Source organism: Anomalospiza imberbis, chromosome 15, assembly GCF_031753505.1.
Source record: "Anomalospiza imberbis isolate Cuckoo-Finch-1a 21T00152 chromosome 15, ASM3175350v1, whole genome shotgun sequence".
Lineage (NCBI taxonomy): Eukaryota > Metazoa > Chordata > Aves > Passeriformes > Viduidae > Anomalospiza > Anomalospiza imberbis.
The window spans coordinates 18,213,832-18,354,372 of NC_089695.1; the positions used below are offsets into that span (position 1 = coordinate 18,213,832).

At 55.4% G+C, this 140,541-nt stretch overlaps 2 protein-coding genes and 1 long non-coding RNA gene across 3 annotated transcripts; 2 read left to right on the forward strand and 1 right to left on the reverse strand.

Moving 5' to 3' along the window:
- The first annotated feature begins 20,112 nt into the window (after positions 1 to 20,112).
- On the forward strand, positions 20,113 to 25,662 carry LOC137483288 (uncharacterized). The gene is made up of 2 exons (XR_011004415.1): positions 20,113 to 20,592; positions 24,330 to 25,662. It is a non-coding gene; the product is annotated as an uncharacterized lncRNA (long non-coding RNA).
- On the reverse strand, positions 24,955 to 32,101 carry YIPF5 (Yip1 domain family member 5). Its single transcript, XM_068206263.1, has 6 exons — positions 31,951 to 32,101; positions 31,574 to 31,682; positions 30,247 to 30,419; positions 29,183 to 29,328; positions 26,815 to 26,996; positions 24,955 to 25,992 (listed from the first exon to the last, which is right to left on the reverse strand). Exons 2-6 carry the CDS (start codon positions 31,672 to 31,674, stop codon positions 25,830 to 25,832), a joined length of 765 nt encoding a protein of 254 aa, XP_068062364.1. The 5' UTR covers positions 31,675 to 31,682; positions 31,951 to 32,101; the 3' UTR covers positions 24,955 to 25,829.
- A 6,665-nt stretch (positions 32,102 to 38,766) lies between these two features.
- KCTD16 (potassium channel tetramerization domain containing 16) lies at positions 38,767 to 97,318 on the forward strand. Its single transcript, XM_068206265.1, has 3 exons — positions 38,767 to 39,264; positions 39,536 to 40,682; positions 96,363 to 97,318. Exons 2-3 carry the CDS (start codon positions 39,851 to 39,853, stop codon positions 96,812 to 96,814), a joined length of 1,284 nt encoding a protein of 427 aa, XP_068062366.1. The 5' UTR covers positions 38,767 to 39,264; positions 39,536 to 39,850; the 3' UTR covers positions 96,815 to 97,318.
- The last annotated feature ends 43,223 nt before the right edge of the window (positions 97,319 to 140,541 follow it).

Here is a 140,541-nt window from a genome sequence, read left to right on the forward strand (position 1 = left end):
AAGTGCAGCACTAAAGCCAACCCTGAGGAACCAGGAGGACACATTGGGGCTGGAGCAACCAAAACCTCCCCAGGTGTTATTCTCAGCACACCCCATCATCTCCCTCTGGTTTGCACAGGCTGGGGCTGAAGGAACCCGAGGTGATGGGGGGTTCTTGGGCCCACCAGCAACCCAAAGCTGCCTAGGAGCAGGCCTGGCAGAGGTCATTGCCCTGAGCCGTGGCAAACGCCCTTTCCCTGCTAAGAACCTGCTGAGGTTGCAGCACAGAATAACCTGCTCAGCACCCACAGCCCTCCCAAGGAGAAACCACAGGGCTGTCACGCTGTGCCACAGCTCCAGAGCTTTGGGTGATGGCTTTGGGGTGACTTTGGGGGCAGTTTGGGTGTGCAGAGCCCTCTGCCTTTTGCAGGGAGGCTGCAGGAGCAGCCTGTGAAGAGAAGATGAAAGTCAGAGCCTGGAGATGGAGCTGTGAGGGGAGATTAAATTCCCTTTGTAGTTAGTCATGTGCACGATGAGGGAGGGATGCTCCCGAAGCTCCAGAAACTAAAAGAACCTGGGTCCAGGCCCAGCAGGGACCTGTCACTGCTTGCCAGCAGGGTCACAGAGGTCAGAAAGGATTTCTCTCTATCTCCCAGCTGTCATGATAACATGAAACAGCTTGTGGGGAGGATCCTGTTTTATTTAAGGGTGTCCTCCAGCTGCTCGGCAGCGGCAGAGCCGCATTCCTGCGAATCCTGCCTGTAAATGATGCAGCTCCTTGCGTGACCAGAAATTGTAAAGAAACCCATGTAAGGGCAGGCAGGCAGCACTGAATGCACAAAAGCAGCACCAGATTTTATTCCCTGGTTTAAGGCAGGAAAACTTTGTTTGCTCGTGCAAAGCTCTGATTCCAGCAGAAGACAAGGGGCTGGAGCTGGCCCCGGACACGGCCCCGCAGGCACCTCCTGTCCCTGCTGCCCCTGGAAGGTGCAGCTCTGTCCCTGCTGCCTTTGGGGTGAAAGGAGCCCTCTGCTCACTGAGCCCATGGCCCTGCAGCCCGGGCCCCAGGCACACGGCACGGTGGGCAGGGGACACCGGGGGTCACCGGGGTGTCACCCCCTGCTAACAGCCCTGCCAGCTCTGGCTGGGACACCAGCACAGGTGGCACCCTTACAGCAGGTTTGGTGGCAGATGACCAATGACTCCTGGAGGAGGCACATAAAGGGACCTGGTGTTCCATCAAAAAGCTCCAGCTTGAAGAAGTATCTGCGGCTTTCCCCAGAGGTCTCAGTGTGACTTCTGCACGTTTCCATGGGCAGGAGTGTTTATGACAGCTGCATAAATCAGAAATAACTGGAGATATTTACTACAATGCTGAAGCTGAGGAATGAGATATTTGACCTGGGTTTGAATGCCAAGCATCGCATTTAATAACTGCAGGGAGCCCATTTATTCCTTGGGCTCTCCCAGCACCCATGGCAGCATGATCCATCCTGTGTGGAAAGAAGAGGATGTTTGTGTAGACTCTCAAGCTGTGAGCCCGCAGATTAAATGATCAACCTCTAGTTTTGGCCCTGCCCCAGAAACGTGAATATTTGTTCCTGCTGCTGTCCCTGCCCTGGTTCCCAGCACCGGCCGGGGAACGGCACACACAGCTGTCTGCATCTGCACAGAGCCACCCGCCTGCTGCAGCACCAGGACACCCAGAACAGGAAGATAAGGGGGGGTTGCCACATCCTCGAGCTGAGTTGAATGTTTCTGCAGAGTCAAGAAATCGGGGGGAAAGAACTTGCGACTCAGATCTGGCAGGCAGCAGCACGGCTGCACCCACTTACAGCAAACGTATCAGTGCATCTGCAGCCTCCCCGGCCCAGCCTCGGCTCGCCCTGCTGCTCACACACCCCCAGTCGCAGCAGCGTGTGGGACTTCTTTCTGTGGTTTGCAAACCCCAAGTCAATTGCTTTTCTCAGGCTCCCTTACCAGCATCTTGCCCCCAAAGAGCAGTAAGAGCATCCCCCTCACCGCCGGTAACGGCTCAGACATCCACGGAAACACGGCCCAGGAGCAAAGGCCCTGTGGCAAACAGGGCTGCATGAGTCATTCCCATTACAGCTTTAATTTAAAAGGAAAATAAATTAAACACCTCCTCAGAAATTAGGAGGTTTGAGGCCCTAGCAACAACAAAGTGCACACGTGTGTTTTGATGTGAAAACAATGCTGGGCTCCATCCTCATCCTTGCCTGGTTTTCCTACTCCCAACCTCTGCAGGTTTTATGGGCAGCTCTGAGCTGGAATTTCTGGGAAATGATTCTGTGTAGCCCTGAGACAGAAACCCAGGATTGGTAAGGTTGGAAAAGACCTTGAAGATCATCAGGTCCAATTGTCAACTCAGCCCCACCACGTCCTCCTCGAGGTCCTGTGGTGATCAAAGCCCAAATCCCAGCTCTGCTCAGCCCAGCCTGGCCGTGCCTCTGTCCCTGCAGCAGCAGCAATAAAACGTAAACCCTGCAGATTTACACCTCCTCCCCAATGTCATTCTGTTAATTGGACCTTACGTCACTGCAGCTGAAATAGTTCTGTGACCAGGCACGTGCATTGCTTCAAAAATAATTATAGAAATGACACAGATTTCCCCCCATTACCTTCCTTACACCCCTGGTGATTTTAACTCCCTGGCAAAACACACCTCAGAAACCTTACAGAGCTGCTTTGGCAATACCTGGAGTCAGATATCTATCAATCCATCCACCCATCCATCCATCCCTTTCCTCGGGTTCCTATTGGTTTTATTGGACAATTTATGGCCCCTCTGTCCCAGCTCAGTGCCACCACACTGGCTGTCATTGTCCCCCACCACCAGGACCAGCACTGTTCCCTTTTATTCCACTGACAGCACACTCTCAGTGGCAGCAAGGTTGTTTGGGTTGTTTTATGATGGGATTATACAACCCAAAATTAATTTACATACATTATCCTAAGCCAAGAAGGAAAAATGAAGCAGGATGTCCTCTAGCCAGTTAACAAAGATGATTAATTAAGGAGCAATTGAAGAGTAGAGAAACATCTTTTTGCTAAATATTTTATTCCAGCTGAGATTTTAATCAAGATTCTAAAGAACATCTCTCCTCAGGCTTCACAAGTTGCTGAAAATTTTGCATAGGTAAAACCCACTGAAAATAGTTACTTTTACCTGTCACTAATACAAATATTTTCATTCTTAGCCTTTTCTTTTTGAAAGGACAAGTTGTGATGGTTGTAAAACTGTTGTGCTGTGCTTTGAAAGCCAAGAAGCCAAATCCCCCTCTAAAAACAGCAGCATAAAAAAAAAATCTGGCCTGATAAAAGCACAAACTATGCCAGAATCATCCTCAAGCACCAAGAAATTCCCAGGGGAGAAATGCTCCCGTTGCACCTGCGAGGCACAGGAAAACCAGCCCTGCCTGGGCCAGGGCACACTCTGTCCTGCAGAGAGCTCACTCAGCCTCCCACGGCTTTTGGGGGCTATTTTTGCAGAAAAGTTTGAATTCCCTGCAGGTTTTAGACATGAACGTGCAGAATTCCTTCCCCAAGGTTGACTCACGAGCTTTTAGAGGTCCAGTGGCAACACTTTAAAATAACGGCCAGGCCATTATTCATCGCCATGACATTTATTTTAATATCATTAATCATAATGAACTCATTTGGTATTAATGCAGGTGTCACAAGGCCTTTTATAGAATTCCACAGGCATTCATTAGGCTGGGCCATAATTTTTATTATTTTTCTAAAAGTTAATTTAACTGTGCCTGAAAGGTGCTGGACTGGCAGAGCCCAGTTGGGTTCTCTGTTTACCCAGGGAAAAAAACATCAATCACTTCCTGAAGGACAGAGGCTTTTGGCTGGGTTCTGGAGGGACATGGGGCCAAGAACCATTTCCCTGCCTGGTGCCCAGTGCCCTGCTGTGCCCCAGGCCCACGGGCACCTGCTGGAGCCCAGCACAGCTGCTGAACCCATCACTCCCTTGCAAGAGGCTCTGTATTAATAACCTTGTCTCCCAGGCAGGCCCACGTTGCCAAGGAGCTGGGAAATGGTGCCAAATGCTGCCTCTCTGCAGGAAGCTGTAAAATCGCAGAATCCCAGGATCCCTGAGGCTGGAAAAGCCCTCCCAGCCCGTCCAGTCCCAGCTGTGCCCAATCCCCACCCTGTCCCCAGCCCAGAGCACCGAGAGCCACCTCCAGGGATGGGGATCCAAACCTCCCTGGGCAGTTCCAGTGCCTGACATTCCCTGCCAGGAAGAAATTCTTCCTGACAAATGAGCCCTTCTTCCTCTGGGCTGCTCTTTAAGGAATCGAGGCTGGGATGGTGTCTCAGAGCACACCCAGGGCTCCTCAGAGTCTTTCTCTGAACCAGATAAGCAAAACAGCTGATCCAGACTCTTCATTCCCTAATCCAAACACTGCCCTGTCCATAAATATTTGTGTTTCAAAGCTCCTCGCTTTGCCAGGAGCTCACAGGGAGAAGGAAAACACTCCAGACATTAAAACTACAGTCTGGAAATCCTGAGAGAGAAACCTGCTCCTCAGGGAAATCCTGCTTAAAGGAAGGATGTCCCATTTGGAGCTGGAGCCCTGAAGAGGAGGGCACAGGCAGCTAAAGATGGAAAACTCAGAAATACAACCAGGGTAGAAGAGAGAAATCAGTGTAAAATCCACAAAAAGAAACCCCCAGTACTGCTGAAATCTCTTCAGCTAAATTTTAACTCAACAGCCACATACCCCTTAGATGACAGCTCCTGTAGGGTGTAACAAGGAAATAATGTGAATTCTGGCTTCCTTTGCTGCTTTATGGCACATTTCAAGGGAGAGTTATAACCACCCACATCCTTGAAATTCTCGGATTGTCATAATCTTGGAGAAAGTACCCAAAGCTCCCAGCAGCAGCACATTAAAACACTGTTTTTCAACTCGAAAAGAATTAAATGTGAGGAGAAAGCAGCAGCCTCCCGACTCCTCTGTGGTGAGATTCTCAATTTTGGCAGTACCCAGAACACTGACATGGGAGCAGGAAGGATTTCAGCACTCGCTGCTGCTCCTGCAGTTGTGCAATTACTGTTGCACAGCCAGGCCCCGCTTTTACAGCAGGCTCTGTGTTATCTGAGGCAGTTTACAATCAGAATATTTTCAGTTTTATATTCCAAGCCTCTGCAGAAAGAACTTTCCAGTAATACCACGGTGACTAAAAAGCCTACATAACCCTGGAATGAGTCACCCCGAGAGCAGCAGATGATAACGCAGGAACCCCGAGTGGTTCAACCACAGCCGGGCTCCACCTGCCCAGCCCAGGCAGGAGGAGGAGGAGGAGGAGGAGGATGCTCGGCAGCCAGACACCGCTGACGGCTATCAGGGAGCAGGACAGCCCCGGCTCAGGGGTTTTCCTGCCCGAGGAGAGCGGTCCTGCCCTGCGGCAGTGGCACGGTCCCGTCACAGGCACAAGTGCCCGCCCGTGTGCGGCAGCTGCAGCCCTGAGCCAGCTGTTCCAGCTGTTCCAGCTGTTCCAGCTGTTCCGGCTGCTGTGCCTCGAACTGGGAGCAGCTTCCCCTGGAGCAGCAGCCACCCCTGCCGAGCCCATGCACCTGATGGCCGGCCCTGCTGCCAGAGCTTGCACTGCTCTGCTATTGAAGGGAGGGTCAGGAACTCCAGCTCCCCTGTGCCCACGCAGACCCCTCAAACCACATCCCTCAGGAGCAATCTGCGGCACTGTGCTAATTCTGATTATTAAAGCAGAGCGGCACAGCCATAAATCATTGCTAGTTTTGTACCCTTCTTTGCTGGGGGAATAAAGACACCAGTTTTTGAAATTGCAGAGAGCTGGCAGAAGAAGGTGAGCCAAACCATCAGGCCATAATGGACCCGGCCGTGTCATGCCCGAGGCCCGGCAGGAGGGCCAGAGATGCATTAGGTACCTTTGTGTCTGACATTACAGGAGGCTCCGTGCTCTCCAGGTACTAGACTCCCAACACTTTTAAAAACCCTGTCCTTGAAGAGGTAATGGCTGTGTCAGACAATGAAGTTAAAATAAGAAATGTGAAAGTAATAAAACACTCTCTGTACAGCGGAGCATGTCCCAGCCCTTTAACCCCCTGACATGCCAAGATGTCTCTTTCCCCCAGAAGATAAGCTGAGAGAGATGACTATTCTGAAAATTACATTTTAGCTCCAATGAATCACACTTTCCAGGTTGAAGTCACTCACAGTGAAAGCACTATGTGCCCAAGGAGTCTTGATTTCCAGAAATAATGCTTGGAGTGGCTGGGAAAGACCCCAGACTGCAGCGGCCGGAGGGATGCAGGGATGCTATTTACATGTGCCTCAAAATTTCCTCCAAAGACCATGATCATCCCTTTCTTTTTAATCCTCCAGGGTCTTTAGCAAGGGACATTTGTGCTCATTCTTTTGCCAACCCAGCGCAGGGTTATAAATACCCAGAGGTTGTGCTGGGGAGAGAGGGAGAGCCCAGGCAGAGGAGCACAGGCAAATTGTCTTGGTGCTCTCACATAATTTACCTTCCCACTTTCTCTTCATACTTTGTTTTCTCCTTCTGCTGCCTTCTCTGTGTTCTGCTGGCAATGGTAATTACGGTTTTAAATGCAAGATGAAAGGGATGAGCTGGTTGCAGAAAATCATAGTGCTTTATGTACTCACCAAATTGAATGTTTTCCTTTTCTTGGATGTTCACATGAGCTATTAATTTTGTTTTCTTTTAGGTATGGAAGTCGGAGCTTCAGAATAATCACTTGGTTTGTTTATTTGCAGAAGATTTTCTGATTTAATTATTTATAAGAATTATGAATTAAGAATGATGAATAAACATGCGTGACAATTAATGGATTCTTTGTTGAATTCTCCTATGGAACCAGATGGTCTGACTGATGCATGTAAACAGATCATTTATTTCATTTAGAATTCTGAATATTGAATAAGAAATTAGATATTTGCAGTTGAAGATCTTACCAAATGTTTAAGCTAATTCAGAACAGAACTGGGGAATGGGTTGTACATGGAAATCAATCCAGGGCCTCACCAGAATGACCAGAGTTTAACACGAGCTCATCACAACTGCTCAGTGTGCATAGGAGGGAGATATTTGCCTAGCTGCACATTTTAATCACTCATTTTCCATCAGAAGGATTTGTTTTGTCATGGGCTGCTGACCTAATACACAAACGGTGGCGGTGGTGGCTGGCCCTGGATCCCTGGCGGCTGGGATCGGTGCGAGGCGTCCCTGCCGCGGGAGCCAGCTGGGCTCTGAGGTCCCTTCAGCCCGAGCCCCGTGCGGCTCCGAGATGGCCCCGGCGGGCAGGGGCAGGGGCAGGGGCAGGGGCAGGGGCTGGGGCACAGCCCGGAGCAGCACCGAGGGGTGCGGGCCCTTGCCAGCAGCTGCTGTGCTCGGCAGGGCAGCTCCACGGGCGAGGAAAGCGCCCCGCGTGAGAGCCCAGGCTGCGGCGTGACAGCCTGCAGAGAGCCGCAGCCACAGCAGCTAGCACGGCCACGGCCGATAGCATCGCCGGGGGAATGGCCCCCTGCCCGGCCCGCTATCGATAACTGACCGGGGATCGGCCGGGTCCGGTTCCCTGCCCGGCCCGCTATTGATAACTGACCGGGGATCGGCCGGGTCCGGTTCCCTGCCCGGCCCGCTATCGATAACTGACCGGGGATCGGCCGGGTCCGGTTCCCTGCCCGGCCCGCTATTGATAGCTGACCGGGGATTGGCCGGGTCCGGTTCCCTGCCCGGCCCGCTATTGATAACTGACCGGGGATCGGCCGGGTCCGGTTCCCTGCCCGGCCCGCTATTGATAACTGACCGGGGATCGGCCGGGTCCGGTTCCCTGCCCGGCCCGCTATCGATAACTGACCGGGGATCGGCCGGGTCCGGTTCCCTGCCCGGCCCGCTATCGATAGCTGACCGGGGATCGGCCGGGTCCGGTTCCCTGCCCGGCCCGCTATTGATAACTGACCGGGGATCGGCCGGGTCCGGTTCCCTGCCCGGCCCGCTATCGATAGCTGACCGGGGATCGGCCGGGTCCGGTTCCCTGCCCGGCCCGCTATTGATAGCTGACCGGGGATCGGCCGGGTCCGGTTCCCTGCCCGCCCCGCTATTGATAACTGACCGGGGATCGGCCGGGTCCGGTTCCCTGCCCGCCCCGCTATTGATAACTGACCGGGGATCGGCCGGGTCCGGTTCCCTGCCCGGCCCGCTATCGATAACTGACCGGGGATCGGCCGGGTCCGGTTCCCTGCCCGGCCCGCTATCGATAACTGACCGAGGATCGGCCGGGTCCGGTTCCCTGCCCGCCCCGCTATTGATCAATGATCAGGGCTTACCTACATCCTGCTCCCACCACTGGTAATTGAACAGGGATCGCCTGGGTCCTGCTCCACCAGTGATCAATAACCAGGAATCACCAGGGTCCTGCTCCACCACTGATCAATGACCAGGAATCCCCCGCTCCACCAGTGATCAATGACCAGGAATCACCCGGGTCCTGCTCCACCACTGATCAATGACCAGGAATCCCCCGCTCCACCAGTGATCAATAACCAGGAATCCCCCGGGTCCTGCTCCACCAGTGATCAATAACCAGGAATCCCCCGGGTCCTGCTCCACCACTGATCAATGACCAGGAATCCCCCGGGTCCTGCTCCACCACTGATCAATAACCAGGAATCACCCAGGTCCTGCTCCACCACTGATCAATGACCAGGAATCCCCCGGGTCCCGCTCCACCACTGATCAATGACCAGGAATCCCCCGGGTCCTGCTCCACCACTGATCAATGACCAGGAATCTCCCGGTTCCTGCTCCACCACTGATCAATGACCAGGAATCCCCCGGGTCCTGCTCCACCAGTGATCAATGACCAGGAATCCCCCGGGTCCTGCTCCACCACTGATCAATGACCAGGAATCCCCCGGGTCCTGCTCCACCACTGATCAATAACCAGGAATCCCCCGGGTCCTGCTCCACCAGTGATCAATAACCAGGAATCCCCCGGGTCCTGCTCCACCACTGATCAATGACCAGGAATCCCCCGGGTCCTGCTCCACCACTGATCAATGACCAGGAATCTCCCGGGTCCTGCTCCACCACTGATCAATGACCAGGAATCCCCCGGGTCCTGCTCCACCACTGATCAATGACCAGGAATCCCCCGGGTCCCGCTCCACCACTGATCAATAACCAGGGATTACCCAGATGCTGCTCCACCACTGATCAATGACCAGGAATCCCCCGGGTCCCGCTCCACCACTGATCAATAACCAGGAATCCCCCGGGTCCCGCTCCCTGCCTCCCTGCGAGCACAGAGCCGGAGCTGTGCCCGTGACCCTGCGCCGTGCAGGGCAGCTCGTGCACTCTAATTAATTGGTCTGGCTGATTACTCAGAGCCCGTTCTCACGGTGACCCTGCAGGGGACGGAGGATGGGCCGGAGGGAGGCAGCTCCCGTCCTGTAAAGCTGCTGAGGATCCAGGAGCAGAGGGGCTGAGCCCGGGGGTGGCACCAGCTCCTCCCCAGCCCCGGACAGACGGACAGACAGACGCTGCCCCTCCAGCCCCGACCCAGGCTGCCCCCGAGGGACCCAGCAGAGATCTACTCCCTTTTCCAGCGGGAAGGTGCAAGTAGCACAAGAAGGGTGAAGTCAACCCCCCTGATTAGGTCTGTCCTCTGCTGACAACGTGCAGATCCCAAAATGTTTCTTTTCGGCCAAGCTTTGCTCCTCATCAAACGAGCTTCGTTTGCTCTTCAGCCCCAGCCTGCACTCCTGTGATAGGCAATAACATTTACCTGCTTCTAAGACAATTATCATGTTTAATTAAGGACTGTTGAGCCTTGAGATGCTCCATGGCAAAGTTTATTCTTTATTATCAGAATAATCAGCCCTTAATGAGGAAAAATGCAAATTACTGCCAATAAATGCATACATGCAAGTCCATCAAGCTTTTTCGGATGTGACTATCTTGCAGTCGTGCTGGGTGAAGCCTCCTCCAGCCCTGCAGCTCACCCACAGCTGTCACCACCAGCCCAGTCCTGGGGCTGCCCACACCAGCCTGACCCGGGGCCAACGAGGGCTTTGCCTCGCACAGCAGCAGCAATCTGTGCAGAGGCTGCTGCGCTCCGCCCTCACCCTGAGCCCAGCCCGGCCACTCTGGGCAGGGCCAGGGCCGCTGGCAGCGCCCGAGGCAGGAGCCACCCCTGGCAGAGCTGCCCTCGGGGCAAACGTGCTGAGGAGCCAGGACACAGACACTCTGTTCCACTCTGCACTGCTCTGAAGCACTCTGGTATCGACTACAACTCGATTTTCCTCGGCGATTACTGCAATGAAGCTATTGAAAAAGCAAGGATTTAAAAATGAACTCCCCAGTTATAAAAAAAGTAAAATATCCAATAGTTAAAGTGTCATTAGTGATAGAAATCACAATGATTTTCACAGCTTTTAACTATAGATGGAAGAATGAAATTTTTATCTCTAATTTTGAGGTTTGGGAGGGCCTGAGGTCCAGCTGGGATGATTGGAGTCAGCAGCACCAGTGGAAATCAGCCCCTATTCAAGCACTGAACAGAGGTTTAAAACAGCAGCATTATTGTTTATTTGACAGCTCATCAGCCTTGGTTTTAAAATTCTAGGAAATTCAGGGCACACACCTGGAAGTCCCTGTTCTGAGCCAGGGAAATCTGCCTTTGTAGGACAGCCTGGGCAGGAAGAATCCAATGCCTGGTACACAAGTGATCCATGCAAATGGATGTCCTGGAGATGAAATGATGCTCCCTTTTCCCCCTCCTCACATGCAGCACCTCCAGTTCGACCCCACTCTCATTGCAAGAGAAAGCCCAAGCCCAGTTTTCCTGTGGATTTCTTATGGATTTCCTTTAGCTGTACTACACAAATGGCACACAGCAGTGACCAAGGGCTGCACGTGCCACCCCTGCAGGCACACACAGGGGCTGTCACCCAAGGACCAGCAGGGCAGGAATTCCCTCAGAGTTGTGCCTCGAGGCACACAGCAGGATCCCAGGATCCCTGGGGCTGGAAAACGGCTCCAGGACCATGATCACACCCAACCTGTGCCTGATTCCCACCTTGTCCCCAGCCCAGAGCACCGAGTGCCACGGCCAGGAATTCCTTGGACACTCCAGGGATGGGGATCCAAACCTCCCTGGGCAGTTCCAGTGCCTGAGCACCCTTTCCATGGGGAAATTCCTGCTGATGTCCACCCTGAGCCTGCCCTGGCCCAGCCTGAGGCCGTTCCCTCTCCTCCTGTCCCTGCTGGCCTTGGAGAAGAGGCCAAGACCCACCTGACTACAGTCTCCTCCTCCTCCCCAGAACTGGAGAAACTCACATGAGAGGGGGTTACTTTTATCTTTGTTTTTAATTTCTAACTTTCCTTCCTGCTTTCTGAAGAGCTTCAGCTCCCTGTGCAACACAAACCACGCCAGGCAGCCCTCGGGGCCGGTGCCTGTCACTGCAGAGCCCCCACGGGCTCCTGGCTCTCTGCTGCCAGAGCAGGCTGAGCTGCAGCCACAGCCGCCAGAGAAACCTCAAAGCTGAGGTGGCTCTGAGATTCAGCAGCACCTCAGCACCATCTGTTCCCTGATAAACCCTCCCAGTGGGGGAACTCGGTGCCCAGCTCTGCCCTTGGTGCTTCTCTCCAAGCTCCCACTGCCAGGGGGTCCTGACCTGACCTCACGGGACTTCTGGGCTTCAAATGGGATCTGGGGCTTCCACTGGGAGAGGGAAACCTCAGCCAGGCTGCTGGGCCTGTGTCAGGTGTGGTGTTGCTGTTGTTTTGGGGTTTTGAAAGCTGAAGGTCCCCAGTGAACAATGCTGGGGGCGGGAGCAAAGCAGTGCCATTACCAGAATTTAAATGATTAGCTGAGCTCAGGAGATGCAGCCACCTCTAAGTGACTATGAATATTCAGGTAAATATGTTTAGCTGAAATATTGAGTCAACAGCAGACACTACATGCACAAAATGTACTCCTGCCTATTTGTCCTTAATTTCAGCCCCGTGCTGGCCAGCACTGCTGGCAGCTGCACTCTCAGGCAGGCTGGCTTTCCCCTGGCATGCACGGGCCACTGGAGGTACCAGCTCCACACAGCACCTGAACCTCCATCTCCACAGGGACTACAACTCAGAAGGGGGGCTTGTAGCCCAGGGAGAGGAAGAAAGAGCTGGATGGCCTGCTTCTCCTTAGAGAGGAGAGGGTCGATATTGTTATTACAGATACTCCTCCCAGATCTCTGCTTTCTGTTGCAGGGAATCTGTGCTGTTGCTGTGTGACCCCAGCGCAGCACGGCCCTGGCTCATTCCCTGCTCTGATCCCCAGAGGAAAGCCTCACCCTGTGTGCAGAGCCTGCCCTGCTCTGGAGCACATCTCAGCACCCCATCTCTGCCCCGCTGCTCCTCCACGGGCAGGCACAGTCCTGCTCTGCCTTTCCCCTTGACCCCTTGGAGAGGCGGCACTGTTCTCCTGCCTGGTGACCCCTGCTAGCCCAGGACCTGTCTCAGGTGCAGCTGGTGCTCCCTGGTTTGGGAGGAAGGGAGGGTGATGCATTCTGGATTATGGAGGGATTCCTGCAAAGCTCCCATTTATTGCTTTACCAATTCCTAGCACAGAAATCCAGGGTTAGGAATACCAGCCTGGAGAACTGTAACAGTCCAGGCAAATGGTTAAAAAACAAACTGGCAACAGAAAAGGGCAAACCCAACACCTAAGCACATGCAAACGTCCATTAACGTAAAAGCCAGGATTTTATCCAATAGTCAGTAAGGATTCAGCCAACAAAATGGCCAAGGAAAACACGGAGTGGGTAGGAATGGCTGCAGCTTTCCAAGCACTGCTTTCAGTGCAGTGCATGGATAAGCTGGGCTGACTGGAGTCTGCTCCTTTCCCTCCCACAGCTGTCAATATACATCTCCTGTCCTTTCTTGCACGTCTGACATCTAATTTAATGCCTATAAAGTGCTCTGGATCCGGCATCATCTCCTCCACTGCACAGGGGCAGAGCCACATCAAACACAATTCGGTCACAGCAGCAAATCCCAGAGAGAATCCCAGAGCTCCTGTGGGGCTCCCACAGAGCCGCCTCTGCCCCTGGCGAAGGGGGCACTCAAATGCCCCACAGGCAGCATCAGGAGTGTAAAACTCGTTTCATACTTCTCCTTTCAACTCAACACCGCAAGCCAGGATATAGCTCCCCGGAGCTCACCCCGGGGAACCACGCTGGCCCTGCCGGAGCTGCCCCAGTGAGCAGCGCTGGGAGCACAGGGGCGATTGGTGGCCACAGCACCAGCCCCACCCCGAGGGCTCCCTGCGGGACAGGACGCGCGAGGGGAGCCTCGGAGACGGGGCACAGCACCCCCTCCATCCCCGGGGAGAGGGCACAGCACCCCCTCCATCCCCGGGGAGATGGCACAGCACCCCCTCCATCCCCGGGGAGAGGGCACAGCACCCGTCCCATCCCCGGGGAGAGGGCACAGCACCCCCTCCATCCCCGGGGAGAGGGCACAGCACCCCCTCCATCCCCGGGGAGAGGGCACAGCACCCCCTCCATCCCCGGGAGAGGGCACAGCACCCCCTCCATCCCCGGGGAGAAGGCACAGCACCCCCTCCATCCCCGGGGAGAGGGCACAGCACCCCCTCCATCCCCGGGGAGAGGGCACAGCACCCCCTCCATCCCCGGGGAGAGGGCACAGCACCCGTCCCCGTCCCCGGGGAGAGGGCACAGCACCCGTCCCCATCCCCGGGGAGAGGGCACAGCACCCGTCCCCATCCCCGGGAGAGGGCACAGCACCCGTCCCCATCCCCGGGGAGAGGGCACAGCACCCGTCCCCGTCCCCGGGGAGAGGGCACAGCACCCGTCCCCGTCCCCGGGGAGAGGGCACAGCACCCGTCCCCGTCCCCGGGGAGAGGGCACAGCACCCGTCCCCATCCCCGGGAGAGGGCACAGCACCCGTCCCCATCCCCGGGGAGAGGGCACAGCACCCGTCCCCGTCCCCGGGGAGAGGGCACAGCACCCGTCCCCGTCCCCGGGGAGAGGGCACAGCACCCGTCCCCATCCCCGGGAGAGGGCACAGCAGCTGTCCCCATCCCCGGGGAGAGGGCACAGCACCCGTCCCCGTCCCCGGGGAGAGGGCACAGCACCCGTCCCCATCCCCGGGGAGAGGGCACAGCACCCGTCCCCATCCCCGGGAGAGGGCACAGCAGCCGTCCCCATCCCCGGGAGAGGGCACAGCACCCGTCCCCATCCCCGGGAGAGGGCACAGCACCCGTCCCCATCCCCGAGTCCCAGGGCCTCCTGCCGGCAGCAGCCTCTCTGCTCTGGCTTTGCCATTTTTCATGCTGCTGCAATATAAACAGCCCCAGCTCTGGGTAAATGTTAGCTCTCACTGACAGTCCCTGCACATATAGATTGCATACAGTTTACTCTGCCTGTTTTGGTTAGAAGGTCACAGGAGTGCTCAAATATTTGGAAGAGGCACGAAATTTATAGCACCTGAGGAATTAGAGCACACGGTAAACACACATACACCTATTTGTGTGTCTGTACGCACAGAGAGGGACGGCTCGGCCTGGGCAGGGAGTTTGTTCCTGCTGGCAGCAGGAGCCAGGCAGGGAACTCCTGCTCCTTGGCAGCTCCTTCCATCTGTGGCACACAGCGGGCCGATGCACATTTCTATTTACATTATCTTTATTTAATTAAACGCTGCTTTTCGTACACACAGCCCGTGCAGCTGACACTCACAGCTCTCCCTCTGTAGCGAGGAAAGCGTCCTCTCTGCGGCCCCTTCTCCAGATGTTTGTGTTTCAGAGGGTGCAGGACTCCCCCAGCTCTGGGGGTGCCCGGGGCCACCCCAGCCCCGGGGCGGGGAGGGGGCAGCAGGGGCCCGAGCTGGGCCTGGCAGGAGCAGCAGCAGGAACGGCACCGACCCCAGCGCTCCCCTCCCTGCGGTGAGGATGGGAGCCTGTCCTGCCCCGGGAATTCCTCCTGGAACTGGCAGTCCTGGCAACGCCAGACCCACCCCAGAGCCCTCCCTGCCAGCGCTGGCAGCTCCGGGGAAGTTCAGCTGTAATTAAGGAAAGGATTGCAGCTGCAGCTTGGGTTTGACACGAAGCTCTACTCTCTCCAGTGGTTCCAAGAGCAGCTAAAGTTCACTGTTCCCTGCAAGCCAAAGGCTGGCCCTGGGCAGCCCCTGCAGGCGCCGCAGAGGCAGCAGCCCTGGGTGACCAGCAGAGCAGGACTGGGTGCCACTGCTGCTGGCGTTCAGAGAGCAGACTCGGTCTCAAGCACTGCCTTTCACAACCCAGAACGGGCTGGGAAAGCAAGGGAGACAAAACTCCTGACCTGGCTGACAAAGGGACAGGGAGGGCAGCCAGGTATGCACATCAGAGCAGGGCATCTCCGGGGTGGAGACTCCCTGTAAAGCCAGTGCTATAATGCCAGAAGATGATTAACTGTTACCCTTTGCCTACACAGCCACCAGCCCACAGCCAAGTCCTGCCCCAGCACTTGCAGATCAGAGAATCCCAGACTGGTTTGGGTGGGAAGGGACCTTAAAGCCCATCCAAGTCACCTGTGCCATGGCAGGGACACCTTCCACTGTCCCAGGCTGCTCCCAGCCCTGTCCAAGCTGGCCTTGGGCACTGCCAGGGATCCAGGGCAGCCACAGCTGCTCTGGGCAACAGAAACCAAGACATGGAACAGCTTCTGCTGCTCCCGTTGGTCCCAGGCTCCAACAGCAGGGTTTACTCAGGAAGGCTTTTAACTTAACCCACAGATGAAGTTTTTCCCTCAGATGGAGTTTCAGGACTGGGACATCCAGTCTCTGAGCAGGACTCCCCCACAGTCTGAGCTTCTCTGTTCTCTCCTGGCTGCTCAGCCCCAGCCTCACCAGAGCTGCTGCCCAGGAGTTCTGGAAGCATCCCTGCAGTGCCTGACCCTTCCAAGCTCAGAGTTACAGGCACAGCAAAACTCACATAGAAACTTCAGAATTCTCCACGCAGAAAGCATTTAAAATCCTCCATAATTAAAATAAAATGTGGTCATTTTTATGTACATCCTCCTTTTTCTCCTTGGTCTATTTTTAGAATTTGAGTTGCCATAACAACATATTTTACCATATAGCACATCCTGAAACGAGTCTGGGCTTCCTCGTGGCATGCAGTAGAGCCCTGACCACTTGCACAGCCTGAGGGGAAGGAGCTCCCCATCCCAGGGCACCCCCAGCACCAGCACCGAGCCCACCCAGAGCAGGGCCAGGAGCCAGACACAGCCCCAGGATCCCAGCCACGTGGGGAACATAGCCAGAGAAGCAGCTCCAGCAGCACCAGCAGCTCTGTCCTGCTGCAGTCACTGCTGCACTGCCCCAGGGAGCCCCTCTCCCACACCCCAGCACCCCAGAACTGCTCTTACCTGCACCCAGTGCCCTCCCTGCGAGCAAAGCAACCCTCGGGGGAGCTGCCAGAGCCTGATGGCTGCACGGATGGACAGGAAAGGGTGGGTGGGGCACGGCCAGGGCAGGGGACACCTGGAGGCAGGGGCACATGGGAACACCTGTGGGCATGGGCACATTGGGAACACCTGTGGGCATGGGAACATTGGGAACACCTGTGGTGATGGGCATGTTGGGAACACCTGTGGGCATGGGCACGTTGGGAACACCTGTGGGCATGGGAACATTGGGAACACCTGTGGTGATGGGCACGTTGGGAACACCTGTGGGCATGGGCATGTTGGGAACACCTGTGGTGATGGGCACATTGGGAACACCTGTGGGCATGGGCCAAGCAAGCACATTGGGACACGTGTGGCATGAGCATGTTGGGCACATTGGGAACACCTGTGGTGATGGGCACATTGGGAACACCTGTGGTGATGGGCACGTTGGGAACACCTGTGGTGATGGGCACATTGGGAACACCTGTGGTGATGGGCACGTTGGGAACACCTGTGGGCATGGGCCAATCAAGCACATTGGGACACGTGTGGCATGAGCATGTTGGGCACATTGGGAACACCTGTGGTGATGGGCATGTTGGGCAAATCAAGCACATGGGGAGCAGCTGTGGAGATGGGGCACACGTGGCTCATCAGATCAACCAAATGATTGTTGTAGGTCCCTTCCAGCTCAAATATTCTGCGCCATACCATTCCCTTCCCCCATGTGCCCTGGCACACCTGCAGCCTCCCTGGCCCCTCTGTCCCCGTGCCCAGCCCAGCAGGGTGGCAGGAGCAGGATGCTCTGTGCTGCCCCTGGGCAGAGCTGGGACAGGCACAGGGGTCCCAGCTGGGCAGGGGGACAGGAGCAGGCAGGCAGGGAGGGGTCTCTGTGCCATCCTGCCCTGGCTCCAGGGCTCACCCCCATTCCCCTGGCCCCTTTAGGATGCAAACCTTGCTGTGGACAGTGGTGCTGCTGTGGCCCCACTGAGCCAGGGCTGTGGGGTGACTGCAGGGGGTGGGATTGGGTGTGGGCTGCTGCTGCCAGCACCCCTGAGAGTCTCCTTGCAGTTAGTCCTGTTCAGGAGCTCTTCACTGCTTCAAAATGTGTTGGATCTGAAATGCTGTCCTTCTGCTCCAGCAGGACTTGGCTCCCAGGAGCCGCCTGTCTCCAAGAGCAGGGAGCTGGGGGTGCTGGGCCCAGTTCAGCCCAGCAGTTACTGAACGTGAGCTTTAAACATTCCCAAGGGTTTATTCTCTTCTGTACCCCCCTTTCTGCACGGAGATTGGCAGAATTCTTTTCAAACCAAACAAGCCAGAGGCAGGGGCAGCAGGTGAAGCCCCCTGGCTGCTCCTGCTGCTGGGATCCCTCAGCCCGTGGGGAAGGACGTGCTCAGACCAGCACAGGGCTGGGGCAAGCACGTTCCGTGTTTGAGCAGCTGAAGGGCTTTAATGAAAACCAGGAGGAAAAGTTTTAAGTATAGAAAACACTATTTTCTCCAAAATTATTTGCTCTGCTTGAAAGCTAATGCTGTGTTTAAAGTCTGGTTTTATATGTCTCTTGGACTGGAGTTACGGCACATTAATTATGGCCTGAGGCAATGAAGAAGTGTTATTTCTTTACAAAAGAGATGGAGAAATTCAGTTAAAAATAGATTATAAGGCAGTGCTGTCAGGCACAGGCATTTTCCTGCTTCACTGGATTTCTGTTTTCCATAGACCAAGGAGGAATTTGCTTGCAGAATATAAGGAATTTTTTATATTACTCAGCATAATTAAGTGTAGCTGGTTAAATGACTGTGGAGGTCACTAGAACAGCCAGTAACTTTTCCCTGCTCAGGGAAGTGGCAGTTGGCCAGAACCCATTATCCTCTCCACCCCCTTCTGGCTTTTTTAGCATGGCTGCAGAGGGTTTGGAGCTTCTGTGGGGAGGACGAGGAGGAGCCGGGGGCACACGTGCCCTGGGGCTGCGCCCCGGGTGGCACCGAGCTGGCTGCAGGCTCTGGAATCAGACCCCGGTGACCCTCTGGAGACCCAGAGTCATCGCTGGGCTGGCTCAGCAGGCACAGAGCCTGGGGACAGAAAATGCCGACCGTTCCTTCCTTTTCTTTACAAATGAATCCCTGCGTCAGTTGAGGAGTTGGGGCATGGGTTGGACTTGATGATCTTGAGGGTCTCTTCCAGCCCAGTGATTCTGTGGGTCAGGGGGAAACTCAGGATAATTCACAGATCCAGGCAGGGTTTCTCTCGTAGGCTCTGACATATCAAATGTCTCAACCACATCACCAGGGAGCCCCCAAAAGCAGCCCCAGCTCTGGTTGTGTTTGCTGGGCTGTCCCCAGCCCTGCTGAGCAGGGGCTCTGCCTCAGTGCCCTCTCAGCTCCTGTCCCCCCCTGCAGCTCCTGGCCCTGCTGCGAGCCTGGCAGCAGGGAACAGATTCTGCAGAGAATGGAGCAGCGAGGGCAAAGCAAGGCTGCAGGAGCAGCTCCGGGGCCAGCTTGGGGACCGGCTCCTGCCCTGCTCCGGGCCCAGCTCCTGCCCGGCTCCAGGACCAGCTCCTGGCCCAGCTCCTGGACCGGCTCCGGGACCAGTTCCTGGACCGGCTCCTGCCCTGATCCTGGCCCCGCTGCGGCGCTGGCACGGCGGGCAGTGCCCGGACAAGGCCCGCAGCAGGGAACGGTCGCAGCCGCGGCATCCCGCAGCATCCCGCGGCATCCCGCACCATCCCGCGGCATCCCGCGGCATCCCGCGGCATCCCGCAGCATCCCGCAGCATCCCGCGGCATCCCGCACCATCCCGCACCATCCCGCAGCATCCCACGGCATCCCGCACCATCCCGCGGCATCCCGCGGCCCGGGCGCTCCTGGCACACTCCGGCCGGGATGCGCCCATCGCAATGCGCCGGTTGCCATCTAGTGGCACCCAGAACTGGCCTCCCAGCTCTGTCCCCAGCTCTGGTGGCCCGGGCCGGTCCGTGCCTCTGCAGGGCTGCTCGGAGCTGGCCCCGGAGCCGTGACCCCGCCACTGCCGTCCTCAGCCTGGGCCGCGTTTGCTCCTCCCGCCCTTGGAATGCTCAGGAGGGCAGGATGAGGCAAGGAGCGGCTCTGGAAGAGCTCGGCTCACAGCTGGTGCTGCCTGGCCGGCTGCAGCCGCCCCGGAGCCCGGGATGCTCTGGCCACCAGCTCAGGGAAAGCCGAGTGGCCAAAACCATCCGCTGTGTGGCCAGCCCTGCGGGCCCGGCGCGGCCAGGCTCTGCTGCCCGCCAGCCGGGCACTGCTGACCCTGCGGCCCCGGGAGGGCTCCGGGTCCTGCCCGTTCCCCCCCAGTGCCCGGGCTGTCCCTCCTGCCCCGTGAGGGTTCCCAGGGGACCGGGGTCACCCCGGCTCCCCCTCTCGGGCACAGGGGGTGCCCCAGCTGGCATGATGGCTTTAAGGTGGGGAAAGAGCCCGTCTGTAAATCCTGGGGTGAGTTACAAATCTACGGACATCTGCCCTACAGATCTGTGCCTCTGGAGAATCCCTCTGGAGATGTGCTGAAGCAAAGCCTGGAACCAGTGAGGAGTGTCGAGAATCACAGCAATAAAAAAGCAGTCAGAAATTCCTGGTTCAGAGAATGATGCAGGTAAATTGCTGATAACAGGATTGACAAGCAGAAGGTAAAGACAACCTGTTGTGCTGGGGATGTTTTCCTAGCAGACTGGGGGCCTGGGCCAGGGTCCTGCTCAGTGACCTCCCAACAAACATTCCCCTTCTCTGTGCCCCAGTCCTCCCTCTGTCATGCAGAAATTATAGCAATAATTAACCAACACCTTTGTGAGCTGCTCTGCAGGGAGAGGTGGCAGTGCCCGAGGGGCTGGGGGGGCAGGGGCTGGCCAGGGGCTGGCAGCGTTCCTGCACCTCCAGCCCATCCCTGCCCGGCTCGTTCCCCACGGAATGGGCACAGCCCGGCCCCAGCTCCCTGCGGGGCTCCATCCAACGGGGTCTGGAGGGAAAACGGGGCCATGGCAACCAGGCCAACAGAGCTGGGTGGGATCTAAACACGAGCCTGGCGACGGCAGAGCGCACTGAGTTGTTTGGGGGATCACACTGCAGGTTTCCATGGAAAAAGCTCCCTTAGAACAGCCTTCCAGACAGATTACTGGGTAAACTGCAGAGGTTTCGAGCTCCAGCCTGATGGGTTTAATGGGTGTTATCTCGCTGCTGCCAGCACTTTACAGGTCCAAAACTCAGCTTCACTGCCTTTCCTCCAGTGTCCAGAATTGTGCCTGTGTTTGTTTGAAAACAATGAAGGCCCAAGAAAGGGAGTCCGTGGTTATTCCACCAGCTGCTCAGCAGCCCGGGGAGCAAACAGGGAGTGTGCAGAGGCAGAAGCAGGGAGAGAGCTGAAGGCAAACCCTGCTGTTCCCCCACAGGAAACTGGCTCTGTGGTCTTGGTGACCCCACAGCTCCCTGCGCTCGCTGAGTTCTCCCCCAGGTGCCAGCCCTGGGGCTTTATTTCCTCCTGGCAGCCTCTAGACAACCCCTGAGTCTTGCAGTGGCTCTGAGGAGTGGGGGGGATGCAATCCCATTCCATCCATCAGCTCCATCCCGGCACAGCCACCCCACCCCTCCGGGAATGGGGCTCGTTAGTGGAAGCATTGATTGGGTGGGGAACTAATCCCAGATAGATATAGGCAGGAGGATCACCTTCAAATTCAAGCTCTACATTCAGGTCTGAAACAACACTAAGAATAGATTTGAGGCAGAATTAGGCCTTTTAAGCTCAATTAAAGCTCAGGCAGAACATGAAGATCATCAGCACACGAGTGAAGATCTCTTGATTGCTGCAAATTTATTCTGAATTAACAGAGGTGGGAAGGAGGGAAAAATTAATCCAATGATCAGTGATTGCACTGATCAATCATTTGTAATTATTGTAATTATTATCTTCTCTTTTGTCAATATGCACACTGGAAACTTAATTCTGATGGCATATCCAGCAATGACAGGGAAATCACCAGGGATGAAGAAGTGAAATGAGGAGAGGCCCATGCAATTAAAAACCAACAAAACCCCCACACAGACTTTGATATTTAAAGCAGATAATTAAATAAATGAATGGAAATAAACTACCCCATGGTGTTAGAATTGTCATCTTGACTGTGCAGACATGTGAATGCATCAATGCATTCTGACTGAAGATGCTGAAATCCCCTCAGAACTATTCCCTATCATCCAAGGAATGAGGCACAGCAAAGGTTCCCCCCTCCCGGGAGGGATCCCGGGCACTGCAGCATCCCCATCACGGCTGGAAGGGATCCCTTCCCCGCCAGGGACACAGAGCCAGCTGGGTCGGTGCTGTGGGCACAGGGAATGGCCCTGCTGTCGATGTGGGACACCAGCAGGGAGAGCAGGAGGAGGGAAAGGCTTTTCAAGTCCTGCCGCCGCCCAGCAGCAGCTTTGGGTGCAGCAGTGAGATCGAGGTGCTCAGGTGCTTGTAGCACACCACTGCACGGACCTGGATCCAGCAGGAGCTTCTGCATGGAGGAGGTGGTTAACCACTGGCAGGGAGGTTTGGATCCCCATCCCTGGAGGTGCCCAAGGAATTCCTGGCCGTGGCACTCGGTGCCCTGGGCTGGGGACAGGGTGGGGGTCAGGCACAGCTGGGACTCGATCCGGGAGGGCTTTTCTCCAGCCACGCCGGGGTCTGTGCCCGGCTCCGGGAGCACATCGGGAGTCCTGCACACCCACCCAGCGGAGAGGCTGCAAACAGCAGCGCCCGGCTCCGCAGCCCGGCTCTGCAGCAGCCCCGCGACAGCGCCGGGCAGCCCAGGGGGGACGGGGGGTTCGGCACAGCCCAGGGGGGACGGGGGTTCGGCACAGCCCAGGGGGGACGGGGGGCTCGGCACAGCCCAGGGGGATGGGGGTTCGGCACAGCCCGGGGGGGACGGGGGTTCGGCACAGCCCAGGGGGGACGGGGGGCTCGGCACAGCCCAGGGGTGATGGGGGCTCTGCACAGCCCAGGGGTGATGGGGGCTCGGCACAGCCCAGGGGGATGGGGGTTCGGCACAGCCCGGGGGTGATGGGGGCTCGGCACAGCCCAGGGGTGATGGGGGCTCGGCACAGCCCAGGGGTGATGGGGGCTCGGCACAGCCCGGGGGGGACGGGGGTTCGGCACAGCCCAGGGGGGACGGGGGGCTCGGCACAGCCCGGGGGGGACGGGGGTTCGGCACAGCCCAGGGGGGACGGGGGGCTCGGCACAGCCCAGGGGTGATGGGGGCTCGGCACAGCCCAGGGGGGACGGGGGGCTCGGCACAGCCCAGGGGTGATGGGGGCTCGGCACAGCCCGGGGGTGATGGGGGCTCGGCACAGCCCGGGGGTGATGGGGGCTCGGCACAGCCCAGGGGGGACGGGGGGCTCGGCACAGCCCAGGGGGGACGGGGGGTTCGGCACAGCCCGGGGGGGATGGGGGCTCGGCACAACCCAGGGGGGACGGGGGGCTCGGCACAGCCCAGGGGTGATGGGGGCTCGGCACAGCCCAGGGGGGACGGGGGGCTCGGCACAGCCCAGGGGGGACGGGGGGCTCTGCACAGCCCAGGGGGGACGGGGGGTTCGGCACAGCCCGGGGGGGACGGGGGGCTCTGCACAGGCCAGGGGGGACGGGGGGTTCGGCACAGCCCAGGGGTGATGGGGGCTCGGCACAGCCCGGGGGGGACGGGGGGCTCTGCACAGCCCAGGGGGGACGGGGGGCTCGGCACAGCCCGGGGGGGACGGGGGGCTCTGCACAGGCCAGGGGGGACGGGGGGTCGGCACAGCCCAGGGGTGATGGGGGCTCGGCACAGCCCGGGGGTGACGGGGGCTCGGCACAGCCCGGGGGGGACGGGGGGCTCGGCCCAGGTGCTCTGGCTTTGCCCCCGCAGCTGGGCAGCAGCCGGGGTGTGGTGCCAAAGCTCGGGCAGTTCTTTAAGCACGCCGGTCCCTAAAGCCAGGAACAAACCTCGAACGCTGCTGCGGGCAGAGCCGGGGCCCCGCGGGAGCAGCAGCAGCAGCTGAGCCCTCCCGGCCGGCCCGGGGCCGTGCCAGCCCAGCCCTCGCCCACAGGGCACATTCCCAGCTCAGCCCCAGCTCCTCCAGCACAGAGAGCCCAGGGGAACGTCCCAGAGCTATCCCTGCAGCCAGGCCTCAGGCTATTCCAGACCCACAGGGGGTGGCAGGCACATTAAAAACATGGGGCTGGCACTGGAATTTGCTGCTACAGGAACAGAACCAAACAGAACCGGGGGCAGCAGCTGCCTCGCAGCACAAGAACCTGAAAAACAGAGCCACTGTCACATCATCAGCAGCCTGGGGCGACCACGGACAAACTGGGAAAGGTAACTCGCAGCCCTTGCGGGGCAGGGCATCATTTCAAGATTGGGGGAGTAACAAAAGTGGGTTTGAAAAGGCAACTCCAGCATTTGTTTGAGTGCTTTAAACTGAGCAACAGAAAGAGAGCCAAAGCAGGATAAAGTGGTGCTGGCACTGCATCTGAAACCAGGTGAGAAGGGTGGGGGAAGTTCAGACGTGGAAAGGAAAGTCCTACTAATTGAGAAAGGCAAATGTGGCAGTACAGAACTGCAGCCTCCAATCCTGACATTCTATGGGAGGGGGAGATTGAATCATCTGAAATGTAACTGAAATTGAAGCAAGAACTAGGACAAAACTTCATTACGTAAAATCGATGGGATTGATTGTGGAAAGGCAATAATAAAGAGTCAAGGCAATCACATTAATTACTGAACCAGAGGTTTGGGATCTTTAAGACAACCACTCTAGACTCTAAAACACTGGTTTTTATCAAGTCCTCCATGAAGTCAAGTGTTTGACCTCCTGCTCTCCTCTGCTTCTCTCTGCTCCCAAGAGACCACTTAGAAATTCAGTTGCAAACTGCTGAATTCTGTGCAGAGGAAACTCCTGGGTCAACCCTCACTGCTGGAGTAGAACGTGCAGCGTCCTCCACTGCTGACTTTGTAAGCATTTAAATCTAAATAAATCCCTTTTCCTATGGTTTCTCCAAACTCAGCAGCTCTATTGCCAGGGCAACACTGAGCTGTTCTTCCTGTGCACTGAAGTTTGCTCATGCTGTGGTGAAAGAAAACATTATTTATAGTATTTTAATACCCAGGTGATCACCCTGGAAGGTACCTATGGAATCACTGCAAGGCTTTAAGAACTCCCCCTCTGGAATGTGCAGGATAAGCTGAATTAACTGTTCTCAAAGAATATTAGAGTGTTACAACCTGACTTGCTCAAGCAGCTGAGGGAGCTCTTTTTTGTCCTAGAACTGTGTTTAATTTGGCTCACTGGCAGTCAATGCTATTGATCTGCACAGACACAGGACAGGAGCTCCCTCCTGCTCTTCACTCACTGTAGCAAACACCAAATCCAGACAATTAATTCAATTTTAAATGTGATTTTGTTTCAATATGAAAGTTTCTATTTTAGTAACTGAACATCAAAAATAAAGGTTAGGAAAATCAAACACCTTTTTCAAAATGTAAGGAAAATTTAATCAATATGCCTTAAATTATTTTACAATAACTACAATACTGACAAGCATAATGTTTTCCAAATGGTGTTTTCCTTGGAAGCACTGTGAGAGAGATTCCTCTTCATCCATCCAGCAGAATGTGCACCATGAGGGAAGGAACCTCTGCCCACATCCTTCAGAAACCCCAGTTAGCATAAAGCTACAGACACCCCAACGTGGTCATGTTTCAAGTGTGACAGAATCACAGATCCCTTTCACTTTTAAGCATCTGTTTTCTACTTCATAATTTAAGTATCTCAAATCCTGAAATACTCTCACAGCAAATGAACAAATAATTGAGACTGGAGAGCTTAGGAAGATATTGGTTAAAATACAGGAAATACTCTAATTACTTTTGTTCATTTGTGCATTTTTGGTGAGAGGGGTCAGGAAACAGGTTCCTCTTTCCTGCAGATTTATCCAGAGTCCCCCAAATCCACGGCAGCTCCTTTAACTGTTTTGGATAAAAATCTACCAATTTGTAACTGCAACCTTTCGCCCTCTCCTAGAAAACAAGACGAACAAAAAATCACAACCCTCAAGTAAACAACCGAAAGTTACTTTTTCTAAATATCTAGGAATGGGAAAGAAATCACAGGAACTTGATAAGCATGAACACGTATTAAAGCTCTGGACTCCCCAGGTCATTGAAAACAGTATTCAAGGTCCTAAAAAAGTGAACACGAGACATTTTCCATTGTTCCAGGTGATTCAAACAGGTCTAAGTTTCATGATAGCAACACGAGACAGTTGTTTGCAGCTGTTTGTGGTCCAAGTCCATGTTCCAAGCTGGGATTTTCCTTTTGGCCCCTGGCGTCCCCCAGAGTCTGTTCAGAAGACGGAGATGAGGGCGAAGACTCCGTAGAGCAACGCGCAGGGATAGGCCACGAGCAGCTGCTGGCCCTCCATGGCTAAGGCAGAGATAAAGATCTTGGAAGCAGAAAAGCTGCACCAGCCAATAATTCCAGCCGTGAGAATAATCCCCATCATCCCCCTGGAAAGGCAGAAAGAACAGAATTCCTGAGAGCCCTGTGTACATCCACCTGCAGGAGTCACACCTGGACTCCTCCAACTCATCCTTGGGCAGGTTCTGGCATGAATTTCAGCATTTGGCATTAAGTGAAATATTCCCACTGAAAGCACTGGGAACGCTCTGGCACAGGGTGCCCAGAGCAGCCGTGGCTGCCCCTGGATCCCTGGCAGTGCCCAAGGCCAGGCACTGGGGCTTGGAGCAGCCTGGGATGGTGGAAGGTGTCCCTGACATGGCAGGGGTGGCACTGGATGGGCTTTTCCAACCCAAACCATTCTGGGATTCTAGAATTTTAGAACAATGTCAGTCAATTATGATGGTAGAAAGCCCCCTCAAGATTAACTCTATGAATATGAAAATTTCAAAGCAGTGAGTAGAAGAACTGTGCCAAGCTGTTTCAGTCCCTAAATTTACAGAGCCAAAAGGAATCATTCTCATTTTCTTGTATTTGTAAAATCCTAATTGGTGTCTTCAATAATAGTTATTTTTAGACTTTATAGTTGCTGAGACCTGTCAGATTCAGAGCTGGCTGAAAACAAGCCCGAGATTGCTCTTGGAGTCTATGTATTCAAAAGCTGTTTAATGACTTAGAGGTAAAGCCAGGATTCACCCCCTTTCCCCAGTAAATACCTGAAGCCATTGATAATTAATTCTTGCCCTAACTGAAGATTCCTGTCATACTGGAATGATGCACAGCTCCAGCACTGACCATGGAAACTCCTCTCAGTGATTTCCCTCCCCACCTGAGGAGGAATGTGTGCCCCAGGGCCGAGAGGCAGCACTTACTGCAGCGAGAAGACGATGGCGAAGGAGGAGAGCAGGATCATGGGCAGCAGGCAGTAGCCCAGCACGCTGGCCACGCAGCCGAAGGACACGCCGGTCATGCTCATCAGGTTCAGCAGGCAGAACATGCCCAGGCAGCCGATGGCGCTGATCCCGTACACGTACCCAAACTGGATCTTGCCAGCCTGCAGCCGGGCACAGCACGGGGTTGGCATGGGGTCGGCATGGGGGTCAGGATGGGGTCGGCATGGGATTGGGATGGGGGTCAGTGTAGGTCAGGATAGGGGTCGGGATGGAACCAACAGAGGATGGAACCAGCACAGCATTGGGTCAGCATGGGGTCAGGATAGGGGTTGAGATGGGGGTCAGGATGGAACCAGCACAGGATTGGGGTCAGGATGGATCCAGCACAGGATGGATTCCGGATGGGGATCAGGATGGAACCAGCACAGGATTGGGGTCAGGATGGATCCAGCACAGGATGGAGTCAGGACTGGGGTCAGGATGGAACCAGCACAGGATGGAGTCAGGATTGGGGTCAGGATGGATCCAGCACAGGATGGAGCCTGGATTGGGGTCAGGATGGATCCACCATAGGATGGAGTCAGGACTGGGGTCAGGATGGATCCAGCACAGGATGGAGTCAGGACTGGGGTCAGGATGGATCCAGCATAGGATTGGGGTCAGGATGGATCCAGCACAGGATGGAGTCAGGATTGGGGTCAGGATGGATCCAGCATAGGATTGGGGTCAGGATGGATCCAGCACAGGATGGAGTCAGGATTGGGGTCAGGATGGATCCAGCACAGGATGGAGTCAGGATGGATCCAACACAGGATGGAGTCAGGATTGGGGTCAGGATGGATCCAGCACAGGATGGAGTCAGGATTGGGGTCAGGATGGATCCAGCACAGGATGGAGTCAGGATTGGGGTCAGGATGGGGTCAGGATGGAACCAGCACAGGGAGCAGATCTACACATCCTGGAACACAGCAGGGGTGGACATAGGCACTGTCCCCCAGCCCCAGCTCCCTCACTCCCATCCCACAGGGAGTGTTTCCCCCCCAGAGTCCCAGGACACCTCATGCTCCAGGAGCCTGAAATTCCTCCTGACTCTGTGGATCTTAATGAACAGGCTCTGATCTGATTGTTGTTCTCTGATCTCAGCCCAGGAACTGTTAGGAGTTTAATCAAGGGCTTCTAATGCTGATTGATTACTTGCAATAATGATCTTTACAGAACTAGGTGTAAAGACAACAAAACTGTAATTCAGGAAGTTCTTGACAAACCCAGAGCTGAAGTCCTTTAATTTGTGGTAGAATGCATGAAGTTATGGCACAAGGAAAACTATAAAAAAAATCCCAGGAACAGCTGAGGCTGAGCTGCCAAGCACTGGGTGTGAACTCCGGATTAGCTGAGGGAGATTTTAAAAAGCCAGACCCAAACTTTCTTGTTCACAAGCACACAGGAAGCACATGTGGGTTATGTCCATGGATTCAGGTCATCTCCTGGTTTTCCCCGGCTGAGACTGCTGCTTCCCCTCCAGCACCTGCCCCAGGCACCCCTGCAGGACACGGGGCTGGGAAGCTTCCAGGGTGTCCCCTCCAACAACTTCCAAACTGGAAGTGCTCAGACCCAGCTCTCCTCCTTCCCAAGCAGCACAGGAAACAATCACACCTGCTGCAACCTCTGTGCCAGGCTCAGCCCACTTCCTTTCACCACATTCCATGGACTTTTTAAAAAAGCACACAGGAGAATTAAATTTTTAGGAAAAGAACATTCAAATGTATCTATTATAAACATGTTCATTAATTTGACTGGCCTACTTTCCATAAATAGAAGTTACTTATTAAAGTAGGCTTGAAGGCCCCTTGGTACCAAAGTGTGTTTTAACTGTCAAAGCAATGGGAAATTTTAGGCAAAAATGACAAGCAGTGCCTGAAGCATTAAAAGCTAAAACAGATTAAAACCCCTGAAGCTTTCAATGCCAAGGAACACTGTTTGCTGTCATCTATGAGCCATTAAAGCCCAATTATTCCAATTAAGCTCAGTTAGAAAAAGTGACCAGGCTCCAGCAGTGCCAGGCCCCTTGAGCAACACAAGCAGTGCGAACCAGGTGTGCTCCAGAGTGAGCTGACACTGAAGTCCTACCTGGTGTGACAGAGCTCATCCATCCCTTTTGTGCTGTGCAGGGAAAGGAGCTGGACTCTGATGATCCCTGGGGGTCCCTTCCCACTCAGGACACTCCATGAAAAGGATGAGCTTTCCTGGCCCCACGCCCAGACCTGCAGGAACCCCGCAGGTAACCCTGCAGCCCCTGTGGCACGCTGCCCAGCACAGCCGTGCCCAGCAGCCCCGTGGCAGTGCTCACCAGCAGCAGGGTGGCCCCAAAGGCCAGGCAGAACACCATGGGCCCGGCCAGGTCCGTCTCGTTCATGATGGTGCCATCGGCCACCTTCAGGGGGTGCAGCACCGTGAGTGTTTTCTGCCAGATGTGGTCGAAATTGATCCCCAATTCTGCAAGTGAACAGAATATGGATTTCACTTCTTCCCTTCCTGGCTGCCCCACTTGCTCCCCTCTTTGTCTTCCCTGCTTCTCCACTTCCCATCTCCCCCAGATCCGTGGCGGGCACCAGGGAATTGAGCCCTCCCCTCTTTCCTCCTGCTGCCTCTACACATTCCCAGTCTCAGGTGCTGGGAAGTGCCCAGGTGGTTTCTGAAGGACCAGGGAAGAGCCCAGGCAGAGAGTTCTGGGTTCACAGAGGTCCTTTCAGCCCAGCTCCCTGATCCTGTTTTACTTATGTAAATAAAGTAATATTTAATAAAAAAACCCAGGGGGTGGAAGGTATCATGCCTGGGGGCAGGTGACAGGTGTGACAGACAGATGCCCGTCTCTCCAGCCTGTAACGGTGACAGTTTGTTCAGTTGTTTGCAACTGAAAAATAACAGAAATAAGCTGGAAACTGATCCCAGCAAGCCAGACTTAGCTGAATATCCAGCCTGGCACTCTGCACAGGCTGTACTCCACACAGGCATTTCTGCAGTGTTTAGCATTCCTTGTTAGCAATGAAACATTTCCGTTCTAACCACGAATCAACTCACAGCACCTGCAGGCACTTATTTTACAAAGTGGGCAGTTACAATTATTACTTGCAACACGAGGAATATTAAGTGTTTTGCCATGAAGTCAGGTCTCCCAGTTAACTGATTTAACTGCCACAGAGCAGCTGGTGTGAAGCAAGAAAGCACAATTTTCCAACTGCAGAAGTTCACATGAGAACAAGGATTTCACATGCCAAAATACAGGTTCAGAAAAATAATCAATGATAATTTCAAACACACTGAGCACTCCCAGCAGCAGGGAATCCACACACTGCTACCAACTTACCCCCAAACTAGGAGGAGTTCTGGATTTAGGCCACAGCAAAGTTATACCTTCTAGTAGCGGAGGCTCATCCTCAAAGTTGCTCCCATAAAAAGACTGTGCTGAGGCTGGAGTGTAGCCCTGTGTGGGCTGGTAGATCTGCCCCGTGTAGGGCTGCTGCTGCTGCATCATGTCAGGGGGCACAAAGCCAGCCTGCGGGGGGTACTCGTAGCCTCCATAGGGCCTGCAAAGCACAACCCCACGTTAGAGCACACCCAGAGCTGCTGCTGAAACACAAGGCAAAGCTTGTTCCGGTCAGCATGTCACAGCAAACCCTTCCTTCTGGCTTAAAAAGTTCCACGACATGACCCCAGAGGTCCTCCACAAAAAACCCCACCCGCAGCCACCCTCTGCCCTAAGCATACCTCTTCAGCTATTCTTGCCACTGATCTATCCCAAGTCTAAGCACAGAGATTTCCACAAACATTTCCAAAATCTTTAACTATGGGAAGGGAAGGAAAATGCAGAACTCCTCGTGTTAGCAGAGTCCAGCCCCAGCACAGGGGGCACATTTGCTCAGGTCACAGACGGCACTGACCTGCTCCGTCCATCTCGGGGATCACACGGAGGGAGCAAAGCCCTCAGCCCAAGGCGGGACGTTCACAGGGCTGCCAGGATCCCCCATCCCAGGAACACCCGGCACACCTCCCTGCTGCAGCCTGGGAGTCACCAGGACATGGCAGGCTCACTTAGGTGACACTAATTTCTAGTTCCCAAGTGAGTGACTGGAGATGGAGCTGCAGAAGAACAGTATTTCTTCTCCCAAGGACATGCAGATCACTCATATAATTAAGACTGTTCATATAACTTGTCATTCAATCTTCTAACACTTGCTCTGAAATCTATCAGGCAGAGAATTGAACACAAAATTCCTTCAGATCTCCATTTACAGACAGTGAGTTCAGCTCTCCATCAAACAGAATAACCGGGACTCACTTCCAGAAACCGGCTAACGTGCCAAACCTCTCCTGGAGACACAGACGGTCCCAGACGTATCCTAAGGAAGCCTAGAGGAGAGCTGGAGAGGGACTTTGAACAAGGGCCTGGAGTGCCAGGACAAGGGGAACGGCTTCCCCCTGCCAGAAGGCAGGGCTGGATGGGATATTGGGAATTCGGAATTGCTCCCTGGGAGGGTGTGAGGCCCTGGCACAAGTGCCCAGAGCAGCTGTGGCTGCCCCTGGATCCCTGGCAGTGTCCCAGGCCAGGCTGGCCAGGGCTGGGAGCAGCCTGGGACAGAGGGAGGTGTCCCTGCCATGGCAGGGGGGGACGGGCTAGGACCTGGGGCTCCCCCAGCCGAGCCCCGGGATGCCGTGACCCCGGGCAGGGCACACGAGTTACTTGCTGTACGGCCGCCCGCTGTAGTCGTAGGGCTGCCCCTGCTCCTCGATGCTGTAACTGCTCTGGAAGAAGTCGGTGTTGAAGCCGTCGAACCCGGACATCGCCCCCTCTGCAAGAGACCAGCGAGGCGGGTTCGGGCCGCTGCCGAACCGGCCCCGCGCGGCTCTGCCCGCTGCCCCTCCCGCGGGCCCGGGACCGCGCGGTGCGCCGGGCGCCCGGCCGCCGCTCCGGCCCGTTCCCCGCTCCCTGTGCCGTCTCTGCCCCGCGCTGCCGGCCGCTCCCTCCCCGGGGTGCCGCTCCCTCCCGGGGGTGCCGCTCCCTCCCCGGGTGCCGCTCCCTCCCGGGGTGCCGCTCCCTCCCCGGGGTCCCGGCCCCACCTGCGGCCCCGGCCCGGCCCCGCTCCCGCCGCCGCGGCCCCTGCGACGTGTCACGGCCGCGCCTCCACTTCCGGGACACCGCGCGCCGCTCCACGCACGCGCGGGACGGGGCGGGACGGCCCCGGCCCCGCCTCGGCCCCGGCCCCGCCTCGGCCCCGGCCCCGCCTCGGCCCCGGCCCCGCCTCGGCCCCGGCCCCGGCCCCGGCCCCGGCCCCGCCTCGGCCCCGGCCCCGCCTCGGCCCCGGCCCCGCCTCGGCCCCGGCCCCGCCTCGGCCCCGGCCCCGGCCCCGGCCCCGGCCCCGCCTCGGCCCCGGCCCCGCCTCGGCCCCGGCCCCGCCTCGGCCCCGGCCCCGCCTCGGCCCCGGCCCCGGCCCCGGCCCCGGCCCCGCCTCGGCCCCGGCCCCGCCTCGGCCCCGGCCCCGCCTCGGCCCCGGCCCCGGCCCCGGCCCCGGCCCCGGCCCCGCCTCGGCCCCGGCCCCGCCTCGGCCCCGGCCCCGCCTCGGCCCCGGCCCCGCCTCGGCCCCGGCCCCGGCCCCGCCTCGGCCATCCCTCAGCCCGGCCTCGGCCCCAGCCCCAGCCCCGCCTCGGCCATCCCTCAGCTCGGCCTCAGCCCGGCCCCTCCTCAGCCCCGACCACCCCTCAGCCCCTCCTCAGCCCGGCCCTCTCTCGAGGCCAGGCTCAGCCACGCGGGGTCGGTGTGGCTCCGGTGCAGCGGCTTCGCTCCCTTTCATATGTCCACAAGAAACATTTTCCTCTGGCCAGACGAAAACAGCTTTGCTAGAGCTGTGGTGAATCTTCTTGTCTTATTACAGCCTGGCTGTTGGCTCACCCCTCCCAAACAAGCTTCAGGACCTGGGAATACGGGGGAACTGCGGAAAACATGACTGGCACTGTAAACACACTCTCATGTGAAGAAGCTCCTTTTGGGGTCACTCACTGTTTATCGACAGGGCTGGGGAAAAGGATTTTAGCAGCCTTTAGAAGCCTGTTAACTAGAATTTGTTTTTATTAACTCTCTCATGACTCAGAGCTGAGCACAGGGAGGAGCGACCATGCTTTGCTGGCTTGGGTGGCTTTGAGGCGGCAGTCAGGGAAACCCTCGGCTGAGGAAGTGCAGCTGCAACTTCCGAATGAGCTGAGTCAGGACGGCTGCTTTATCCTTGTTGTACACCTCGCCGAAAGGGTGTGTGGTTCACAACTACACCAGAACCAGCTTCCATTCTGTGTATGATGGACTCTGAGCTCTGGCAGCCTCCTGGAGCCGAGCGCCGGCCGTGGGGGCACACGAGATTACACAGGCCACGTTCCTGGTTTAAATATTTCCTTTGGCTTTTAAAATTCATTTTGGCTCAGGACGCAGTTGCAGTCATATTGTTACAAACTTGTGTATGTAATATTCTGCCGGTGCAATGACTGTATTTAAATTGCGGCCCTGCTCCAAGCCTCACCTGCAAAGCAGATCTGATGGTGTGGAGTCCGTGGCACTGCCGAGAGCAGGCTCCGGGAAATGTGCCACTTTGTAGAGCTGAATGGAGCACAGTGGAGAATTACAGCCACGGAAAACAGAGATCAGTAACTGTGCCGTGAGCTGCTTCGTGCAAATTTACGCTTTAGGAGAATTAGTGTTTGGAGGCTGAGAAGATGCCAGCGTTCATGCAAGACCTGCACAATGTGCGGGCTGCATCTGATGGCTGCGGCTTAGAGCCCCTCGGCTGAGCTGTGTGACTCGCTGCAGCTCACTGGGCAGGGAAATGAGACCCAAACCCCAGGCACTGGGCTGTGTAATTGGGGCCCGCTGGGGAAACGCTCTTTGCCGAGAAATCTGTTTGGGTTTGCTTAGATGATTAGAATTTCCTGACGGCTTAGGTGGAGCTTTCACTGAGGAGCTCTCCCTGCACCAGCACTGCTGTCGGGGATCACAGGATGGACTCCCAGCCCTCCGGGGCAGGGGTTGCTCTGACACAGCCCGTGGGTTCAAGGGGACGGCAGGCACTGCAGCTGCACAGCTGCTCCTTCCCGATGCTTCGGGAAGAGCAGCCCATGGACTGCATGGAGCTGCAGCCTGGCGAGGCACCAAACACCAACACCAGGCGCCGTCCCTTTGCCGAGGCACCAGCTCCGGCTGCACTGGGGGCTACCACACAATGCCGGGATCCCACACTGCTTTGGGGTGGAAAGGACCTTAAAACTCATCCCATCCATAGCCCAGATTGCTCCAGGCCCCACCTGGCCTCGAACACCACCAGGACAGGGAATTCGGATTTGCAAGAGACCTTGAAATGGCTCCAATCTGGGAAGAGTAAAAGTACTCCTAAAAGTACTCGCTTAGTACATGGGTTACACAGTGCTGGTGTCATGGTAATACAACCAAAGCTTTGTTTTAGCTGTAATGTTAAAAAACACACTTTAATTACACCAGTGTTAGTAACAGCATAATTTGGATCAGACTGAGAATAAAAGTATTATTTAAAGAACTCTGGAGGAAGGGGAGGATGGGGAAAGGGGGAGGAGGAAGATGTCTGCTGAAACAGGCCTTCTTATGGCAGAACTTGAGAGGGATGAAGGAAGCGCCGTGCAGAGGGGAGACTGAAAACAGTGATTTTTAATCCTTGCTTGCCGATGCGTCCATGAGGTCTCTGCCTGCCTGCACATGCAGGCTCTCTTGCAGGGTCAGGGCTGTTTGTGTAGCAGATTGCTTTGTTGAACAGTGGCCATGGAATTCCAAAGGAGTTGTCAGCACACATATATCAATTATTCTCCAGAACATTCCCTGATGTGCAGTGATGGATATGGAGATCACTGGAACATGATTCCCTCGCACTGTCAGCTTTTGGAAGGCTCAGACCTTGTGCTGTGCGTGTGCTGTGGGTCTGGTGTTCGCCAGAAGGAGCAAAGGGTTTCTGTGCAGGAGCTGTGACCCCTCTCTGTGTGATGCATGATGACAAAAAGCAATGTCCCGTCTCCATTTGAGCCTTGCTCCCAGCCTGTGCTCACATCCTGAGCAGCTGGGAAAGCTGCTCTTCCCCTTTGCTTGTTTGGGATGAAAATACGCTATGCACTTGAGTTATGAATAAAAGATCAAGGGCAAATCTGTGTAATGCTTTACTCTGTGAATAAACCCGCCTTCATGGCACTCACGCTCTTGGCTGGAAGATCTTTTCTCAGGGACACTCAGCCATTTAGTGCTGCTTTATGCTTTTTCTTCAAAGTGAAAGATTTGTTAGGGCTTCCCATTCGCACGTACCGCTGGATTTGAGCAGATGAGAATTTCACTGTGTGTAATTCACCCTGCTGGATCAGGGGATAATCTCTGATTTAGTTCGGTATCACTTGTTCTTGCCTGGCTTGCCTTGCAGGGAGCTCAGTCTCTGGAGCTGGGTGATGGGATGGATACCCCCCTGCTGGAGAGGTGTCTGGGTTAGAGGGCTGGAACTCGCAGGAGCCTGGGATTGGTTCCTCCCAGGCTCTGTTCTTTGCCGTGGGTTGAGGCTGGATTGGCAGTCCTGTCTGGGATCACCAGTGCAGGACACGATTCTGCCTCTCAGGGAAACCACTGGCCCTCATGATAGGCCCAGTCCAGACATTTCCTTATTCCCCTGCCATGCCACCATGCTCAGAAACTACCCTCTTCTCGCTGGCTTGATGGAGTTCTGCCCTGGAAAACATTGCCTGGGCTCAGTATTCAGACACAGCCTGCTGAGAAGAACAGAATGTTACAGGGAACAGGGCTGAAGGACTGTTCATCCATCCTGAAGTGGCACCTTGAAGTTGTTCCTGAATCAAAGTGCAAGCCTGGAACTGGAAGTGCTGTTCTTCTTTCTTCCTTTTTTATTTTAACTATTGTGTGCAAAGATCACACAGAGAGATGAAAGTTCTCATGTGGCTTTTTAGGTGGAATCTTCTGTCCAAAATACAACTTGGATGTATTTTTTCCTCAGAATTACTACTTCAGTTTCTTCTACTTTCAATTGCTCCTTCTCCAGGCACCTCAAAGCTCTTGTGTTGTTGCTGATAAGCAGTTTCCACATTTCTCACTTTGTGGGGGCGACTTGATTCAAATTTCCAGCCTGTGTATTTCCTCTGGAGATAGGAGGTGATACACATACACACACACACTCTGCTACTCCAGCCCAGGTAACACTGCCCTTCCTTTCTAGCACCCATTGCTGCTGCTTTTCAGACACCTCTTTCTAACACCCACCAAATACGATAAAGTCAGTTGTTCCATGATCTCCTGAAATGCCAGTTTAGCACTTTGTCATAAGGAATGACCTCAAACCTGTGAATGATGTCACAGCATTCATGGATTGGCTTCCAGCACAGCTATGCCGGGACTTTTGGAACACACACTTTGAGCTCAGGCTAAATTTTCCCTTGCCTCTGCTGAGAGTTATGAACCATCTGTCAGAAGTGAGAAGTGCTTCATCCTCCTCCCTTTGATGGATACTGCTTTTCTCTTCCATCAGAACTGTAGTTGCTCCTTGGTGTGGTCCTGACACATATTTTACATTTAGGTTACCATGTATTTAGCCCAGATTTTAAAGTTTCACTCTCTCAGGCTGCATTTTGATGGATTTGGCCCATGGCTTGTATTTAGCTGGGGAGCATTACGTGATGCTTTTACCCCTGAAGTCATCTCATCAAAGGAAATTGTGTTACAGTGAAATGATTGGAACGTCCCCATGTGAAGAAATAAAAGCAGGTGCTGAATTGCTTTCATTACTATTTGAAAGGTGCAGTTGCATTTCTAAAGCTGTTGTGATTAAAATTCTATGGTTTTTGTTCTTTTCAAAGGCCAATTCTGATGATAATGTTTCAAAGAGACTTCGAGCTTAGAGCTGTCTGTACTGGCTAATCACAGGGAATCCGTGCCTGATGCTCATTAGAGCTTGTCAGGAGTCCCAGGTGTGGATAACTCCTGTCCCCGCTCACTGAGCACCTGCACATCCCACTCGCTGTGGTGTCCCGGCCCCCCAGCAGCGCCGGGCTGAGCTGCACCCCCAGCCTCAGGCCTTTGGTTGCTGTCACGGGGACAGCACAAGCGCTTCCGTGCTGATCTGAGCACCTCAGCTCTTACTGGGGACAGGGAATGCATTCTTCAAGCCCTGCCAATATGGCACCCCTGCCTTTATGAAAATGGACTTTAATTAGATTAAAATTGCATATGAACTAGCATAGACAACTGAAATATTTGCAAAAGCTGATGCAATTCTCCCTGCTTTTAACAGGGACAGCACTGTCACTCCCAGAGGCATCTGTCATTCCCTCTGGCTGGTCATGCAGGTGTTAAATTCTGTCTGCACCAACTGCACCAGGCTCTTAAAAAGGTAATGAAGACATTTAAGTGAACATGATCTCACATCCCACCTTTACATCCTCTGTGCAGGGGTTATGGAGCACTTGACCTGCACTGCTTCAGCTGCTCTGCTGAGGCACAAGGGCAGGACACAGGGCTTGGGCTTTTCTGAGGCACAGCCAGCACACCCTGTAGTGGCACCAGATTCTGCTGGATTGAAAATAAGGATCCTGAAGTGAGGGGCAGACTCTGTTCAGGAGTGCAGCAGTTGCTTCAGAATGAATGAATGAAGGTAAAAATCAAGGGTTTGATTAACTGTTCAGCTCTCAGATTTAATTTGAAAAGTCTGTAGGTACATAAGTAATGATTTTCTGTCTTAGCCTTGAAAATTATTCTTTTTGGCTATTTTGTTTTAAATTACGGCCATGTTTTCAGAAGAATATCACTGAAGTATCTGCAGCCTCGGCTGGTGTTAATACACCAAGGTTGTGGATTCAGTTCCCGTATGGATTTACTTAAGAGCTGGGCTCCATGATCCTTGAGCCTTCCAACCCAGAACATTCTGTGAATCTGTGAACTTAAGTGCAGTCAGCAAAATCTATCCCTGCATGGTGACTTCATCACGCAGACACTTCACTCAAAAGCTTTTAGTCAGCCTTCGAGTAAAAGGCTTTCTTTTCTCATATGTTATCATTCCAAGAAGAGTATTTTTGCCCAGAAGTGGTGTGAGCTGGCACGGGGCTGTGCTGCCCCGTTCCCGCGGATGCCCGGCAGTGTGGGTGCTCCGGGGAGCCGCTCCCGCAGCTCCTCCGCTGGTTTTCGGCTGCCGCCGGGATGCCTGCTCCTGTCTCCGCGCCCGCAGCGCCCGTGCCGAGCAGCGGGGACGGACACGAGGTGGCGGTGCCGGCGCGCCCGCGGCTCTCTCCGTTAGAGACCCACAAGTAAAGCGGGTCCTCCGCACCGCCGGAGCCGCCCCCGGTCCCTCCTCCTCCCTCCCGCGCCCCGCGGCGGGTCCCCTCCCTGCCGGCTCCGGGGAGATGAGGAGCGGCGGCAGCGGGAGCGAATCCCGGTGCTGCCCGGCAGCCGCGGCCGCGCGCACCGGCCGTCCCCGCGCTGCCCGCCCGCACCGCCGGCGGGGACCCCGCGGAGCCGGGACAGGCACGTTGCGGGCGGGCAGGGGACGGGCGCTGCCGGCCGAGGGGACGGAGCGGGAGGGACTGCGCCGCAGCTCGGGCGGTGAGCAGCGGGCGGCAGCGCTGCCCGGCCCCGGCGAGGCGGTACCGGCGCTGTCCGCGGTGCTGCTGCCGTCCGCGGTGCTGCCGCGCTGCCCGGCGCTGCGCGCGTCCTGCCGTGCCCGCCCGCGCCCGTGCCCGGCGCTGCCCGGCGCTGCCCGGCGCTGCCCGCTCGCGGCGCTGCCCGGTGCCGGCGCGGGACGCGGGCGCCCATCCCGGCCTCCTTTAAGATGATGCAATCGGCATCGCCCTCCGCGCTGCCGGCCCCGCGCCGCTGAGCGGAGCCCGGAGCGCGCAGCGGGGCGGAGCGGAGCGCGGCGCGGGGCGGCCCCGGCGGTGCCGGCGGTCCCGGCGGGCCATGGGGGAGCCGCCGGCCGCGCTGCCGCCGCGGGAGCCGCCGGAGCCCGGCAGTGCCTAGCGCAGGCTGAGGGCTTTCTGCAAGTCATCGGGGCCGGCGGATGCGCCCCCGCTGCCCTCCCGCTCCCCCAGCCCAGGGCATCCACTCGGGAATTACTTTATTTATTTATTTATTTGTTTGTTTTAATTATTTTCTTCCGCCGTGCTGCATGTACTGGTTTCCTGGTCACCCGCCACGGTTAACTTCCCTGTGACTCGGTTTAACACTTGAGACCTCCGTGGATGCTGCTAAGAGCACTTCTGTTGCCTTTGCTGTCCCTTGCTTGGATTGGATTCACACTACCCGGACCCTGTGTGCCTGTATGTGTGTTCTGAGTGTCTTGACATTTTGGTTTTCTTTACAAGAGCTATGCATTAATTGTTACTAAGGTAAGAGTCCCTGTTCTTGTTCCCTCATGTGCATGTCTAATTTAGATGTTTCTTTAAAGATGAAGTATGCAGTTTCTTTTAAACAGTGAAGTCATATGTAGCCCTTCCATTGATGAATACTTGTGAAATAGAAGTGTAGAACTTGCCAAAAAAGAGAGATCTATTTAACAGATTTAGCTTGGTTCTACAAACTGCTCTGCTTTTATCTGTTGCTGCAGCTATGATGTTTAGAGGACTAATTTGTGCTTTGTTTTGTTTTCCCTTTTCACAGACCTGTGAATGACCATAGACTTGGCTTGACCTTGATTTTGATGGCTTTGTTGGAAGATCTGATGATGTGATTGCATGTCATGAGGTGATTGCTCTCCAGCCTCCAGCCTCCGTGGCTCAGTGTATAAACCACTTCTGCCACACCGTCGCTCATGGACAATTCAGATTTTTATTTTAAACAATCCTTTTGGCTACTTTTATTTTCTCGCTTCTCATTTCCCCCTTGTTTCTTCTTAATGTTGGGAGCTTTATTCTACCCTCTGATGTGATTGATCGTCCTGCTTCTCCGTGCTGCTGATTTCCAGTTTAAACTACAATGGCTCTGAGTGGCAACTGCAGGACTTACCTTCCTGCTCGGGAGCAGGGGACGGGGCTGCACTCCTTCCCCGAGGTGGTGGAGCTCAACGTGGGCGGCCAGGTTTACTTCACTCGCCACTCCACCTTGGTTGGCACCCCTCACTCCTTGCTCTGGAAAATGTTCACCCCAAAGAGAGACACAGCCAACGATCTGGCCAAGGACTCCAAGGGAAGATTCTTCATCGACAGAGATGGTTTCCTTTTCCGCTATATTCTGGACTATCTCAGGGACAAGCAAGTGGTTCTGCCCGACCACTTCCCAGAGAAGGGAAGGCTCAAGAGGGAGGCTGAGTACTTCCAGCTCCCGGACTTGGTTAAGCTCCTGACTCCCGACGACAACAAGCAAAGCCCCGACGATTATTGCCACAGTGACTATGAGGAGGTGTCCCAGGGCAGTGACACGAGAATATGCCCCCCCTCGTCGCTCCTACCGCCGGACCGCAAGTGGGGATTCATCACCATCGGCTACCGTGGCTCATGCACCATTGGCAGGGAGAGCCAAGCAGATGCCAAATTCAGGAGGGTCCCAAGGATTTTGGTTTGTGGAAGGATTTCTTTGGTCAAAGAGGTTTTTGGAGAAAGTTTGAATGAAAGCAGAGACCCGGACAGGGCTCCAGAAAGGTACACCTCCAGGTTTTATCTCAAGTTCAAGCACCTGGAGAGGGCTTTTGACATGTTGTCCGAGTGTGGATTCCACATGGTGGCCTGTAACTCCTCAGTGACGGCTTCCTTCGTCAACCAGTACACAGACGACAAGGTCTGGTCCAGCTACACCGAATATGTCTTCTACCGTAAGTACCAGGCGCACGGGGGGAAGGAGCGCCGAGCTCGGGCTGCTCCCTGCCGCCGGCCGAGCCTTCCCGCAGCGCGGGGAGCGCCGGCTCCCGTGCCCGCCCCGGCCCGGGCTGTGTTCAGGTCCGGGGGGACACATTTCCGCGTGAGCTCTGCAGGTGAAGCGGGGCTGCGCTCGGCGGGCCGGGCCTGGCTAGGTGGCAGCACAGACTGCCGAAAGCGCCGTGCCTGTGCCCGGAGGACGCGGTGCCTCCGGCGCTGTAAATCAGCACCCGAGCGCCTAGCACGCTTCCCGGGACGTGTGGGACACAAACCGAGGGTGCAAACACTGCGAAATTCATTACTAAAAACCTTTGACTGGGATTCACTTTGCAAAGGTAATAGAGGCTCGGTAATCATCAGGCACAGGCAGCCAAGCCATCTGTCAGCAGCCCCGACACGCTTCCACGCAGGGAGGGGAAAACACAATTCCATCCCTCTGGCCGCATTTCAGCGGGGCCATCTCAGAGGCAGCTGCTGTGCCCTGGAATGAGGGCTCGGAGCAGAGAGGGGCAGGGGCTGGGCCTTGTTACGCAACACGCCCGTGGAAAAGCGAGTGTCCTCTCCAGGAGGAGTGTGTGCCCTGCTTCCCGCAGTCACACCGGACCCACGCTGCTTGCTGCTCGGAGCTGGAGTGCTCAAGGGCTCATTAACTTCAGCGCTGATACCCAGGGACAGGCTGGTTACCAATGGTAACACCGGGGTAATCTGGATCCATGAGTCTGTACCAGAGAATCATTCCACGTCTGCTGTGCCGAAACATTTGAGAGGTTCATGAGGCTGTTTGCCTCCATTTTCATTTGAGGAGGATGAAGGATGGAACAATCACCCTGGCCATCAGTGTAGCCAGCTGCCGCTTTGGCTGGTGGCCTTGGGGCAGAGGGACAGAGGGACAGTGGGGTAGAGAGATAGAGGGAGAATGAAGAGCTGCCACCCTGGGTGTGGTGCTCACAGTGAGCAGGCTCCTGGCATGGGAAGCTGACAAAAGTTTTTGATGGAAGATGCACCAGGAAGGGAACAGTTTGAGTGTAATTCCGTGGATTCGGTGCCATCTACTTTTGTGTGGGGCTCAACAGGCAGCCCTAATCTGCTTATGCAATGAAGCTTAAGTTAGCATCCTGAAAAGCCATCTGGGTTTTTGACATCTGTAGATTTACTTAAAATTAGTTTTCTAGCTGGATTTCTTAGCAAAATAGTTCTAAGGTCATGGATCCGCTTATATTCCAACAGGGATAGATGATCTGTGTTATTAAGAAGCTTCTGCTTGAGATTACAGTGTCTTCTACAAGTTCTAGGAGGAGACTTGATGTAGGTAAAGGAATGGATTAGAAAAATTGTGCTGGCATTTATATTTAAAATAAGGAAAAATATAAGTTCTTTATAGGCACAATGATGTCTGCTAATTGAAGAGAGGATGAATGTAGGCTTTCCCTGAATTAGCAAAACTGACTCCTGTTTTTCATATTTCTCAAATTTTTACCTTAGAGGACTGCTCACTGCTCCCACATCACTACAGCCAGGGTAGGGACCAAGAGGAGAGGTACTGTAGAAATTCTGGAGAATGAAAATCTCCAGATTTTCAGGTGTCACAAAATCTTCTCTCATCAGTTAAATCCAATTGAAGTTCCTGAAAAGATTCCTATCCCTTTCAGCAGGCTTTGGATTTGGCTCTGATTGGTTTTGTGGGGTTTTGACACCGATACAGTTTCAGAGGGTCCTTCCCCAGGTAAAAGCCAAAGACGTGGCTGTGGTGCCGGGTGACCCGTTCTTGTCCCAGCCCGAGTCGTTCAGTTCTGCCCAGTGCTGGTGCTGCTGCCATGGAGCTCCGGCTGCGGATCTTCCCTGGCCCCACACTCAGGGCTGGCTGCAGCTGATGCTCCTGATAGCAGGCTCCACAACTCACCTGCAGCAAAGGAACTCCCTCTCCAAATCTCCTGAAATAATTCCATTCCCATTGTCACAAAGCCCTTTCTTCTGAAACTTTGAGGACCAATAAAATTGACATCTGGCTTTGCAGTGGAACATGGCATCTCCCCTGCAGCTGCTTAGCCATAATTATTTCTTTAGATGCTGCCAGCTGTGTCTATGCAAGCATTAATCCATCAAGCTCCTGTGAGCAGGTTAATGGGCCTGAGCCTGGGAGGTGTCCAACACCACTGGGGAGGCAGAGGCAGAGGTGGTCTTTGCAGGGCTGCTCAGGAACTGCTGTGAAAGGCCTGTTGGAGGAAATCTTCCTAGCTGGAAATGGATGATTAGTTCCAAAGAAGGAAGAATACAGGGAGGAATGGTGTTTTGATACACCAAATACATTGCATGCTCCAAATACCACTGGGAAGGTAAATGCCTGTGGCTGGCACGAAGATAAAGAGCATTTTTCATGTGCAAATCCATCTGAAAGGGGCTGAGATGGACTGGAGGGGGTGTGAGCCGAGCAGCTCTCACACGGGTACAGCGTGTGCTGGCGAAGCACTGCACCATCAATATTGCATGGCCCTTCGTCCCCTCGGGCCCATTTCGGTGCTGTTAGGGCTGTGTGAGAGAGAGAGAGCGCCCCGTGGGGGAGGCTTCCCCGAAATGAGCCCTGCAGGGTGAGCCGGGCACCGCCAGCCCCGAGCTGAGGCTGAGGAGAGCCCGGCCGGGCGTGGGGACAGCAGGGGCACAGCCGGGCTCCAGCCAGCCCCAAATGGGCCGAGGCACAGCAGGGCTTGGAGACAGGCTGGGATGGGCCAGCGGGGCCACCGCTGGGCAGTTCTGTGGCACACAGCTCTTGTGGGGGTGGCACGGGGGTGGGCACAGGGCACTGCCAGGCTCCTGCTCGCAGGAGGGGAGGGGGTGAGAGCTGAGGAGCTGCTCATGCATTTCCTTTCCCTCCAGTTTCTCCTATAGCAAAGGCATTTCCTTAAATTTTCTACTGGCTATGGCTGGATTTCTGACCAGAACCATTTTGTGGTTTCCCCCCCCCCACTATTACTTTAACAATCTTGAAGTAAAACCTCATCTCCAAACTCTCTAATTTTTGAAGAGGGTGAACAGCCTCTGCTTGGGTCTTCATTTCATTTGTTTTCAGCCTTTCTAATGTGATGAACTGAAAGCGTGCACTCGAACACCTGGTGACGGTGGTGTTGGGGCAGGGGCTGTGACAGCAGCCGGGCTGGCTCAGTCCTCCACAGCCTGGCCCCACTCCTGGCCAGCACTGGGGGTGGCACCCTGTGCGTGGCTGCTGGGACTGCCAGGAGAGCAGAACAGCACGGTGGGAAGGGACAAGGCCTGAGCTTCTGCCAGCAGCGCTGTGACACAGCGGGATGTGTGTGCCTGCGCCTGCGGGGCAGCTGGGACCTCAGGGACACAGCCAGGGATGGCCTGGCATGGCATGGCATGGCATAAAACTGCCTGTCAGCCCCATCTCACATGGCTCTTGCCCCAGCACCCTGGAGCCATGTCCCTTCTGTCTCTGAGAAGGGCTGACAGTCGGGAGGGTTGGTGTGATTTGGCCCCTTCACAGCTGCACACAGGGAGCAGCCCAGGCGCCTGCAGATGTGCAGAGGAAATGTGAGACCTTGTTGGTGCCATGGCTCTGAAAGCCAAAAATGGATGAGTGATGCTCCCGCAGGCCCTGTGCTGGCTCCGCTCGCTCCCTGGGGGTGCTGGGGCCTCACCTTGCTCTGTGCAGTGCTGGCCAGCTGTGCCTTGCAGCTGCTGGCAGGAGGCTGATGTGCAGAGATGTTTGTGAGCTAGGCTTCAGAATATCCTGGGATAAACAGATGGATGCTCTTGGGTGGGGACGTGCAGGAGGAAGAAATGTCAGGCGACATTCCCCGATGCCTGTCCATTGGACACCATTCCCTGGGGTAATCCTGGTGTCTGTTTTACAAGAGGACCCATTTGGGATTGCTGCAGCCAGCTGGGGCCTGTCACTGTGCATGTGTGACTGAGCTAAAGGATCCCATACTGATGTGCCTACCATTGACTCATAAATTCATTGTGTGGCAGAAATTTGCCTCACAAAACGGAGCAGTCTTTGCACAGTGACACCCACAGCTGTGCTGTCAAACGGGCAAGATGTGGGAGAGGAACATCACCCAGTTCTCTTTAAACCCATACTGTCACATGATCCAAGAGCTGCTTCTGTCTGATTTCAAATCAGTGAAGATCAAAATGACCCCAAAGTGAGCAAAATGAAGTCTAATCCAATGAATAATGCAAGCTTCTTCCCCGCTGACAGGAGATCTTTCTGTTTCCAGGTAATTATTGTCATCACTGGTGCCTCTGGTTCCTCTTGCCAAAGCAAACCCTCTCACCAGGATCATCATCTGCAGGTGGTGGGGCTGCAGCCAGCCAGGTCTGTCAGTCTGTTCATGGCTGAAGGACCTTGCTCCAAGCTTTTATGCCCTCCCAATTTGTCAGAGCAGATTGAAAAACCTGCAGAGTTGTTGCTTAGAGTTATGCCATAGATGAGAAATGCTGTTATTTATTGGAAACCAGTTGTGTCAAATCTGATTGTCAGATTAGGCCAAGAATCTGCTGCTCGGTGAGTAAGCAAAGCAAAACTTGACGAAAGAGTCGGTTGGATTCAGGGCTCAGAGTTTGTTCTGACAATCTACAGAAAGTGGTGTTGAGGAGGCAGCAAGGATGGCTTTGGCTCCTGGCCTGTCCCTGCCCAGTGCCGACCCTTGAGTGTGTGACCCTTAGGGACTGCCGTGTTTCTGTCCACATCTGTCCCCCTGCTCCAAGCACCTCGTGGGCATGGGAGCGACCCGCTGTCCCAGCAGCTGCACAGCAGCCAGGCAGGCTCGAGCCTTGTCCCTCTGTCCCTCTGTCCCTCTGTCCCTCTGTCCCGTGACTCTGGGGGAAGGAAGGGGCTCTGTGGGTGAGGAGATAAATCAGCACTGCCTGCAGACGTGTTGAGCAGGTTGTGGCCTGCAGTTTGTGTTTTCCCTCCCTTCCCAAGCTGCCAGGAGGGCAGTGTGCCAGGGGCACTGGAACCACTCCCGCGGGGCCGGTGGGGCCAGGGCCTGGCCGTGGGCACAGCCGTGGGCACATCCCCGCTGTCCCCAGCCACCAGGGCTGCCACAGGGCCAGGGCAGGGACGGGAGGCATGGCCTCCCCTGGCACTCGCAGTGCTGCTGCTGCTGCTCCGTGATCCAGAAAAAGACCGTAATGACTAACGGATTAACCAAGGAGAGCTGGCATTTAGGGGGGGAAAATAAATCAATGTGTTTGAACGTGCAGCCTGGAGCTGGCCGAGTGCCAGGAGCAGCACACAGACCCCGCAGCCCCACCTGGGAGCTGGGCAGGGCTCGCTGTGCTGGGAGCAGCGCTGTGCCAGGCGCAGGCAGGGAGCGGGCATGGGGAACGCCTGCTCTGCTGCCCGCCAGCGCAGTCCTGGCCCCACGAGCCCGGGCAGGGCGAGAACGGCTCCCGGCAGCCCCCTTCTGCAGCTCCTTCAGCCTGGCCAGGCCTGGCCTTCTCCAGAGTTTGCCGAAATGTAGCTCTGGCTCTCAGGAAAACAGAACCAGAGAGGGTGAAGGAGTGTAAATGAGAAAACACAACGCGACATTCGCCGTTCAGTAAATACCAGCAACATATTGTGCACACAGACAAACACTTCCTTGCAGCAGGTTGAGTTTTTTCTGTCCAGCCATCCTGGATTTGTTTAATTTTGTAACCACAATATTTTCTCAGTTTCCCCTCTTTTTTTTTTTTTTTCGGCTTTTCAAGTTCAAGGCTAATGTACAATAAATATGGAGACACGAAGCAAAATCTAAATTACATCTTTGCACACAGAAAGAAGAACCCTTTTTTCTTTGAGCTTCCTTGCACAAAATTGTATTTTTTATGAAGGAAGAAAATAGACTAAAGTGCTTTAGGCTTGGTGGAATCACTTCAATTGTCACCGAGGTGCAATGCTGCCCGAGCTGGCCAGAACCAAGAATCCTGTGGCAGCGATTCCCCTGCTACTTTCAGACTACTCAAGTAAATTCTGGAATACACTCAAACATTGCTGCCATTATTGGGCCTCCTAATGCTGGTCCCAGTGCTTAAGGAGCAGAGGAGCTGAAGCTGCAGATCTGCTCATGGGGGAGGGTGGTGTGGGGATGATCTGGGAGGTGCTGGACACCTGGAATACCTCCTGGGCGCATCTCTGAGGGCTCAGGTGTGCTACAGGAGCCCAGTGCTGAGGTGACGTGTCCCTTCCTGGCTCAGTCCCAGGCTCAGGGACCTGACTGAGCCTTCCCAGCCTCTCTGGGCTTTCAGAGAGGGACTTTTTACCAGGGCGTGGAGTGACAGGGCTTCCAACCCAAACCATTCCATGGTTCCACGACTCTGTGGCTTCTGGAACAAATGTCCCTTGGAGCGATTGTCCCTTGGCTTTATCTCTGCTAGCAGGGGCTGAGTAAATGAAATAGAGAATGCCCAGCAGAGCCCTGTGGGCTGTCTCCCTCAGTTTTCCCAAAGTGGCTGGCTAAGTCAGCTGTCTAATAGTGTTCGAAGGAGAGGAGAAGTCTGGAGCTGTTGGAATTGTTTTGCATTTCAGTAGCTGGTCCAAGCTGAGTTGAAATGCCCATAAATGTAAATTGGTCAATTGGAGGCTGACCCTGGTGACCCCTCTCTATCACTCTCACTAATGTCCTTCCCATCCAGGAGCTGTTCATACATCACTTGCGTTACAAATTCCCCTGCACTGCCTCTGACTCTCCTAATGACGTGATTAACGATTTCCAGGAGCTCATTGATTAGCTGTTAGGGCAGCTAAAAAATTCCTCTACCAGCAACAAAGTGTGGAGAACTGCGGCCATCCTGGTTTGCAGTCCATCCTGGAAATCCTGCTGCTGTGATGTCAGAAAGTGAGTACAACACCCCCAGACACCAAATTCCAAGGAGGAGAATGATCCTGAGCTTTGGGGAGGGCTCCTAGAACAGTCTGGAGGGAGCAGCAGCCTGAGGGACGCTCCCACTCTGGATCTGAGCAGGGGCTGCAGCTGGGAACAGACCCAGCACTGCCCTCCTGGCTTCAGGCTTTGGCCAGGCCCTCAAAGTCAACTTTAGAGAAAAAAATCCTCTCTGCATATTTTGGAGGAGACTCATTTCAGGGCTTGAGATTGAATTTCCATCAATCTGAATCAGAGTGTATTTTTACAGTGGCATTAAATCAGGCTGAAATAGAACCCAGTGGAACATGCTGATTTTGACTGAATTTTGCACTTAAAATATTTCCAAAGCCAAAAACTCCAGGCAAAGCTTGAGTAAGGAAAGACCACTCCACCAGAGAGCTTGGAAAAGTGTTTGTGCTCCTGCAGAGGGAATGTCACTGGATTTCCCTCAGCTCAGAGGGTGTGAGCACTCTTGCCACTGGTGTGGGCAAGTCCAGCACTGGTCCCACGAAGGATCTCAGAGGCTGATCCCGAGGCAGGGAGGTGAACATGGCTTATTGCAAATCTGCCCTCTGATGCTCCTGGAAAAATGTGATTTTTGAGCACCACTTACACTAAATCTACCACCAGGACCCTTGATGGGGCTTTCACAGACAGCTGGAACAGAATTTTCTCTCACAGTGCCATTGCCTCAGTGTGTTGTCATGTGGCAGGTGAGTGTAGGGGAAACACTGAGATGCCTCACTGAAGATCTCAAACCCCCTTGTTCTAACATGCCAAAATCAATAAAAAGGAATTTGAGGAGTAACTGCTTGTTCTAAAAGTATGTTGGCTTTGGTTTCCTTTGCTTTTCTCTCCTGACCATCGGTCAGTGCAGGGAACTGGGCCTCAAGAGGCTGCCTGGTGCTTTTTCCTTTGGTTTGATGTTGCAGCATAATTGTGGGGAAAATAAATGACCACTGTCCTCCTGTGGAATTGCAGAGGGAATTCTTTTTCTGAATTAATGGTCCAGTGGTGGTCAGTGGTAACATCATTTTTATGCATAAATAATGCCATTTATTATATCATTGATGCCCTTTCTTGTAGATGTTTCGTTAGAGTCAGAAGAGCAGCTCTGAGGAGCTCGGGTTAATGGCAGGAGCTGTGCTGAGTCCAGCAGAGCTGCAGCAGCTCCCCCAGTGCAGAGCTGGCCCAGCACTTGTGCAGCTCTGCCCTGGCAGCGTGTGCTCCCACGGGGGTTGGCTAATTGGAAAGGCTGCCGTGGTGAATCTCTCATGGTGACACAGGGAATAATTTAATGTGCTTTGCTTAAGTGCAGCTGGGCTTCCTTGGGAGGTCACTGTCGGAAAAATGTTGCTGAAAACTTCTTGGAAGTTGGGTTCCTCCTGCCTTAGGAGTTTGGCCATGACACACTGTCACAGAGTCCCAGAATCCCGGGATCCCTGAGGCTGGAAAAGCCCTCCCAGAGCACTGAGTCCAGGCTGTGCCTGTTCCCCACTGTGTCCCCAGCCCAGAGCACCGAGTGCCACGGCCAGGAATTCCTTGGACACTCCAGGGATGGGGATCCAAACCTCCCTGGGCAGTTCCAGTGCCTGAGCACCCTTTCCATGGGGAAATTCCTGCTGATGTCCACCCTGAGCCTGCCCTGGCCCAGCCTGAGGCCGTTCCCTCTCCTCTGTCCCTGTCCCTGGGAGCACAGCCCGATCCCCGGCTGTCCCCTCCTGTCAGGAGTTGTGCAGAGCCACAAGGGCCCCCTGAGCCTCCTTTGCTCCAGGCTGAGCCCCTTCCCAGCTCCCTCAGGAATTCTCCAGCCCCTTCCCAGCTCCGTTCCCTGCCCTGGCCATGCTCCAGCCCCTCCAGGGCTCTCCAGAGCTGCCCCAGCCCTGGAGGTGCCCCAGCGGTGCCAGCACAGGGACAGGCACTGCCCTGCCCTGCTTCAAGCCCAGTGCTCTGTCTGACCCCTCCTGCCAGCAGTGCACACGATGGCTCTGTCTCAGTCCTGCCACCACCTCTTGAGCTACAGCCTCCCAGTGAGCGAGGTTTTGTCCCCAGGGCCTGAGGAGTTCCCTTGGGCACTGTTTAACCCAGCCCACGTGCAGCCCAGGGGTGGCTTCGCCCTCCGTGGCACAGCCACAATTACCAGGATGCAAAACCTCTCCTTTCTAGCTGGGAGAAGAGCAGTTTCCAGGTATTGTTGATTTCATTAATTTGTGAGCATTCAGGAGAGCAAACCCTCTATTCTCTCAAGTCAATGCCCTTGCATTACGTGAGGATGAAATCATTCCCTTCCCTCAGAGCAGTCTGCAGACACAAACCTTCTTTGCCTTCCCTTGCGTAGACAAAGAATATTTAAATAAGGATGCTGATAAAAGTGCTTTCACTGGTAAAGACCTGATTAAAGAATCTGCTGTTTAGAGTCCTGTAGGTGAAGGCAGAAGTCAAGAGGTGCCTTTTCATGCAGAGGGACTGAAAAATTCGTTTAAGTTTGGTCTGTGGGAAGAATTTTCACAACTCAGTGACATCTCCAGAGCTGGGGAGAGCCCAGGTCCCAGATCTAGTGGAGGTCACTGATGGGGAGGATCAAACCCTGCTCTATCTTATTTCCATTTCTAAATCTTCCAAATACTCGACTTGTACCTAGGAAGAATCAGCGCTCACTTTATACAAGTTTTCTGGGTTTAAGAAGCCCAGATAATCCTTGGCATGCCGAAACACGAAGGACTGGAGCTGATCCATTTGAAACTGTCAATAATTGCCTCCCTCCCCTCCAGCAGCAGCCCACGTGTCCCCGGCAGGCTGCAACGAGGCAGGTGGCACGTTGGCAGCCAGGCCCTGCTCGTGTGGGAGGATGACAGATTTGCCCACCTCTCCCTGAGCATCCCTCAGCCTCTTTGGTTCCTGCAGATAAGCCAGGGGCTGCAGGGCTGGCTGAGGCTGCTCTGTTCCTGTCACGGGAGGGTTCCCATCCCTGTGAGTGCCTGCTGCATGCTCTGCCAGGCCCTGACAGATTCCCTGCAGGAGCACAGGGCCCCGAGTCTGGGGATCCAGCAACCACAGCCTGGGGATCCAAGCAAGCCTGGCTGCGGGCAGGCAGAGCCCTGGCTCCCACAGCATCCCTGGCTGGCAGCACAGCAGCCTGGCCTCCAGCTGAACATTGCTCTTCCTGCTTTTGCTCGTGGCTGTGGTACAAACACCATCAGAATTCCAGCCTGGAGCAGAGAAGCTCCAGGGCAACCCGACTGTGCCCTTCCAGTGCCTGCCCACGGCAGGGGTGGCGCTGGGTGGGCTTTAAGGTCCCTTCCAGCCCGAACCATCCATGGTTCTGTGACTCTGTGATACTCAAGTGTGTCTAAAAGCATTCACGGATTTCCTTTGCAAGAAGACAATCAACCCACAGCCAGAGAGGGAAGAGCAAACCCTCCCCCAGACCCTTTGGAAGCAGCCTCTGCTGATGGAAATGCAGCAGAAATCCAGCATTCTCCCGAGGAAAGCTAAAAGCTACATGGCAGACAGTAAATAAATAATTGCAGGGAAACATTGCACATAGATTTCTTGGGGAACAGAACTTAATTAAATTTTGTGAACATGCCTACAGAGTTCCATTGATCAGGAAAAAATGGATATGGGCTACGTCTGTAAGATTTACTTGCTTGGTTGTGTTCTGCCTTTCTTCCCTCCCTCAGCTTCATTCACTTTATATCCTGCAGTGGTGAGGGAGCACATTTCTGGTTTTCCTCTGTGAAGAAATTGATTCTGAGCAGCACAGGACATGATGTATGGTTTGTAACTCTACAATATTGCTAAGCAAGAAAAAAAAATCACTGAAGAAGGCCATGCAGATATTATATTAATTTCCATTTTAAAATGGATTTCTTCCCACTAGGACCAATAAAAAATATGCAAAGACTTTCAACAGCCTCTCTAGTGATGATTAATTAAAAGATGGGATAAATCTTACTTGGCTAATTTAGCAAAGTAGGTTTTTTAGACACTTCACAGGACATTTTTTGCCATTGAATCCAAACTTATAACTGAATTCACAATAGCAGCGGCTCTGGCTGGGATCTCAGCATCTGTTTGTCATCACAACCAGGGGCAGGGAGGTGACAGTGGCTGGTGCCTGGCAGAGGAGCAGAGGGGCCGGGCAGTCACAGCCACCTCCGTGGCCAGCACAGGGCACAGGGTGGTGCCAGGGGCCTGGACCTGCACCATGGCAAGGGCTGAGCTCTGCTGGAAGGGCTGATCCCGCTCTGGAAGGGCTGATCCCGCTCTGGAAGGGCTGATCCCGCTCTGGAAGGGCTGATCCCCCTTTGGAGGGGCTGATCCCTGTCTGGAAGGGCTGATCACTGTCTGGAAGGGCTGATCCCCCTCTGGAAGAGCTGATCCCCCTTTGGAAGGGCTGATCCCTCCTCTGGAAGGGCTGATCCCTGTCTGGATGGGCTGATCCCTCCTCTAGAAGGGCCGATCCCACTCTGGAAGAGCTGATCCCTCTCTGAAAGGGCTGATCCCACTCTGGAAGGGCTGATCCTGCTCTGGAAGGGCTGATTCCACTCTGAAAGGGCTGATCCCTCTCTGGAAGGGCTGATCCTGCTCTGGAAGGGCTGATCCTGCTCTGGAAGGGCTGATTCCACTCTGAAAGGGCTGATCCCGCTCTGGAAGGGCTGATCCCGCTCTGGAAGGGCTGATCCCACTCTGGAAGGGCTGATCCCTCTCTGGAAGGGCTGATCCCACTCTGGAAGGGCTGATCCCTCTCTGGAAGGTCTGATCCTACTCTGGAAGGGCTGTTCCCTCTCTGGAAGGGCTGTTCCCTCTCTGGAAGGGCTGATCCTGCTCTGGAAGGGCTGATCCTGCTCTGGAAGGGCTGCACATGCTGCTGACTCTGCAGGATGGCAAATGGGTGCTGCTGTGGAGAACAAAATATATTCCATGAGAACCCAGAGGGTTTTTTCTGTTCCTACATTACTGTTCAGCTGTCCTGCCCAAATTTCCGTCGGGGCTGTGGGGGCTCCCAGGGTGCTGCTGGTGGCCCTGGGCTGCTTCCCCCACCCCAGGGAGGAGAAGCCCCTGGTTTGCTTTGCCTGAGCTGGCTTCAGGCTCCCCTCCCAGCAAAGCCCAGCCCCAGCAGGAGGGGGGGTGAGTGAGGGGGTGCTGTCCTTGCTGCAGGATTGGGAGCTGGCATATTGGTGAGGCATTAAAATTCCAATGGAACAGATGGTGTCAGGATTTTAACTTATGCTTATGAGATGCAGATGGTCCAAGGAGTGAACTTTTTCACCAGTTATTTTTATTTTGAACAGGTTAAGAACAAATTACTCTCTGAGTATTGTTGTTACTGCTCTGCTTGCCATTTCTTCTTTCCCTGAGTGTGTTTGTGTCTGTGCACATGTACAAGTCACAGAATCTCTTTTCCATGGAATGACAGACTGAAATAGCCCAATTTCTGCCTGAAACTCCTCTCTCTCTATTTTATTTACTGTTCCCATGTGCTCGGCCTAAGGTCCTCTGGAAGAACTGTCCCTGTGCCCGGGACAGCTCGGTCCTGCCCTGGCTCATGAGGGCTGGCACTGGCTCCCAGCCCTTCCCTGGCTCCACACCTGAGGCAGGGCTGGCACACCTGGGGCTGAGGATGGCAGGGCAGGCTTCTGCCCTTGGCTGCACTGGAACAACCCCAGGCTGACCCCGCTTCTACACCAGTAAGGATGTGTTTATCTGACCCTGTCATGAAACACGAGGCTGTATTTTTGTCATAATTTATAAGCTTGTTTCATTTTTTACAGAAAGCAAAGACATGTACTGCTACAAATTATTCATGTCCACCTGAATATTTCACACCCACCACACAGCACTAATTTTCATGTGAAGGCCCCAGTGCTTGGCACAAAGCCCCTGTGTACATTTTCCAGCCTGGTGCCCCTGTCCCGTGCCACATGCCCAGGGAGGGACCCAGGAGCTCCCTTGCAGCCACGAGCCCCCTGTGCCAGCCTGGGTTGTGCTTGGGCTCCGTCTCTGCTGGGGCTGCAGTCGGTGGCACCTCCTGGGAGGGTGAGGTGTGCCATGGCACACAGAGCTGCTCCTGCAGGAGGTTTGCTGTGTGCAGCTGGGCACGGGGAGCTGGTGCCAGCTGGTGTTGGTGTTTAATTTAGAGCCCAATCCAGAGAGCAGGAGAGCCCCAGAGCTCCCCGCGGTTGAAACACGCTGGAGGTGTTTGAGATCTGTAGGCTGGGGAAGACAACATTTCCCAGGGGTTAAAGCACTGAGGAAGTGTCTGCCCAGCTGACTCCTAACAAGGAACGTATTGCTCAGGTCTGACTGTGATCAAGTGCCTGGGCCAGCAGAAATAAATCTTTGTCTGTTCCCAGTCCTTGGTGCATTTCCCGTGTCTGTCCTGGAGCACGGCTGCAGGGAAGGCGCCCACGAAACCCCACAAGCACATGGACAGGGCAGAGGCAGCAGTGCAGGTGTGGGCTAATCAGGATCACTTATTCCTCCCTCGTGCCTGCTGCCATTACTCATCCTCTCTCCCGCATGCAAATGTGCAATCACAGATCTCCCTGCTAAAGCCCACGGAGCTCTGGTGGCTCTGTTCCCACCCTTCAAACGCAGCAGCTCTGGGAATGCAGCACTGACGGGACAGAGGCACCCGGGGACGCTGATCCCCCCGGCTCAGGGCCCTGGCTTGCCATTTATACTGGTGGAGATGGGAAGGGCTTTGGAGGGTGCTGGCTGAGAGCTGCAGGGAGGCTAGGGGTGCCTGCTCACACCTCCAAAGGCTGTGAGATGCCTTGTCCCCGCAGGGCTGGCATGTCCCCTCTTGCTGGGCCAGGCAAGCTGATGGGCTGGGCTTTTGGGATCCCCTGGAGCACACAAAATCACCTATTTCTGATAATGAGTATTTTCCATAATTATCCCGGGTAAGATGACATTGACCGAGAAGGCCGTGCCATAGCCAGAGGTGCTGGAGCTAATTTGGGTTCCCTCGGAGCAGCCGGGCAGGGCTGAGGGGCAGGGGCTGCCCTGCTCTGGGCAGCACCACTGTGCTCAGGCTCAAGCCCACTTAAAAGGCTTTTGCTTTATTTTCCAGTTTTTTTCTTTCTTTTTTTTTTTTTCTTTTTTTTTTTGCCTGTGTCCCCAGGGCCGCTGGGGCCTCACACGATGGGCTTGTGTGGGGATGGAGGGGGACGAGGGAAAGATGTCCCAGGCTCAGCAGCTGGGTTCATAGAATCACTGAATGGTTTGGGTCGGAAGGGATCTTAAAGCTTAAGGACCACGGGCAGGCAGGGGCACCTTCCCCAATCCCAGGTGGCTCGAGAGAGCTCTGCAATATTGACTTCTTGCACTTTACACCGTGTTTGAAACCTTGTCTTCAAACCCTGAGCCCCTCCGGGCTGCGGATGGGAGGGGTCTCCCTGTGCCCCCAGCGCTGATCCTGTGTCTCCGTGCCCGGTGGTGTGCCCGCTGGCCCGGGCCCTGCAGGGAGCAGGGTGCAGCCTCCCCCTGCTCCTTTTCCTGCTGGGAGCACGGGGATCCTCCCCGACACAGCCCGTGGGGCTGGGCTGCTCCATGCCCCCGAACTGGCACAGTCCCCCTGCACGCACTGCCCTCCTGCCAGCCGTGCCCCTGCCGTTCTTGTCCCTCTCAGCTCTTCCCACACAGCTCTGCATCTCCATCTCCATGCTTGGAGTCCTGCCAGGCCTCAAATCAGCGTCCCTACGTCTGCCAAGAAAGCAGAACTGAATCCCAAGTGTCCTCTGTGCTGCTTGGTGACATGGACCATCACTCTGGGCCAGGGAGAATCTCCTGTACCCAAATTCCCTGCACCTGACCCTGCCAGGTTTCTCTGCTGCAAGGAATAATCATCAGTATGTTTTGGTGAGTCAAGTAAATGGAATAATAAGTGGAATATCAGAGACACTGGAAAGTGTTTGCTCAGCTGGAGTGACAGCCTCAGTCCCATACTATTTTTTGTTTGCAGTTGCAGCTCTTACAGACCATGGCTATAGGACAGATTAAATGTTGTTTGAAAAAGTGATCAGAGATTTTGTTTGCAACTGTGCTGTAGCTCTTCTCCAAATATTGGAAGGATTTTAAATTGGTTTGTATTGATAATGGCACTGTAATGCCTTTCCTTGCTTGCACAGATCATCAGAGGTTTAATGTGCTTATTCCCAAGGGATGCAGTGACTGAAAAGGACAGATTAAGATAAACCTTAAAGAATGTTTTCTGGGGGAAAATTGTATTTCCTTTGAGCAGGCTTTGTGTAAGGCCTTGGCTTGTATTTGTTAGTGCTGCTGTGGGCAGTGGGCACGGCCAGTGCCTGGTGATCCCTGAGCCCGGTGCAGAGAGAAGGTCCAGGTCAGGGATATGCCAAGAGCCTTTCCTGAAAGGGGGTTCCCCCCATGCCCTGTCCCTGGGGCCGGGCTGGTGGGGTGTGCCCCCACACTCCTGTGTCCCTGCATTCCAGCAGGGCCCTGGGGCTGCAGCTCCAACCCAAAGCTTCCCCTCCCAGCTGGGAATGCAAAGGGGAGGCCTGGGCTGGGTGTGCCCTGCCCTGGGCTGGGTGTGCCCTGCTCTGGGCTCTATGTGCTGCTGTGCCCTGCCCTGGGCTGGGTGTGCCCTGCTCTGGGCTCTATGTGCTGCTGTGCCCTGCCCTGGGCTGGGTGTGCCCTGCTCTGGGCTGGGTGTGCCCTGCTCTGGGCTCTGTGTGCTGCTGTGCCCTGCTCTGGGCTGGGTGTGCCCTGCTCTGGGCTCTGTGTGCTGCTGTGCCCTGCCCTGGGCTGGGTGTGCCCTGCTCTGGGCTGGGTGTGCTGCAGTGCTCTCGGTGGCTGGGCTGGCACAGCCAGCTCTGTCCTGCTCCCTGCCAGCCAGCACAGGGACACAGCCACTCCAGACCCATCCACCTGACAAATCCAGAACGACACCGCTTGCCAGAAGCTGTTTGGATGTACTGGAGTCACATCTTTACTGAGCTGTTCTGAACACGTCCACCTGGATACAAACCCTCACACGAAGCAGGCTCCTTCTGCAGGACAGGGACGTGTCCCATATGTCCCCAGAGGAGCTGGGTCCACGTGACGAGCCCTCGCTCTCGGCCCTTGGAGCTGATGTGTTCCAGCCACGAGGTCCTGAGGAAAAATGGATGAACCTGTCTGTGGCTGCAGGACCAGGGCTGCTGAGCCCATCATGCACCAGTGGGGCTAGAATCACTTCAGTGAGACCTTTGTTGGGTTTTCAGCCTTTGTAGCTGAAGTCTGGGCTGCTGTGCGTTGCACACCCTGCCAGCAATGTGCCAAATGACACAGTGACACCTGTGTCACTGGGACCATCCAAAGCCTCCAGAAACAGTTCTGCTTTCTACAGCAAGGGAAGGTCTCCTTGGTTTTGGAGCTGTTGGTTAAATACAGGGTGGCACAAACCTGCCTTGTCACTGTGTTTTCTCCTCCATGCCCCCGGCTTTGGGCAGCTGGATGGGGACAAAGCTCAGCTCAGGCTGGGCTCAGAAACAGCCCAGGAGTGGGCAGTGCCATGTGGATGTGACACTGGGTTTGTTTACTGCAGTAAAAATACAACAAAACCCCCACATAGCCAATATTTCAGCTGATCAGAAATGGTTTATTTGTTGGTTTTTATTGATGCTCTGATCTCTGGTGAGAAAATAATTGGCTTAAGCAGCAGAAGCCTATTCCATCTAAACCCCGTGACAGCTTTGTTCAGTGACAGCAGTAGGTGACCCTGCTCTGAGTAAACAAACAAACACTCTCACTTATGTACCAATTATGTGTTATGGAATGGAAGCTCTGAAGTACCCGCCTTGCTTTGCTCTAATTATTGTGCTGCCTCCCTGCATAGGTCTCCTCTCGGTTAATTGCAGTTTTTAAACTTTGGATTGCACTGTGGGATATGGGCTGGTCAGAGCTCTGCAGGAGGGCAGCCGTGCCTGGCAGCAGCTGGACATGTGGGTATATATTTCAGTGTATTTATAGATATTTTATATATCTACATTTAGCCTGGCACTGGCTCAGCTGGGCAGAGCACGGTGCTAATGATGCCAAGGCTGTGGGCTCAGTCCCTGTGTGGGCCATCCACTCAAGGGCTGGACCCCATGGTCCTCGTGGGTCACTTCCAACTCAGAATATTCTGTCGTTCTGGGATTTATCAAGGGTTGGGATTGATGCTCTTTCCAACCTGACTGGTTTTCTGATTTAACTTACAGCCACCCCTGGGAGCACAGGGCAGGGGGAGCTGTTTTACCCAGGCAGGGGCAGGGAGGGTGCAGAGGCCACCCCAGTCCCTGCCCAGCTCCATGGCAGTGCCAGGCCAGGGTGGCAGCAGTGCCAGGCCAGGGTGGCAGCAGTGCCAGCTCCCCCGGGAGGTCACAGCCCGAGTCACTGGGTACAGTGAAGTTATGTGAGCTGAACAGGGAAGACTCATCTCCTAAAAATAAACGGCTTTGTTTCCCCGAGTCATTTATTTTTGATAGATGGCTCAGCCGTGCGTTTGTTCAGCAGCAGGACAGAGCCCCTGCAGGCGCTGCCGGAGCTGATTTCACCCTCCGGGAGCCTTCAGGTACCAACACGTGTGACCTGAGCTGAGCCTGCCTCCACCTCCGAGGGGCAGCAGCCCTGCTGTGCCTGCAGCCCTGCTGTGCCTGCAGCCCAGCTCAGCCCAGCCCAGCCCAATCCAGCTCAATCCAGCCCAGCCCAATCCAGCCAGGCCCAGCCCGGCCCAGTCCAATCCATCCCAGCCCAGCCCAGCCCAGTCCAATCCAGCCCAGTCCAATCCAATCCAATCCCATCCATCCCATCCCATCCCATCCCATCCCATCCCATCCCATCCCATCCCATCCCATCCCATCCCATCCCTCCGCCCTGGGCAGCGCTGCCCAAGGGGCACAGGAGGCTGCCTTGGAGGGGAGGTAGGGCTGGAACTCTGCTCCTGCTTGGAATGGGCACTCCTCTGCTGCTTTGGGTATTTATGCATGGATTTTTGACCTGGTTTACTTTCACGATTAACTGAATTTGAGAGGTTTTTTGGTAGAGAGTAGGTCCTGTGCCTGTTTCCGTAATCTGGAGACACACAAGATACAGTCTTGTGGTTGTCCTGTGCAGGGCCAGGAGATGGACTTTGATGATCCTTGTGGGTCCCTTCCAACTCAGGATATTCTATAAGTTTAGGTTTTATTTCTTTATGATTTTACTATATGATCACCTGAGTTATTCTGCAGATCTAAGACATTTGATGCTCAGATGAGAGCACAAAGAGCAGTGTAGAAATTCAATTTTCTGTCAAGATATTCTGCAGGCACGTACAATTGCTCCCTGAGAAAGCCCAAGGCAGAGGAGCTGGGGAAGGGAAGCCGCGTGTCCCTCACCTCGCGGGGCAGTGCCAGTGAGCCATTGTCCCCCAGCTGAGCGCTGGGCAGCTCCAGCTGAGCCCTGCAGAGCCCCCGGCCCTCGAGGGGCTCTGTGCCAAGCCCAGGGTCCCTCAGAGCCCTGGGCAGGAGTGCTCGGCCCCCGGAGCTGCCCCTCAGCCATCCCAGCTCTCCCTCTAAGCCACACCTGCGGTGAGGCGATTTCTCTTCTCACCGGAGCCTGGCAAGGCTGGGCTGAGTCACAGAAGCAGTTTTGTTAGACTCGTACTTGCACCTCTCATTCCCCCTCCATTGTGAACGTTCCTCAGATAACACAGCTCACATGAAAAGACTTCTTCAAATTCTTTAAGTGCACATTAAAATGCAAATCGGCCTTCTTATTAAAGACTTCTGGAAGTTCTCTGACAACACATTTAAATGCAAATCACTGAAACGTAGACTCGATATTAAAATCCAAACAATTACTTGATCCACATGCTGAAATTAAAGTGGGAGCACATTGTAGTCTCCAGAAAACCAGTGGCCTTTCCAGCAGCACCCGGGAGGCAGCTCTGGCTGCCCTGGCTCTCCCAGGGGTCACCGAGCTCTCCTGCCCCACGCGGGGGTGGCACAGGGTCAGAGCTGTCCCTGTGACACACGGCTCCCACTGCTGCAGTGCCCAGCTGGCATTTCTGATAAACCAGCTCCCGTCTCTGCCCGCTCTGCATGTCACCCACCTGCAAATCCCTCGGGAGCAGCCCAGGCAGAGCTCTGGGGCTGTGCCTGGGCAGGTGTGGGTTCATCAATATCCAGGAGATAAAGTGGGAGTGCGGGAGGCAGCAGCACAGACCATTAAAATCCCCTTAATAAGTAAGAAGCTGTGGCTGGATTTAGAATTTTTCTCATATGATGCAGTCTGAGGTTAAAGCTGTACCCCCAGCCAAAGTGCTGGTAATTATTTGATGGAGTTTTAGTGGGCACGGGCTGAGGCCAGTTCTAAAAGCTCGGGGTGTCAGGGGAGGCAGCTCAGCCGAGCACATCAGATCTGCTTTATTTTAAAGTGTGACAATCCATTAGGAACAACAGGCTTGAACTATCTTTAAATCTGAATGAGGCCCTTTTGCTTTCTGCAGTGCTCCTGACGCTCCTCAAGAGGAGCAGAAGCTGCTTTTCCACCCCTCTTTGTTCCCTGCTCTGAATTTATTGGGCTGTTTCTGCTCAGGCTGGCTCTCAGAGGTCAGTGGGTGACACTCAGGGTGTGAGAGGAGCATTTCTGTGCTGGGGCTTTTCTCCTGCTTCTCTCAGACTTTCCTTTTGGAATATGGCTGTTTTGTCTGGAGGACAGGGAAGGTGTTGAGGTACTTCAGGAATATGGGACCGATGCATTTGGGAAAAGCACTGCCTGCAGGAGGGCTTAGAGGAACAGCCCCTGGTGACTCCCAGGTTCTTCACAGTGGTTGGAATTATTTGCTTTACCATCTTGAGCAGGTTGAGGGGACAGGGGACACTGCAGGGTCTCTCCTCTCACTTGGCCAGATCAGGTTTTATTGCTGGCTGGTGTGTAGCCACACCTGAGGCTTCTCCAAGAGAAAAAGGCTTCTCCAATTCTCTCCTGAATTAGAGATCCCACAAACAAGCTTTGCCAACACCAACATTTTATTTATTTGGGGTGTTTGAGGGATCTGAAGCTCTGCTTTTGTTTGGATCTTTTATGTCATTTCACGTGCTAATCAGGGCTTTTTAACTTGACTCTGTCACTCAAAAGATTCTTGATGGTGATGAGCAAAATTAAGCTGTTTCACTGCTGAGTGTGTATCATCAGTGAATTTTAATTTTAAAGGAAAAAGTGAGAATTTTTCCATTTTTAAAAGTATGACTATTTTAAAAAGGTCTCATAGTTGTTTTAGTTAATCTTCTAAGTAAAATGGAATCCAGAGTACAAAATGGATCTGGTTGTTTCCTCTCCTCCACATACCATTTATTACATGAAAATAAATGTCATACCCAAGTAGATGTGAGTGATGCACAAGGACAAGGTGTCCTGTAGCTGGGATCCATCAGTATTTGAAAAATGGAAAGAATAGGAAGTGTTTCAGCTGGTGATGCTCGTGGGTTCCTTGTCTCTGCCCCACCCTTGACTGCAAATATTTCAGTGTTGGGGAAAATCGAAGATCAGGTCATGAACTGTAAATAAAAATGAACTTTATATGTAAGCAGGTGGGGGCCTTGGGAAAAAGGGGAAGAATCCCAGAACCCCTGAGGCTGGAAAAGTCCTCCCATCCCAACCAGCCCCAGCTGTGCCCCATCCCCACCTTGTCCCCAGCCCAGAGCACCGAGTGCCACCTCCAGCCCTTCCTGGGACACCCCAGGGATGGGGATCCACACCCACACCCCCCTGGGCAGTCCTCCAAGGCCTGTAAGGTCCCAGAGTGTGCAGAGAAATCCGGAGCTGCTCCCTCCCGCGTGGAAGCACAGTCAGCTGCTGTGGCCGGGGGGGATCCCCGCGCAGCCGGGAGGAGGAGCAGGGCTCTGGGGAAGTGCGGGGCGAGGCAGGCCCGAGGAGGGGCTGTGGGATGGGGCCCTGGGGCCGGGCTGGGTCCATCCCCACTCGCAGGTTTTTGCTGCGATGGGAAGCGGCCAGGCAGAATTCCTGCCCCTTGTCCCCAAGGGGCCGGCGGTGCTGGCTGAGGGTTGGCAGTGATGGGGACGGTCCCTCCTGTCCTGCCCCGGCGGCCCGAGGAGCCCGAGGGCACCGAGCTGCTCCTGTCTCTGTGGCCACCATCCCTGCAGGGATCTGTGTTCCGGGCACTTGTACTGGTGCAGGGCTCTGGCTTTTACAGCTTCAGCAGCGGCGAGGAATCGCCTCTGCCACTGCCTGCGGGCGCTGAAATCCCTGACATGTGCTCTTTATTATGGGCTTAAGGGGCCTGCGAAATCAATGCCTGGGCAATCCCTCAGCACAATGCACGTTCCTGCAGCCTACAGTGCAAATTAGACTGGAAAACCGCGTTATTCCTGAGCTATTTGTCCATGGGCTTTGTTGCTAAGTTGGTGCTTTCTCATTCAGAAGGATACAGAAATGCAAAGTACCGGTTTTCCGTGGGTGCTCGGATCCGTGCGGAGAACATCTGCTTCCACCACGAGCGCTTGGCTTAGCTCTGTCCTACTCCCTGCTCGCTCCCCACATTCCGTACCAGCGCTGGGAACGGGTTTGGATAGCGGGAACGGGGCGCAATCCCGAGGAAGAGCCCCCTTGTCCCCGTTCGGGGAGCTCAGCCATCCCGGGGACGGGAGCAGCTCCGGGGGCACCGGGCAGGGCCGGGCGCTGCTGCGGGCCCTTAGGGCTCGGTTCCTCTCCTCCCGGAGGACTGTGCTCACGTACTTCTGCGAGCAGCGCTCCTCATGCTCCCCTCGAAGAGCTGCGGGCGCGTTGGCAGCGATGGATGCCCCGAGCATCTCTCGGAGCCGCTCCCGGGCTCTGCCTGCCGCGCTCCCGGCTGCGTTCCTCGGTTCCCTTCCTCCCCTCTCCCTGTGAGCCCTCTGTCCCAAAGTCACCTCTCCACGTGCCCGTTCCCCCTCCCCGCTGCCCTGCTCTCGTTTTCCCCTGTGGTGCAGTGAAAGATATTTCCATTTCCCTATTGAATTTCCACTCTTTGCTTGACCCAGCTCGGGAAACTGCTGCCCTTGGGCTGCGCTGGAGATTCCTGGGGGAGGAGAAGCCCCGCACGGAGCGCACAGGGCCCGGCTCGCTGTGTGCCTGCTCCCCTCTCCCTGCCGCGGTGGGGGAGGCGTTCCTCCCGGCAGAAACTCCCAGCCCCCTCCACGTGCCCTGGAAAACACAACCCAAACACATTTTCCTTAATGATCCCGGAGCAGCAGTCAATATCTAACAGTAGCTCTTGCAAGCTGCTTTCTGGGCTCCGAGGAGAGTTCCTAAAGAAACAGTTTGCAGGAAATGTATCGGAAAATTAACTTTGTGTTCATCAACACGTCGTTAACGGCTTTCTCACTCTAACAATCCAATGTCCCTGATTGTTCCCATCTCGGGGAAAGGTGAAGGCTGGCACCAGGCAATCTGTTCTCCCATCATTTGCTCGTGGCAGTGCTGGTCCCGGGGGGGCTGCAGGTTCCTGACGGGGGGGGAGTGCAGGAAAAGGCATCTGCTGTGTTCCTGAGCCTGTTTACAGCACCAAGTCCAAAATCCCTATGGGTTGGAAGTGATGAATTTTTTTTTAATTTGTTTTTACAAGAAACAGGCATCATTCATGATTCTCTTTTGCCGTTCTCAGTTTTCCTTGCTTCTCCTTCCCAGTCTCCTCAGCCAGCGCAGCTTTTCATCTCCTCCTCTGTTTTCTGGCATCTCTTCATTCTGTGTCAGCCTCCTCTGCTGCATCAATAACATAATTTTTTATTCTATTTGGTTTTGGGTGCTGGTCCCCAACTGTATGATTTGCTAAAGGAGCCAAAGTTTAGTTTTTCTTTTACTTGCATGGCATCAATGTGAATTCAAACCACCCCCACCACCCCCACACAGTTTTTTTTGAGTCATGAGTGAGCTGCCTTGGAGCCTGCGACTTCTCTCCGTTGCTCCCTACAGCAGTGACAGCCAGAAGAGTGGGATGACTTGGCTGCTGGTCCCCAGAGCCACCCCCGAGGGCTGGCAGGGCCGGTGCTCACAGGGACGAGCCTGCAGCTCCTTCCCCACAGTCCCTGCTCTGGGTGCCAGGATGAGGCTCTTCCCCGCAGCCCAGGGGAGGCCACCCTTCCCACAAGGTCTCCAGGGGAACAGCCATGGATGCTCCAGCCCTGGAAGTGTCCAAGGCCAGGCTGGAGCATCCTGGGACAGTGGAGGGTGTCTCTGCCCATGGCAGGGCTGGAATGGGATGGGTGTTAAGGTCCCTTCCAACCCAAACCAGGCTGGGATTCTGTGCTAAGCCCATTTCAGAGGAGAGGAAGGAGGTAAAGCAATTACGGCTGTGAGAGAGAGGAGGCAGAGAAAGGGTTTGCAGGGGGACACTGAGGTGACACCTGGGGCTGTGACCTTTCCCAGGATCCTCTGGCAGTGTGTGAATGTCAGGAAGGGTGAACAGCCAAAGAGAAGAATTTCATCATTATGGAGATGGGATTTTGTTTACCAGGAAATAGGAGAGAGGGTGCCTTCAGCCCTTGGGCCAAAGGGTGTGGGTGCAGCCAGGCCATCCCAGCTGGGGATGATGCCAAAGCACGGGACCGAGTTATTTGTGTGATCAGGGTGTTGGCCCCAGCGATGCAGAGGAATGTGTGAGAAGCTGGAAGGAGAGAGGGGCAGTGTCCCCAGCCCTACTGGACAGACCTCCCCAGGGCTGCCAGGGTGCCTGGATTTGGGGCTTGAACTAAAGGAGAGGTGTCTGAAGCTGAAAGATGCATCTGTGAGTCATCAGCACAGAACTGTTAATTAAAGATGTGTTGAGGGACGAAATTACGCAGAAACGAATGAGAAGCAAAGACAAACAAGACAGTTTGAGAGCTGCACAGAAAGCCAAGGAAGCTGTGGGAGAGGAGTCTCCGAATGATGGATTTCAGGAGGGATTTTGTGTCAGGATGTGGAGTTTGGGGGAGAGGAGCCGTCTGAAGCCCTGTGTTGGAGGGTTGCCAGAGGTGCCTCCTGTCCTGTGGGCACAGTGGGGCCAGGAGAGGCTCCAGCAGCAAGTGGTGGTCAGGACTGCCACTGAGAGCTTGGGGTGGGAGGGAAAGAAAGGGCATCTCACAGCTGAGACACCCTCTGCCAGCTGTTAATGACCTTGGAGAAAGCAGGGACAGTGCAGGAGCAGACAGGGGTGGGTGACAGTGACAGGGTTCCCCTGACTGGGCTTGCTGGTGGCAATGGAGGAGTGGAGCTGTGCTGGAAGAGGTGGCAGAGGAATTCAGGTGGAGGGGCTCAGCCTGGCCATGGAGCTGGTATGGGATACCTGTCCCTGGGCAGAAGCAGGTGCTGCCAGCCTGGTGCTCATTTCCATTTTAACTGCATTTCCCCCGAGGGAGAACACACTCCTGTTTTGCTTATTCTGACATTAAAAAGGGAATAACAATAGGGTAACCAAAAAAAAAAAAAAAAAAAAAAAAAAAAAAAAAAAAAGATTAATTTTCAAACAGTAATTGCCTTTCTGTTGATAGAGCTGACAACTCCCAGACACCTTCCAATTACAGCATTTGTGTCTTCCCTTTGCCTCCGCTCCTGTGGCTCTGTGCCTGGAACAGGACCTGCAGCATCAGTCACCAGCCCGGAATTTCCCACTGTTCCCCCTGGTCTGTGGGACAGGGGGTGTCCAGGTGGGGAATGTATGGGCTGAAGGAATCTCCAGTTGTAGCAGTGTTGTCTCTGGCTGGAAACAGTGACTACACCAAGGGGTGGTGCTGAGCTGGGCCAGGAGTGTTCTGTCTGGCCTTTATGGAGTTGTTGGACACTTTGGACATCAGGAAGAATTTCTTCTTGGAAAGGGTGGTTGGGCATTGGAAGTGGCTGCCCAGGGAGGTTTGGATCCCCATCCCTGGAGGTATCCCAGGAAGGGCTGGAGGTGGCACTGAGAGCTCTGGGCTGGGGACAAGGTGGGGATGGGGCCCAGCTGGGACTCGATGGGCTGGGAGGGCTTTTCCAGCCTCAGGGATTCTGTGACTTTTAAGTTCCTTTGTTTCCGAAGGGACAGGGTGGGACAGGACAGCAGGTCCTGGTGTGACAGGCTAACATGGCTGTCCTGGGCTGGGGGTCCCCGCTGTCCCCTGGGCTCAGGCACTGTGCGGGGGACAGCAGTGCCTGTGCCTGCTGTCGCCTGGGCTGGGCAGGCCTGCCATGGGCTCCCTGGCCTGGTGGCCCCAGCAGTGGCTGTGGGTGTTGTCACACCTCGGCTCAGGCGAGCCCGGGTCAGTGCAGGGCAGGTGAAGAGTTTTACCATCACAGACCTGTTTTCTCTCTCACTTCTGTTTTGATTTGCATTTATAACCCAGCCCAGGTTAGTGCAGAGCAGGTGAATACGTCCCCAGTTTATCACAGACCTGTTTTCTCTCTCACTTCTGTTTTGATTTGCATTTATAACCCAAGTGAGTGCTCAGGGCCAGTGCATCTAAACCCAGACACCAACGCCTGTTGCCCTGTTCTGGAGGGGCCACAGGCAGCACAGGGTGCTGCGGTGCTTCAAGGGGCCTTGAGGATACCAGCAGGTCTGCAATGATGCCCCTTACATCTGGGGCTCACTTCCTGCAGGCAGCCCCTCCGCCCCCTTCTCGTGTTTTTGGTACCTCCAGTGGTGACCCAGGCAGGGTCTGGGTGTGCTGGGGGTCCTGGCATCCCTGAGCCCCATGGCAATGCCAGGCACAGATCCACTGTGCCTGCCATGAGCCATCCCTGTGCCCATCATGAGCCATCCCTGTGCCCACCACGAGCCACCCCCTGTGCCCATCATGAGCCATCCCTGTGCCCACCACGGGCCATCCCCTGTGCCTGTCCCTCCCCTGAGCTCACATCCCAGGCTGGGGTTACCTGGCCCCCAGAGCAGGTGCTCTGGATACTGCAGCTCTGCCCGTGCAGACATTCCCAGCACATCTGCAATCGTATTTCTCCCGATTTCCAGCAGCATTTTAGTGTTGTCATTTCATGGGCACTGGTACCTTGCATTCACTGACTACTCTTTATTTCCCTTTTCACCACAAAAAAGAACATGTGAGAGGAGCTGGATGACAGGGAATGACGAGCAGAGCCCGAGGCTGCTGGTGCTGCTGAGAGCATTTTGTGAGCGGGGAAGCGGTGGGATCGGGAAACTGGGGGAAAGAAGCATTGGCACGAGTGTCTCCACAGGCCAACAAAGCCTAATGAAAGCTGCCTTTAGGAAGAGCTGGTGCTGTATTTGTGCTCTGCAGTCATTCAGTGCTTCACCCCCTGTTATTGCAGAGAGGGGTGTGCGTGAATCCCCAGAAGTGTTGATATGGAGTTACCATCCTGCCCGCCCCGCGCTGCGCCGCCCGCGGCTCCGCTCCGCTGCTCCCGAACGAGGCGAACAGAGGGGCTGAGGCGCCGGCGGAGCGGGGGAGCCGTGCGGGAGCGGGAGAGCCGTGTGGGAGCGAGGGACCAGGGGGAGTGGGGGACCAGGGGGAGCGGTGCAGGAGCCGTGCGGGAGTGGTGGGACCGGCGCTGCGGGAGCGGTGCGGGAGCGGTGCGGGAACGGTGCGGGAGAGGTGTGAGCAGTGCCGGAGCAGTGGGAGCGGGCTGCGGGAGCAGTGGGACCGGTGGGGGAGCAGTGGGAGCGGTGCCGGAGCGGTGGGAGCGGCGGGAGCGATGGGAGCGGTGTGGGAGCGGTGCCGGAGCGGTGCGGAGAGGTGGGAGCGGTGCCGGAGCGGTGGGAGCGGTGGGAGAGTTGCGGGAGCGATGGGAGCGGTGCCGGAGCGGTGGGAGCGGGCTGCGGGAGTGGTGGGAGCGGTGGGAGCGGTGCCGGAGCGGTGGGAGCGGTGGGAGCGGTGCCGGAGCGGTGGGAGCGGTGCGGGAGCGGTGGGAGCGGTGCCGGAGCGGTGGGAGCGGTGCGGGAGCGGTGGGAGCGGTGGGAGCGGTGCCGGAGCGGTGCCGGAGCGGTGGGAGAGTTGCGGGAGCGATGGGAATGGTGGGAGCGGTGCGGGAGCGGTGGGAGCGGTGGGAGCGGTGCGGGAGCGGTGTGGGAGCGGTGCCGGAGCGGTGGGAGAGTTGCGGGAGCGATGGGAGCGGTGGGAGCGGTGGGAGCGGTGCGGGAGCGGTGTGGGAGCGGCGGGAGCGATGGGAGCGGTGCCGGAGCGGCGGGAGCGGGCTGCAGGGCTCCGGGGCTCCGCTCTCTGCGGCACCCAGCGCCGCTCTGCCTCGCCCGCCCCACACGCGGCGCTTTCCGTGCCAATTACACTGGAAATAATTATTTAATTACACAATTCTCTGCTAACTACTTTGCTTTCCATCTTGTCTTTGATTGCTCAGGAGCGTTTTGGGGTGAAATAATTGCATGTTCAGGGAATTTGCTTCGAAGCTGGTAATTATTCATTTCCTCATCAGTTGGTGTTCCAATGATGGGCTGGGAGAGCGGCGGGGCCGGGGAGGGGAGCACAGGACGGGGCTGCTCCTTCCCCCGGGATCCCGGCTGTGTTTTGCCGCAGTGACCGCATCCCGGGCCGGGCAGCCCCGGCACTCCTTGGGCTCGGCCGATGCCCCTGCGCGTCCCGTGCCCTGCAGCCGGGTGTTTCTGCAATCCAGCTGCCTTGTAGATTGCTGACTGACTCCGATTTGTTAGTAGTGATGTGCTAATGATTCTGGTTCTGTGTCTGTCGATAATTGCTTCAGATTATGAGAGTATAGAACCATTAAGGTTGGGAATGACCTCCAAGATCACCAAGCCCAACCTTTGACCAATCATCACCTTGCCAACCAGACAAATGTTGACATGTCCAGTGTTGAACAAAGTTCAAGAAATTACTTTTAGGAGTTAAAAGTAATTTGAGGTTCATGAATAATATGTAGGTCATCTCAGGAGCCATCATTAACCTGTGCTAAAGCCCACTGAAGAATTCAAACTCGGTTTAAATCTCCCATTTCCTAAGCAGAGGTGATGTCTAGGCGTGAGGAGTGTGGCAAATCCTCATCTCCACCCCCCTCTCGACTCTCCAGCAAGTGCCCAATTATTCTTTCCCACAATTAGGCCCATTCTGAATTTGCTAACTGTGAAATTTAAAAAAATCCGGTCTCTTAAAATGATAGTGATGAACCTTTTGTGGATGAAGGAGAGATGTGGTAGGAGAGGCCCGAGGCTCCCTCCTGGCCCTGACACTGCATCCTAAAAGCAGAATTGGAGAAGCCACTGTCACTGTGCTTTATATTGAATTTCTGCTTGGATCTTCTAGTTAGCAACCACTGTGAGTTTCCACAACTATTGGTGTAAATTCAAATTTCAGAGAAAATGCCATTGGGATGGAAGCGCTGGAGGAAGTTTGGGTACTGATGGGGGAGTGCAGGGGAAGTTTCAGGGGCAGAAGTGCCGATGGGGCCCTGCAGGTGCTTTGGAGGCAGATGCAAACCTTGTCTGTTCCACAGGTAACTCTGGAATGGGCTATGGACAGGGAATGGTGGCTGTTAGAGACGCATGCATGTGCTGAAACACAGAATTCTATTTGCTTTGGTTATACCCCTGAATCCCTTGCTGGGCAAGGTTCCCAAATGCAGGGATGGTAAAATGTCATTTCTGCCACTCCTGGCTGCAGCAATGCCCAGCCCTGGGCATTGCAGGAGCTTGGGAAGCCTCAGCTCTGACACAGGAGGAGAGGCTGGGTAACTGCAGTGCTGGGGGGACATGCTTTGTGATGTGTTCTGTGACAAACAGGAAACAAATCATGATTTGGAAAGGATTTAATTAACCTGAATGAATTTAGTTAAGTGGCATTAAAAGTTTTGCCCAGAGTATTTGCTGTCTTGTTTTTTCATTTCTATGTAAAAAGGTCCCTTCTGGGTTTGTGCACGTTACCTTGAGGTTTTGATTAACTTCAGTGTTTTCATTAGCTACCTGTAATTAAATATTTATGGTACAGTACGTCCATGTTCCTGCACAACACTGACAGCAGAGAGGAAATGGGGCTCAGGAGCTGGAGGGGGGCTGGGCTGGGCTGGGCTGGGTTTGTCAGCCTCTGGTTCTGTTCCATCCAAGCTCTGTGCTCAGCCTGGGGGCTCTGAGCCCAGAGCAGCTGCGTGGGAAGGGCCCTGCCAGGAACAGCAGAGATTTCCCTCCATCGGTGCCTCCTCTCGGGCTGTGCACGGCTCATCAGGAGCAGGGAGAATTCACCAGTCCTCCTAAATCACCTTGTCAGTGTTTGCAATTTGGGCTCACAAAACTAGCAGGAATTACTTGTGTGGGAGACCTATGGGGCCATAAAAATTGGGAGCTTTAGTTAGATTTAATTAGTGACAAAAAGTAGTTTTGTCAGACTCTCCTCGCAGGACCCTGGCTGGCAAACCCCTCCATGGGCCTTGGGAAGAGACTCCTGGAGCTCAGGCTCCTCACTCAGACTCCACACGTGTTTAAAAAAGGGGCATCTTGACAGAGGGAAGGGGAAATGTCCTCCAGCTGCCCCGGGGAGGTTTAGACCGGCCGCGAGGAACATTCCTTCCTGCAGAGGTTGTAAAGCCCTGCACAGCCGCTCAGGGCAGTGCTGCAGCAAGCCCCAGAAGTGTGGGTTAGTGAATCAGGGATCCACGATCCCAGAGGTCCTCCCAACCACTCTGGGAGTGCAGCTGATCTCGGATCAGGCACAGCCTTCACAACCCAGCTTTGTCTTGTTGGGTAAAAAGCAGAAAAGGTGGGATCTCTTTCAGGCCAGACGATCAGGAGCTATTTCAGCACAGCTTTCCCTGTTTACACAAGGAACGTGTTCCAGCTGAAAGCGGGGGAGGCACAGAGCATTTGCTGCTGTTCAGCAGCCAGGGTGGGGTTAGGGCTGTGGAAACTGGTTTAACTCCATTGACTTCCCCAGAAACGAGCCAATTCTTCTCCACTGGGAATTTGCTTCCATGGGACTTAACTGATTTTCAAGCTGACATTTTTACTAGGAATAACATTTAAAGTTCAGATAATACTCAAAAAGTATTTACTTGCTGGTGCCCTCACCATCCTGCCTGGGTAAATAAGGTTACTGTATGTACAGAAATCTGAAAAATATATAAAAATCTGGATATTATTTTTATAATTAACCAACAGTAAGGTGGGGAAGGTGAGGCTGCCTGAGGAGAGCTGTGGTTGGACTGAGCTGCCAGCATATCCTCAGGCCTGGGGGTTGTGTCACTGCCACCTGAAATGAGGTGGATCCAGTTCCCAGGGCTGTGGGATGCCCCTCAAGGCCCCTAAAACCTCAGGTCGATTTGGTGAACTCAAGCACCAAAGAGTTTTGAACTTCCAGCAATGCTGAACGCCTGCATGTCCTGTACGTAGCTGTTAACATGATCTATTGAATATGCATCAAGTGCCTGTTGCACCAGGGCACTGCTGCCAGGGCTGCTGTCCTCACCTGCAGCCACAGCTCAGTCTGAGCCTCTGAACACAGCAGGAGGAGGGAGCAAAAGCCCCAAGGAGGGACCAGGGTCAGATCAGTGCTCACGGACAGTGTTCAGTCCCTGACTGTAGATACAGTGGCAGATACAAAATACTGGCTCTGGCACCAGAAAATTGTTCTTTGAATAATTGTTTTATGTACTTCAACGCCTCTTTGATTGGGAGCAATTTGTGTGAGGAGTTGGCAAGTTGGTAATCCCTGGTCTTCCAAGGGCATGTTACAGGGAACAGGGCTGTGGATGAGAAAATCCAGCCATGAATTCTGGGGGGAGAAACAGCTCCTTTCAAGGGGGAAACATTACAGCTGAACTAAGGTGAGCCTTGCAATTAAACCCAGATCTACCCAAGTGGTTGGAAATGTCAGGGATGTGGGAGACTGTGAATCCCTGGCTCTGGTAAGATTTTTAACTTCACCATTTTCCTTGAGCTGAGCCACAGGAGCTGGGCAGGGCCTGTGCTGGGTGACCCCATCCTACACAGTGCCCCCCAAGATGACTGTGGTGCCAAACCCTTGGACATCATGGAAATCCTTGTTACAGCTCCTCCCTGCTCATTATTGCCAGGACAGGCAGCCTGGGGCGCCTCCAACGCTGGTGTTTGCTGTCACTTCAGCACCTTTGAGGTGTCATATGCAGAAATCACAAACCCAGGCAAACACACGTGATGTCAGGTATTGTTTTCCCTTTTATTCCTGCTGTATTAAATGCTGATCCTCTAGAAACAAATGTGTTGTGCACTAATTTGGTTGGGCGCCAGGAGCAGCATCTGCATTTGCATTCTGTGAATTAGAAAGCAATCTGTTGCTAAAGGGGAGCTGGTGTAGTCATTTCTAGCTCAGAGTGCTCCTGAGATATTTCACCAAAAATACTGTGTCTGAGGCTGCTGCTGCCTCCTGTCTCGGATAAAAATGGCCACACAGGTGCTCTCAGAAAAGAATCATTCATAGCTATTTGTGTCACTTGCCTCATGTGGCTCCAGAGAAACAACCACCATGCTTCCAAGGAAGACAGATTTATTTTTTTCTATGAAGCCTTTTTTAGTAAAATGAAATGCTTGGGTTGTTTTACCTTTCTGTTTAGGAAATGGCAAAATTCCACCTGCAGGAGGGTGAACTGGGGGTGCTGCTGACACACAGCTTCTGCATGATTACCTGGAAATGCCGTGAGCCTTCCCAATCACCTCTGGAATGCGCTCTAGGGCTGGCATTGTACAACAACGTCAAATGGATGAGGTTCTTCTGAGTGTGAGGGTTTGCAGTGAAAGCAAGGCAAGCTTCACAAGCAGTTTTTTTAGGGCTGGGCTGGCCGGTGCTTGGAGCACCCTGGGGCAGCAGAAGGTGTCCCTGCCCATGGCAGGGATGGCACTGGATGTGCTTTACAGTCCCTTCCAGCCCAAACCAGTGGGATTCTATGGTTCTGTGACCTGCAGGGGCCTGGAGGGACATCCTGCTGTGCCACCTCCCTGTGTCCCTTGGGACCAGAGCCAGCCAGCCCCACGCCCCTACAGCCGGGCAGGTGCCAGGCGTGAGCTCCCCTCTTCCATGAGGGTTCTTGGAGATGCTCTGGTGATGGTGATGCCTTGGAAAGTGCTCAGCCTCTGCTGCCAGGGGCTCAGGACCTGCCGAGTGTCTGCTTTGTAAAAGGGGAATGGGAGGCTGGAGCTGCCGGGAGGAGCTGGGCCGTGCTGCCGCAGCGGGGAGGGAGCTGCTCGGTGCCGGAGGGACCATCGTGCCCCAAATGCAGGCGCTGAGAGGAAGCTCTCAGCGCGGTGCCTGTAGCTGCTCTGTCCGCGAATAAAACCCGTGGGCACGAGTTTTCCTGCTGAGCGAGGCTGGCACTTGCAGCCTCGCTGGCCAGGCTGTCTCACACGGCAATTTTGAGCAGCCTTGATTGAAAAAAGCAGTGGAGAGCCTGGGAGCTGCTCCGACTGGTCTGCCCTGACTGCGGGCGTGTTCCTGGGAGCAGCTTTTCCTCCCCCTCTTTCCGATGCAATAAGCAATCCATTGTGACGGGCTGAATTCGGGGACCAAAAGGAGAGGGAACAAAGGCAGCGGTGCCCCGTGAAAGCCAGGCCGGGCCAATGGGCACCTCTTAGATCGTTCGCTGCTCCTCTGTCCTCTGCTGTATCACAGGATGAAAGCTGTCCGCCTGGGCTCAGGCCGGCAGTGAGAGCGCTCTGCTGGGCTCCCAGCTCTGCTCGGCCGGGCTCCCAGCCCGGTTCGGCCCCGGCTCTGCTCCGCTGGGCTCCCAGCTCTGCTCAGCCGGGCTCCCTGCTCTGCTCGGCCGGGCTCCCAGCCCGGTTCGGCCCCGGCTCTGCTCCGCTGGGCTCCCAGCCCGGCTCAGCCCCAGCTCTGCTCGGCTGGGCTCTCAGCTCTGCTCCGCTGGGCTCCCAGCCCGGCTCAGCCCCAGCTCTGCTCGGCTGGGCTCTCAGCTCTGCTCGGCTGGGCTCTCAGCTCTGCTCCGCTGGGCTCCCAGCCCGGTTCGGCCCCGGCTCTGCTCCGCTGGGCTCCCAGCCCGGCTCGGCCCCGGCTCTGCTCGGCTGGGCTCCCAGCTCTGCTCCGCTGGGCTCCCAGCTCTGCTCCACTGGGCTCCCAGCCCGGCTCGGCCCCAGCTCTGCTCAGCCGGGCTCCCTGCTCTGCTCGGCTGGGCTCTCAGCTCTGCTCCGCTGGGCTCCCAGCCCGGCTCAGCCCCAGCTCTGCTCCGCTGGGCTCCCAGCTCTGCTCCGCTGGGCTCCCAGCCCGGCTCAGCCCCAGCTCTGCTCGGCTGGGCTCCCAGCCCGGTTCGGCCCCAGCTCTGCTCCGCTGGGCTCCCAGCCCGGTTCGGCCCCAGCTCTGTTCGGCTGGGCTCTCAGCTCGGCTCCGCTGGGCTCCCAGCCCGGCTCGGCCCCGGCTCTGCCCGCGGCCGCTCCGCCGCTGCTCTGGCAGATAAAGCGCTGCATTAGCAGCCCCTGCTTCCCCGGAAGCCGCGGATTAGAGCAGCCGGTCCTCCCTGCGCTGAAACCTCTCCCTCGGAGCCCGCCCGACCTTCGCACAAAGGCAGGGTTAAAGCAAAGACCAAAAATCCTCCGGCGGGGAGATCGCGGGGTGGAGGCAGCGGAGCTGGGAGAGCAGGACAGGGCTCGGCCCGGATGTGCACACGGCGAAGGGAGCAGCCCTCCTGGAAAAGATCAAATGAATTGCTGTGCAAAGGTGGCTCGTGTTTCCAGCTCTCCGAGGTCGGTGCTCAGCCCTTCCCCGTGCAAAGTGCAGCTGGCCGGCATTCCTCGCTCTCCCCGCAGCCAGTGGAAAATGAAGGATTCCAAAGCTCACAGGGAGAGCTTCGACAGAGCCACTCTGAACAAACCTGGTCCACCTGGCTGCTCCCGGAGCCCCGGCACCCGGCCCACGCTGTCCCGGGGCCGGGCTGGGAGCGGGGATGCCATGGGAGCGTCCAGGAGGTTCTGTTCCCCCCTGTGCCATGCAGAGGGAGCAGGGATGCCATGGGAGCGTCCAGGAGGTTCTGTTCCCCCCTGTGCCATGCAGAGGGAGCAGGGATGCCATGGGAGCGTCCAGGAGGTTCTGTTCCCCCCCAGTGCCATGCAGAGGGAGCAGGGATGCCATGGGAGCGTCCAGGAGGTTCTGTTCCCCCCCTGTGCCATGCAGAGGGAGCAGGGATGCCATGGGAGCGTCCAGGGCCCTGTGCTCCCTCCTGTGCCATGCAGAGGAGGGGCTCAGGTCTCAGGGTGAATTTGGCCCCACAGGTTCTGCAGAGGGGCTGTGCGGTCCATCCCTGGACTTTTGGGGGCCATGCAGAACCTGCAGAGCTGATGGAAGGACTTCAGTAAACTCTGAAGCCTGCTCCAAGTGCTGGGCTCCTTTCCCCATGGAGGAGCAAATCCTGATTTTGATGCCCGTTTTTGTCAGCATCCCTGGAGGTTTTATTTCCTGAGCTGCTCTCGCTGCAAACAGCACTGATTTGTTTGGCTGAATCCTCGTCGAGGCGCTTGAGCTAAAAATGAAATGCAAATGTACAGGAGCTATTCCTGTTTTTTTCGGCTGTAGAAAGCAGGAATTGGAAAGATAAATTACCATAGTTCCCTTTAAGCACATATTGCTGGGAAGCAAATACTAAAACATCAAAATAAAGCCTTTTTTTTCCTTCCCTCTTTTTAAAGCAAGAATATAATTATGCTCCGTGGCTCTCACCAGAGCACAGATCAAAGCCATTAAGGAACTGCTCTTGGCTGTTTTCTGTGCTTCTGGGGGGCACATCCAGAGTTTATGGGGTGCCACTGGCTGTAGCTGGCACTGCAGGGAGCAGCCCTGGCACCCGGGGAGGCCTCTGGGCAATGGGCACCTCTGTCCCGGCCACCCCGGGAGTGCTGAGGGCACGAGGAGCAGCAGCAGCCCCCGAGAGGTATGGGGGTCCGGCCCTGAGCCCCTGGCCCTGTTTGCCAAGGCAAAGGCTGGGGCTGGCATAGCGGGATGCCTCAGGCTGGTGGTAAAGTGGATGCTCCTATCAAGTCACTTGTAGCTTCAGTGTCTGCTCGGCTTATTCTCATTTAGGATAAAAATCTCTCTCGAAGCTCAGGAATGCCTAAACGCAGCTCCCCTGACTCCCACTTTGCAGCAGGACAAATTGGATCCAGAGCACTGACAGCCCTCACTCTGAACTCGGCAATGGGCACTGGATCATTTTCCCAGCACAGCCAGGAGATTGTGCACAGATAAGACTATCCATCATTTTTAACACGGGCAGGCTTGGAAAAAAAAAAAAAAAAAAAAAAAAAAGAAAAAAAAAAAGACATTTCAAGACTGAAAGCAATTTATATTTCCCCACAGAAATTTTCCCCTATTTTAGAAATACAATAGTTCCATTCTTGCCTTCCTTCTGCCTGCATGCTCCTCTCCAGGGCATGTTCCAGCCCTGGTTTGTTCCTGATTGCAGGGAAAACTCCCAGCTCCTGCTTCCCCCCGGGAAAGGAACAGCCCCAAGAGAAAAGGCAGCTCTGGAGAGGAGACGTGAAGAGAAAGGACGAGGAAAGCAGGGAATGATCAAGTGGGGAAGAGAGGGTGTCCCTTGCAGGAGGGGGAGCTGCAGCATCACCCAGGTCCCGGCCAGGCTCAGCTTAAACCTCCCCTTCAGAGAAACTCACCTGTGGCCAGGTTAATGCCACACCATGTTAGGCCAAGGCCCAGGCCAGGTCCCAGATCGACAGGGATTCACTTGGATCCATTTTTTGGTGGAGAGCCCGTCCCTGGAGGTGTCCCAGGAAGGGCTGGAGATGGCACTCAGAGCTCTGGGCTGGGGACAAGGTGGGGATCGGGCACAGCTGGGACTCGATGGGCTGGGAGGGCTTTTCCAGCCTCAGTGATGCTGGGATCTGTGCTCCATGTGCCACATAACTGAGAACCAGCTTAAACCACCCTCACTGGAGGCAGGGCTGGCACCTACTTGAGGTGTCTTGGAAGAATGACTCGGGGAGTTGTCATGGTGACCTCCCCAAAAACTGCACACAGATGTTTGTGACGCTGCAGAAAAGGAGCCTTTGCATGAGGGGATGGGAATAGATCAGCCTTTGGCTTGGGTTAAATCCAGAGGTTTGGTTTGGAAAAGAAGTTTTCAGAGGAAAAAAAGAAAGTCATCCTGAGCAATGCCCTGTCTCATTTGCCCTTTCCCCAGGCTGCCAGAGGAAAACTCTCCGTCTATGCCACGGCTGCTATTGGCTCCCCAAAAAAGTAGACTTAAAGCCAGAGTTCCCCTGAAATGAACCAGGATATTAATTAAAATCTGTAATTGCACAGCTCCTGAGCCAGTAATGATAGGATGTGTGAGTGTTTCTCTGTGATTCCTGTTAATCAAGAGGAGAGCCAGAGAAACAATACGTTAATCACAAAAGTGAGGATTTCTGAGCACATAATGAATGGTAAGGACCCAACTGCCATTGATTATCCCGGGAGTTTCACACGCCATGGCCTTTTGTGCCTTTCAGAGTCTGCCTGAAATGGAAAGCCCACAGATCCTCCGGTGTGGGCCCTGAGGGAGGGCTGCTGGTTTGTCTGCTGTAATTGCAGGGACTTTTGGTACCGGGAGGGGCAGAGCTTCCATCTGGGCACCTGCAAACCTTGAATGCCTGCCACTGCTCCTGGTTTGCTGAAACAAAACCTGCCTGCCAGAGAGCCTGGCTGGGAGCAGCCTGGCTGTGCCTGAGGCAGGTGATGCTGTGTCTGGTCCATCACAGCCCTCCCAGAGGAGCTGGGCAGCGACCACCGGAGCCCTCCCTGCTCCCCTGGGGGCACTCGGGATGCAGCGCTGCCAGCGCTGGGGATTGCACCTCTGCTTTAAAAGGTGCAAGAACTGCCTGAGTGCCCGTGGAGCTGCAGCCACAGAGGTGCCCAGGGCTGGGCACTGCCCTGGGGTGCCCATGGGACGAGGTCACAGCGCTGAGCAGGCACCGAGGAAAGGGAAAGCAGTAAGTAACTGCTCTGTAAATCTTTTCAGGGAAAAAAACATCTCCAGCAGAGCAGCTGGAGAGGAACCCAGTAGAACAAAGCTCAGCTGAAATCCCGCAGTGGGCACTGCCCAGCTGGGCAGGGCCTGGGCAGCTGTGGCCTCTCCTCAGGGCAGTTCCTCCCTCCCAGGGCAGAGCAGCAGAACAAATCCTCTGAGCGGACTCGTAGGAGATCCTGCTGCCTGTGCAGGGTGCTGGGTCCTCTCCTGGTTCTCTGAGGCTCTCCTGATCCCTCGGTTCATTCTCCCATCCCGTCTGTGCCTCTGGTTTGAGATGCATTTGTTGAGCAAGCAGTAAATCTGTCACTCCAGCAAGCGCCTAATTGAGCTACTCAGTCCTGGGAAGTCTTTGTTTCCTTTCAGAAGATAAATAAACACCATCCACCACAGCATTTCTTCTTCCTTGCCTCCTCCATCCATCCATCCCTTTTTCAAACCCAAAACACCCAGCACAACAGAAGAGCAGAATGTTCTTGTCCTGCTGCCCCTGAGGTCAATCGGGATGTCAGACCCAGCAGTGCAGGAGCAGCTGGGCAGGGGCTGCTCTCTGCAGCACTGGCTGGGCCTGGCAGCTTGGGCACAGAGGCCCTGTTCCTGTCCCTGGCAGCTTGGGCACAGAGGCCATGTCCCTGTCCCCATCCCTGTCCCTGTCCCTGCCCGCTCCTCGTGCCCGCGGTGCTGCAGGCAGAGGCTGCAGCTGATGCAGGTGATGCAGGCAGGTGCTGCAGCTGATGCAGGTGATGCAGCAGGCTGGGTTCAGCTCTCTGCTCTCAGGAGAAGGCTGTGCAGAGGTGGCAGCTGCCTGCTCTGGAGCAAGAGGGGGCTGCTTCGCCTGGGCCCTACACTTGGAGGCTGTTCGTGGCCACCTGAACGTGGCCACCCCCAAGCTCCAGCCGGGCCAGTGTCCATCCCGTGGTGCCCCACACTGGCCAGACTGGACATGGACACTTTTTGCTGTTACAGTAATTCTCAGTGTCAGACATGGTTCTGTTGAGCTCACGAGACTGGCTCTAATGCTGCTTTGGGCCTTGACTTAAATTGCAGTTTCATCAGTTCCAGGATAAATCACTTAACAGAATGTCCCAGATGCTTTGAAATTAACTTTATGTTCTCCTAAAAGAATGTCAGGATCACAGCTGTGATGGCAGAGCTCTCACAGGGTACTAGGAAGTGTAACTTCTTTCCTTCCAGCTGGAAGTCCAGCTCCGGCTGCCCGCGCTGCTCGGAGAGCGGCGCCTGCGGGAGCGCCGGCCGGTGTCTGACAGCGCGCATCCCAGCGGACCTGGATCCCAAAGCAGCACAAGCTGCCGGTAGGGGGTGGAGGGGCTGGGACCAGCTTCAAAGGTGTTTTTTGCTCTGCTGAGGGGCCGATCTGACCCCTCTGGTTTGAGGTTCCTCCACCATGAGGTCACTGCCCAGCAGTCGGGTCCAGTGGGAAGCGTCCCTGGGGGGGTCTAGAGACACCTCTGGTGACTGTAATGTGACCCTGAGAGAGGAGAACCTTGCTCCAAGAGAAAATCCCAATGCTGCCAGCCAACTCGTAATTAATAAATGAAAATCAGTCAAATAAAGGCTGCTCTGGGGTTTTGGTGCCGAGGGAGCCGGGGGAGCTCCAGCCTGGCTTTGGTTTGGTTTGGATGTGCTGGGGCTGGGCAGGCCATGGCCCTGAAGGGGGACGTGCCCAGGTGTGGGGGCAGCAGGGGGATCAGGCACAAAGAACTGGGAACATCCTGCTGTGGGGAGAGCAGGCAGCTGAGCCAGCAGGGCAGTATTGTAAATGCAGGTGAACCTGGTGGGAAGAAATGCTGATGTGTGACTCCAGCTCAGAAGGATGAATGATTTCTTTATTATAACTATGCTATAATACATTAATATACTATTTAAAGGAAGATACTAAAACTACAAACCTACTTTTGTAACTCCCATATCTAACTCACCCCAACTCGTGACCCTCTCTGAATGCAGCCACAGGTGGGTTGGATTGGCCATCAGCTCAAACAATCCTCACCAGAACCCAACCAAGCAATCACCCCAGGTGAACAATTCTCCAAACACATTCCACATGGGAAAACAAGGAGCAGAAATAGAAATTGTTTTCTCTTTCTTTCTCTCTGTGCTCCTCTATGAAAAATCCTGAGAGAGAGAGAAATGTGCTGCCACAGGGCAGGGCTTGGCTCCGAGCACCACGTTGCTGTGGTCCAGCTGAACGTGCCCTTGGCTCTGGAGCCCATGCTGCTGGAGGCACCCAGGCTGTGCCAGGGCTCCAGGGGCTCCGGGTGAGCGCTGGCACACTGCTCAGCTGTGCCCAGCACTCAGTGCACGCTGGACCCAGCCCTGGCTTCGGCCGGGCCGGGCTTTGCTGGGTGAGCTGAGCTTTGCTGAGCTCTCTGGACTCCTCTGTGAGACATCTCACAGGGCTGCAGCATCCCATGGGCTCGCTTTCCAGCGCCGCCTCTGAGCTGCCTCTGCTTTTCCCAGGGTGCTGGTGAGTTCTGGGCTCTCTCAGCTTTTCCTTCAGCTCACCATCACAGTGTTTCAAGCAGAGGTTCCCAGATGAGGACTGGGAAGGGAGGGGGGCCCTTTGGGTGCGAGCACTGCTCCCCTCGAAGCCCAGGTGCCATGAGGCGTGTGGTGGGAACGCGCTGCTGGATCTCTGCGTGACACCTGGCCCCATCCAGCCTTGAGCCCCCAGCAGGCTGAGGGGCTGCCCGGGGCCAGGCTGTGCTTCGTGCCACTGGGACCCATCCCCGTGCACAGCTGGAGGGTGCTGGGACACAAAAGCCTTTGGCTACCCTGGGGTGTGCCTGTTCCGACTGCCATGGCACCTTCCCCTCACCCCGGGGTGCAGCTGAAGGGTGTCAGGGCTCCTTTGGCCTGGGGGGCTCCTTTGGCCTGGGGGCCTCCTTTGGGGCATGGGGGCTCCTTTAGGCTGGGGGGCTCCCTTAGGGTGTGAAGGTTCCTTTGGGCTGGGGGGGCTCCTTTGGGCTGGGGGGCTCCTTTGGGCTGGGGGTCTCCTTTGGACTGGGGGTCTCCTTTGGGTTGTGGGGCTCCTTTGGGGTGTGGGGGTTCCTTTGGGGTGGGGGGCTCCTTTGGGCTGGGGGGGCTTCTTTGGGGTGTGGGGGTTCCTTTGGGCTGGGGGGTTCCTTTGGGCTGGGGGGCTCCTTTGGGCTGTGGGGGTTCCTTTGGGCTGGGGGGTTCCTTTGGGATGTGGGGGTTCCTTTGGGCTGGGGGGCTCCTTTGGGGTGTGGGGGTGTGGGGGCTCCTTTGGGCTGTGGGGCTCCTTTGGGGCTTGTTCAGGGCATGGGGGCTCACTCAGGGGTGGGTGCTGCTGGCAGCACGTCCCAGCCGGCCCTGCCGTATTCCTGCGCGCTCCTCTCCACGTGTTGGGGCTCTTCCATCGTTCCCAGTGCTCTCCCAGTGCTCTCCCAGTGCTCTCCCAGTGCTTTCATAACCGTTCCAGCCATGCCATCAATATTTAAAGAGGCTCCAAGTGCTCATTTCCAGAGCTCCCTGCTGTAGGCAGCAGCTCCAGCCACGTGCAGCCCTGCGTAGGAAACTTCTGCTGGGCTCTCCGCCCTTCCTTTTTCTAGGGATGGATTTGACTTTTGTTATGGATATCCTGAAAGGAGGATACCAGAAAACATACATTAGACCAATAACCATATCATAAATATGTATTTGCACTGAAGCAGGCAAATTTATCTGTGGAATGATTTAAAACAAAATAAATTCACAGGATAAATTATTCAGTGATTAATATTTGACCAGGCACAGTGTATGCAAAGTTACCTTAATCTGTTTGGAGGCCTGGGTAATGCACAGCCTTGTGCAGGATTTTTACAGCTGTTAAATATTAAGGGCCTCTTGGTCATGTGCACGGGGGCCCCATAAATCATTTTGCCTCTGTAAAGGGGCCTTGAAACACCAGTAAATCACTTTGCTCCTTGGTTTATGGCCCCTGTATGCAGCAAGAGAGATATAAAAAGGCTTAATGTGTAAATGAGGCTCTGACTCGCTGTGCTGGGGTCTGTGATGCTTTCCCCACACCAAACTCCCTGCGGGAAGCAGGAGCATGGCTGGGGGCAGCACACGCCGAGGTGGAGCAGTTCACTGGCCTGGCCCATGGGCTGGCAGGGTCCTGGGCCCCCCTGCCCTGCCCCAGCCCCCTGGCACCCCCCGGCCACCACGGGGTGAGCCCAGTGCCAGCCTCTGTGCTGGGAGGACAGGGCAGCCCGGGGCTGCTCTGCCAGTGACGAGGTGTCAGCTCAGCTCATCTACTGCTCACCAAAGTGTCACTGAGCCCCAGCCAAACTGCCCCAGACACTGCTAATGCTGCTTTCCATTTTATTGTTGCTTAATATGTAAGAGAAATCTCTTAAACTCAGCGAAATCCATCAGCTGGCAGGATGGAAACTGCCGGAGCCAAGCTGTCACTGTGATATCATAACTAGAGCAAATGGCTTTTGATTTGGTGATGGCAACGAGACAGACCTTTAGCTGTAAATTATTCATGTACAGGACTAATACAGCAAACATTACAGGCCATGCCAAAACACTCCTTGGATATTTGCTGTGCTTGACTGCGTGCAGACGAACGATTCCTTTGTCGTCGGCAGTCGTCAGTGAATCCCTGATCTTCAGCTACTGCTTATCACAGCACAAATGCAAGCACCCATGAAATGAAATTTCACTGTATTAATTAAATATTTTGTGTTACAGATTAATCTCCCACATTGAGTAAGAGTTTGCTCCATTTTTTGAACGTAGTAGGTTGAATTTGCGAGTGAAATACAATATCCAGCCCCAGCGAGTGGATAAATCCAGCACTCTCCATGAGCCCCCCAGAGCCCCAGGCTCTGTGGGTGCAAAAGGTGCTTCCTCCTGGCACAAAGCTGCTGGCTGCCCCCTCCTCGCAGCCACAGCACCCCAGGGGCCAGGCCTGGCCCAGCCCGACCCCTTGGTGCCCCAGGGGCACCGTGGGCAGGTGCCACGCCAGGTCAGGGCACCCTGCTGCAGCTCCTGCTGCCTGCAGGGCAGAGCTGTGGGGAGCAGGAGGTGCCTCTGGCCGGGTTCAGGCTGCCTGGGGGCAGCTGGACAAGGGTGCCAAGCCACAGGGCCAGTCAGCATGGGGCCCAAGCCTGAGCAGCTCTCAGGACGCCGAGCACGGTGTGAGCAGGAGCTTTTCTCACTCACTCAGCTGTTGAGCTGAAGCTGAAACATTTACACTCCTCAAATTATAGGCTGGGCCTTTTTGCTCTGTTTATCCATCCCACTTCTGTCCTCACTCGTGGGTTCTCTGCCGGCGGGGCCGTGGCTGTGGCCGAGCAGGGATGCTGGGGTGGGGCTGATGCTGCCCTTGGGGGCCAGACCCCGCACCCCAGGGTTTCCCCATGACCGAGCACGTCCCCCACTGAAGCTCCAGCCTGGTTCTGAGAGCTCCAAGCACCAGATTCAGACCTCCCGGCTGGTCAATAAATAATGACCATGAAACACGACCATGAGCCTCTTGACCGGCAGGTCACGCATGCATTTACAGTGTCATTTATCTTTCCCCAGCAAAGCAGCTGGGCTGCAGCATTTGGTTTTCACCAGATAAAGCTGAAATGAAGCAATAGGTGAGAGCAGCTGCTCCCTGTGTCAGCACCCGGAAGTGACTCCCAAAATCCAGGTCTAGACCATTTCCTTGTGGCTGGGGGCTGACTTGAGGAGAGCTGAGGGAGGGCTTTTAAACCATGGGCTGCTGGGCTTTCCACCCTTCCCCACCAGAGAAAGCCCCTTGGCCCTGCTGGGCTCAGTCTGTCAGGACGTGGGGTGCAAGGACCTGCTGGGGTTCTGTTTTCTTGTGCCACAGAGCTGCCTCATTCCTGAACAAGCTCCTTCCCTGACCAATTGACTTTGTTTCTGTAGCCGATTTGGTGGCAAAAGGGCCCAGGAGGGTGCAGGAGGGGAGGGGGAAAGGAAACGACTGAAGCAATGGGTGTGATTAGAGCAGCTGAACACTGTGCTCCCCCAAACCTGTCTGACTGAGGGGTCGGGCAGGGCCTGGCCTGGCCAGGGCTGCACTGCCAAGGCTTGCTGAGTTCAGCTGATTGCTTGGGTGCTGTGGACTCCACCCGTGAATCCACCTTCTGTAATCCCCTTCCCTTTTCAAGTCAAATCCCAGCATCCCTGAGGGCGGCAATGTCCAGCCTGTGCCAAACCCCCAGCCTGTGCCAAGCCCAGAGCACTGAACGCTGCGAAGTGTCCTGGAGACTCAGGCAGCCCTCACTGGGAGCACTGGGAGCTGTGGCACTGGGAGCTGTGGCCATCCCTGGGAGCACTGGGAGCTGTGGCACTGGGAGCTGTGGCCATCACTGGGAGCACTGGGAGCTGTGGCTCTCACTGGGAGCTGTGGTTCTCACTGGGAGCTGTGGCTCTCACTGGGAGCTGTGGTTCTCACTGGGAGCTGTGGCCATCACTGGGAGCACTGGGAGCTGTGGCTCTCACTGGGAGCTGTGGTTCTCACTGGGAGCTGTGGCTCTCACTGGGAGCTGTGGTTCTCACTGGGAGCTGTGGCTCTCACTGGGAGCTGTGGCCATCCCTGGGAGCACTGGGAGCTGTGGGCAGCCCCAGCTCGGCAGTTCCAGAGCAGTGCAGAGTGTGTGAGGGCAGAAACAGAGCCTGCAGCTCCTGGGCTGTTCCAGGGAGCATTTTCCAGGGAGCAGGAATGCTCACGTCCTTTCCAGAGGGATCAGGATCACGTCTGTGCATCGCTGAGAGCTTACTGAAATTTTCAGCATTTCTTCTAGGTCAAAGGACAGTGAGTCCAATTTTTCCATATTTGGTGTGTTTCCGCCTTGCAGTGGGAAAGCCCTTCCTTTGTTATCACTTTGAGTACGCGTGTGATGCTCGAAGCCTTCCTGGCAATGCAGGTACGGACACAGAGGCACTGGACTCACAGTTGTTCAGATTTCCTGTGCTCCTGTGGAGAACTTTGATAGAAACCTCCCATATCTGCCTGGACTTCTTGCCTCCTCCTTTAAAAATAATAATGAAGAAAATATCAAATTATCTGTTCGATTTGGCAGGGAAAAAGAATATTTTCTTCTGTAACTGCAGGGCAGAGCTGCAGATCAGTTAACCCAAGCCAGTTTAGTTTATTTTCCCCAAACCTATCCAATCCAAAAAAATCAAATTATCCTTGGACTCATCCAGGAAAGGTCTTTCGGGAGCTGGTAGAAAGCCCTCCCCAGGGGATGTGTGTGCAGCTGCTGGTGTTTGGTGCCCAGGGCTGGCACTGCTGCAGGGCTGGATCCCACAGCCAGGACCCCACATCCCCGCTCAGTGCCGGCGTCCCCTCGCTTCCCAGGAAAGGATTTACCTGCTCAGGGTGTCCCAGTGCATCCCTCTGGCCTGGCCACGGGCACTGTGCCGTGCTTCCCACCGGGAAGTGTCAGCATCCCACGTTTCCTTGGGGCTGCGCCAGGAGCCGTGCCCAGTCCTGTCCCACGTGCTGGAACTGCCCATCCCCTCCCCACTGTGAATCCTCTGTGAATTCACAAACAAGGGCGCACCTTAGCCTCGGCCTGGCTTCTCCTTTTACTCTTTTCAGACTTTGCAAAAGCAGAAGGAGCCAGGTGGTTTGGGTGATGCTGCACGAGAGGGGAGCTCAGGGAGCTGGGGGCCCTGCCCAGCACCGCGGCGCTGCCCTGCCCTGGCTCAGCACCCTCCTCATCCCCTCAAACCCTCCCCAGGAGGGAAAAGCTTCTGATCCCAGAGCATTTAGGATTGCCCAGGCATGGGTAACTTAATTGGTCTTGAAAGCAGTGCTGAAAATGTTTGGAGCAAAGCAGTGTCTGGAGGGTCTCCCACCGCCTGCATTTATTTGATGCAAAAGTGCTTTGCTCAAGATGCTAAATCAGATAAACCAAACCATTCATTTCTGAAAGTTCAATTCACCACTTAGAGGATAGAAAATAAACCAAGCTAAGCCACAGCACCACTGAGCAGAGAGATACGAGGTTTAAGGCAAAGCCCACTGTGCCTGGGAATGTTTCTCACATAAATCAAATTTATCTCTGTAGAGCAGAAGCCCGGTTTATGAGGTTCAGACAGGGAAAAAATAAGAAAACTTCCTGAGAGGATGTCTTAAATAGCTCATAAAAACCGAGCATGTGCCCCTATGGAAAGGGATATCCGATAGTCCCAGAAAAGTGCCGGCCCCGATGCAGAGCTCAGCTCCACCTGCGCTCCCGCGGAGGGCACGGAGCATCCCTCCCCTCCTCCGGCGGCGACAGCGGCAGCTCTGACCCTGATCGTGCTCCAGGGGATCCACAACCAGCGCCTGCTCTGTCCCCCAGCCCTCCTGGCTCTGGGGCAGGGGCTGGAGCAGGGACAGGGGCAGCTGGGCACGGGCAGCCCAGGCAGGGGGCCGAGCCGCTGTCCCCATGTCCCTCCTGCTCCGGGCTGGCACCGCTGCCCCACAGCAGGACCCTCTGCTGCCTCGGCCAGAGCACACCGGGCTCGTCCTCAGGAGGAGATCAGGAAAATGCAGCTGCTTCGGGGTTGTGGGAAGGGCAGCCAGCCGGGCTGCTGGTCAGCGCCTGTGGCCGGGGGAAATGCCACTAGCATCCCAGGGATAAATCAACTGGGAATGCCCTGTGGCACTGCTGGGCACTGCTGGGCCAGCCGTGCCTGTAGAACCACAGAATCCCAGCATGGTTTGGCTTGGAAGGGTCCTTAAATATCAACTTGTTCCCACCCCTGCCGTGGGCAGGGACACCTTCCACTATTCCAGGTTGCTCCAAGCCCCATCCAACCTGGCCCGGGACACTTCCAGGGATGGGGACACCACCACTTCCCTGGACAGCCTGTTCCAATGCTTAACCAGTCTTTCAGTAAAGAATTTCTCCCTAGCAATGCAATCTGAACCTCCCCTGGGGCACCTTGAGGCCGTTTTCCCTTGTCCCATCCCTCACTGTCTGGAGAGGAGGCTGATGCTCCCCTCACAACAGCCTCTAATTAGGAGATCAGTAATGGCTTTAAGCAGGAAAGAGGGAAGTAATTTCCAAAGTAATTGTTTCCATAAGCATCTGTTTCAGCTGGATGTCTCAGCAGAGCCATTTCTGGCTGCTCGGCTGCCCTCGGCCCTGTCCCTGTGCCCGGCCCAGGTGCAGCAGCCGTGGTCCGTGTCCCTCTGTAACAGGGACATACATCATGTCACCATGCCTGGCCAGAAGCAGCTGTTCCTGCTGGCTCTGCCGCTGCCAGCCAGCCCCGGGGCAGTGCCAGCACGGGGCTGAACGAGGCAGGGGAGAAAGAATAACTCATGGTGGGCTGATGGCTCCAGGCTGTCCTGCAGCCTGTCACCAGTGCAGGTGTGCTCCGTGGTGCTTCAGCTGGTCCAACTGGGAGAGACTCCCCTCCAGGCCCTGGGGTACCACTGGCAGAGCTGGAAGAGCTGGTGTGCTCCATCTGCCACCCTTCACGTGGCACCCAGCGTGGGCACTGAGCTTTGCCAGCTGGGTGGCTGTGCCAGGAACGGGGGAGCCTGGAGACCCCTCCTGGGGCGCTCCTCTCCCGGGAGACAGCTGGGCCTGGCAGTGGATCCTCTGCCCCCTGGGAGGCTGCCCGGCCTCGCCGTGAGCTGCCAGGGCCAGCAGCAGGGCTGCACTCCCTCGCCTTCAGCAATATTGGCTTTGAATTCAACGAACCTCCTCCTACCAGCAGCCTTTCTCAGCAGAGTCACTTCAGCTGTGTGCTGTAACTGCTCACCGCCTGCTGTAAAGCTTAATTATTGATTGGTGGCCCTGTTACACAGCTGAATTATTGATTGATAGCATGGTAACCCCCGGCTGGGCCTGTGGGAAGGGACGGGACGGGACTGGAAAGGCAGAGGCAGGGAGCTGTAGCCTGAGGAGAGGGGACTGCAGAGCCTGGCAGGGCTGGCCAAGGAGCCCTGGGAGCAGCTCCTGGGAAGGGTGACTTTTGGGAACAGCACTGGAGCAGAGACAAAGGGACAAGGGGAGGATGCTCCAAGAATAGCAAATCACTTGATACCGAGAGTAAAAATGAGAGAGAAGAAACTGGAGCGACTGCAGGAACAGAACAAATGAGAGGTGAAAGGGGTGAATCTCCCCATGTGACGGTGGCACGCAGAGGCCACGGCCAGGATCCAAGGAGACACAGATTTGTATATAGTGTAGGTGAGGACCAGGTGGGAAATGAAAGGGAAGAGAGTATGGCATTAAATCATCAGGAGAAAAAAGTGGAACTTGGGCCTTTTGAAAGGAGAGCTGGGCTTGTTCCAGCTGAATCCAAAATAAAATGTCATGAAAAGACAGCAGAACTGCGGCTGGATTAAACACTGCCTTACTCGTTGGCTGTTAGCAGAACCTCCTCAGTTAAGGGCTGGTTATCTCTCAGCCTGGGGATTTCCCTCCGTGCCATGGGGGACCAGCCTGCCAAGCCGGTGCCCGTCACAGGGTGACAGTGAGTGACAGTCTGGCTGTGCCTGAGCTCCCCCTGCCCCCAGAGCTCCGTCCCTCGGGGGCTGCCTGCACACGCTGCAGCACACCCCAGCCTGTTGCTGAGCAGTTATTGAGGTCATTTGGTTCTCAGTCAGAACAGCTGTGTCGGGATTTGGGGCCCTGCCTGTAAAGCCAAACCAAACTGCTGCCCCCAGCAAGCCCCTTGCAGGCGGTGCCTCCTGCCCCCAGGGCTGTCATGGAATCCCAGAGCTTGGCTTGGAAGGGATCTTGGAGGAAACTGAGTTCCAGCTCGTTAAAGGGAGCGACATCAGAGCTGCTGTCTTGGCCAGCGTTGGAGGTGAAGCCCCAGGAGCTGCCTGTGAGCCCTGTGAGCCCTCATCTCCTCCCTCTGGCAATCCAGGCTGCGTGATTGAGCTGCTGTGTCATTGTACCTGCCAGGGGGACAGGAGGAAATCAGGACCCGGCTTCCTGCTCCCCTCTCTCACTCTGTTTCCTGAGATTTCTCTGCACTGGTGTCATTTGTGGTGGGGATAAAGGGGAACTTGCAATTTATTCTCCATTATGTTCAGAGTGATGATAAGTCTTAAAATAGCTCTCAATTAGCGATTGATTGCAATTAATTGGAACAACATAGGCTGACATGATAGCTTCAGATCTCCAGAGCATTTTTGAGTTCATGAGCTCTAATTTCCAAAAATTCAAGAATTCTGGCTCCCACATTACCACAACCATCTGTCAGCAGTTTCTCACACAGGTCTTCGAGAAGCAGGAGCAATGAACACTCTGGCTTTGCTAATTAAAGCACGTGTCCAGAACGGGGCTCATTTAATGTGGACTGGGGGGTTCCATCTAGGCATGGAAATATCCAGGTATTGCCAGAGAGGTCGGGGCTGGGCTGCCCTCAAAGCTCCTGGGAGCAATTCCAGAACCGGGGCAGCGTCAGGGGAGTTCTGATCGTTCAGACTAACGTGGTTGTACCCGTGTTTTAATGAATGCATGATGGGAGTATCTCTCTTAACAAGAGCTTCAGTCCATGACCCTGCATCCCTTCCCTGCATCGTGGCTGTTGCTCTGCTGGCTGACCAGAGGGCTCCGTGTGTGTCACTGCAGCTCAGCCTGGCCAGGGCTCCTCCAGAGAGGACAAGGAAACCCTTGCTTCTCAGCCCAGACTGCTTTCTTTCCATCAGACTTGACTTTCAAGGTCCTGAGCGTAAACTGAAAGTAACAGAGAGCAAAAGGAAAGGCTGTGTTAAGTACTGGGTTAATATGGCATTGATGAATCAAAAAATACTCAGAAAAGTCTTAAATTCGAGGAGGCAAGGCTGAACTGTAGGAAGGAAGATGCAAATAGTGGCAGCTGTGAGTTCTCTGTGCTCCAGACTTACCCGAGCTGGAGCTGTTTGGCAGAACAGAAAGAGCAAATGCTGTGGGCAGAAGAAAGCTGGAGTGCCAGGTTTTCATATCAACATCATTTTCCCAGGAGAAAATACTCTGAAATGCCTCGGTCCTTATGGCCACATATTGTTTCTGTTCACAGTCCTGGGAAAGGGGAGCACCGAGCCCAGCAGCACTGAATTATTCCTCCGGGTACTCCTGCTGTACTGCAGCGCTGAAAGCTGAGACCTCGGCTCTGCCCACATCCAGGCTCATCCTTTCCTGCTCTCCTCCAGGCACAGTCCTTGCTGAGCCAACACTGAAAATCCCAGTGAGAACTGGAGGGGCAGCGCTCAGCTCTGCTCCTGCTGCAGCCTGGCCAAGGGCTCAGGGCAGGGCAGGGGCCAGCTGGAGCTGGGGGTGCAGCCTGGGGCTGCAGGGCTCACAGCTGGGTTTAGGGGTGCAGCCTGGGGCTGCAGGGCTCACAGCTGGGTTTAGGGGTGCAGCCTGGGGCTGCAGGGATCACAGCTGGATTTGGGGTTGCAGCCTGGGAGCTGCAGGGCTCACAGCTGGATTTGGGGGTGCAGTCTGGGGCTGCAGGGATCACAGCTGGAGCTGGGGGTGCAGCCTGGGGCTGCAGGGCTCACAGCTGGAGCTGGGGGTGCAGCCTGGGGCTGCAGGGCTCACAGCTGGGTTTAGGGGTGCAGCCTGGGGCTGCAGGGCTCACAGCTGGGTTTAGGGGTGCAGCCTGGGGCTGCAGGGATCACAGCTGGATTTGGGGTTGCAGCCTGGGAGCTGCAGGGCTCACAGCTGGATTGAGGGGTGCAGCCTGGGGCTGCAGGGATCACAGCTGGGTTTAGGGGTGCAGCCTGGGGCTCCAGGGCTCACAGCTGGATTTAGGGGTGCAGCCTGGGGCTCCAGGGCTCACAGCTGGATTTAGGGGTGCAGCCTGGGGCTCCAGGGCTCACAGCTGGAGCTGGGCGTGCAGCCTGGGGCTGCAGGGCTGGCAGGGAAGGCTTGGCTGTGCAGTTATGGCCAGCTCGGGGGCACCAGCAGAGTCCAAGATGTTCCTTGCACAGCCCGGGCGGGTGAAGTGACCACGGGAGGAGCTCTCTGCAAGGCCGGCGTGCCCACAGCTCCAGACATGGGCAGCAGCTGCTCCCCACACGGCCTGTGCCTCTCCACCCTGCTGCTCACACTCCAGGCTGCTCCCTCCTCTCCAAATTTTAACTTCATGACATGTTGCTTTGAGAAGATCCCTATATAAATATTTTGGCTCATTTAATATGCCTTCTGGTATTTTAACACCAGGTCTCTTTTTCTTCACCATTTGGGGAACTTATTTTTATTTTCAAACAAATTTGATACTCTTACAGGAGTTCACTTCCAGAACCAAGTGTTTTGGGGAGGATTGCAGGAGTGCTGGTGAAATGACAATGTGCTGGGAGGCTGACAATGTGATGGAAGTGTGTGTGCTGCTGGGGACTGGCTGAAAATCACTGTGCACGAACAAGACAGACCAGGGAACAATTCTGGGGTTTATATTGGGTTGGCAAGTTCAGATTATTTAAATGGAAAACACTTTGAACTAGAAAATTTAAATTTTAATTCAAATTTCAATTGGATTCAAATCAGATGGCAGCATCCAAGTGTCCCCAGCTGCCCCCAGAAAGCTAAAAAATGGTGTGAGCTCCCTACGGGGGCTGGAACAGCCACGGGGGCTGCCTGCTCCCTTCCTGCCCTGGTTCCCTTTCTCCCCAGTTCCCCCCTCTCCCCTGATCCCTGTCCCCCACTCACTGCTGCCTTTGAGCATGTGGGAGGGTTGAAACCAATGTTACTGCCAAGTCCTTCCCGGCTTTGTCTCTCACTGAAATTTTACTGCAGATTCTTGATCCTCAGAGCAAATAAATCCCAGGGTGTCCGTGCTGCTGCCAGGACAGACCCTGGAGCCCAGCAGTGCCTGGAGCTTGTCGTCATTCCTCAGCTTTACCTGCCTGATTTTATTTAGACTGGGGCATTTTCTGCTGATAAATCTGGCCCCGCTACCAAGTCAGAATGTATTTATTAAAGCACCAATTAGAGCTTGGTCTCTCATCAGTCCCAACCCCCTCGATTCCCGCATGGATGCGGACCCAGAGGCGCTGGGCACGCCCCAGTGCCTGCTCTAAATCAAACTGGCCCTGCACCAGCTCACCGTGAGCTCGGCCCCAGGCAAACCCAGCTGGGACTGACCCCATGGGCAATGGGGATCTGTCTGAAAGCTCCCACACACCACTCTTGGGGGCTGAGAGGAGCACAGCGGGTGCACAAGGCGGGAAGCACGGCGCTGACAGGGCTCCAGTGGCCTGTAGGTGACAGGGAGCTGACCAGGGGTGCCCCAGAGCTGGGGACACCCCTGTTCCCCCCTGTCCTCCCTGCCAGCCCTGCCCACCTGGGTAATTAGTGCTCAAACGGGATCAGCTGCTGCCATCAGCCCCAGCAGAGGACAGAAAGGGAGGAGGAGGCAGCAAAACCCAGAGCAGAGGAGAGGTGAAAGTCAAGGGGCAGGAAGGAGAAGAGGAGTGTGAAACAGAAATAAATCAAACCAACCACAAAGCCCTAAAGCAGAAGAAGCAGGGAAAGGAATAAAAGGTAAGAGGACAACATAAATGGACCAGAGTGGATTGAGAACAGTAGGAAAATGGCTCAAGTGATGATCACAGGCTGGGAGGTGGGTACAGCCACACACGTGGAGGTAAATGAGCATCTGAATACAGAAAATATCCCTGTCTTCCTCAAAAACAGGCACCAGATGTGTCTGAGCTGTTGCTTGGGGACATTGTCCTTCCCAGCCGTGACACCATCCCCAGCCTGCCCACAAACCTCAGGAGAAAGGGCTGTGCAAGCTGCAGAAATGGAATAGAAGGAGCATTATTGTGAGAAGGAGCCTGTGAGGGCAGAGCTGAGGGAGAGCTCAGTCCCCATCCCAGTGAATGCCCTCCCAGAGCTGCGACTTTCAGTCCAAATTCAGGAGGAGTAAAAATGAAAATGTTGAGATTTCCCAGAGAATGGAAATTTGCAGTGTTTGTTCTGAAATGTGACAACATTGCCTTGGGGCACTCAGACCCCTCCGAGGGTTTCTGCAGCCCTGCTGCCATTGGGGTGGCACTGCCAGCTGGGGGGCAGAGGGATGGCATGGGGAGGGGGCCCTGCCTGTACCCCAGGACTGTCTGTGCTGGGCTGTTCCTCCCGGGCTCAGCGTCTCCCCATTCAAACCCTGATCAGTGGCGGCTGAGCTGGGGCAGGGTCCCTGGGCCATTTCTCACCATGAAAACTCTTCCCTGGCTTTTGTCAGTCGTGGTTTCCATCCCAGCTCCTCGCTCCTCCCCAGTTTTCTCCCAGCATCTGTCCTCCTGCACAGGGATTTCCCGTTCCCTCCTTGCAGCCTGCTTGTTGGGAAAGAGGGAGAGGAGAAGGGGAAAACTGGGTGGCTGCTGGCTTGTGTGTCAATTATACATCAGAGGCATTGCTGCTGCTTCAGAAGCTTCTAATAATTATTATTATAATTAGGGCACTGGGAGAGAAATGTGCTGAGATCAGGGAGGAAAGCAGGAAAGCCAGGCCAGAATTAATTAGCTGCTTTTATCTAAGAATCTCAAAGCATTTAGACATTAATTAACGCGTGCTGTGGTGAAGTCAGCCGATGCTCCTTTGCTGCCGTTGTGGTGCCGGGCTCGGGCTCAGCCCCTCCTTGCCCAGCCCGGGGTGCTGCTGCTGCTGCTGCTGCTGCTGCGGGCCCTTCCCCAGCGCTGCGGGGCACAGAGATGGCTCTTGGATCCCTGCGGCACTGTCTGCCACCCTGAGAGCTCCGAGGAGCCCCGGTCGGGCAGGTGTGTGCCGCTGTGGCTGTGCCCAGCCCAGCCCGGGCAGGTGTGTGCCACTGTGGCTGTGCCCAGCCCGGGCAGGTGTGTGCCACTGCAGCCGTGCCCAGCCCAGCCCGGACAGGTGTGTGCCGCTGTGGCTGTGCCCAGCCCAGCCCGGGCAGGTGTGTGCCACTGTGGCTGTGCCCAGCCCGGGCAGGTGTGTGCCACTGTGGCTGTGCCCGGCCCAGCCCGGGCAGGTGTGTGCCACTGTGGCTGTGCCCGGCCCGGGCAGGTGTGTGCCGCTGTGGCTGTGCCCGGCCCAGCCCGGGCAGGTGTGTGCCACTGTGGCTGTGCCCAGCCCGGGCAGGTGTGTGCCACTGTGGCTGTGCCCAGCCCGGGCAGGTGTGTGCCGCTGTGGCTGTGCCCGGCCCGGGCAGGTGTGTGCCACTGCAGCCGTGCCCAGCCCAGCCCGGACAGGTGTGTGCCACTGTGGCTGTGCCCAGCCCGGGCAGGTGTGTGCCGCTGTGGCTGTGCCCGGCCCAGACAGGTGTGTGCTGCTGTGACCGTGCCCAGCCCAGGCAGGTGTGTGCCACTGCAGCCGTGCCCAGCCCAGCCCGGGCAGGTGTGTGCTGCTGTGGCTGTGCCCAGCCCAGCCCGGGCAGGTGTGTGCTGCTGTGGCTGTGCCCAGCCCAGGCAGGTGTGTGCCACTGTGGCTGTGCCCAGCCCAGCCCGGGCAGGTGTGTGCTGCTGTGGCTGTGCCCAGCCCAGGCAGGTGTGTGCCACTGTGGCTGTGCCCAGCCCGGCCCAGACAGGTGTGTGCTGCTGTGACCGTGCCCAGCCCAGGCAGGTGTGTGCCACTGCGGCCGTGCCCAGCCCAGCCCAGGCAGGTGTGTGCCACTGCAGCCGTGCCCAGCCCAGCCCAGGCAGGTGTGTGCCACTGCAGCTGTGGCCAGCCCGGCCCGGAGCTGCCCGGCCCTGGCACACTGAGCACCCCAGTTCCCGTGGGGAGCAGAGGTTCACGCTGCCCCAGCCCAGCTCCACCTGTGGCACTGAGACTGGCCCCGGGGCTCCAACAAAACTTTTCACTGGGGCAAAGTCCTTTCTGTCTCCTGGCTTACCCGTGGTGTGCCCATTGTTGGTGAATATTCATTAAGTGAAATTAGCATCTAACAGGTTTTAATTGACTTATAAACGCCTTGTTCTGTGGTAATGAAGTCTCTGCTGTAGCTGTGCCTGATGGCAGCTGGTGGGTCCCTCTGCCCCAGCTGCCATCCTGGCTCCATCCCTTCTCCTGCCCCACTGTCCCGGGAAGATGTGCCTGCCCTACCCCTGGCAGCGCTCAAAGCTGGCTTGGAGAAACCTGGTCTCGTGGGAGGTGTCCGTGCCCGTGGCAGGGGGACTGCAATGACACGAACATCCCCTCCAGTCCAAACCATCCTGGGGCCGTGTGACAGCCTTTGAGCCCCAGCTGGGAGAAGGGTGTCCGTGGCCTGAGCACTGTGTGCAGCTTTGCAGAGCTCCACTGATGATCCCAGCAGTGCCCTGGGCCCCTGCAGGAGGGGTCTGGGGCCGGGTGAACGGTTTGGGTTGCTGAGGAGTTTGAGCTTTTCTCCTGGGCTGGAACAAAGCCCCCTCGGTTTCAGCGCTGTCTCACTGCTCTGGGATGTGGGTACCAGCTGCAATAAGGAGCTGCAATCCACACAGCTCCTGGAAGTGTTCTCAGAGCACGTGGGTCAGGGTTTTACAGGGCTCAGTTCATAACGCCTTTGTCCAAGCCTAGAAATGGGTACAGAATTTCAGTTTAGCCATTATTGACTGTTTTCAGACAAGACACAGGGTAGCTTTGAAGTGAGTCTGTAAATTAGAGTAGCCCTGCAGCTCCCAGACTGAGAGACTCCTTCATCATTGACAAGGAAGAGGAGGGAGGAGATGGGGAGGCTTCCTGACTTCTGGCTTCCGCCTGTTCCTGTAAATTGTGTGCACTGTGATCCTGGCTGGGTAAGGATGGAGACACGGGAGAGCAGGGCAGTGCCAGTCGGGCTCCCAGTGCCCACAGCCCCTTCCCCAGGCTCTGCTCCCTGGCCGCAGGGGCTCTGAATTGGCACCACCATCTGTTTCTCTTTTCCTTCCCTTTTCCCCGTTTTTCACTGGGGATCTGCAGCAGGGGCAGAGCAGAAAAAGTGACCTCAGTCCATTGTGTGAGGAAATTTCCCCAGTTGGCCACAGGGGCTGTGGTGCAGCAGTGACCTCACCGCGTGTCCCTGTCACCGCTGCCAGCCCAGGGCAGAGCTGCAGCTCCAGCCAGACCGTGCCCGTTCTCTGCGGCTCCCCCAGCCCCTGTCCCGCTGTGAGGGACCCTCAGGCCCGGGTGTGACCCTGGGGACAGGCCGTGGCTCCCTGTCATGGTCAGAGCAGGGGCTGCAGAGCCGGGTGGTGCCTCCCGAGCTCGGGGGATGTCCGGGCTGCGAGAGCCGGGAGGGCCGTTCCATGGCAGGGAGGACGGATGCTCCCCGGTGCCCGCTGTGTCCGTGCTGGCTGCGCTGCCGTGGGCACGGAGCCGCTGTTCCCGGTGCCAGCTCTCCCCTCGGTCACGGATTGCTGCGGCTGGGCAGGGCTCCAGCTGGAGAACAGCACCACAGCCCTGCGCCGCAGGACCGGGAACCGGCCCTGGCCTGGGCTTCCCGGGCTGGGCGCTGCCAATGAAGGAGCCGCCGTCCCCAGAGGCTGCTCCGCGTGTGCCCAGGCCTCGTGTGCGGGGAGGCTGCTCTGAGGGAGGCAGGACTGGGGTGTGGGGAGCGAGGGGGATCTTGGGGGGTGATGCCTGCCAGGACGGAGGCTGGCAGTGCCGGCTGCCCCGGCTGGCTCTGCCGTGGAGCCTCGGAGAAGTGTGGGGTGTCTGGAGAAGTGTGGGGTGTCTGGAGAAGTGTGGGGTGTCTGGAGAAGCCAGGGGGCTCCAGCCGTGGTTGCCCAGTTGGACCCTCCCTGAGGATCTCTGCAGAGGTTTCAGCCCAGCTGGATGCTGAGCAGCACACGGCAGCAGGGTGCATGAGGAGCTCCAGGGCTGATGGGATCTGCCGCAGTCAGCCCGGGGTGGGGGGGCTCAGCAGCCTGTCCTGGGGTGTGTGGGGGTCTGGAGCTGCCGTAACCCCGGGCTCTCTGTCTCCCTGCAGGCGAGCCCTCCCGCTGGTCCTCATCCCACTGCGACTGCTGCTGCAAGAACGGCAAGGGCGACAAGGAGGGCGAGAGTGGCACGTCCTGCAACGAGCTGTCCACGTCGAGCTGCGACAGCCAGTCCGAGGCCAGCTCGCCCCAGGAGACCGTCATCTGCGGGCCCGTCACACGCCAGCCCAACATTCAGACTCTGGACCGGCCGGCCAAGAAGGGCCCGGTGCAGCTGCTGCAGCAGTCCGAGATCCGCAGGAAGAGCGACCTGCTCCGGACTCTCACCTCCGGCTCCCGCGAGTCCAACTCCAGCAAGAAAAAAGCAGTGAAGGAGAAGCTCTCCATTGAGGAAGAGCTGGAAAAATGTATCCAGGATTTCCTCAAAATCAAAATCCCAGACAGGTTTCCCGAGAGGAAGCACCCCTGGCAATCGGAACTGCTGCGGAAGTACCACCTTTAGGCTTCGGGCGGGCAGAGCACACGACCTCGTTACGTTAGAGCCAGATCCCAAGTGATACAAAAGTATTTCCCAATAATAACTATTTGTTAGGTCGCCAAAACCAAAATCCATCTCTAGTACTGCCTAATTTGCCTATTTCACCTTAACATTTCTAGTCGTAGGGGAACGATATTTTTGCAGTCCTGGAAGCACAATGACAAACGCTTTTGTTTGTAAACTTGGAGTCTTACACAAGTGGAAAACCTTAAGGGCACAGCCAGGCCCACCCCGAGGGATGCTGGTGTGCTCCCGGAGCAGGCAGAGCGGGGTGGCGAGGGCTCCGTGCCCTCTGCACCCTGCTCGGAGCACACGAGGCTGGAGGGAGGAGCACAGCACAAAGCCCCAGCTCTGCCCCAGCAGTTTAAGCATGTGTATTTATATATGTGCATATATATATGTGTGTATATATATCTCTGTGTATATATATATATGTATATATATATCAATATATATTGCTTAAAGATTTTCTGGCTCTCTCCTTATAACTGCACTTTCTCGGAAAAGAGCATTTTTTTAGTCTGTGGATGTCCCGTTTCTTCCCCAGGCCTTCGAGGGCTGAACTGTAGAAATCCATCCCCCGTCTCTCTCCTGCTCCCCCTGCCAGTCCTTGCCCTCCCTGGGGCACTGGAAATGTGTCCCAGTGGAGACCAGGGTGCAGTCCCTGGGTTTGTGTCACCATCAGCACAGTATCCCGTTTGTTTGGGATGCTCTTGTCCCTCCCGTGTTCCCCGAGGCTCTCGGCTGTTCAAGGTGTGCTGGTCCCCGCTGGAAGCTGCAGGGAGGGCTCCGGGCTGTGTGGGGAGGCTGGGGAGGATGCTGGCTCCCGCAGGTGCCAGGTGTGTGTGCCAGGAGCGGCTGTCCCAGCTGGCAGGGACAGCGAGCACCGCAGCCCCTCTGCCCCAGGAACCGCCCATGCCAGCCAGGGGCTCTGAGCCGTCGCTGCAGGAGGAGCGGGGCTGTGCCAGGAGAAAACCCAGCCCGGAGGAGCTCCCTGCGGGCCCTCCCGCGGGTGCCAGCCATGCCAGCGCCGTGTGGCACCACAGCAAAGCACACCCGCTGCCCTTCCCATGGCTCCGGGGGAGCCTGGGCTGCTCCTGCACTGCCCCGAGCCTGGGGAAGGGCATGGTGGCTGGGCCAGGGGAGGGGGCACGGACTGGCCAGAGAGGGGCTGGGGCTCAGCACAGGTGTGGGGACAGCCAGGGCTGGGCTGGGGGCTCGGACTGCTGGGGCAGTGGAGAGGGACAGAACGCTCCAGGGCTCCATCTGGGGAGGCCACAGCTGGGAGCACACCGGCTGGGGGATTTGGGATCAATCATTCGTTTTCTAAAGGCACAGGAAGAAGATTTTATATCTATCTATATATATAGATATGAATATGAAACTGTGGGCAGTGCCAGTGCTGGTAACTCGAACGCTCGGATTCTGGCTCAGGGAGGGTCCTGCAGGTTCCAGGGTCCCCCTCCTGAAGTGCAGACGCTGCTGTGGGAGCTGATGCCCTGCCCGCGCAGTTCTGCCTGTGCTCCTGGTGCAGTTCCAGCCAGGAGCAGTCTCCATCGCTCCGGGCTGGGCGGGGGTGCCAGGGAGCCCTGAGGTCTCCAGGAGCCCCCAGCTGTGTTTGGGGTCGGGTACACCTTACAGCAGCTAAAAAAGGAAGCAATACTTGTCCAGAGGGATCGATGGGCAGGAGCTGGCTGCAGGGAGGAGAGCCCTCCCAGCAAGACGCCTGCAGGTGGCGGAGAGCAGGGCTGGGTGCGCGCCTGCGGTCACCTGTGGGATGTTGTGGGTGGAGGAGGAGCCGTTCCTGCCGAGCTGTCCCCACTGTCGGTGCTTCAGGAGAGGCTCTGCCTGGGAAACGCTCGCTGAAGAGACTCGGGACTGTGCTGTAGGGCCAGCTGGGGGCTTGGGACATTCCCTCCCACTGGAATTCAGGCTCTTGTGCCACCCTCTGCTCACGGGCTCAAAAGGCACATCTTCCCACAGAAATCAATGTTTTGTACAAGCTCCACAGATTTGGCCCTGCTTAGTTATTTCATGGTTAGTTAATAGCATTTTTCTCTCCCTACTAAACATATCCTGCACCTTGTCCCCCTGGACCCCTGCCCCCTTGCTCTGGCACCAAGCAAGAGCTGGGGAGCAGATAGAGCTCTCCTCTGGATTCCAGCAGGGCACGGGCTTCGGGACAGGTCACCTTTGTTCCTTGGCAGGAGGCTGCAGCTAAAACCTCGTGCTGGCACTCCAGATGCTCCCCTGTCTCTTTTGAATATCCCAGCTCCCTGGGCTGCAAGCTGCGTGTGCAGGGAGGAGGAGCAGGCGTTGGGGGTGTGAGTGTGTTCCAGGGACACGGGCTGCTCCGTGATTAATCACTGGGGGAAAATTAGACCAAATTAAATGCGCCCAAGTGGGCTTGATTTATGTGGCCTTCACGTCTCCAGTTTGAGATGAAATGGTTATTGCTCTCCAGTGCTACAGAAATAAAGGTCTTAAACTTCAGTAGTCACAGGCAGGCCCAACCTGCAGGGAAACCCAGCCTGGGCTGGGGCTGGGGCTGGGGCAGGGCAGTGCCAGGCCTGGGGCTCTGCCTGTGTGTGTTTGTGTGGGTTCTGCTGCCCCTGGTGTGAGCCCATGGACAGCTGTTTTCTGAGTGGTTTGTGCAGCCCTGGGGCTGTGCAGGCAGGCTTTGTGCTGCTCAGTGGGACTGGGGGGCTGTAGGTGGAACACAGGGGCCCCGGGCGGTGCTGGGGGCTCTCACAGCCCTGGAGGGGTCAGCAGCTCTGCCCAGCACCCCCCAGTGCTGCCCGGAGCTCCCCTCCTCTCCCTCCTCACTTGCTGCTCTCTCTGCAGCACCAGGGCCCCGCAGCACCCCCGCACCTTTGGGGCACCTCCCTGTGCCCCCGCTGGGGCAGGGCTGGGGGCACCTGCAGTGGTGCAGAGGAGCCCCGGGAGGCTGAGACAGAGCAGGGGATTGAAAAGGCCGCTCATGATGGCCCCATAGCTCAGGGCTGCGTGGGGCGGGTCAGGAAGGAGCACCCAAACCTTCTGCAGGCACCAGGATGGTGGCAGGAGGGTGCCCTCCCCCATGAACCCTGGAGATCCCTTCCCAGCATTGGTGCCATGCACACAGGGATGCACAGCTGCACGGGCAGCCCTGCAGGGGTGGGGACAGACCCACCCGGGTGACGGGCAGGGGCTGGTGCCTTTCTGGCAAGGCTGCTCCCCCTGTGTGGGACGTGGCACCTGTCCCTGTGCCAGGGCAGGACACCCCTGCAGTGGGTGGGTGCTGCAGTGGCACCGCAGAGCCAGGGCCACCTCAGCACTGGCCAGGGCTCGCAGGGCCGCGGGGCTTTCCCTGGGGCTGCGCAGGGAATGGGGCCGGGAGGTGCAGCACAGGGCAGACAGGAGACTGGTACAGAGATTGCCTGAGAGACCTGGGCTCGGGCTGTAAAACATCTTCTACTCAGATTCGGCTTGGTTTCAGTGAGAGAGCCCATGTGTCTCCCTAGGACATTTCTGTAGCATGCCAAAATTAAACTCCACTCATGGAGTACTTCATTCTGTCTAAAATATCTGGGGAGAAAGCTGGACTTTGAGCTACTTTCCACTGGTAACAAAGAACAAGTTCTGTTGCAACTAGTCTGAAAAGTTCCCTAGCCTGCAGTGGGACTGAGGCTCAGCTGCCAGCAGCAGAATTCCCGGGTTCCAGGGGCTCGGTCACCCCAGACCCCTGAGACCCCTGAGCAGGACTCAGAGTGCTCGGGGGACACACAGAGGACGTGTCATTTCCACAGACCCGTGGGGACCAAACGCTTTGCTTTCGTCCCTAAACCTGCACACAGAGCACAGAGGCTCCACAGTGCTCTGGAGAACGTTTTGGGGTTAAGTTGGTGAGCCCATTCATTAATTTTATTTGCACGCTGTGGGCTGAAGGAGAAGACAGGGTTGGGATTTCCTGGCAATGGCCATGCCCGAGTCCCTCAGCCGAGTCCCTCCCTGCCCTCCCAGCCCTGGCAAGGCTGGAGGAACTTCCCAGCCCCCTCCCCTCCCCAAGCCCCCCACCACTGCGAGTACGGGGGCTTGACTTTCAGAGTACTTTATGCATAAGGCCCCATGTGTATCATGGTACAAAATAATTGTCCAGTCTTATGGATAGTTTATGCCCCAACGGGGTTTTGTAGATTAATAGTAAAAGAACAAAAAAAAAAAAAAAAAAAAAAAAAAAAGGAAAAGCACTTTTAAATTATTTATATTATAAAAAGACATTCTTTATTTTTCTTGGCATTGATGTCACTTAGCTAAAAAATCGGTTTATAAATAGGATATTGCAGATTTTGAACTATAGCAATGCTCAAGCAAACATGAGTTCAGAGTTCCACAGAGAAAATGACCGAGGTGAAGCAGGAGGGTGGCAGGGCCCAGCTGGCTCCATGGCTGGCGTTGGAGTGGGGGGAGATGATGTCCCTGTGAGGTGCCCTCTGGCTGGCCCCAGGCCTTGGGGCTGTGCTGAGATGCTGCCAGTGCAATATTGCCCAGCCCACACGGCGTGCAGAGGGGCTTTGGTGCCCTTGGGATCTCTCGGGGCCTTGCTTACGTTACATTTTCGGACCTCATTCAGCACTAAATGACTTCGCTGAGGCTGAGTCAGTCTGTTGCACATTGATGTAGATTAAGTGGCACCCACTGAATTACCTCTCGACTTTCCAACGTGGTTCACTTGTACATAAGTGTAATGTCAAACTGTTTACAGGTTCTTTTGTGTGTAATTGTGGAAAAAAAAAAAAAGTTTTAACTACAAACTTAAAGGAATCGATTTTACTGGAAGGTGTTTAAAAAAATGAATGTGCTTAATACAGTATAGACATCCTTGCTAATGGTCTCACCTGAATGCATGTATCCGTGTTGTCAGTCCCACCAGTGAGGTTATTGGCAATATTCTGCAGTCTGTGAATAGCAAATATGCATAAACTACTGTGACTCTGACAAATATAACTCGGTAACTGTTTCTACTGTGGTATGTGAAAAATATCCTGTTGCTTTTAGCCTGCTGTATTTCCCTGGTGCAAACAGCACCAGGAAAGAGAGAGATCTGGGAGAAATGAAGTCACAGCTGTGCCCTGAGCAGGGTGGTGATGGCCCCTGCTGGGTGGCTGTGCTACAAGTGCTAAAAATGCCATTTTCAGAGGCTGGCAGGTGGAAGGGAAGGTGCTGCTGCTGCCTCTGCTCTGGCATCGCTGCTGGAGCAGAGTTGGCCCCGGGCTGGGGCTGGGGCAGGCAGAGCCTGGGGCAGGGGCTGTGGGACCCTGCATGGGGGAGCTCAGCCGTGCTCTGGGGGTGCTGGGGCTCAGAGCTGCAGCCAGCTGGTGTTTGCCACTCCAGTTCAGCAGTGGGTGCTCTGTGCTGGTGTTTGCCACTCCAGTTCAGCAGTGGGTGCTCAGTGCTGGTGTTTGCCACTCCAGTTCAGCCGTGGGTGCTCTGTGCTGGTGTTTGCCACTCCAGTTCAGCAGTGGGTGCTCTGTGCTGGTGTTTGCCACTCCAGTTCAGCAGTGGGTGCTCTGTGCTGGTGTTTGCCACTCCAGTTCAGCCGTGGGTGCTCTGTGCTGGTGTTTGCCACTCCAGTTCAGCAGTGGGTGCTCTGTGCTGGTGTTTGCCACTCCAGTTCATCAGTGGGTGCTCTGTACTGGTGTTTGCCACTCCAGTTCAGCCGTGGGTGCTCTGTGCTGGTGTTTGCCACTCCAGTTCAGCAGTGGGTGCTCTGTGCTGGTGTTTGCCACTCCAGTTCAGCAGTGGGTGTTCTGTGCTGGTGTTTGCCACTCCAGCTCACAGTGAGTGCACACGGGGAGGGCACAGGCCAGAATAAAGGCGTTGGTAGCCCTCAGCTGTCACACACACTCACAGAAGTGCATCATGGATCCATCCAGGCTTTCTTGCTCACGGGGGTTTAGCACTGGCTCATGTCAACACTTCCCTCCCTGCTGGCTGGGCGTTATCCTCCCTCCAAAGCAGTGGGGCTCTCCCCAGTTTATTTCTGGCTTGGTTATTAGTGTTTTTAATCTGCAGTACTAGGCTGAGCTTGGGAGGAGGCCCTTTGCAATGGCCCCTTCCTGGGAGAAGGTGAAGGCTCCATCTCTGCAGCATTTGCCCAGCGTGGTGCTTCCCTGGGCTGGGGCGTGGGTACTGCAGTGCCTGCACTCGAGGGAGTTTTGGGAGCTGTGTCCCTCAGTGGTGAGGGGATGCTTGCTGAGCTCCCCTGTGGCACCAGCCTGGTGCTGGCAGCGCCACGAGCCAGGTGGTGCCAGGATCCCGAGCCAGGTGGTGCCAGGATCCCAAGCCAGGTGGTGCCAGGATCCCGAGCGAGGTGATGCCAGGATCCCAAGCCAGGTGGTGCCAGGATCCCGAGCGAGGTGATGCCAGGATCCCAAGCCAGGTGGTGCCAGGATCCCGAGCCAGGTGGTGCCAGGATTCCGTCCTGGCACAGCCCCTGGAGGAGGCCCTGCCCTGTGCCTCAGGGCCAGCACCTGCAGGGGGGCCCTGTGCCCCCGAAGTGCCCTGCCAGCTGTGGGACGAGCTGCTCCCCACTAAGCTCCCCTGTCTGGAGCCCAGGGGCTGGGGACAGCGCAGGGGGAGCGGAGGGGACCCTTCTGCCGCTGTTCCTGGGCACAGCGGGGCTCAGCCTGCTCCCTCTGCCGGGGCTGGGCCTCAGCTCCATCCCGCCAGCCAGCAGGTGCCACGGCAGGAGAACACGCCGGGGCTGCTGTGGTCCCTGGCTGGTGGCAGCTCTTCCCCCGGCCAGGACACCCCTCAGTCCTGAGCAGGGCTCACCTCTGTGGCTGCCCACTGGCATTCCGGAGCAGGAAGATGATTTTGGTTATTCTGAGCACTTCTGAGCACTGCCTTGTCTGCTTTTCATGTCAGGGCAGATGTGCAAGAGCAGTGGGTGTTGAGGTAGAACACCTGCACAATAATTACTGAGGATGTAATTACCTCCCCCATGCAGCACAGGGTGATGTGCATGGAAAGGAGGAGAGATTCCCTTTGATACCAGGTGATACCAGAAAATGATTTTAATCTGCCTTACAACTATATAATTAAGAGAGCTTATATATAGAAATATCTATCTATCTGTGTCCCCACAAGTGTATTTCTGGCTGGGAGCAGGGTGGGCAGCACCAGGCCTGGGCTGGCCCTGCTCCCTGCCCGCTGCTGCACGAGGGCGAGTGGCTGGGACCAAGACACAAGCTCAAAGCTCAAACAAAGCCTTTCCAGAGGAGAGGGCCCCCCTCCCAGGGACAACCCCTACCCCCCAAATGCTGAGCTGCCCCCGCACCCGACACCTGGGACGAGGTGTGGCTGGGGAGGCTGTGCTCAGTCCGTGCCACCCCTTCTGCTCCTGAGCAGGGCACAGGGGTGACCCTGCAGGGCACAGGGGTGAGGGGTGACCCCGCAGGGCACAGTCAGGGGTGAGGGGTGACCCTGCAGGGCACAGGGGGGAGGGGTGACCCTGCAGGGCACAGGGGTGAGGGGTGACCCTGCAGGGCATGGTCAGGGGTGAGGGGTGACCCTGCAGGGCACAGTCAGGGGTGAGGGGTGACCCTGCAGGGCACAGGGGTGAGGGGTGACCCTGCAGGGCACAGTCAGGGGTGAGGGGTGACCCTGCAGGGCACAGGGGTGAGGGGTGACCCTGCAGGGCACAGTCAGGGGTGAGGGGTGACCCTGCAGGGCACAGGGGTGAGGGGTGACCCTGCAGGGCACAGTCAGGGTGAGGGGTGACCCTGCAGGGCACAGGGGTGAGGGGTGACCCTGCAGGGCACAGGGGTGAGGGGTGACCCTGCAGGGCATGGTCAGGGGTGAGGGGTGACCCTGCAGGTCACTGTGAGGGGTGAGGGGTGACCCTGCAGGGCACAGGGGTGAGGGGTGACCCTGCAGGGCACAGTCAGGGGTGAGGGGTGACCCTGCAGGGCACAGTCAGGGGTGAGGGGTGACCCCGCAGGGCACAGGGGTGAGGGGTGACCCTGCAGGGCACAGTCAGGGTGAGGGGTGACCCTGCAGGGCACAGGGGTGAGGGGTGACCCTGCAGGGCACAGGGGTGAGGGGTGACCCTGCAGGGCACGGTCAGGGGTGAGGGGTGACCCTGCAGGGCACAGTCAGGGGTGAGGGGTGACCCTGCAGGGCACAGGGGTGAGGGGTGACCCTGCAGGGCACAGTCAGGGGTGAGGGGTGACCCTGCAGGGCACAGGGGTGAGGGGTGACCCTGCAGGGCACAGGGGTGAGGGGTGACCCTGCAGGGCATGGTCAGGGGTGAGGGGTGACCCTGCAGGGCACAGTCAGGGTGAGGGGTGACCCTGCAGGGCACAGTCAGGGGTGAGGGGTGACCCTGCAGGGCACGGTCAGGGGTGAGGGGTGACCCTGCAGGTCACTGTGAGGGGTGAGGGGTGACCCTGCAGGGCACAGTCAGGGGTGAGGGGTGACCCTGCAGGGCACAGTCAGGGGTGAGGGGTGACCCTGCAGGGCACAGTCAGGGGTGAGGGGTGACCCTGCAGGGCACAGTCAGGGGTGAGGGGTGACCCTGCAGGGCACAGGGGTGAGGGGTGACCCTGCAGGGCACAGGGGTGAGGGGTGACCCTGCAGGGCACAGTCAGGGGTGAGGGGTGACCCTGCAGGGCACAGTCCGGGTGAGGGGTGACCCTGCAGGGCACAGTCAGGGGTGAGGGGTGACCCTGCAGGGCACAGTCAGGGGTGAGGGGTGACCCTGCAGGGCACAGGGGTGAGGGGTGACCCTGCAGGGCACAGTCAGGGGTGAGGGGTGACCCTGCAGGGCACAGGGGGAGGGGTGCAGGTCACGGTGGGCTTGCCAGGGTGGGACTGAGCTCTTGCCGTGGCCCAAAACCGAGCACAGGAGGATCTCGGCGGCTCCCTGGGGCAGGAGGGGCGGGAGGGCGAGGCTGGGGCGCAGAGCATCCTCCAGCCGCCCCCGCCGGGCCGGCAGCAAACCTGCGGCAGGGAGCGGGGCCGGGCCGGGGCTGGGCTGGGGGCACAGGACACCCCCTGCTCGCCCCGGTTCTCTCCCGGGGCTGCCCGGCCCCGCTCCGTGCCCGGGGCTCCGGAGGGAGAGCTCTGTAAATACAGCAGGTTAAAAACTGGCGCGCTATCTGCGAGTCTGTATTTAATGCAGGTGTTTCCCATGTTTTGTAGTATTGTTTTATTGATAAATAAAAATCGGCCAAAGACAAAACCGGCGTTTGGCGTGGTCTGTGAGCGGGACCACGCGGCTCGTGGGCACTTACAGAGACTGGCCCTGGCACACTGGGAATCCTCGCAAGCACACACCGCGGAGATGGAGATGGAGGGGGGCAGAAACCGTGCCCTGAGCTCCGTGGGAAGAGGAGCCCCGAGCTTTGTCACCGTCCCGGGTGTGCCCCGCACTGCCCCAGCTCTGGGCGTGACACTGACACCCGGCAGGGCTGGGATGACACAATCACCACTAATGGCTCCAAAATAATCCCCAATCGCTCGGGATTTTTAAAGCACAGCAAGAAAAGCAAAACTTGCAGCAATTAAACTGCATCTTAATGAGCTGCCTCTCAAACAAAAAAGAGCTTGAGAAAAATGAGTTCATCAGAGACTCGTTAAAAAAATCGCTAAAACCATTAATACTATAAACATCCTCTCCGTGGCATAAATTTTGCATCTTTCCAGATGTGCTTTTATTATTATGCCCACTTTATGGGAAGAGAAAATAAGGCACGGCTCTTTGGGTTATTTTGTCCCAGAGATGCCAGCAAACAGCAGCCAGGAGAGACAAAAGCCACCTCCTCTTACCAAATTCCTGGGCAGGTGTGCCCGTGCCTCACCAGGCTGCCACATCCAAACCCTTTAGCAAATTTTATTTGGTTTTTAGCAGAGCAAAAGATTCCTGATTTTGGGACTTAGTGGTGACTGAAGGGGGAAGTGATATCTGTGACCCTGTGAGTGGCCACTTGCCCTTGAATTAGAGCTGGGAGAGCAGACAGAATTTGGACAGGCTCTGCTGGGATTTCACTCCTTGAGCGGCCTGGGGAGGGTTTGCAGCAGCTCCCAGCTTTGGGCAGTGCCCAGCACTCTGTGCTGGTTGAGCAGCTGTGTTTGCTGAGCTGTGGAACAGAGCGAGACGGGGCCGTCCCTGCTCCCCTCCGACATCCCAGCCCCGAAATCGGGGGGTCCCAGCACGGGGACCCCAGCTGGGAGGTGGGGCAGGGCAGGGTGGGGCTGTCAGGAGGGGCGATGCTGGAACTGGGGGCGCAGGGAGGGAGCGGGGCTGGGAGAGCCGCTGGGCTGTGCTGCCCTGGCAGCCGGGGACAAGGGGGCACTGCCACCCCCACAGCCCCGGGCTCATTCCAGCCCAGCCCTCGCCCCAGCACCGGCCCCACGGGCTGATGTCAGCCACAGACAGAGCTCCAGCTGTGCCAGGACAATGCCAGGACAGTGCCAGGACACGGGCTGCCCGTGGCCGAGGGTCCGTGCGTGCTGGTGGCACCAGCCATGCCCTTGGACCTCTAGGAGAAATCCAGAGCTCCCCTCTCCATCACTCCCAGGCATTCGCCCTGAGCTCCATCCTGCTCTGGCCCAGCTGGACACCTGGGAGCCAAAATGGGAGTTCTGCTTTCCCTGTGGGCTTGACTCTGCTATTGAAGTTGCTGTTAAGCTACCTTATTTTTTTAAAAAATCCAATAAAGGCATCTAATATGTGCATTTTTAACATAATGTGTTGGGAATTGTAGTTCAGTGCTATTACCAGTGCTAAAATCAATGGCTCTACTCATGGCACTGTAAGCTTTTATTTTCATCATTAGGCCAAGAGAACAAGCCTGTATCTATCTATATCTATATATATATCATCTATATCTATATCAATATCTATCTATATATCTATATTTATATCATCTATATCTACCTATATGTATCATTATTAATATTAAATAGAATAACATAAAATTTAATCACATAAAATATTGATAATTATTCATTAGAACCATTACAGCTGGCCCCTCCTCCTGCTGACCATGAGACACTGCCTGCCTCACCGTGAGCACTGGGAGCAGCCCTGGAGCGTTGCTGGGGTTGCTGTTTAGGTTTCTGACATCACTGGGCCCAAGCATAATGAAAAAATTGCTTTTTTGGAATTTCTGTTGGGATAGATCCCTCAGCTCTGAAGACCCTCCTGTCTCTGTGGTACCGGCACCTCCAGAGCCCCTGAACGTCTGAAGTTAATAAAGGACAAGGCATTCTATCTGGATACTGAACCCAGCTTCAGTAAATGAAACAGGATTTTGTCCTTTGGCTGGGCTCTTCCCCCCATATTTTGTCCCTCCATCCCCAGTGGAATGCCCTGGCCCCTGGGCTGCAGGCTCCTTGCTCCCCTGCAGCCACAGTTCAGGCCAGGGCAGGGCAGCAGCCAAACCTGGGGACTCCTCCCAGCCCTGCCCTGTGCCCTAGGAGAGGAGTGAGGATGTTCCCTCCAGGAGCGAGGAGGTTCCCTCCAGGAGTGAGGAGGTTCCCCCCAGGAGCAAGGAGATTCACTCCAGGAGCGAGGAGATTCACTCCAGGAGCGAGGATGTTCACTCCAGGAGCGAGGAGGTTCCCTCCAGGAGTGAGGATGTTCACTCCAGGAGTGAGGAGGTTCACTCCAGGAGCGAGGAGGTTCACTCCAGGAGCGAGGAGGTTCACTCCAGGAGCAAGGAGGTTCCCTCCAGGAGTGAGAATGTTCCCTCCAGGAGCGAGGATGTTCACTCCAGGAGCGAGGATGTTCACTCCAGGAGTGAGGATGTTCACTCCAGGAGTGAGGAGGTTCCCTCCAGGAGTGAGAATGTTCCCTCCAGGAGTGAGGAGGTTCCCTCCAGGAGCGAGGAGGTTCACTCCAGGAGCGAGGAGGTTCCCTCCAGGAGTGAGGAGGTTCCCTCCAGGAGCGAGGAGGTTCACTCCAGGAGTGAGGAGGTTCCCTCCAGGAGTGAGGAGGTTCCCTCCAGGAGTGAGAATGTTCCCTCCAGGAGTGAGGATGTTCACTCCAGGAGCGAGGAGGTTCCCTCCAGGAGCAAGGATATTCACTCCAGGAGTGAGGATGTTCCCTCCAGGAGTGAGGATGCTCACTCCAGGGGTGAGGATGTTCCCTCCAGGAGCGAGGAGGTTCACTCCAGGAGTGAGGAGGTTCCCCCCAGGAGTGAGGATGTTCCCTCCAGGAGTGAGGATGTTCCCTCCAGGAGTGAGGATGTTCCCTCCAGGAGCGAGGAGGTTCCCTCCAGGAGTGAGGAGGTTCCCCCCAGGAGTGAGGATGTTCCCTCCAGGAGTGAGGATGTTCCCTCCAGGAGCGAGGAGGTTCCCTCCAGGGCTGCCTGTTGGGAACACAAGTGTTATTCTGCTTTTCAGAAATGCCCTAACACGGTATTTCAGTTCTTTCTAAGAGGACAAAGCCAGTGAGCTCTCTCTTCCAGGAAGGGCACATTTCCATCCTGCAGCTGTAGTTTAGCACTATTATGAGTAATCTCCTCCAGGTTAAACCTCAAAAGATGTCCCAAATAATGGATTTAAATTATAGCAAAAAAATCCCTGAACTCCTTAAAGTTAATGACAATCTTCATTTTCATTTGCCACATATTCCTCTCCCATAATAGCCATGTGCTAAATCTTCATGAGATTTTTTATAGTTTCACTGAAGGAATATTTGCATAATTATTAGCGCATAATCTGCTTTAATGGGCCTGCTGATTTTACTGCCACAGATAAATGCATGTGGTGTCAAATGTAAGCACACGAAGGCCTGGGCAGTGCTGGGGAGGGCTGGGTGTGCTGCAGAGCAGTGCCCAGGCTGTGCTCGCTCCCAGGGACCGTGTCCCCTGCTGTGGGACAGCAAAACGCCCTGGCCCTGGGGCAGCCAAAGGGAAACTGCTGTGTTGCAAACACAGGTGAGCCAGGTGGGAAGAAATGAGGATGCCTGACTCCAGCTCAGAAGGCTGAATGATTTCTCTATTATAACTATGCTATAATACATTAATATACTATTTAAAGGAGATACTAAAACTACAAACCTACTTGTTCTAACTCCCATATCTAACTCACTCACAACTCATGACCCTCTCTGAGTGCAGCCACAGGTGGGTTGGATTGGCCATCAGCTCAAACAATCCTCACCAGAACCCAACCAAGCAATCACCCCAGGTGAACAATTCTCCAAACACATTCCACATGGGAAAACGAGGAGCAGAAACAGAAATTGTTTTCTCTTTCTTTCCTCTGTGCTGCTCTATGAAAAATCCTGAGAGAGAGAGAAATGTGCTTGCCACACTGCTGTGTCCCTCAGTGTGCCTCAGAACCATCAAACCCCAGCTTGCCCTGGGGGACAGACCCTAAATCCCACCCAGTGGCACCCTGCCCTGGCAGGGACAGCTCCCACTGTCCCAGGCTGCTCCAAGCCCTGTCCAGCCTGGCCTTGGGCACTGCCAGGGGCCCAGGGGCAGCCCCAGCTGCTCTGGCACCCTGTGCCAGGGCCTTGCACCCTCCCAGCCAGGCACAGCCCCCGAAATCCCTGCTCCAGGGGCCTGGGAGGAGGAGCAGCGGGCTCAGCACCCTGGGGCTGGGGGCTCTGGCCTCCTGCTCACGCCCCATTTGGAAACTTCCCCTGCATTGACGTGGGAATGTATAAAAAGGATCTGGTGAAGTAAGAGGGGTGAGGTGTGGGGAGGGTGTGATGACAGCAGCTATATAAGGAGGCAGCACAGAATTTTTGAGGGAAAGCATCAAACTTCTGCTATTTTCCAACCAGATCATACCCTCGCTATGAAATGTCATTTCTAGAATTTTTTTAGACTGTTCTAATAGATACTGATAAATGTTCTTCTCCTCAGGGCTTGTCAGGAGCAGACGTGATTGATACTATCTTCAGAAGGAGACAAAAATGTTCTGTGCAGGAACTGCCACTGTGGCAGATCTCAAAAACAATGGTCTGAACTGAGCAGTACAGAGCATTTCCAAAATACTTAAAATTCCTACAACAGCAATTCAGTTTTGAATACTACTTCCTTCGGAAAGCCACAGTAAAGACCTTTTCTAAATCTGGGAGAATAATAAGAAAAGCATTTCAAAATTTGTAGGCAGCAGCATAGCCTGAGGAGAGTCTAGGGCAAGCTGCATTTTCTGCACTGTTTCTGAAAGTGCCAATATTCAATTGATCTTTTTAAATAAAATATTAACATGTTTTAATGGAGAGATTGTGCAGGCCTGAGCCTGGAGGCTGGGCATGGCTCTGCTCTCCCAGATCCCAGCTCAAACCCAAAATTCAGCTCTTAATGCCTTAATAAGGCAGAGAGTTGAGTGTACAATGACCTGTTCTTTAAGTGATATATTAAATTAACTTTCCTTATGTATTTTCAGATGGAAGTTAAATATTTTCACATAGTTCTAGACCACAAAAGACCATCAAAAGGGATTAGATTAGACTCTTTCTCTATTAAAGGAGAAATCTGGTGCCGTGTGTGCAGCAGAGCCCACCCCACACCCGCTCCCTGCCCTGCCCTTCTCTCCTGTGAAATTGCCACAGAAATCCATCAGGATCCCCTCCCTGGTGGGCACTGGGCTTGGAGAGGCCACAGGAATCAGGAGCCTCCTCCTGGTGTTTGTCACATCCCTCGTGCTGCCCCGGGGGTTTCAGCTTTCTGAGGGCAGGGTCACAGATTTGTTCTTCCATAAAAGCTGACAAAAACCCTTAATTGTTCTCCAGTTATCCAGGCAACAACAGGAGGCGTTTGAGATTTTTCTTGCTGTAAACAGAACCTGCCAAAATACCGTGAGGTGACGGAGTGTTGCTGTCACATCCCCGAACTGGGCATCCTGCAACCCTGCAGCCTTTGCAGAGCTGTGATGGTTCTTCCTTTCCATGGCGTGGCTGAAGAACCCTGGGGCCGCAGCTGCACTCATTGCTCCTGCAGCCCTGTGCCCCTGACAGTCCCTGTGCTCCAGGGACTTGTCACCTGGAGCAGGGATGGGACGCCTCTCTCTGACACAGGCTCAGAGCTTACATCCCCAAAATGAAGATAGGAAGATCACACAGGAATCTGAGGCTGTGTTTGGCCTCATCTGCAGGGGCCAATTTTTACAACCACTGGTTATTAATTTATAGTCCCTGGTTGTTAACTCTTACATGTAGGACACAGGGAGTGGCTTCCCACTGCCAGGGGGCAGGGATGGATGGGATTTGGGAAGGAATCCCTCCCTGGGAGGGCGGGCAGGCCCTGGCACAGGGTGCCCAGAGCAGCTGTGGCTGCCCCTGGATCCCTGGCAGTGCCCAAGGGACAGTGGGAGGTGTCCCTGCCATGGCAGGGGTGGCACTCGGTGGGCTTTGAGGTCCTTCCAACCCGAACCACCCTGGGATTCGGGGATTTTGGTATCAAGCTGTGCTCAGCTCAGCGGGCTTCCTTTACTGGGACTGGGGCGTTTCCTCAGGACTTCCAGCAAAATTCGTGGAAGAGAAGAATCCCCCCTCCACAAGGGAGGAGGCCTTGTGGCCTGCAGCTGGAAAGCCTTGGCTGCTGAGGCTCTGCCTGCCTGTGAGACCAGCCTGGAGCAGAACAGGATCCTCAGCGGTGCTCAGGAGTGTCCGTGGAACCCCCCTCCACCGCTGGGTGTGGAACTCTCAGCCCTTTTGTCTCTTTGACAGACACATGATCAGCGTCCTCCTTTGTAAGGGATGCAGCTGGAAGAGATTAGGAAATAACTTCTGGATAAATAGATTTATTGGTGCAATTTGGTTTTACATGGCCAGAATGGAGTGTTTATAAAATATTTATGGAGTTTTCCTTTGCAGTGATGGAACAAGAACCAGTTTAACAATGTGTGGGCCTTCATTAGTGCTGTTCCACAGTCAGGTTTGCTCTGTCTCCTCTTGTCACTTCATTAAGCTGGCCCTCATGATAGATCGGCCCAAATCACTAATTAATAATTACCTCTTCTGTATAAAATCAGATGCCTTGAGTTGGCACTACTGGCCATGAATTTAAGATGATGCATAAACCTGTGTGCATTTCTCTGCTCCGTATTTATGTCATCCTGCTATTCATCCAAAACCTCATCAGAACAGATAATAAAGCACTTCATGAACAGATGTGCCACTTATTCATCCAGTTCTATCATGATAATGACGAAAATTTAATCTGGAGTGTCTATGGAAGATGATCTGAAAGACAGATTGGTGTGAATAATAAAGGCCCTGCAGAAGAAGTGCAGGATGCCTGGAGAGGGGCTCATTAACGCCCCGAGCACGAGCACCAGCACCAGCACGGCTTTGGCAGCGCCCAGCAGAGCCAGAACCAGCTCCCCCCGGGCTGGGCCCCTCCAGGAGCCTCTTTCTGCAGATGGAAACGCTCCCAATTGCTTTGCCTTTAAAGAAGTATAAAAGGTAATTGCTCTTACAGCTGTGAGCAACATCTGACGCTGCAAAACGCTGAAAGCACATGGAAGAGAGCTTGGAGAGTCCAGATACATCCAGGGTGAGGAGGATAACATGCAGTGCTGAATATTTAACAAAAACGTGAAAAAATGCAGAGACAAGTAGAAATTTATGAGGCCAACTTGCTCTGAAGAGCCATTTACCCCTCATTATCCAGATATACATTTATTTCTCTGTCTCCTCATACAGGCTCTTATTGATCCTTGCCAATGGAAAACATCAGGAATGTGGCACAGGAGGGAGCCACACTGGAGGTGAATATTTGCAACTGGAGCTGCACAGCTCTGTAAATTCTGTTAACAGTCAAAAAGATCATTCAATCCCCAAGGTGCCTTTGAAGAACAAAAAAGCTCTCATTCAACGCTGGGGAGATGGCCTGCATTGACAGCTGCCATCCTGTTACTGCCACAGCAGGAAAAGCACAAACCCTGCGGGGTAAGCACTCCAGAAAACCAACAGCCTGCAGGGAGGAGGGGGGCAGAATAGGACACCGTCCTGGTTCCCGTGGAGTGGCACTGATGCCAGCCTGCCCCCGTCCCCTCTGTGCCCAGAGCAGGCAGACACCCCCTGAACGTCCCCAGCCAACAGAGCCAAAGTTATTCCCTCTCAAAAATGACCCAGAGGGGAACCAGCCTCATGACAGTAAATCTTTCCTTTAACAGCTTGTCAGCAAAGAAGTCCTGCTTTCCACACCAGAAATACTGTCAGCCTCCCTTGGCATCTGTCACAGCAGCAGCAGCAGCAAAGCCACAAATCTGGGTTAAAGAGAAGGGAAAGAAGAGGGGTTTGAGGGGCCACTGTGGGAACTGGGGTTGTCTGGGGCCAGGGCCTCAGCCTGAGCCAGCAGAGGGAGGGGAAGGCTCTGGCTCCTTCCCTGTGGGGCTGCAGGACCTGGATCAGCCAGGGCACGGCTCCTTCACTTTCGGCTGCTCCCTCACCCAATTTGGGCCAAATCCCAGGTTGTGACTTCACTTCAGTTTTCCCATTGCTTTTGGTGGAAGTGGGGTTTGCTTTCCTTCCCTGAGCCCTTCTGCTGTGGCAGCCCCCAAAGGCAGCAGTCAGAGCTTGCTGGACACCCAGGACCTGTGCAGGTCACTTGGCCAGGAAAGGACCTTGGAACTCCTGCCCTGCCTCCTCCAGTCCCAGGTGCTGGAAGTCACCTTCTGACAACAGAGATCACAGAGGGGCTCGAGGGGCTCCAAACCCAAGAGAGAAAGCAGGTCCCCAGCCAGGAGCAGCTGGGCTGCCTGTCCTTGCCCCAGGTGAAGAACAGCATCCCCAGCCAGGAGCCTCTCGATCGCCTTTGCTGGGGATGTGAACAGGCAGCAGCAGATTTTAGTTTCCTTGGTGATCACTGTCAGATCTGAAACACAAAACTGAAGTGAAAATAGGAATGTATCAGAACTAATTATATGCATTCATGTTAATTATACACCTTCTCTCACAGCCTTTCATGGAGGCGATTTTAGTGCTGGATCTCTGCTTCTCAAGGACGGGCATAAACTGGTCAGGAGGATGGGCATTTAATCTTCCCCTGGTAGACCAGACATTTTAATACTGAAAATTGTTTTATTCTTAGGGTACCTTTGATACAGGATATGCATCTTCCCAAGGACAAATAATTACTGCAACAGCTTGGAGCAATTTGTCAGGAGAATGACCCTGAGAGTAGTTAAAGTTCATAAGGTACAACATGAGTCACCATTACAAAATAACAGAACTATTTCTCTCAATGACAAGAGGTGAAAATTCAACAGCAAAGGGAGGTGAAATATTAGGACCCCAACTAAATGAGGGATGAGTAGATGAGGGATTACGGTCGGTGCTCATTTGGGAAGCAAATGTGAGACGATGTGTTTTGAGTGCTTGAGAGAAAATTTGGTATCTTTGGTAACACAGCTACAAAGGAAGAACCTCCAAATAGTTTTCATTTCTTACTGTAGTCATGGAACTCAAAAAGGCAATGAATAAAGAGTGAGTAATCCCAGGAAGCATTTAAGGACTCCGCATTCCTGGTGCTGGTGGCTCAGGAGCCAGCACCGGTCCAGCAGGACAGGGGACAGCAGGACACACAGACAGCAGGACACACAGACAGCAGGACACACGGACAGCAGGACATGGGGACATCAGAACTCAGAGAGAGCAGGACATGGGGACAGCAGGACACACGGACAGCAGGACACAGGGACAGCAGGACACACAGACAGCAGGACACACAGAGAGCAGGACACATGGACAGCAGGACACGCGGACAGCAGGACACACAGAGAGCAGGACACAGGGACAACAGGACACACGGACAGCAGGACACACGGACAGCAGGACACACGGACGGCAGGACACAGGGACAACAGGACACACGGACGGCAGGACACACGGACAGCAGGACACACGGACGGCAGGACACATGGACAACAGGACACACGGACAGCAGGACACAGGGACAACAGGACACACGGACAGCAGGACACACGGACGGCAGCACACACGGACGGCAGGACACATGGACAACAGGACACACGGACAGCAGGACACACGGACAGCAGGACACAGGGACAACAGGACACACGGACGGCAGGACACATGGACAGCAGGACACACGGACGGCAGGACACACGGACAGCAGGACACACGGACGGCAGGACACACGGACGGCAGGACACAGGGACGGCAGGACACACGGACAGCAGGACACACGGACAGCAGGGCTCGGGAGAGCCTGGCGCTGCAGGACAGGGAGGCAGTGCCCAGGGTCCAGGGCTGTGCTCCCACCTGGAGCAGCTCCGTGCTGCCCAGCACTCCGACGGGCCCTGGGGGGCTCAGGGCCTGTCCCAGGGCTGGGCCCCCCCGAGCCCCTCGGGCAGGGCAGGGCAGGAGCAGCCCACGGGATGAAGCCCAGGGGCTCCCCCAGCCCGGCTGGCTGCAGCCCTGGGGCTCTGGGCAGGGCAGGGGCTGTGTGTGGCACAGCTCTCTCCTTGCCCCTCCTGCCCCGTTCCCCGCGGCTCACCCCTCTGGCAGGAGAGCCCCAGCCCCGGCAGGGAGCCCCTGCTCTGCCCTGGAGCAGGCAGAGCCAGAGCTGCCCTGCAGAGCTGGCAGTGCAGGGCCACAGGCAGCACTGCCGCTGCTGCACCAGGCGCTGATGGATTGCACACAATCGGAAATATTACAGCAGAGTGTATTTCATCCAGACAGGAAACTTTAAGCAGGACACAACAGACATTTTTCTTACAATATTAACAATTTACCATCTGAACTTTATCTTCTCCTTGGATAATAACCACCAGCCACGGGGTAAAGGAACAATTGATTTAAGATCTCAATCAAAGGAAAGCATTCCTCTTATCTGGATAGCCAAGCAACGGAGCAACAGGCAGCTGGGGTTGGTGTACATTTGTCAGTCCATTAAAAGCACAGGCTCCCAATCTATAGAAGGGCTGTAAGACGTTTGTGGAAATGACTCTTGCAAAAATCTTAAGTGGTTAAGTGCCTGCCATCTAAACCTTCCCTTGATTTCCACAACGTTTACTCAAAAAGACAAGGGAAAAAATGATACCCCCTGTACTCAGACTTTCTTCCCTTTCTCCACATGCTTGTCCTTGATGATCGAATTACTGCATGATTTAATTGCTGCACTGACAAGGAGCAGTCTGATGCACAGGGGAATCCCCCCAGAATCCCAGAATTACTGAGGTTGGAAAAGACCCCCAAGGCCATCGAGCCCCAGCTGTGCCGGGCCCCCACCTTGTCCCCAGCCCAGAGCTCTGAGTGCCACCTCCAGCCCTTCCTTGGCACCTCCAGGGATGGGCACTGCTGCTCTTTCACCACTCACCTCGGAATTATCACCACTCGAGGCCAGCAGTTCTAAGAGCAAGCATTATTCCAGATGTTTCAGCACAGCAGCCCCTGTGCCACGATCAGTACAGACGTGCCAGCAGCAGCAGCAGCCCGTGGTGCCCCAGAGCACCCCCACCCTGGCAGGTGTCCCAGCAGCCCAGGGAGGTGGTGCAGGCTGTGTTTCTGTCTCCCACGATGTGCCAGGGCGGGTCAGGCCTGAGCTCAGGCTGCAGCATGGCACTGCCATGGCTGCGGGCACACAGGTGCCTGGCAAGGAGCTCGGTTGCCTTCTCCATGCTGGGAAGAGCCTGCCTGGCTGGCTGTGCCCACACAGGCAGGGCTGGAGGGAGCTGGGACTGCCCTGGGATCCCCCACAGCAAATCCCCTCCCCGAGGAGAGACCCTGCCTGCTGCTGGACTGGGCAGCTGGGGAGAAAGGAGAAAGAACACCCAAAGAACATTCTGGAATGTCTGATCTGAGCTGCTGCAGCACCAGGAGGACAAGCATGGGCTGAAAGGGTGGAAGAGCAAACCATGTACAGAGCCCCTGCTCCCTTCAGCACAATCCTCCCGAGGAGAAGCCAGTGCCTCTCCAAGAGCAAAAAGCCAGGCTGGCCTGAGCCCAGGCACAGCAGACACCCCAACAGCAGCTGGGGGACCCCCTGCTGCCCACCCCCCCGGAATTCCCTGTAGCTCAGAGCAATACAAAATATTGAATCAAGATGGACTGGAAATCTTTTTACTCCAGCAATCTCCAGCAGGATGATTTCCCTCTGGCTCTCAATATCCTGCATCCATGTGATGATTCCTAACATACAAAGAACGAAAAGGAAGGTCACATGAAAAATACCTGGGACTCAGCCTGGGACACAGCCTGGGACATGGCCTGGGACATAAAGAGCTCCACACGCAGCATGTGCAGGAGCAGCCCACGCCGTGGGCTGGGAGGATTTACAAACATTCACAGAGCACCTGGTTCGATTGCTCTCAAGCAGCAGAGGCTGAGCCTGCGTGGTGACAGAGCTGGTGACAATCTCCCGTGTGTGCTTTCCTGCTCCTCTGTAGGAGTGCAGGGGCTTCTCCGTTAATTGGCTCTCTGGGGTAACAGCAGAGCTCATTAAGCACGGGCTGAGGGAGGCACAGCTCCGTGGTTCCGTGGCTGTGCACCCCGCCCTCACCTGAGCAGGAGCAGGGCTCGGAGCAGCTGCTGAGGAGGGGTCCCAGGAAGGGGTGCAGACCCTCCTGCACCTGCAGGAGCCTTTGGGGAAGGTGCCTCACCTGAACGATGCAGAACTGGCAGCACACTGCCGTGCAGCGAGGACCCTCCCAGGCCCAGGGGAGTGCAGCAGATACTGCCTTTCTCAGCATCAATACAGAATTCACTGCTCCCTCGCAGCCCTGAGCTCAGAGCTCTTCCCAAACGCTGCTCTCTGGAACAGACAAGGCACAGTTTGGGTTCTGCTGCATTCCCAGGCCGTGCACTCTGCCCTGCCCACCCAAAACTCAGTGCTGGGCAGTGAGCAGCTGCTCTGCTCCTGGCCTGCAGCCTTCCCTCCCGCGGGGAGTCCAGCTGAGCTCTGCCATGGATTCAGCTGGGATGGCCCGAGCAGCCCCTGCCCCCTCCAGAGCCCCCCGTGCCCCCAGAGCCCCCAGCCTCCTCAGTCCCTGTGGCTGGGCAGGCACCACCTCCCCCAGGACAGCTCTGCACACTGGGCTCGGGTGCTCGTAAACACTGATGGCACAGCTCAGCAGCTTAAAATACAAGGGGAAGAAATAGAGAATGGCCACAAAACATTTACTGTCAAATAAGCTCAAAGTGCTTTTATAACTGTTACTCACGTCATGAGATACTGCTGAGACACGGTGATAAACACTCCCAGCCATAAAAACGTTATGTATTTGCTTTCTAAGTCACCTCCAAGTATTCCAGTGCAGAAAACTTTTTGATAAGGTCATTGCACTGAGCTGTGAGAGCTCCTGCACCCCCCGAGCACCACCCAGGGCTCTTGTGGGATGGTTGGACTCCAGGATCTTAGAGGTCTTTTCCAACCTTAAGGAGTTCATGATATGAGCAGGGTCACATGAAGAGCCTTGCCAAGGTCACCAGGACAGGCTGACAGGGTGGAAACATTCCCTGGCTCCACAGGAAACCCAGACTTGCTAGACCCAGTTGCTGAGTGACAGCCTGGCATTGGTTAATCTATGGACTCCCTGCTTATCCTCCTTCCCCTCTCTCCATCCCTGTTTCTCAGCAGGGGCCACACAGACCAGGACAGCTTAATGTGGTGGGTTTGGTATTTCAGGGCTTCAGTCTGTTACAGGAACACTCTGGGACCAAAATCCAGATGTTCTCACTCTCATCTTTCCCTTTTTGTTCCTGCCTTCCCATCTCAGCCAGATGGACCTCAGCTCCTCATCCCTTCAAGCTGTGGGCAATGAGCTAAAGGGAAACTTCTTTTTTTCTTCCATCAGCAATTTTCTACAGTAAATAAGAAAAGAAAATGGAAAACCTTGTAGGAAGTCCCAGGCTGCTGAGGCTGTTTAAATGGGTTCAGAGCTCAGGCATGAGACAGATTAATCACAAACCAGACACGTTGAGCCAGCACAGGAGATGACAGCTGAGGGCTCGTGCAGGGATGAAGGATTACCTGAGGGACAGGGCTGGGAACAGAGGAAACCTGAGCATGAACCGCCAGGTACAGGAGGGTCGGGATGTGACAGCACTGAGGCTATTCAACAAATAAAGAAGGATCTTCCTTGCACGAGCACCGTGATCTGGTTCTGACGTGCCTGCAAGGAGCTGCGGGTGATTGATTGGATCATTTCCACCCCTGCTCTGAGTAGGGAAGCGCTGCTATTGCTGCCTGACCTACAAGCGGGGTGTCAGCCCTCGGCAGGAGCTGCAGTGGGGCAGGAGGGGGAGATAGCAGAGGCGTTGAAGGAGAAGCAAAGCAGGTGACAAAGAGCCCCTGAGGCACAGGACGGATCCACCCCTTCCCTTGGGTTAACGCCCCAAAACCGCCCTGCTGGGAGCGTGCCCCTCGTGTACCCAAAGCAGCTCCAGGAGCAGGCAGGAGCAGCGCTGCCGAGGATAACCAGGATAACCAGGATAACCAGGATAACGAGGCCTTTTCACGCGGCGTCACCGCTCCACAGTGGTCCCTCTCTGCTCATGGCCCTTCCCCTAAAAACGCGCAGCTGCTTTGAGCGCCGGGAGAGCTCTTAGCACCGCCAGCCCTGGGGAGAGCCCAGGGCCCTCCGCTGCCCCGGAGCCTGCCTGGGCTGCAAGGAGAGCCAAAGGGAGAAGGGAAGGAGGGCAGGGCTGCGGCACGGCGCCGCTGCCCGGGGATGCTGCAGCTCGGCCCGGGGATGCTGCAGCAGAGCCCCGCTCCCCCCTGGGTGCTGCTGCTCGGCCCCGCTTCCCCCTGGATGCTGCAGCTCGGCCCCGCTTCCCCCTGGATGCTGCAGCTCGGCCCCGCTTCCCCCTGGATGCTGCGGCTCGGCCCGGGGATGCTGCAGCTCGGCCCCCTTCCCGGGGACACTGCAGCTCGGCCCCCTTCCCGGGGATGCTGCAGCACAGCCCCCTTCCCGGGGATGCTGCAGCACAGCCCCCTTCCCGGGGATGCTGCAGCACAGCCCCCTTCCCGGGGATGCTGCAGCTCGGCCCCCTTCCCAAGGATGCTGCAGCTCGGCCCCCTTCCCGGGGATGCTGCAGCTCGGCCCCCTTCCCGGGGATGCTGCAGCTCGGCCCCCTTCCCGGGGATGCTGCAGCTCGGCCCCCTTCCCGGGGATGCTGCAGCTCGGTCCCCTTCCCGGGGATGCTGCAGCTCGGCCCCCTTCCCGGGGATGCTGCAGCTCGGCCCCCTTCCCGGGGATGCTGCAGCTCGGCCCCCTTCCCGGGGATGCTGCAGCTCGGCCCCCTTCCCGGGGATGCTGCCGGCTCCTCCCCAGCTCCACTCACGCCTGGTGTCCGGCCGTGTGTCCCCGGAGAGCTTCTGCCCCAAGGATTTGCTCTATGAGGGCTGGGAGCCGTCACCCGGAGCACCCAACAGCTGCTTCCCTCACGCTCTGCTTCTAGGGACGTTCATTAGCCGTGAAAAAGCACAAGGAGGGGTTTGCTCCCCCCAGAGCCAGGCAGGTTCCCAACCCTGCCTGGTAATGGGTGTTTCCTGTGGAAACCAGCTGGCCGTGGGGTTTGATCTGGTGCTGAAAATCTGGAGTGGCCTTAAATAACCTTAAATAGCTTTAACTAACCTTAAATAACCTTCAAAAACTGGGGAGTCTCGGGCACGAGGTCCTGCTGCCTTCTCAGGGAGACACCGCCATGCTCTGGAAGGATCCAGAAAGATCCAGGAAGAGTCAGCTTCTCAGAGGTAAATACCCGGAATTCTGACCCCAAAAGGGGAGGTTTCCTCTGGTGCATCTTCCCAAAACCCTTCCAATGAACCCCTGAGTCTCTTGGTCTCTCAGCATCACTAACTGGTTCTGCCATTGATTTACTGCTCAATTCCTGAGCACTTTGAAGAGTTTTTTCCCCAGCCTAAACACTACTTATTTGAAGTAGAATTTGAATCTGATGGGAAAGATTCTTTTAATTTGCAAAACCAGAGAAGGTTAAAAGGGACAGAGCAAAAACAACCTTGAAAAACAACCTCCTCACACCTGGCAGTTTTGGGCACAGCAATGGTACAGGAGCAGTCCTGTGCTGATTTAAGGAAAACAGACCCAGAGCCACCTCCCCGAGCCCACAGAGGGCTGTGAGGGGACCCCCAAAGGTCAGGAACATGCATTTGTTCATGGTAGAAAATCCCCTGTCAGTCACAAACACTGCTCCCTGCTCCCTCACCAACAACTCCAAGGCAGAGACTCATTTTAGAGCGTAAAGAAAGATCATGTTTGTAAAGATTGTTTTGTGCAGAATAATTCTAATTATTCTAATAGGATTATTATCTATTACTGTTGTCTGTTAAGTTATCTATTAATAACAGATTATTCTAAAAGGAGAACAGAAAGAAAAGGATGACAAAGAAAATTCAGCTTTCCTCCAGCTCCTGCCCAGGCATCAGCCAAGTGTTCCCTGCACTGACCGTGGGAAGTGGAAAAGCACCCCAAACCTGCCCCGGGAGCTGCTCCCACCCCAAACCTGTGCCTGAGAGCTGTTCCCACCCCAAACCAGCCCTGGGAGCTGCTCCCACACCATCCCTGCTCCTCTGCCCCCAGCCCCTCACCCCCAGCAGGTCCCATGGCCGGGGTCCCCCCATGCTCTGTCCCCCCCGTGCCAGCAGCGCCGTGTCAGCTGTCACCACCCAGCGGGCTGGAACTGGGTTAGATTCAATCTGGTGGAGCAGATTTTGGTCACCTCACAAACAACAACACCCCCCCTTTCCCTCACAGCCCTCCCACACACACATCTGCCACGCTCAAACTGGAAAATCAGATCACTTTTCCACTCTGCTGGCAGGAGCCAGCCCATAGCTCAGGAGAACAAGCGTGCTTTGAGCAGATTAACCCCTTCAGCAGAGCAGCCGAGGCAGAGGGAGGGGGCTGGGGCCCAGCCGGGTCTGTCCTGCACGGGCACAGCAGAGGGGAGGGGGGCTGCTGGCACAGTGAGAGAAGCAAACAGAGCACAGCAGGCACTTCCCTGGGGACAAGGGGACAGAGCCACCGCCCCAGCTGGGCCAAGGGGGCTCCGGGAGGGGCTGGCTCACAGCTGGGAGGAGACGGGCAGAGCCTGCCACTCCAAGAGAAGAACCACCAGCTCCCCATTTGTGGGTTTGTGGGATATCTAGTGGCAAAGAGATGAAAGATCTTCCAGAGAACTACAAACATGAATTATTCCCGTGCTCAAGCGCTGCTTTCTCAGAAACCAAAGGCTGCAGCACTCACTGACAGACAGCCTGGCTTTGGTGATTCCATGGGGCTGGCAGCGAGGCCCAGGGACCCTGAACTCGGATGTCCTGCCTCGTGCAAGAGGGGACCTCTTTTCTTCGGGAGAAGCTGCTCCATGCAGCCCCCGTCGCTGCTGGGCTGAACTGGCACTGAGGTGCATTTCCAGAGGGATAGTGTGCCCTCACCAAAGCTAAAGCTATTCCAGTATTTAATTCCACTTCCAGTAATTAATTCATTCATTAACTCCAGTATTAATTTCCAGCCAAAGGAAAACCCCAGAGCGGGGAATCTGACCTCTGACCTTCTCCGCTGGACGCCACCGTGAAGCATTGTGTGCGCTCCTGGTTCTGACCCGTGCAGGGACAGTGACAGGGACAGGGACAGGGACAGGGCCTCCCCCAGCACAGCCGAGCTGCTGCCGGGCACAGACACGTCAAGGGCTCGGAAATGCCAGCCCTGGGCACGTCTGTGTGTCCGTGCTGGCTGTGCCCCGTGCAGCCCTCTCCGAGCAGCTCCTGCAGGAGCCAGCCGTGCCTCGGGCCACCCTGCCCGGCTCCAGCCCCGCCGTCACTTCTGGGCTCTGGGTGAACGTGGAGCTCCGGAAAAGGGATGGGCAGGGCCGGGGGGGCGTGAGGATGGGGCAGTGGCCGGTCACAGCTCCAGGGTGGCCAGTCACAGCCCCGGGGTGCCAGTCACAGCCCCAGGAATCCCGGTCACAGCCCCAGGGTGCCGGTCACAGCCCCGGTGACCAGTCACAGCCTCAGGATGGCCGGTCACAGGCCCAGGGTGGCTATGAGCAGCCCCAGGGTGGCCGTGAGCAGCCCTCGGGTGCCGGTCACAGCCCCAGGTGCCCGGTCACAGCCCGCGGTGGCCGTGAGCAGCCCCAGGGGTGAGCAGGAGCGGATCGATCCCTGCCCCTCACAGATCCACCACCCTCCGTGCATTATTCAGCAGAGCCTCTGCTGCCTTTCCATTTAATCTATGTGAAAATTGGATTTATGGCGCAGGAGTAAGAGCTATCTGAACATGGCCCATAAAACTGGAAGAATCATATTTTTCTCTTCAGCAAGCAACTTTTAACAGCTCTGCTGGGTGCTTATTTGCAGTCACCAGGCAAAAATTTTCTCTCTGCTGTTTACGACGCTTTTACTCATTCCCGAGGCGGAGGGGGGTGCCTTGAGCGCGGTGCCGGCGTGCTGCCGCTCCCGGGTGGTGCTGGCTCCGGGGACTCTGCTGTGCGCTCCTGGCTGCACTAATGCCCCCATTAGTCCTGATTGCCTCGGCGGGGGCGGCTGCGCCAGCCCGGAGCCTCGGCAGATCCTCCTGCAGCCTCTGAGGTTCCCTTTGGAACGTTCCCCTCCGCTTTTTCAAGGTAGCAGCTTGACTTGGAAGCGATTTCCGTCTCTGTCGCTGTCATTGCTTTGTGTAATGTCGGGTATTTGTTCTGGGGCCAGGGGCCACCAAAGGCTGCCTTTGTGCTCGGTCCTGGAGCGGGAGCAGGCGGGGACAGCGAAAGGCAGGAGCCACGAGCTGCCAGGGCCGCCCCAAGCTGCTGCGAGCAGCAACTGAGAACAAAAATAGGTATGTGGGAATAGATAGATACACACACACACACACACACACATACATATATAAAATATACATGTGTGTGTATATATATATATATATGTGGGAATATATATATACATATTATATATATATTCCCACATATATACACGTATACATATATATAAACATACATATACATGTATATATATGTACACATATACATATACACGTATATATACATATAAATATATATATACATATATACACATACATACACACACACACACATACATATATATAAAATATCCCAGCGAGAGAAGGGCTGGGGACCAAAGGGGTTTAACAGTCATAAAACACGCTGGAAGGCCAATTAGGAAAAAAAAAAAAAAAGTTTTTAGAAAAATAAGTTAAAATCGCATACTGGCCTAAAACACTCATCAGTCCAGAAGGTTATTCCTACATTCCGGAAGGCCGAGCTGAAAGGAATGGAGATTTCCTGGTGAAATTTCACACCATTCCTGTTCGCGGGCAGGGTGAAATAACAAAGAGATTTGGTTAGTCGGTTGTTTCTCTGTGACACAACGTAGAAATTGGAACGGAAAAGTGGAAATGAGGAGCAAAAGGCCCTTCGGAGGGCTGTGGCCCCTGGAGAGAAGAGTGGCTTTGGAAAAGGGAGTTTGAGCCCTGCCACAAGCTCGAGCCCTGCTGCTGAGCTGGGCAGCCCCAGGACAAAACACCCCGCAAGGCACCGAAAGCCGGGCGTGTCCGGGGCAGGAGCTGCCCCTCGCTGAGCCCCGTGGCTCCCTTCCAACTCCGATATTCCGTTTTTCCACTCTGGGTATCCGGGAGAGGCCGGGGATGATCAGAGAGGCCGAAAGGAGGCTCCGCTGCTGCTGACCCCAGGACAGCGGAGCTGCCCGCAAGCACCGCCGCCAGCCCAGGCTCTCCCCGGGCGGGATTTCCCTCCCGGCTCTGCTCCACTGCCGCTCTCCCGGAGCGCCAGCCAGCCCCCAGCCTGCCGTGCTCCCGTTCCTCGGCTCAAACGCCGCTGCCACGGCTCACCCCACGAAGGGAGAGCGGGAGCAGGGCAGGAAAAGAAACCAGCACAAAGGGAAGTGCAGCAGGAAAAGCCTGCAAAGACCTGCAAACAAACAGCTGCAAACGAACAGCTGCAAACAGCTGCAAATACCTGCAAACAGCTGCAAACAAACAGCTGCAAACAGCTGCAAACAAACAGCTGCAAACAGCTGCAAACAAACAGCTGCAATCCCTGCCGAGCACACACCGAGCACGGTGTCACCCCCACCCTCGGTTCACAGGCACCCAAGGGCTGCTCAGCCCTGAGCCTGAGCGGCTCCACCAAATCACCCCAAGAATCCCCCTCTGTCCATCCCCAGCACCTGCTGGGAGCCTGGCACGGGACAGGATGGGATGGGATGGAGTGGGATGGGATGGAACGGGATGGGATGGCATGGCATGGCATGGCATGGCATGGCATGGCATGGCATGGCATGATATGGCATGGCACGGGACGGGACAGGACGGAATGGCACAGCATGGTACGGCATGGCATGGCATGGCACGGCATGAGGAGCTGACAAGGTCCCAAGGTCCCGGGAGAGGAAAGGCTGTTCCTGCCTGGAGCTGCCGAGCCACTGTTTTTTGCTTTGGATGCAGATAAGGAGGGCATCGAATTTGAATGTTATGCTAATAAGAACATCTGTGTACTTAAATCAGCACTGAGCAGCTGGTACATTTAAAACAGCCCTCAGCATGTCTAAACACTCTGTAAATACAGAGTTAATATCTCCCGAGATCAATTCATCATTAATAAGTTATAAAACCAGGATTTGATGCACTCTGAAATAAAATAGCCTATTCTTTCCTCAGCCCTGGGGTGTGAGGAACTCACAGACAGACAGAGCTGCTCAGACCGAGGGCTCAGGGCTGGCCTCTGCAGAGGGGCACTGGACACCAGGCTGGACAGGGCCTGGAGCAGCCTGCTCTGGTGGGAGCTGTCCCTGCCCATGGCAGGGGGGGAACAGGATGAGCTCTGAGGTCCCTTCCAGCCCAAACCAGTCTGGGATTGACTCTGCACAGACACCTCTAAAATTCTCCAACATCTGCCGTTACTGAGCCTGCCCAGTGTTACTAAATACCCTACAAGGACCTGCACGTCCCCCAAATGACTCCTGAGAGCATCTGAACTTAGTTTGAACACTTTAGAACGCCACCTACTAAGCTGTAAAAATTAAAACTGGTGGCTCTGATGAAATGAGCCCTTTTCCTCTGTTGTGAGCAGGCATTGGACATATATACTCTGTACTTCACTTTTTAAGCCTCCTGGATCCACAGACAGAGACTGCTTCATTAAATGTGTGTTTTATGCATGCTGTAAGCTCGGGGGATCTGTGTAGCTCCAGGTAGCAGCCAGGGTGTGCAGGTGGCATTTTGATCAATGCTGTGTGCAGCTGTAAAACCAAGATACTACTCGGCACACTCAGAGGAGTTGTTTTCTCCTTCCTGCTCCTCTCTTCCTGGAACACTTTTATCTCCCTCCAGTAATTGCCAGCAACACTCACAAGCAGTGAATCCATGAGTGAACCTTGTCAGCCACGTTTCCCTGCACAGTTCTGGCTCCCACAGGGGTCCCACCCCAGGGATGAGCATCCTGTCACAGCCACGGCACTCACTGGTGTCCTCGTCCCACGGGGCTCGGGGCACACGGGAGGGGTCTGGAAAGGGCTCTGGGGAGGGGATTGTGCTTTATTTATGATGTTTGTTACAGTCCTCAGCCGTGACCTGCTCCAAGAGCCAAACACAGACGAGAATGGGTCATTTTGTCCAGATTCACCCTGTCTGGAGCAGGGGAAGTGGCGCACAGGGTGCACCACATCATTAAGCTGGCTCCTGATCTAAAGCAGTCTCAGGTAAGAAACTTCAGACCAGGACTGAAATACCCAGAGCCCCAGGTCAGGTGCAGCAAAATGCCAGCCCTGCCCTGCTCCACTGCCTGGGTGAGTGTGTGTGTGAGCTGTGCCTGCTCAGCTGTGAGTGCTGAAGGGCAGCAGCACAAATGTTCTGTATCAGGGCCTATAAACCAAATATCACTGGGGATACAGAGCCTGGCACTCACTGCAGCACGTGAGTGACACCAGCACCACAGGAGCTCCTGCAGCTGCGGGAGCCATCCTGGGCCACCTCCTTTGGGCACCTGCTGGCATTAATTTTTGGAGAGTCTGGTCCTGCCAGCTGGCTCTGGGAGCATTGGGGGGTTTGCTTGCTTGGTCATCCCTTCCCAGGGGCCTCGTTGGGATTACAAGTAATTGAAGTTTCTGGGCTAGTTTGTTCCTTGTGTTGAAGGTGAAAACTGTTAAATTTCGTGTGGGAAAAGGGGAGGAGGGTCCCTGTGCCCACTGTGATGCTGTGCTGAGAACTCCTGGCTTTTCCCTGGAAGGAACCCTCCACCTGCCCCCGGTGCCTGCAGTTCATCCAGAGGGCACAGAACAGCTTCTGTCCCTGAGCTGTGCTCCCCCGGCCCTTCCCTGGCACCTCCCTTCCAACACACAAGACCTTCCTTTGCTTTTCCCGTATTCTGGAGGGGTTTTCCCTTTTGGTTTTCCTAGATAAGTGACAAAGATAAGATAAGATAATAAATAATTTTCTAGATTGAAAAAGTAGAGCAGAGGCTTTGACAATGTAAATGTTCCCTGAAGAGGTTTCTCTGAGCCCTACAGAAGGCGAGCACGGCGCTGAACTCAAAGCCAGAGAAAAGGTTTGCACCACAGCCCTGGACAGGAGGGGGAGTGGGATCAGGGCACAGAGCAGCTGCAATTCCCAAAGCAGGAATTCCCAAAGTGCAGGTCCCAGCACTGCTGTGGGGAAGGCACAAAGCACCAGAGCCTCTCCCCGGGGCAGCGCTGGGCCCCTGCCCGGCTGCTCCTGCCTCTCCCTCCTGTGCAGGAGGTGCCCCTGTGGGAAGGAGCCACGTCCTGGCCTCGCAGCACTGCTGGAAGAGCAGGAACTCCCCAGCAGGCCGGGAGGGAAGGCTGGCAAAGCAGCCTCTCCCAGAGCTGGGACAGTGTCAATAACCACGAGCACGGCACTTAGTTTTTCCAAGCAATATGAATAACAAAATGAATGGCATTTTCCTGGCCAGAAGCGAGCAACATTTCTTGATGCATTGGGACGCCATAAACTGAAAATTTGTTGTACAGTAAAGTGCATTTAACATTTACTCTCTCTCCTGCTCTATCACTGCTAAACTGCCAATAACTCCCCCTCTTCGCACACAATTTCTGCTGGGGATTTGAAAGTTTCTGCAACATTAGGAGAGACTTTACCTTGACAGTAGATGGGAGGGAGTCCAAATCCCCCACACAGTAACCTTGCCCTTATCCCTTCTGTCCATGGGATATTTCTGGACTGCCTGGCAGCAATGGCTGGCTGAACTGGTGTCCACACTTCTGGAGCAGGTCCAGGCTGGCCAAGACAAGGGATGGCAGCTGCTGTGACTGAGGCACCATCTGTACTGGCAGGAAAAGGGTTAATCCAAAATCACACCCTGGCCTTCACAATGGTTCAGCCTGACTGAAAGTCTTGACCCAAATAATAATGAAAACCCACTAAAAATATCTCTAATTCTGGTGAGGAATAAAAAAGAACCCAAGTATATAAAATCATAAAACTTTCAGTAAAATAAACCAAAAAAAGAGAATGGCTGATAACGTTCTGGTGAGATAACCATCATTTTAACAGAGCTTAGTGCAGTTTTTCAAAATACTTTAAGTACTTACTGATGTGTTGACCATGAGAAAATGGTTTTATGCAGAATTCCTGGCCATTTGGTCACTTCTGGCCCTCCCCAGCAGCTGGCCATGGCTCAGGACATCGCAGCCAGCTGCCAGTCCACAGCCACCCAGAGGCCAAAGCCTGGGACAAGGAACTCGGAGAGGAAACAAACCCAGTACAGCTGTGAATGACAGGGTAAACCCAGCCCTTCTCGAGGAGCCTGCCCCAGGAAGAGCCGTGCAGGAGCCGGGCAGGATCCGTCCCTGTGCCCGCAGGAGCCGGGCAGGGCTCGTCCACTCGGGGGGAACGGGGGTGAGCAGCAGCCCAGCACCTGAGTTACAGGGAAACAGCACCAAAATCACCTTGTTCTCACGGAGAACACACCGCCAGATTTCCCCCGTGCCCTTTTCTGTGCCTGCGAGCTCCTCCTGCTCCTGAGGAGTTCTGTGCTCTGCCCAGTGCAGCTCACGCCACTCCTGCTCCTGCACTGGGGTTCCTGGCCCCGGGGAGAAACACTGCCTGGTGTCACCTGTGTTGCTGCCTGGTGTCCCCTGTGCTCCTGCCTGGTGTCACCTGTGCCACTGCCTGGTGTCACCTGTGGCACTGCCTGGGGTCCCCTGTACTCCTGCTCCTGCCTGGTGTCACCTGTGGCACTGCCTGGGGTCCCCTGTGGCACTGCCCGGTGGAAAGGCTCATTGCCCAGTGTATTATCCAGTGCAAGGAGGTGGAAATGCCCTGCCAGGCTCACTCCACACCACATCCTCTCACAGAACAGAAAATGGGTTCCCAGAGCTCCGTGCCAGGAAATGAGTGATGCCAGTGCAGACCCAAGCCATGCCCAGCCCCTGGGCACCACATTTTATAGCATAGGGATGTCCCTGCACAAACCCCAGAAATGTCCCTGCACAACCCCAGGGGTGTCCCTGCACAACCCCAGGGGTGTCCCTGCACAGCCCCAGAAATGTCCCTGCACAGCCCCAGGGGTGTCCCTGCACAGCCCCAGGGGTGTCCCTGCACAGCCCCAGGGGTGTCCCTGCACAGCCCCAGAAACGTCCCTGCACAGCCCCAAAAATGTCCCTGTACAGCCCCAGAAACGTCCCTGCACAGCCCCAGGGGTGTCCCTGCACAGCCCCAGAAATGTCCCTGCACAGCCCCAGGGGTGTCCCTGCACAGTCCCAGGATTTCCCTGCACAGCCCCAGGATTTCCCTGCACAGTCCCAGGGTGTCCCTGCACAGCCCCAGGGTGTCCCTGCACAGTCCCAGGATTTCCCTGCACAGTCCCAGGATTTCCCTGCACAGCCCCAGGGGTGTCCCTGCACAGTCCCAGGATTTCCCTGCACAGTCCCAGGATTTCCCTGCACAAACCCCCGGATCCCCAGCCTGCCTCTCACAGCCCAACCTGCCCAGCCCAGCCTCTTCCAAACAGGTGGAATGGCACTGCCAGGATAACTTTGTCCTGCAGGACTGACAAGGGCCCAGCCTGGGGACAGCCCAGCCCTGCCTCCACCCAGGAACCCTCACTCCCTTCCCTGACAAAGCCACTGCACTTTTAAGGTTCTCCAGATTTAACTCAATCACGTTCCCAGGGGCTGGCAGGAGAGAAGAGAAATAAAGAAATCAATCACTCGATGAGAGACAGGCTTGAACCGGTGCCAGAACCCCAATTCTGGGAAGGGAGCCTTTCAGTATTGATTAGGAAGGCGTGTTTTTGTCAGACGTTTACAAGCCTGGTTTCCCAGCGCTGCCTCCAGCAGGCTCAGGCCCTTCCCAGGTGCAGAGCTGTCTCCAGAAGCATCCCAGAGGAATTCCATCCCCCTCTGCAGTGAGAACACCCTGCACACCCAGGGCTGGCCGAGCAGAGCTGCCCAGAGCCCGTGGGGAGCCTTTCGGGGCTCCGTTCCCCCTTGTGCACTTTGGGTTCCCTCCCTCCCAGCACACCTGAGCTGTGCCCACAGCTGAGGGTGAGGGGGCACAGGTGGCAGCTGGTGACAGCCACGGACACGTGCAGGCTGGAAAAGCCCTCCGAGAGCACCGAGTGCCACCATCCCGGCATGCCAGGGCCACCACTGCCGTGTCCCCAGGTGCCACAGCCCTGCCCTGGGCAGCCCTTTGGGGGAGGAATTCCATTTCCACAGAAATGGGGCTCCCGGAGCAGCACCTGTCCAGGAGCATTTCCAGGAGCACATCAGATTAATCCCTTTAAGGGTGAATTGCACAGGTCAGGCCTCAGCAGCGTGACCAAAGGTGCAACAATTGCTTCCCTCCCTTCCACTCCTGCCAGCCACTTACCCAATTCACTTGCAGCAGCACTGAATATAACTTAAAATACTCTGCTGTTTATTTAATCTAGTATCTTCAATGCCCAGTTCAATTTTTAATCTTCACAATTACTGAAGCAGGCAGTTCAGACTCACAAAAATTAATTTTCCCCTCCAATCTCAGTTGTATCTCTGAGAGGCTGCTTGCAGCCTTAATTAAAATCTATACACCAAAGGTACCATTTCCCCACTAACAGCAACATCAGTGTAAATAAAATCAGTAGAAGCCCCTACCTTTCAGCACCTCATTGATTGTTTTACTCAAGACAATTTAAGAATCCTTTAATTCCCCAGCAGCCTGGGAATGACCATGGAATAAGCCCCTGTGAGCAGAGGCTGGTCCCTCCCAGCCCAGGCTCCTCTGTCTGGCTCTAGAAGCAAATCCCCAACGTGGCACGTTTCAGGCAAACCAACCTGAGAGAGGCAGGATCAATAGCTAAATAAGAAACAGGTCAGCTCATTACTTCTAATATTTTACTCATTGACAAAAGGTATTGACTTCCATTGATGTTCTACAATATGTGTTTAAAGAGCAGATGATGCTTTACAGAAATATTTGTAGTGCACTAAGAAAAAGAACAATTACCCCCATGACAGAAAATCTATTTTTGTTTGCCATCATTTTTCATTAGGAGGAGCATTCACAGCAAAAAAATGATGCATCAAGAGGCAGAGGTCCTTTCTGAGCTCCCAATTTCTGTACTTAGAGAGCAGCTCGAGAGAATTTAATTGCAGATACTGGATTTCTGCAGATTTATCGATCGCCTTTATGGGATTTAATCTGAAGCTACATCTGTGCTACAGAATTCACAACCAGATAGAGACCATCACTTTCTGCTGGGTGTTACAGACTTTTGAAAAAACCTGCAAAGTGCTTTTCTGTTTCTTTTGCATTTCATAAGTTTCCTACCCAAACAAATGCGGCGGTGCTGATCACAATCCAGCCCCACAAGCAGCACGGTTTCAGCAGCACTGCCCTGGTGCTCCAGTCTGTGGGAGCTGCAGCAGAGGCCCCAGCTGCTCTGCAGCCAGCTGGGACCCTGGCTGGGCCATTCCTGCAGCTAACACCTCCTGAAGGCACCCAGCCTTTCAAAGGAGGGTTTAGGACTCGACCCACATCTTCAGGTTAATTCCGAGAGAAGGTTTTAAAAACCTCTACAATGCTTTGAGTGCCTGCTTTTTTATAGTCACTGGTTATTAACCCTTACATGTAGGACAAGGGAATGGCTTCCCCCTGCCAGAGGGCTGTGGCATTCCCATCCTCTGCACAGAGAGACACAGTTCTGTCTCTCAGGAGAAGCACAGAGAGAAGCAGAGAAAACAATCTTTATCTGTGCCCCTTTGCTCTCCCCATGTGGAATGTGGTGTGGAGATTGTTCACCTGCAGGGATTGCAGGGTTGGATCCTGGTGAAGGTTGTTTGGGGTCAGTGACCAGTGGGATCCAGCTGTGGCTCGGGCTCTCAGCAGAGTCACGAGTTGGAGTTAGGTGAGTAAGAAGTCAGTATGTAGAATAGGGTAGTCTCTCTTTAAATAGTGTATTAATGTACTATAGTATAGTTTTAATAAAGCTATCCTTCAGCCTCCTGATCTGGAGCCAGACATCAGCATTTCTTCCCTGAGCCGGGGTTCACTGCACTTTACTAGAGAGGGCAGGGCCGGATGGGAGATTGGGAATTGGGAATTGTTCCCTGGGAGGGTGGCAGGCCCTGGCACAGGTGCCCAGAGCAGCTGAGGCTGCCCCTGCATCCCTGGCAGTGCCCAGGGCCAGGCTGGACACCGGGGCTGGGAGCACCTGGGACAGAGGCAGGTGTCCCTGCCACGGCAGGGGTGGCACCAAACGATTGCTGAAGTTCCTCACCCACTGCAGCCCTTCCACGCCAGACGGCCCCAGAGCAGGCTGCCCCAGTCTGTTCCATGAGGGATTTCCTGCAGCCACTCAGGAAAACCATGAAGTCACACCAGGAAATCATTTTACTGTCGCATCACTGGGATGACTGAAGGATTTACCAGGAGATCCCACTGCACAGCCAGGACCTGGCTCACATTTGGTGTGTGCTGAGGCCTCTCAGCCACTGAAATCAAAATTCCAGCTGAATTCCTCATTTCCCACTGCAATCTTAAGTCAGTCCATTTCATTACAAATGGTTTTTTAAGTGTCGTCTTCCAAACAGATATTTTCATTTAAAAAAGGAAAGGAAGACTTGAATTCAAATGCTACCCCAAAATGAAATAAAATATTTTCTCCAATGTGTCTTATGATTTCTTTTCATTCATAACACTGAAATTGGAGTTTCAGTGCTTATCAAAACAGCTTCTAAGTGCTGACTTGGAAGAAAAAATTCCCTTCGTAAACCGAGTCAGCGAAGACACAATATTCAGAGTATAAATCAATACAGGGGGTGCCATTGGTATAAAGGTCTTATTTGCTTGGTAGAAGAAAGACAAAACATAAGGAGAAAGTGAATTATCAGAGCACTGGTCTTTTTTAAGGCAGAAATTTTTATCTTACATTTTTTTCCCTCCCCAGAAAAATGAAGTGAAACCAGTCCATAGCAGTAATTAAATCCTATTTCTTCCATTACTTTTCCAACAGATGTGCTCTACAAATGGAGCTTGCCTTTGTTTTGTCATGTCCTAATAGATTCCAGAGGAAATTTAATAATTTTCTTCTATCCTGAATGACTCAGTGGTGCAAAATAGATGTTAAACAAGGAAAGAACAATTTATTTATCTGTTCTTGTGCTCCGTTTGCTTTCATTTGCATGTCAGCTGTTTGGCTAAATGGTGGGATGGGGAGGACGTGAGCACTGCTCTCGCCTTGTTCTGCTGATGTAATGACAATGGGAGGATTATTTCTTAATTTTCAGTGTGGTAAGTGGGTAATTATTGTCCAATTAGACTTGCTATTAACCTCTCTGCATCTCATTTTGCCATCCATAAAACCAGAATAACAGCACTTCCCACTCTCTGGATTCTGCGGAGATTTATTGGTTAATGCACGGAGAGCACCATGGAAATGAAAAGCTCTGTGCGTTGCTGAGGGCAGGTCATTAAAACAGAATCATCCTGAACGTGGCTGCAGCTCTGGGGCCTTGGGCTGGGAGCTGATCCTGGCATGGGTGCACCCCTGAGGGATCTCCTGTGGGCCTTGCAGCGTGAGCAGCTGGATGGGGAATGTGGAAAACGGGCTCCAGTGGGATGCAAAGGCAGCTTCAGTTGGTGCACATATGAATGTGCTTTTCCCTAAAGTATTTCCCTGAACTGGGCAAGCAAAATCTCCTAAAAGAAAAAATGGTAACAGTTGGGATGAAAGTCTTAAGCTCTTGGTCCCTGAGCCCACGGCAGCTGAGCACGTTGCTCGTGGCACGTGCTGTGTGCGGTGCTGGCCCTGCAGAGGGGAGCTCCAGGGGGACCCAGGGGACACTGCCCAGCCTGGTCGGGGCCAGGGCCAGCCCTGAGCCCGCTGTGGTGTCTGGTGCCTGCCCCTCTGCAGGGCACAGCCTGCCCGGGCTGGGCAGCACGGGCTCTGTCTGGGCCTGTGGCTTTGCATCGCTCGGGGATAATTGAATTAAAGACTCCACCAGCTGATGCATGGGAAGACACCAGTAGCGAGAGTATTGTATCCACCAAGGAATAAAGGCATTTTCAGATTCGTTCTTTCTGCAGCTCATTTCTCATGGAAGTGATTGGAAGGTTTCCAGCTGGCCCTGCTGCTCCTGCTCCCACCCGTCCCCGAGCAAAACCAAACACGGCACTGCCCTGTGCGCACAGACAGACGCACAGACACGGCCATCCCCACCCCACAGAGCCCAGGCCCTCCCCAGGCCTGTGGCACAGCTCAGGGGGGCAGCCAGCGAGCCCAGATCAGTGCTGGCTGTCGGGGCACAGCAGCGGGGACACCCCGTCCCCGTCACCCCGGGCTGTGCCCCAGAGCCCTGGCACTCGCTCAGGGTTTGGTGGCGCACTGCTCCCCACGGACTGAGCAGGGCTGGAATTTGCACAAACCCCCAGGTGGGGCTGCCTCTGATGGAAAACAAAGCACGAGCATGACCAGTGCTCTTCAGCCCTGCCTGGCCCCAGGGGAAGTGGCCGGGATCTCTGCAGAGAGCAAGGGGCGAGTCAAGGACTCCTTCCCACGATTGCCCACCCGTAACTGCTTCCAGCAGAGCTCCTGGGTGCCAGGCTGGAGCCCAGTGCTGCTCCAGCACAGGAGATTAACGTGCTGCAAGCATGGGTGTAGCAATAATGAGTTAACGAGTTATTGATCTTTTAAATTAAATTTCACTGGTATCGTATTTCCCATCTGAATGAATGCTCCATTAAAGCAATTAATAGCACGGTGATAAGGGGAACCGACCCAAATGTCAGAGGAACCCGGAGCCTGGGCTGGGTCAGGCTCCCAGGGAGGTACAGCTGGGCTGGGAGAAAAAGAGGAGAGGAATTAAAGGAGAGGAGGGGGAAATGAGAAAAAAAGGAGGAGCAGAGCCCCAGACCCAAGCGTGCCATCCAAGGGCCAGAGCCCATTAAAGGTGCAGAGCTCAGCCAGAGGGGCCAGAGCAGGGCAAATAAGCCATTTCCAGGTGGGCCCAGAGGCCTCTTGGTCTCTGGGGGGATTTTGGCTTTTCCTGATCTCTGCAGAGCCTGGCCCACTCCAGAACGAAGTGAGGACACTGCACCCCCAGCTCCCCATCCTTCCTTCTCTCCCTCCCCACTCAGAACAAGCAATCATCCTTCCTAGGACACCAAATGCAGGAATTTGATCCTCCCCCTGCTGCTCGTCCCCCTCTGAAGAGCATCCTCCCGGAGCAGCAGGCAGTTATTACCCTTCTCCCTCCCACACTCAGCCTCCACCCGTGCCAGTGGAAAATGGCACGTTCATTTACAGGAATTCTAACTTGGCAAATAATTGCTTAGGGCAGAAAAGACAGACCAGCCATCTCAGCTGAAAACCTGGTATTTTTAAACACACCATAAAAACCCCTGAATGGAAGTCAATTGTTACATCTAGTGTGAATAATAATAAATAAGAGAAAGATGCAGAGCTGGGATCCTAATTACAGCCCAGCTCCTGAAACTGTGAAGACATTTTCTTGACTGAAATAGAATGTTCAGGTAGAACTGGGTTTTGAAAGATATTTTTTTTGTGGGGGGGTTGTTGGGATTTTTTTAAAGATCATGTGATTTTCTGAAGAAGGAAGTCTACTGGAGCTGTCTCCCTTAGGTTGGCTTAGAAGGGGCACAGATCTGGTCACTGACCCCCTTATCCAGTTCCACCCCTTCCACAGCTCCCACGTGGTTTCATTTTATCTAAAACCTCACTCACCAGCTGCTTTCAGCTGAAGTGGTTCTTGTGGTCACACGTGTCTGGGACGAGGCTCAGGCACCCACTCAGGACTTCTGTGGTTTTTCCCAAGCTTCCTTCTGAGCGTTTTACCCTGGAAGAACAGTGAAATAAGCAATTCTGAATTCTTCTACAATAAACCAAAGACAGAAATGCCCCAGCTGAAATCACTGCCCCTGGAGGTGCCCAAGGAAGGGCTGGAGGTGGCACCCGGTGCTCTGGGCTGGGGACAAGGTAGGGATTGGGCACAGCTGGGACTCGGTGGTGTTGGGGGTGTTTTCCCAGCTCAGCGATGCCAGGACCCTGTGGAGAACAGGAGGACAATGCCCGGCCTGCCCATGCTCTCCAGGGAGGTGTTTCACCTCTCCTGCTGTGTGACACTGCCTGGCCACTCTCTGACACGGCCCTGGAGAGGCTGGTGGCTCATGGGGACAGGGTACAGGCAAGCTGGGGACTTCAGGGTGGGGAGCAACCTAAAAGTGATAAAAAAACTCAGCTTGAAAGCTCTTCCATTTAAACAAGTCGACTCTGCTAAGAACATTTTGTCTTTCTCAGGGAAAAACAAAACTGTTGTCTCATTTTGGAACGAGTGCTTCCTTTAGGGCTAATTAAGCTGACAAATAACACTTGCTAGGATTGAGCAGTTTAACTGATGACAAGGCAGCGCTGCCGGAACCCTGGGGAGGAGCAATCGCTGCTGTGCACAGCTGGGAAAATTACTGTGTCCCCTCTGTACCACGACAGTGAATGAGGGGAAAATAATACCTCATTAATCTTCCTAATGAACCCCTTCCAAAGGAGGCAATTCAGTTTTATGGTACACGCGGGGTGGCTGTGGAGCTCTGCTGAGCTGCCCCCCAGGCTGCATCAGAGGGCACAAACACCACGGCACCTCCAGCCCGGGTCACCCTCCTGCCAGCTCCACCCCAGAATCCCAGCATGGCTTGGGCTGGAGAGACCCTAAAGGCCATCCCATCCCAGCCCTGCCCTGGCAGAGACACCTCCCACCATCCCAGGCTGCTCCAGCCCTGTCCAGCCTGGCCTGGGCACTGCCAGGGCAGGAGGTGCTGCCTCAAGCCAGGGATGGGGCTGGCATCCCTTGGAGGGCTGGGATTGTCTGGCTGCTGTAATTATCACATGGAAGATGCAATCAAAGCAGGACAGGGTGCCAGATGGCAGAAATGGGGGGTTGGGGCATCAGGGCCAGAGCTGTGAACGCCCAGGAACACCTCCTGAGCCCTCTGGGCACACTGGCACAGCAGCCCTGGGCAGGGGGGCTGGCAGTGCCACACTGGTCCTGCCCACACATCACAGCCCCTGGGAGGGGACTGAGTGCCAAGGCAGGAGGGACAGGCTGTGCCGCAGGGGGACATTAACTACTGCTCATCTCACCCAATAATCTTCCTACAGTCACAATTTAGCACCGAGGTCCAGCCTGTGCTGTTTGTGGGTTTCACACTGGCTCAATATGCTCGCCACTGTCTCTGAAGATTGGGGGTTTGCAGCCCCAAGCAGGAAGGTGCCTCCATGGAAGTGCAGGGACTCCTGAACCCTTCTCCTGGCTTTCAGGGAAGCCCCAAACCCAGTGTTCCAGAGTCCATGGCACTTCCCCTATCTTCTGTTACAGAGTTTGAGAAGAATTCTGATAAAAATCTCAATTCTCAACAGTGCAGCAAACCCTCAGGCATCCACAGAGGTTTTGGATTTCTAAATAAATAATATTATTTACACAAACATCCTAAAGAAAGGGAATCCCTCAGGGAACACCCGTGTGGTATTTCCTTCCTGGAGGAATTACAGACCTCTCCCAGAGGCTCTGCAGTGTGTGATGGACGGGCTCTGGCAGGGCTGTGGGATCCTCAGGGGTGGCCATGAGTGCCAGGGGGACACAGGGACACAGGGACTGTCACCCCATGTGGCTGGGTGCGCTCCCTGCCTGCAGGGCTGGCACAGCCTCAGCCCTGGAGCAGCACAGATGGACTGACATCCCTCGGGAGACCCCTGCCCACTGCTCCTGACTCCCAAATCATGCACAGCCACATTTGCATCTCAGCTTTTTACAGTCTGGGGAGTCCCATGGGAACAAAAAAGCATAGAGCAGCCTCAAGTTGTGTTTCTGTTTTCCATGATGGAAACACAGACATCACATCAAACACCAGCTAAATGCTGCCGTTGCAAATATCCTCCAATTTCTGTAATGTTTCAGTGCTCTGTCCCATCATTTCATAAACTGCTCTTTTTTAGTTAAGGCTGTTGCAGACAAGGGCTCAGAGCCCACAGTCCTCAGGGTGTGCTGGAGCCGGCAGCGAGCCCAGAGAGGGGCTGGGAAAACACCCCCACGCTCGAGCTGCCCGTAAGCCAGTGATCTCTGCTCCAAACCCAGCCCAGAGGGAGCTTTGCTGAGCCCTGGGCCGGCCCTGGACTGTCCCCCTGCTGTCCCCTCGCTGTCCCCTGCCAGCTGCTCTGTGCCCAGGGCAGGCACTGACTGTTCCTGGCACTGGGCACCAGTGAGGGGCTCCCCTTGGTGCATTTCCAGTTCCCTCGCAGTGTCTGTGTGTGCCCAGCAGGACTCAGGGCTGGGGGGCATGTGTGGCCACCGAGGCCCCTGGGCTCTTGGGGTCCCCAGGACCTCCCTGCCTGGCCCCAGCCCCGTGTGGCTCCAGCATGCCCAGGAGAAGAGGGAATACTGAGCTCATCCCATGAGCTCTTGGGCAATTTCCAGAGAATTCTGCCTCGAGCAGAGGCCACAGGATCAGTGACAACCATTTCCCAGTGCTCCAGACCAGGGTGCCAGAGCTGTGGAACCTCCTGAGAGCAGCCTAAACCTTCCTTCCACACAGGAACCTCATAGACATGAGCTCCCTTCCACAAGCCCCTTTAAGGGTAAAGACAATGAACTCCGTGCCCACTTTCCTTGCCCTTCAGCAGTGCTGAAAGCCCTGGGCTGAAAAGCATCTCAGGGCGTGTTGAACAGGAAGCAGGCTCCAACTCCAAAGCCTTCCACCTGTGTCAAATTGCTTTCCACACGAGAAGCGTCCCTTCAGAGCAAGGTTTTATCCCTTTCTCCAGCCCTAACTCCTTGTCATCGATCTGAGGGTGGGGGAAATTCAGCTTTGGGAATTCAGCCAGCTCTGAGTGGCCCCACCAGCCCCGATGGCCAAGCTGGCTCTGGCACTGACAAATTCAGCCTGGCTTTGTTTGCTCCAACACTGCCACCCCCTCCTAGCTCTTCCCTAACACAATCTTGTTATCTCCGGGCCTTGCATGGCTTTTTAATGATCATTATTATTCATATAGCACGATGCTCGCAGACAAATTTAATCATGTTGTTTACATGAGCAAACCTGATCGACTAATGGAGAAATTACACATTTTGTTCCCACTGTTGGCACAAACACAATTTCTTTTCTCACTCTCATTAACACAGTTAATGTTTATAAAAGTCTGGTGGTGCTGGAGATGAAAGTGTTTTCTCCAAAGAACAGGTAAACCATAAACAATAACA

Coding starts and splice junctions, on each gene's coding strand:
- YIPF5 (XM_068206263.1), bottom strand. CDS start 31,674: ATGTCCGGGTTCGACGGCTTCAACACCGACTTCTTCCAGAGCAGTTAC. Junction 29,329..30,246: donor TGAGCCTCCGCTACTAGAAG/GTATAACTTTGC, acceptor GTTCACTTGCAG/AATTGGGGATCAATTTCGAC. Junction 26,997..29,182: donor TTGGGGCCACCCTGCTGCTG/GTGAGCACTGCC, acceptor GCCCGGCTGCAG/GCTGGCAAGATCCAGTTTGG.
- KCTD16 (XM_068206265.1), top strand. CDS start 39,851: ATGGCTCTGAGTGGCAACTGCAGGACTTACCTTCCTGCTCGGGAGCAG. Junction 40,683..96,362: donor CACCGAATATGTCTTCTACC/GTAAGTACCAGG, acceptor GTCTCCCTGCAG/GCGAGCCCTCCCGCTGGTCC.